At 41.5% G+C, this 109,501-nt stretch overlaps 1 protein-coding gene and 2 long non-coding RNA genes across 12 annotated transcripts in view; all 3 read left to right on the forward strand.

The window, feature by feature from the left end:
* LOC119866689 overlaps positions 1-1,646 on the forward strand; it is a 1,796-nt gene extending 150 nt beyond the window's left edge. Inside the window, exons 1-2 of the long non-coding RNA XR_005380924.1 lie at positions 1-55; positions 175-1,646. The exon at positions 1-55 is cut by the window's left edge and continues 150 nt beyond it. This is a non-coding gene — a long non-coding RNA (uncharacterized LOC119866689). The remainder of the gene's footprint in view (positions 56-174) is intronic.
* Positions 1,647-13,118: 11,472 nt separating this feature from the next.
* TMEM67 (transmembrane protein 67) lies at positions 13,119-73,843 on the forward strand. Of its 10 annotated transcripts, none has more exons than XR_005381233.1 (30): positions 13,119-13,332; positions 15,103-15,191; positions 17,743-17,836; positions 24,624-24,723; positions 26,628-26,697; positions 26,792-26,866; positions 33,081-33,143; positions 34,493-34,647; positions 34,743-34,851; positions 35,598-35,684; positions 36,392-36,457; positions 38,146-38,302; positions 38,868-38,991; positions 40,489-40,594; positions 49,441-49,497; positions 50,554-50,652; positions 51,836-51,934; positions 52,197-52,283; positions 52,962-53,061; positions 53,151-53,290; positions 55,098-55,238; positions 58,904-58,984; positions 59,462-59,578; positions 62,486-62,602; positions 62,709-62,813; positions 63,363-63,465; positions 67,269-67,411; positions 69,661-69,759; positions 71,393-71,629; positions 73,497-73,843. XR_005381233.1 is itself a non-coding variant. In XM_038579760.1 (28 exons), the coding sequence occupies exons 1-28, from the start codon at positions 13,122-13,124 to the stop codon at positions 69,664-69,666; spliced, it is 2,901 nt and encodes a 966-aa protein (XP_038435688.1). In that variant the 5' UTR covers positions 13,119-13,121; the 3' UTR covers positions 69,667-70,830. The 10 variants fall into 10 exon arrangements, 5 of the variants coding, with proteins under 5 accessions (XP_038435688.1, XP_038435685.1, XP_038435687.1 ...); XR_005381232.1 differs by lacking the exon at positions 73,497-73,843 and adding an exon at positions 72,918-72,954; XR_005381231.1 differs by lacking the exon at positions 71,393-71,629.
* A 2,214-nt stretch (positions 73,844-76,057) lies between these two features.
* LOC111093221 lies at positions 76,058-78,745 on the forward strand. Its single transcript, XR_005381236.1, has 2 exons — positions 76,058-77,471; positions 77,719-78,745. It is a non-coding gene; the product is annotated as an uncharacterized LOC111093221 (long non-coding RNA).
* The last annotated feature ends 30,756 nt before the right edge of the window (positions 78,746-109,501 follow it).

Raw genomic sequence — 109,501 nt, forward strand, 5'->3', positions numbered from 1 at the left:
CCTCACGAGACCTTGCAGGGCACGGAAACGTCAGTCGGCCTTCCGTGGGGGGCAGGTACAGGCCCAGCACCCAGGGGGCTGGGGACGCGCGTGCGCTCCAACGCGACTCAGGATTTTATGCACTCGAGTAACTTTATGAGGCGCTCTTTTACGTTTGTTGTTCCCACTTTGCAGTTTTTTGCAACATGAGGACACACCACCCTTGAAGAACTGCTAAGCGGAGAGCACAAGTACAGGCGCGCTCTCTGGTGCTGACGTGAGAGGAGGTGAACTTCGGCTTGATTTGATGCGACTCGATTGTTTTCGCAAATAACAAAGCACCCCGCCGGTTTTGTGACTACGTGGTGTATTTTTGGGTGGAGTCAAAGCTCACTAAGAAAGCAGAAACTAGGTCTTGAAAATACTTTCGGGAGATGGAAAAAAAAATGAGTCTTTAATCCCTCTGATACGAGTGTGAGAAAGAGGGAAAAAGGTTCACAAGTGAGTAAAAGGTAGCTCCTGGAACGAGAGCCAGCATTTACTCACTCGGGCAAATTATTAAGCGCCTCTCCATGCCTCAGTTTCCTCATCTGTAAAATGGGGATGATAGTAGCATCTACCCCATGGAGTTGCCATAAATATTGAATGAGTTGATATATCTAGAACCCGAGACTAGGTATTAGTGGCTTGTTTCAAACGTCAAGGCGATCCATACACAAGCAGAGGATGGCACTTTGGGAACCTGGGCTGATTGAGTAGATAGCACTTACCTTGATTTTTCCCCACAGTTCATGGTTTGGCCCTAGGGGAACCTCACCTCAAAAGCTAAAGTTTATGGAAGGCCTGCTCTGTGGCAACGCCTATGCATTATCTCATTGTCTTCTTACAACTACTTTCAGAAGTAGGTGCTATTATTTTTCCTGTTTTACAGATAAGGGAAACTGAGGCATAAAGGATTGCATAGCTTGCTCAAAGCTATGGAGATAGTGCAAGGTACAGCCAGGAATTGAACCCTGGTCATTTGCTGCGAGAGGCCATGGAGAGAGGATTCTGTCCTTTGAGGCAGGCCTCCTTTAAATAAGTACACAGGGCCAGCACTCCAGAATGTCAATATTGTCAGTATTAATTCACAAGAAGAATGGTAATTCAGTGGTAAAGTTAACCTGAGATCAACTCTGGCTGACGAGCCACTTTCCTGACCTGTGTATGTATGCACTCTCTCTGAAGTCAGATGTTCAGAGTTGTTTGCTAATCATGGAAATAGAACAAGGAGGTACCTAATCTCAAAAAGTGGTTCTCAGCTAAAGGGCACCTGGAAGCATCCTCACCTACGTTAACAAAAATAATAGCTGTCATTTAATGAGCTCTTACTGTAAGGCTAGTCTGAACAAGTGTGCTCAGATCAGACTCCCTCTTTTGGACAAGCTTAGGTATTGCCAGTCCTCTTTTACTGTTTGGGATGACCATCCTCTTCCTTTTTTTTTTATCTGCATGTCTATTTTCCATTAGAAAAATACTATCTATTAAAATTGTGGTACACTTTATTCTCCTTTACCTCTACCATTCAAGTTTCAGGTACTTTAATTTTATTCAAGTAAAAGCAGAATTATATAGCTGAGGTGAGGACTAATTATTTCATATCATTAAATTAATAGGATTTAACTGAATTATGTGTGCGCTTAATTATTTATTAGGAATGGTAATTCCTCTCTCCCATGATTTATTTCCCTCTACTTCCATTTATTTGTGTATGTAATGAGCGTCTCTTTCCCCACATCCAGTACCATGAGTGTGTGTGTGATTTATGGCACCAGTAACTGGAGTTGTCATCTGATCTCCAATTCATGCTTAATTCCCCTTATTATATGGTTATTTCCAAAATGACCTCAAATGTTTTAGCCAATCATACACTTTCCAACATCAACGGAAAAATTAAGATGTAAACTTAAAAACATTGTTACGATTCCAGATAAAATAACACTGGGCCCACTTATAGCGATGCTGTGGTGAGAGGTCCTAGGACAGCCACTGCTTCAATCTCCACACGGCCTCCTTTGGACAAAGCAGCAACCTGGTAAGCAGCTCTTGCAGGAAAACTACTCTTGAAATACTGTTTGTAGACTTCATTGACAGTGTTGAAGTCATTTATGTCACCCAGCAAAACAGTTGTTTTTTACCACATTAGTGAAGACACAGGCAATTACAATTACAAGGCACAATACCATTACAATCAAAAACAGAAAACTCCAGCTAAGATAATTGGGTTTAATTACTTAGTATTCTGGTTATTGAATAGTTTCTTGAACCTTTAGTATGTCAACATGGAAACCTAATCATTTTAGAGAACAGAAAGAAAAGTAAATTTCTGGAACAGAAAAACAGAAGACTATATCCTAAAACATAGTAACCACACTTATCCATGAGCATTCTATGGCTCTCCTGGGCATTTAACCTCTCCAAGCTTTTTACCACATCTATCTCACTCCCTACCCTTCTGAATGATTTTGGTATCAGTTTTTAGCTGCCCTTTCCAGCTCCTCAATACCCACAAGAACAGCCTTTCATCACTTGGACTTAAGAGTTCCTTGATCTTCTCACCTCCCAAGGACCCTTATTCCTTTTGCATCCCTTGAGTTCCATTCAGTTCAACTGGCATATGAGCACAGGCTATGTGTCAAGCACCTTGCCAAGGCTCCTAAAGACAGGTAAAGAATTTACAGTCCCTTTTCCTCAAGAAGCGTGTACTATAGGAGAAGAGAGCGGCCCAAGCCATCATACACAGGAGGACGTGTAGAACATGGAGATTAAGACTGGGCTCTTAAATCAGGCAAATTCAAGTTTAAATCCCAGCTCTGCCTTCATGACTGTGAACAAATTCCTTATCCTAAACTTCTCAGTTGGTAGGGTGACGATAACAGTATCCACCTTTTGGGGCCATTTTTGAAGACTAAATTATACAGTGCTTGTAGAGCACATAGCACAGTCCCTAACACACAATAAACTCCAATATAACTTGGAAATCAAGAAGGCTGGCTCAGAGATCAGAATGCCATAGTTCTGAACCTTGCTAACTGTCTCACATTAGTCACTGAATCATTTTGCCTTAAATTCTTCACCTATCAAATGAAGAGGACAATGACAGAGTAGGGTTGTTGTGTAGGTAAAGCACACACACACACACACACACACACACACGGACCACTATATATTATATATAGCACATGGTAAAACACCAAGGAAATCACATAACATGAACTCTTACCTGTTGCTCTGGTGGCCCATATGCTCCTTTCTGATTTATCCCTTGCAGTGCTCCTTGGAGGCATACCTACAAAACCCCTAGGGATTGTTGGGGCTCTGTACACAACTGATTGAATAAGTTGGGACAAATAAATGGGAGTCTTATCTCTGTGGCAGAAAGATGGAAGAGACTGAGATCATGAATGTTCTAATTGATGTTATACGTTAACAAAGGAGGCATGCAGAAAAAGTACTGGATAAAATCTCTGTATTTTACTGCTGAAGCTTTGACACCCCCCCCCCCCAAATCTCGGTGTAGAACCCATTGTAGAACAGGTAGGACCACATATGAAGCATGTTATCTCATGCTTAGGCTTTGTTTCTCTGGGTTCCATCCAATGCCAGGTACATAAAACGAAAGAAGATAAGAGAAGTTCCAAAGACCGAATGTAAGGAGAAAGCCAAAAAAATAAATTAATTAAAGAATCTAGAAGACTTTGTGTTGGAAGAGGGAGGCAGTCTCCTGCAGGCAGTCTTTCAGCCCCCACTCAGCTGCATAAGAATGAGCCTTGAGTCTGGAACCCTTCCTTACCAAGAATTAAAGAGGCCACACACACTGCCTGGCCTATCACCCAATGTGGGAATATCTCCTTATTGTGGGCTCACTAACTACACTTGTTTCTGTTTAAAGTATGTATATTATATATCACTTGGTCAACCCGCTGTTACATCCATCCTCTGAGGAGAAAGGCCAGGTTGCTTCCACTGCAGAATGAGAGGGGTGTGGCACATAGGCCGATTGCCTTGTGTCAGTGGCCAGGAGAGACCCATTGGCCAGAACTGACACCACTTTTGAAACTGCTCCTGCTCTGTCTCTTCTCTAAGTAAAATCTTGTCTGTCCAGTGAATTCAATGTCTGTCCAGCATTGAATTTCCCTTAGTGACTCTAAAACCAAGATGCAATGGGCAGGAACGTTTGGAGTCCTCCCCTGAAACTGGTTACTAGTGCATGGTACTTTGCTTGTGCAAAGTACACAAAAAATTTTGTGGACACACACAAAAAAATCTGTCTCTTTTGACTGGCTAAAGCCTACTCCAGGCTCAACCCACATTGGTCCTCTCGCCTTTCCCAGGGATGAAATGAGGGGAGATAGCATTGAGATCTCCTTAGAGTTTGGAAGATGATAATAAACTAGAGAATGAAGCAAGTTTTGATTTAATCTTTTCCGTTGCGATGTGTGTTTTAAATGACAATGTATTATGCATAACTCAAGGTACTAAGACAATGGTGAACAAAATTGGACATGGTCCTTGCTCTCATAATCTCATAAATCATAAAATACAGGAGAGGACAGGAAAACTAGCAAAAGAATTCAACTAATGTTAGTTTACAGCAGGGACAAGAGCTATAAAAGGGAAATACATGATAGTGTGAGAGTATTTCATAGGAGACTGGCCTGATTACAAAAGGCAAGAGGAATTTGTTAAAGAAGTGACAGATGAGCTGGAAGTAAAGGGGGAGTTAGTGAAGTAAATGTGAATTTTCAGAGAGGGAGTGGGAACAGGGGTGGTCTGCACAGAGAGGTGCACAGGCTTAGCACAGGAGTGCACAGGACAATGAAAGGGTGCAGGAAGAAGTCAGACCCTGCTGGGAGTTGCGGTTCATGCTCAGGACTTTGAGCTTCCCACTGAAAAAAACCAACGAACTATTTTAAGCAGAGGTGACATGTTAGACTTGCATTTCAAGACATTACTCCAGCTGAGGTATGGAGAATGGATTGCAGGCTGGCAAGAGTGTCTGTATGAGGACAGGTTAACAGGTTTTTTGACTTCCAGTTTAAGATAACAGTTTGAACACAGATATTTACTTCCACCCTTTCCAGAAATCCTAATAAAATAATAGAAAAGGAACTTGGGAAAGAAGCAAGAACGGACACAAATGAAGATAATAGAGGAGGCAACAGCTATAAAAGTTTGCAAGCATGAAACAACAGATGGATAGGTGATAATTTCTTTTGTGAAAACAGGAAGGCTGGATCCCAAATGGACAGTGGGAAAAGCTAAGAAGCAACCTGATATGCACCAAATTAAGTCCTTAAAAACCTTAGAAATCCTCAGTATCCTCTGTGGGGGAAGGAGGTGAAAACAGTTGGTTGAACATCAATTTGTAAAGCACTAAAGACATGCACTTAAGACTCCTTTCCAGTACCAAGAAACCTATCTCTCCCCCACTAGAGCAGAAGGTTGAAAGTTTATTCTCTGGAGAGAGTATGACTAGGGGACAATGGGTACAGATGAGATTAGGGGTTCTATTAAATAAAAAAAAAAAGGCAGTATGTAATGATGAAGCTGAATGATGAAACTCCCATCTTCTTTCCCCACTAAACCTGGCATCCAGGCTTACATTCTCTGAGGAATCCGATCAGTGCAACAAGAGAGAAGAAAGAAAAAATACTAACATGGGAGAATGCCCTAAGAAACAGCCCAGTTAAATCACCCCACACATTGTCACCCAGTCTAGAAGACCCACCTGTTCTTGTCGAACTTTCTAGTAGCTTTTCTGGGTGCCCCTCTAGTATCCATACATTACATAGATATACACAGATACAATACATGTATACAGAAATAACAAAGGGGCACCAGATTTATGAGTAAATGCTCTCACACAAAACAGAACTTTGAAAAAACAAATTGCATTGGCAGAAGAAAACTTTAAAACACAATCAGTAATGTCCTCAGATAAAATATTGCATTCATGAAAGAATACCAGGATATTATAAATGATACAGTCAGAAAATGAAAAAGAGCTCTTAGAAATTGAATTAATGATAGTGGAAATGAAAATCTCAAGGTAGCGTATCCCTGGGTGGCTCAGTGGTTCAGTGCCTGCCTTTGGCCCAGGGCATGATCCTGGAGACCTGGGATCGAGTCCCATGTCAGGCTCCCTGCATGGAGCCTGCTTCTCCCTCTGCCTGTGTGTGTCTCTGCTCTCTTTCTCTCTCTCTATATATATATATGTAAATCATGAATAAATAAAATTTTTTTTAAAAAAAAGAAAGAAAAACTCAAGGTAATGTTTGATAGAGAAAGCTTAGAAAATTTTCCAGAAAGTACAGCAAAACAAAATAAAATGGAAAAAAATATAAGAAAATTATAAAAACAGTCCAGGAAGTCCAATATCTGAAAATAGAGTATCCAGGAAGAGAGAATAGGAAAAAGTAAGAGCTATTCAGAGGAACAATTAAAATCCAACAAGTGTTCAACATAAAAGAAGACAATGAGATACCCCTGGTGGCTAAGTCATGTCTGACTCTTGGTTTCTGCTAAGGTCAGGACCTCAGGGTCATGATCTCAGGGTTGTGAGATGGAGCCACACTGGAGTCTGCAGGGATTCTCCCCTTCTGCCCCCCACCCCCTCTTGCTCATGCACATGCTTTCTCTCTTTCTCTCCCTCTCTCCAATAAATAAAATCTTAAAAAAAAAAAAGATAGTGAAATACCCCAAGACACATCACTGTAAAATTTAGAAAAAATGAACATTCTCAAGATTTCTAGAAAGTAAAAAACAAATTCAAACCCAAAAGATTAAGAATCAAAATGGCAGATTTTTTTCAACAGCAACATTAGAAACCAAAAGAAAAAGCAGTGCCTTCAAAATTCTGAGGGAATATTTCCAAAGTAGAACTTCATACCCAAGTAAACTATTATGTAACTGTGAGGGAAGAATAAAGATATTTGCAGATATGCAGGTCTCAAAAACTTACATCTTATGATATTTTCTCAGGAAGCTAATATTTACCCAAAGGAGGTAAACCAAGAAAGAGAATATGCTATACACGTAATTTGAGATCCAATAATAGATTGCGTAGTCTTTTCATTATTGGCTTATGTACTTTAGAGGCCACATAACAGTGCTTGACAACATAGATGCCTGGGGGGCACCTGGGTGGCTAAGTGTTAAGTGTTAGCCTTTTGCTCAAGTAATGATCTCAGGGTCCTGGGATAGAGCCCCACATCAGGCTTCCCGCTCAGCAGAGGAATTGTTTGCTTCTCCCTCTCTCACCCCCCCCCCAACTCCTGTGTGCCCACTCTCCCTTTCTCGAATGAACACATCTTAAGTAAACAAACATAGATGCCTGAGGCAACTGAAGCAAAAATAAGTGGGGCTACATCAAACTAAAAACCCTCTGCACAGCAAAGCAAACCATCAACAAAATGAAAAGGCAAACTACTGAATGGGAGAAAACACATGCAAATCGTGTATCTGATAAAGGGTTAACATCCAAAATATATAAACAGCTAATACAACTCAATAGCAAAGAAACAATTTGATTAAATAATGGGCAGAAGGTTCCAAAGAAAACATACAAATGGTCAACAGGTACATGGAAAGGTACTCAACATCACTCATCATCAGTGAAATGCAAACCAAAAACCACAGTGAGATATTACCTCACACCTGTTAGACTGGTTATTATCAAAAAGAAAACAAGTTTTGAGAAGAATATGGAGAAATGGAGGAAAGGAAAACCTTTGATGGATGTTGTTGGTGAGAATTTAAATTGGTGCAGCCATTATGGAAACCTCTATGGAGGTCCCCTTAAAAATTCAAAAGAGGACTATGATATGATCCAAGAATTCTACTGGAATTTCTATTTATCTGAAGAAAATGAAAACAGTAACTCAAAAAGATACATGCACCCTACACTCATTGTAACATTATTTACAATAACCAAGATATGGAAACAGCATAAGGGCCCATTGATGGATGAATGGATAAAGAAAATGTGATTATAAACACTTACAGGAATAGTATTCAGTCATAAAGAATGCAATCTTGCCACTTGCAACAACATGGATGGACCTTGAGGCATTACACTTAAGTGAAATAAGTCTGACAGAAAAAGACAAATACCTTATGATCTCACTCGTGGAACCTTTAAATAAAATGTCAAAAAATCCCCAAACAGATACAGAGAACAGATTGGTGGTTTTTTGGGGGGTGGGAGGGGGTGAAATGGGTGAGTGAAATGGGTGAAGAGGGTCAAGAAGTATAAACTTAACAGCTGTAGAATAAATAAGTCATGGTATGTAATATACAGCCTGTGGACTATAGTTAATGACTATTGCATATTTGAAAGTTGCTAAGACTAAATCTTAAAAGTTCTCATTACAAGAAAAAAATTTGTGACTATATGGTGATGGATGTTAACTACACTTATTGTTATGATCATTTCTCAATATATACAAATACTGAATCATGCTGTATACCTGAAACTAATATATCTCAGTTATACCTCAATAAAAAAATAAAATAATTGATAATGCCTAAAAATTTAAGGCTTTTTTTTTTTTAGGATTTTATTTATTTATTCATGAGAGACCCAGAGCATGAGAGAGAGGGGCAGAGACATAGGCAGAGGGAGAAGCAGGCTCCATGCAGGGAGCCTGACGTGGGACTTATCCCAGGTCTCCAGGATCACAACCTGGGCTGAAGGTGATACTAAACCGCTGAGCCACCCGAGCTGCCCAAATTAAGGTTTAAAATAGGTTATTGCAATAATTCACATGGGAGTAGGTAGCATTTTAGGGTGACAGTGATGTAGAAGTTAAGAAAAGTGGGGACGCCTGGGTGGCTCAACAGTTGAGCATTTGCCTTTGGCTCAGGGCATGATCCTGGAGTCCAGGGATCGAGTTCCACATTGGGCTTTCTGCATGGAGCCTGCTTCTCCCTCTGCCTGTGTCTCTGCCTCTCTGTGTGTCTTTCATGAATAAATAAATAATAAAATCTTTATTAAAAAAAGTAAAGTAAAAGTATTCAAGAGATATGTGGGCAATTAAATAAAGAGATATTAGAATATAAAAAAATCAAGAAGTCTAGACTGAAATGGGAAGATGAAGGAAAGGAAAGCATCAAAAGCGACTCTTAGATTTTTGGTCTATATTACAGGTGGGTTAATGTTGCCATTAACTGAGATATAAGACACTGGAAGAAGAAAAGGTGGGAGGTAGAGAAGTGATGGAATTCATGGGTTGTTTTTGGAACCTTGAATTAAAGATGCTTTATTCCATCCAAATGAAGTTTTCAAGCCAGCAGTGGAAATACTCTTCAGAGCTCAGAAAAGATACTTGGCCTGGATAAATATAAATACGTGAGTGATCTGCAAAAGTGGTCACTGATGTCAAGGACACGGTTGATATCATCCACAGAGAAACCAAAGTATGAGAAGAGACATGAGCCTCAGGGATCCTCCATATAATAGGTAAAGGAAGTTCAGCCAACAAAGAGCAAAGAGCAGGAATAAGCAGAAAGTTTGCTCTAGGAATAACCTGGAGAAAACTGGGAAAGTGTTCCATCATGGAAGCCAAGTTCAGTTTAGAACATATGGAATTTGATGCAGCAGTTCTAGTAGGAACTAGAGTAACACCAAGAATCTGAAGATTGGGTTAGAGAACAGGGCTTCCCACACAAAATAGCCCTGCCTGTAAGATCTTGACCTAATTCCCCTTTCTGACCATAATCTCCATTTCTGCATTTTGCATTTGTTCATCACATTCTTTGTAATAGTTTAATTCATTAATCCCCCTGATGGGCTGACTTACCTTTCCCTTTTCTTTATTCATGGCTAGGAAAGCACAGCCAGGGATTCAAGAGCAGCAGTAAAGAATCAGGGTCAAGTCAAATTACCAGAGTTAGAATCGTGCTCTGATTATGACCTTAGGAAGTTAAATATTGCTTTCTAACTCCTGGTTTTCTCATCTGTAAAGTAGAAGTGATAATAGCCCCAATATTGTTAAATGAGATATTGCAGTACCTGACACACTGAAAACAAGCAATTAATATTAAGTATTTACATTGTTATTCATGGTCCAAGCCCCCACAAACATATTAGATAATTCCTATAACTTTAATTTCTACCTTTAATTTTTTTCTGTATTTGGTAACAAGCTTTTTTTTTTTTTAAAGATTTTATTTATTTATTCATGATAGACACAGAGAGAGAGGCAGAGACATAGGCAGAGGGAGAAGCAGGTTCCTGGTGGGGAGCCTGACGGGGACTCGATCCCAATACCCAGGGATCATGCCCTGAGGCAGATGCTCAAACACTGAGCCACCTGGGCCTCCCCAGTAAGAAGCTTTTATCTGTGGATAATTCCTTCACGTTAGCTGGGTGATACTCAGTAGGTCTTTAAGCCTGATAAATGCACTGTCTACTCATAGGGTTTATTAAAAAGATTAAAATAATGCATGTAAGAAGTTTAGCATAATACATGACACAGACAAAGCGTTTGCTTTGATTGTGTTTTTAGGAGATGGGATATATCTCTGGCTCAGCTCATTTTCTTTCTCGTATCTTAAATCAGAATGTTGATATCTGGCATAAGGCAAGCACACTACAACTAAGAGAGAAAGGCTGAGAAGACTACAGAGCAGACTATCTGACATCATTGAATGAAGACCAGCGGCCACCTATCTCCAGACTCCTCGTGTTTGTTTTTGTTTAAGCCACTGTGAACTGGCTTTCACCACCTGATCCATTTACCTGCAGCACAAATATCCCTGATGATACGGTCCCAATTTATGCGTAACAGTTTCCGCTCACATTCTTTCTGCTATCCTTGTAAGCAGTTTATACAAATGAGCCTACAGTATCTATAGTTAGGGCAAACCTGTTTCTATTTTGAATCCTTCCACTACAACTAAGCTCTTTATTTAGCTTTCTTGGAACAGTCTTCCCAGGTGCAGAGCCCAAAGGTCTTATACCACCAAAGTTCCATTGTCTGTGGTATACAGTGGCAGTATCACCTTGTCTGTGTGCAGTATACAGTGGCAGTATCACCTCCTTAACTAAAGGCAATAGGTTTGTCCTACATGTAGAAAGTGCCAAAATTTTTCTCTGTCTATTCAACAAAAAAAGCCACTTCATAAATTGAAATGATAGGTTGTGGAGTTGACCAGATGGAGACAAATTCTCTGTTCCACCTCTTCCTAAAATGTAACTGTCTTGATACTCAGTTCCTTTTTTGTTGTTCTTAAAGGTTACAAAAAGAGACAATATTTCATCAAAGGATTATTATGAGAGTTAAGATTAATGCTGTCAAGAGCCTAGTATAGTGCACAGTGTAGGACACAAGGAAAGCCATCATGAATGGGAGCTCTTTTATTGCTTTACTCACATAGTATGCAATGAGAAAATACTACTGCACCAATCCCTCTCACAGACCATTTAACCCTATGCACTTCATTAAGGAAGACTAGAATTAAAAATCAGCATATGAAGCTTTTGCAGATTAATCGCAACTATTCTGACCATACCTTCTCTGAGTCCCCATTAACATTTGTATAGTCACATGTTTTTAAAATTATTTTAAAGATTGTATTTATTTATTCATGTGAGACACAGAGAGGCAGAGATACAGGCAGAGGAAGGACTCGATCCCAGGACCCCAGGATCACGATGTGAGCCAAAAGCGGATGCTCAACCACTGAGCGCCCCCCAGGTGCCCCTAGTCACATGCTTTTAAAAAAAAAAAATCTTATTCGGATGAGTGATTTTCACTACCAACCAGACACTCCAACAATGCATAATCACTCAAAAACTTTTTTTAGAATTCCTCTTTAAGGAAGTTTTCAGAACGTACTTCTCCTGTGTCCTGTATCATAGATATTAGTGACTGAATGTTGGTCTTTTGGAAAAGGCCACATGAGAAATACTAGGCCTGATGGTAGTTAATGGTTAAAGTCATCTAACTTAACTTAGATGCATTTTCCACATGCATTAAGAATTGTGTGTATGTGTATTTTCTTTAATAGTGTCAGATCCTCATTTTTATTACAAAATAAAAAAGAGTTTTTTGAGAAAGCCCAAAGTTGTTCCAAGCTGCGACTGATGAATAAGATGGCTAAAAATTATGCCGGATGATTGTACTGGGAGAGCGGGGGGATGTGAGAACAAGATAAAACAAACACAGTCCAACAAAAACGGAAGTGAGATTTAGATATAAGAAAAAAAATGCAATTTTCTATGATCTGTAAACTGCCTCTAAAGCTAATTCTAAAATGTTTTGGTGAACATTTTATGGGCCTCCCGGGGTGCTTGCTTTTGAAAGGCAACATTCACGTGTGCGTACGTTTGGTTAAAAATTAGGTTTCTTCTTTATTCACGAACGGGGTAAAGATGATCTCATTTTATATACAGGATTTCCTTTATCCAAAACGAGGAAACTGGAAACACAATGAAACGTCTGCCCGGAAAAGACCTTTTTGAAATGCTCAAGCCAATCTTCCAGCATTGCCCATTTCAAATCAACGGGGGTGTTTTTTGTTTTGTTTTTCTACCCTTTTATTTCTATTTTTTGTTTTTCTACCTTTTAAAAATTATTTATTTTTAAAATTTTTGATTTTTAAAAAAAAATTTAAAAGTTTTTTTAAACTTAATTTTTATTTTTAAAATTTATTTGTTTTTTATTTAACTTTATTTTTATTTTTTTAACGGACACACTTCTCAGGACACATGCACTGCTGCAATGTCTCCTTTAACGCGAAATCGCCCGGTCTGAATAAATTCTGGTGTAAACGTCATTCAACAGCTCCACGAAAAAAATACTTCCTCTCAATCTGCGTGATACCATTAGAGACTGCCGCGGGGTCCCGTTCACCGACCCCCGGAACCGGTGTCGCGTCCCGGGAACAGGTGGCGGCCCAGGGCGGGCAACACGCCTCCCATCGCCCGCCCGGCCTCCGGGTCCAGCCCGCCTCCCGCGGCGGCGCGGTTCCCCTGGCAACGGGGCAGCGGCCGCAGGCACTTCCGGAAGCCCGACGGAGCTGTCCAATCAGCTCTGCAGACTCGCCGCGGGGGCCGATGGGGCGCCGGGGCGTGCGCAGACGCCGGCGTCCGCACCATGGCAACGGGCAGCGGAGGGGTCGGGGCGGCCATGGCGGCTCGCTGGGTCCTGAGCTTGTGCCTCCTGGCGGTCCTCCCTCGGGCCCCGCACGCCCAGACCTTCTCCTTTCCCTTCGTGCAGCCGGAGTCGTGCGGCCACAGCCAGCGCTTCGACATCTCCGCGCTGTCCTGTGTCCCGTGCGGGGCCAACCAGCGGCGGGATGCCCGAGGTGAGCCGGCCCGGCGGGGCCCAGGCGGGGCCCTGACGCCCCGGCCTCGGGGAGAAACGTCTGGGGGAAAGGGAACCGCCAGCGCGGGAGGGAGGGGTGTCCTCGGAGCACCGCAGCTTGTGCGGGGGCGGGGGGGTGGTGAGCCCAGGCCTCGGGCGCGGATCCCCTGCTTCCCGGCGGACGGGTCTGCAGGCGCCCTGCAGGGCGAGAGGGACGGCGGGGGGCGGGGAGGGGGCGGGGCGGGGGAGGGAGGGGCGCGGGAGGTTACGTGTCTGCAAACGGGACTCCAAGTAAAACATATACAATAATAATTAATAATAAAATCTGTTATTGCTTTTATTTTGCTTTTTAAAGATTTTACTCAGTTATTCATGAGAGACACACAGAGAGAGAGGCAGAGACCCAGGCCGAGGGAGAAGCAGGCTCCACGCAGGGGGCCCGATGCGGGACTCGAACCCGGGACCACGGGGTCATGACCTGAGCCCGAGGCAGATGCTCAACACCCAGGCGGCCCTTTGCTAGCGCTTTGATCTTGCATTTCAAAGGCCACAAACCTAGAGCTAGAAGGACCCTAACCAGGATGAGGTCCAGTCTTCTCCTTTTACAGGCGAGGAAATTGAAGCCCAGCCGGTGTTGTAATGACCCTGTCTGTCGCCCACACCGCAGCTCGGGAGGACCGGAGTCTCTCTGCCCTCAGCGTAATTTCCCCTACATCGTGTGTCCTTAACGTAGATTTCCTTAGGAGTCGTCCCTTTTGTTACTGAATATTACTGATTGCTCTTGAAGTCTCTTGAGAGTAAGCTTATTTCTTTTTCTTGAAACATGTGTCATTTGGTCCTAGTTCTCCCCCTAGAGAGGGGGAGAAGCTGCACAGAACAAGACTTTTCCCATATTACTAAGGAACAGAATTGGCATAGAGTAGAATAGACCGTATTCTGAGGTCCAGGATGTCTTCAATCTCGATTTGGTCACCCACGATGTCAACCCTCTGCCATCTCCAAATCTGATATATCCTCCTGTAAGTCATGATGTCAGGCTCCCCAGGTGAGGAAATACGAACGAGAAAGCGTTGCACAGGCTCCTAAAGTGTAGGGTGTTGGCTTCATACTTAGGAACCCAGATAGCGTATGCATCTGCTGCATAGATTTCGGTGGGTGCTGTTTCCACCTGATGTCTCCTTAGGGACTGTGGTCCTCACCCATCCAGCAGGTTGAACAGTGATCATCTTAGTCTACCATCTATCCAGAGGAAAACAATAATTTATTTGAATCAAGATAACTTAGTTCATAAAGTTTTGTTTTGGCAAAGTAACTTGGAAATCATCGAATATATGTATGTGGTCAGATGAAATAGAACCGTACAGTTTCCCATAACGGTTAACGAAAACTCTGATTATTAAAATTAAAGTCCAGTACTCCAGTAGTTCAGTGATGCTTGCACTTAAGTAGCAAGCACAATACCTACTGTGTGCCATACATAGTCTAAGACCTTTCCATATAATAACTCATTTACTACTCATACCAACCCTACGAGGTAAGTACTGTTATCGTCCCCATTTTGGTGAAATGGAAACCTAGGCACAGAGTTCAGTAACTTGCTCAAGGTCACACAGCTAAGTAGCAGAGTTAAGATTAGAGCCCACATAGTACGTTTCCAGATGTGCTCCTAACAGCTGCCCTGGTTTCCAGGATCTTGAGAATATTGAAAATTTCCCCATCTTGGAGTTTTATTTTTATTTACCAAGGTCAAAATTGGCTCTTTTCTTTTTAGGAACTTCATGTGTGTGTCTGCCGGGATTTCAGATGATCTCTAATAATGGAGGACCTGATATTATTTGTAAAAAGTGCCCAGAAAACATGGTATCAAGTATTTATTTTGAAATAATTTTACTGTAAAACGTAGTAGATTGAATGTCTTTATTTTAAAATTTGTATTTGTTTATTTTAGAGAGTGGGGGAATGTGCAGAGGGAGAGAGAATCCTTGAGCAGACTCCCTGCTGAGCACTGGGCCCAGTCCCAGGACCCTGAGGTCTTGACCTGAGCTGAAATCAAGAGCCAGTGGCTTAACTGACTGAGCCACCGAGGCGCCACTTGAATATCTTTATTTTTTAAACTATGTTTTAATGCTGTACTCTAATATGTTCTCAAATTCTAAAATTACTAAATTAACTTTGTTTTAACTAGAATAAATTTTAGGAGATCAGTGAAATTTTATACAAGCTTGGAATAAACAAATGTATTGCCTGAGTTTTTAAAATCTGAAATTTAAAAAGCCACAAAGCTGTGAAAATGTGTCTTTATGTTCTTTATATTTTCTCACAGAGTAGCTCTGTCTTAAAAAAATAGATAAATGATACAAAGAGCAAGTTGGGATATGTGTATTTTTAGACTAGTACAGATTGAGTTATGTGTCTTGGAACTACTGTGTCAATAGTTTTATAACAATATATGTTCATAATGATACATAAGGTGTGATCAGTTCATGAGTTGCCAATTGTATCATTAAATAGGTTAAATAGTATCTGTTGCTGCTCTGTTAGTCATATAACTTTTTGAAAATTAGTAAATTAGTACTATATATAATGATTCTTATATAATTAACAGAAATATATTTTCCAATCATTTTCAATAATTACAAGTCTTTGTGGGCCAGTTCTTTTATAGTAATGTTTCTTCTCATTATCTGGATAAAAAAATTTGAATCTAGGAATTTAATAATTACCATTAAATTAATTACTATCAATAGTATAATTTACCAATTATACTGATTTATGGCAATTTGATTCAACTTGTAAGTTTATCACTTTAATACTTACTTTATATATTTAGAAATAGTGACCATCCCTGAATTATCAATGATAAAAAGCTGCTAGTATGAAATGGCTGCAAAGCAAATTTATTTTTCAGTGAAATTACAAAATAATCCTAATTTTTAAATAGTTCTATATAATGTAGTACCAAATATAGGACCATTTCTTGATATATGCAGTCTTTTCAACTAAAAATAAAAATAACTTGTGGTATTGTTTTGTTACTGCCATTTGGTTTTTATTCATTTTGGTTACTATATAATCCCAATTTTTTTTTTTTAAAGCTTTTATTTGGGGGCAGCCCTGATGGCTCAGCGGTTTAGCACCGCCTTCCGCCCGGGGTGTGATCCTGGAGACCCAGGATGGAGTCCCACATCAGGCTTCCTGCATGAAGCCTGCTTCTCCCTCTGCCTGTGTCTCTGCCTCTCTCTCTCTCCCTCTCTCTCTCCCTCTCTCTGTGTGAGTGTGTGTGTCTGTCATGAATAAATAAATAAAATCTTAAAAAAAAAAAAAAAAGCTTTTATTTGGGCAGCCTGGGTGGCTCAGTGGTTGAGTGTCTACCTTCAGCTTGGGGTGTGATCCTGGAGACCCAGGATCGAGTCCCACGTTGGGCTCCCTACATGGAGCCTGCTTCCCTCTGCCTGTGTCTCTGCCTCTCTCTCTCTCTCTCTGTGTCTCTCATGAATAAATTTTTATTTATTATTATAATAATTTTTATTTATTTTTATATTATTTATAAAATTTATTTATTATTTTATTTATTTATTTATCCTGAGCCACTGAGGAGTCCCGATAATCCCAATTTGAATGTCATATTTTATCAAAAACCTTTGTTAGTACAATTAATAGAAATATCTTTATAATTTAACCACTTTATTTACATAGTCATATACCATAAAATTCACCCATTTGAATTCATAGCTTAATTTTTAAAAGTTAATGGATGTATTTGGGTTATAAAAATTAGAATATGTTATAATAGGTAAAACTAAACTATTTTTTTTTTTTTTTAAAGATTTTATTTATTTATTCATGATAGTCACACAGAGAGAGACAGAGAGGCAGAGACACAGGCAGAGGGAGAAGCAGGCTCCATGCACCGGGAGCCCGACGTGGGATTCGATCCCGGGTCTCCAGGATCACGCCCCGGGCCAAAGGCAGGCGCCAAACCGCTGTGCCACCCAGGGATCCCAAAACTAAACTATTAATTGGCTAATCTGTTGATTAAATCCTGTTGAATTTTGTTTTATCTTTTAAATTGGAAAGCTGAATGAAAGTATTACTTTGAAAGTAAGGACTCATTTGAACTGAAAATCATAAAGAAGCAGCACTGTTGCCCAGAGTTAACAGTAGTTAGTACATAGTGATATTGTATAACTTCATTTTGGAATGTAAGCATAGTTTGGCTATCCAGGAAATTTTTTTTATGTGGCTCCTATGTGCATGATTTATTTGAGTATTGACTATTAATTATATACTATTGTGGTGATGTTGTGTGTGTGATGTAATACTTTTTGAATTTACATCACCAATTAAGGAGAAAATTAAAAAAGGATAGATTTTATTCTATTTCATTTCATTTCATTTCATTTCATTTCAGAGAGGTATTACTGAAGATGGCTGGAATTGCATTTCTTGCCCCGGTGGTTTAACTGCAGAAGGAAAATGTCACTGTCCCACTGGCCATGTTTTAGGTAAGAAGTAGATTCTTTATGAAAAAGTAGTAATGAATCTTCACTTAGGCTGTTTTTGATAAGAAGATTAATTGAAATTGCTTGGTGAAGAGTATTTTGTTGTCCAAAATTTAATGATATTTAAGACAACAGCAGGCATTAGGAAGAGAATAAAAAGCCCTACTTGGTTAAAAAAAAGTCTTTTTTTTTTTAAATTTTTTTTTAAAAAAAGTCTTTATATGATTAGATGGATACTTCCTTAAAATAATGTGATAAAGTATATATGTTTCAACTCAAAAGCCTACATAATGCCAAATAGGGAGAAATGATAAGCATTTCTATTAATGTCAGGATCCAGATAAAGATGTAAACTGTGCACTTAGATAAGTGAAAGAAATAGGAGGTAGAGTAATTAAAAAAGAGGTAAAAATCATTTAAAAATTAATTTTTAATGACTGGATTATATGTTTAGAAACCCAAGGGAATTACTGAAAATTATTATAAACAATTAAGGTTTTTGATACAAAATTATTTTCCAAAAATTAGCAGCCTTCTTCTATCTAAACAACAATTCTTCAGAATATATGAAGAAAAGATCTCATCTAGAGTAGCAACAAAAAAAGTGCCTAACATGTATAAAATAAATCAATTGAAGAAACCTTTAGAATGCTCCTGTAGGATACAAAAGTTGGCTTTAATAAGTGAAATACAGGGCAGCCCGGGTGGCTCAGCGGTTTAACGCCACCTTCAGCCCAGGGCGTCATCCTGGAGTCCTGGGATCGAGTCCCACATCGGGCTCCTTATATGGAGCCTGTTTCTCCCTCTGCCTGTGTCTCTGCCTCTCTCTCTCTCTCAGTCTATCTGTGTCTTTCATGAATACATACCATGTTCTAGGAGGGGAAAATGAAATTACTATAAAGATGTCTGCTCCCCAATGCCACTCTGTCCATTTAACGGAACTCTAATAAATTCTACTAGGATATTGTTTGTCTGTTTTAGAGACTACACAACTAATTCCACAATTTATCTGGAAAAAGTGTGAAAAACCAAGACAATTATGAAAAAGCTTAAAGTAGAGAATCAAATAGATCCAATCTCAATTGGAATGTGATATGTGATAAATGTGGTATTTTATGTCAGTGGAGAAAAAACTGATTAGTAATGATACTGGGGAACCTTGGAAAATGCTAAGTTGGGTTTCTAACTTATTCCTTAAAGACAAATGAATTTCAGGTCAATCAATTATTTAATTATTAAATATGAATCTATAAAGGATCAGTAAAAAATAGGAAAAATTTTTTTAGTCTTAATGTGGAATAGGCCTACGTATGAGGAGAAACCTAGAATTTATACAAGGAAACATTGGTTAATTTTACTAAATACGAATTCTAATATCACATAAAGAAATTATAAACAATACTAGGAAAACACCAAACTAGAGAAAAATTTATAGTGCATACAATCAACAGAGGTCTAAGTTCTGCAATATACATAAAACTTCTTTTTTTAAAAAATATTTTATTTATTCATGAGAGACACAGAGAAAGACAGAGGCAGAAGGGAGCCCAATGTGGCACTCAATCCCAGGACCACGGGATCACGCCCTGAGCTGAAGGCAGATGCTCAACCACTGAGCCACCCAGGCATCCCTATATAAAACTGTTATGAATAAATAAGAGCAAGAGGAAAAGCTGAATTTAAGAAAATGGCCCAAAATTATGAATAAGCTTCAGAAAGAAAAAAAATGCTAAATGTGAGAAACAAGCTGAACCTTAGAGTAAGAATAATATTAATTAAAATGTTATTTTTAACCTACCAGATTTTATTATCAACATTTTTGAACTTTGATAATGTTTGCACCCAACTTAAGGTTGCATGAAAGGGAAATAGTTATTGTATATTGCTGGGGAATTATAAATTGGTGCAATCTCTGTGGAGAGCAGCTTTACAGTTATTTATCAAATGCAGATCATCACCCAAGTAGCCCTCATATAGGAATTTCCGTTCTAGTGTAGGGAAATACATGTCTGAAGAAGTATATGCATGGCTTCTTATTGCAACATTAGTCCCAAGACAAAATATTGTAAAGAATGTCAAAGTCCGATAAGATATTAGTCAAACTGTCATACATCCATGCAATGGTGTAGGATACAGAAAAATATAATTATTATACAGAAAAATAATGCAGTTCTCTAAGTATTACTATAGAAACAAATACATTAAATAAAAAAACAAGCTATAGAAAAGTTCATATTTACTCACCCACAAATATTTGAATACCTCCTATTTGTACTGTTTTCTTTTTCTGGTGAGCTACCATTTATGCTTTCTAAAAATAATAAATTCATAGGTGCTTACGCAGCTTTATTCTGGAAGAATTCACAAGGAGCTAAGAGCAGTATTGCCTCCAGTGTGGAGAACTGGCTATCTGGGGGAAAAGGGTGGGAAAGAGACTGAATTCTCACTTTAAATTTTTCTGTGCCTTTTATTTTCATATTCTACGTATATATTATTTATCAAAAATTGAATTTTTAAAGAAAAATCCCTGCCATCAATTTATTTAAAATCTAGTTAGAAGGCAGGATATGCAAATGGAAAAGTAATTTGCAGAATAAGATAGCAACAAAATATTTTCACAGGAACACATATATTAAATCATGAAATGAACATTCTAGACAATAAATGGAAGGAAGAACTCACTTCAGCCAGGGTTATTTGGGAAAGTTAGCATGGCAGTATAATAGTGGGGCCTTGAATGATTAATGGGATTTCAAAAGGAAGCAAGAAAGAGAACATTCTAGGCAGAAGGAAGAGTGAACAGGAGTATTATTATAAGTATAAACATCTAGGTGGAATATAAAGGGATTATGGGAATAACAGTGTAGTGAGTTTAAAGGTTCGTTGGTCGAGATTATGGGAGTCTTGAATGGTAGCATGTTCTATGGGTATAGGCCTTTTGTTGAGCTCCTACTGTGGCCTGGCCATTGTCCAGGAGCATGGAGGGTAAGACAGTGAAAAAAAGACCGTGAACAGGAATGCAGTCCCTGCCCTCATGAAGTTGATGGTTAAGGAGTGGAGGCCGGAAGTAGGGAGAGTGTGAAGAGGCTGCTGCAGTACTGTAGACAGGCAGCGACAAGGGCCTGAACCAGAGTTAGAACACATTATACCCACAGGAGTAGACGCCAGAAACATCGAAAGGATGATAATAGATGAGATGAGTGAAGGAATATGGGGATGAGGAAAAAGGAAAGTCAAAAATATCTTTGGGATTTCTAAGTGGAGATGAAGATGATGAGGTTCATAGATTCAAATGCTGTGACCGAGTTCTGAAATGACTCGTGACAGTCAGAGGTTGCAGTTTTAATGAATTGCTAAGAACGGAGGCTAGATGCCAGGGGGATCAGGCAAGGGCTCTGACACTGAGTGACCCCTTAAGGTTGGGTGACCGCTGTGAAAACAGTATTTCACTATTTTATTTTTTAAAAAGATTTTATTTATTTACTTGAGAGACAGAGTGAGCAAGGGTGAGATCGACAGAGCACGAGCTGGAGGAGGGGCAGAGGGAGAGGGAGAAGCAGACTCCCTGCTGAGCAGGGGATCCTGCTATGGGGCTCCGTCTTGGAACTCCAGGATCATTGCCTGAACTGAAGGCAGATGCTTAACCCACTGAGCCACCCAGGCGCCCCAGTGTTTCACTATTTTAGAGGCTACTATTACATACTCAAAATTCTCTGTGTGAGCTCCTTAGAGCCATCTTGAACTTTTGCTGTTAATTTGTTCTGTGGATTTGCAAGAAGGCCTACTAGGGGAGAGTGGACAGAAAGAAGGTACATCTTCTGGCATAAGCTCTTTCAACTCTTGCCATTTCTGGCATAGGAAGAAAAGCTCAGATAATCAGGTAAATAGTTTTTTAAAAATAAATGCAGTAAGTATATATCATTAAAAATATCAAATCATGAGGCTACAAAATGAGAAATGAAAGTCTACACTTCTCATCTGTTTCATTTCCCAGAAGCTACCCTAAGGTAGTTAATTATTTATTTTCTATCCTTTCCAAGTTTTTAAAAATATTACAAATATTTTGGAGTGTTTATTTGCAGTGTACTTTGGAGAGAGTACTCTAAGAGCACACATAGGTTTATTGCTTAAAAAGGCATGTATTTTTCAACTTTAAAATTTTACTTTTTAAAATTAATGTGTTTATATGGCTAGAAATATATATAGTATAGAAAAATATAAAAACTAAGCCCTTTCCCTTCTGCCCTTATTTTCATTCCTAGTTCTCTAATGTAAGCACTATTAAGTTTCTTTTGTGTTCTTCAAGAATGCTTTATGTATGTGTGTCTTTATACGTTCTTGAAAATATTTATATGTTGTCATGCTCACTTATTCATAAATATTTGTTGACAAAAAGTTAAAATAATTTTTAAAATAAATTTTTAAAACTTCACTAAACAGAAGGGCAGTTAAGCTAAGAGGCATTAGCTAGTCAATGCCAGCAGATTGTTGTCATCATGTAAGAACGTGGGTCCCATGAAATCAGATTTTCCTATTTTTTTAAATAGGAAAAAATTTTTAAAAGATGCCAAAAATATACAATTTTTATATGAAACCTTTCGATTTAAATTTTTTCCAATTAAAATATGTTTATTGGGTACTGCCTTTGATTGAGCAGTGAATCAAACTTAGGTTCTAGTGGCAAGAGGAAGACAATAATGAATCTCAAAAATGAACAGTATATGCCAGGTGATGCTAAGTGCTATGAAGACAAATGAAGCAGGACAAGGGAGAGAGAACAAGTGTTATTTTACATGGATGATTGTGGAAGACCTCTTTTGAAAGGTAATATCTGAGGGAAGATTTGAAGGAAGTGAGGGACAGAGCTATAGAGATGACTAGGGTACTCATGCTAGGCAGAGGGAAGAGCAAGTACAAAGATCCTGAGGTGGGAGCGTACCGAGCATGTTCAAGGAGCAGCAGATACACCGATATGGCTGAAGCAAAGAAGGAGGAAAACAAGCAGATGGGTCTGGAAAGTTGAGGTGATTGTGTGCAGACCACAGAAGGCCTTGTAGGCTATGATAGTGACCTTAGAAATTACCCCAAGTGAGATGCAAGGCCACCGGAAGGTTTTCAGGGGATTAAAATTATCACACATGGTTTCTGCCTAAAGCATAGAGCCAGGGCTCCAATTAGGAAGCTGTTGTTAAAGTCCAGGTGATAGATGATGATGGCCCTTGGCCTGGGGTAGAGTTGTGGAGGTAGAGAGAATAACTCAGTTTCTGGATATATTTTGAAGAAAGAGCTAACAAGATTTGCAGATTTATTTTTTAATTTTAATTTCATTGTTTTTAATGTGCAATGTAAAAAGAAACGATACTCTTAAGGCTTGGGGCCTGAGTAAATGGTCCAATGGAATTGCCATTTACTAAGACAGGAATGACTGTAGGAGAAACAAGTCATTCACCTTTACTTCAGTTAAAATCATTTTTAACATCTTGTAAAAAAACCATTATGGATAAAACATTATTGATAATATTATGATTGGGACTAATGGTCTTTGACCAATTTTCCCAATGCTGGTTCTCTGTTAATTCCCGTAGCCTCAGAGTAATTGTTATCATTTTGATGTGCGTGCACATACATGTTTGCATGTGTGTTCTAGATATGTTCTAGAACCTTTTTTTCTTGTTTTTAAAATATACACTATACCCACAGGAAATATAGCTGGTATTTTTATATAAATGTTTCATACCAAAAATATTGTTCTACAGCATACTTTCTCCAGTTACCAGTATGATCTGTTGGATTACCTCATTCTTCTTAATCTACTCCATAGTATTTCATAGTATTTCATAGGTTGAATATACCATCATTTTGCTATTGTAAATTTTTTTTTATTTTTTATTTTATTTTTTTTTTGAATTTTTATTTATTTATGATAGTAACAGAGAGAGAGAGAGAGGCAGAGCACAGGCAGAGGGAGAAGCAGGCTCCATGCACCGGGAGCCCAACGTGGGATTCGATCCCGGGTCTCCAGGATCACGCCCTGGGCCAAAGGCAGGCGCCAAACCGCTGCGCTACCCAGGGATCCCTGCTATTGTAAATTTTTAGGTTGTTTTCTAACAAGGAATGCTTCAGTAAATATCCGTATATACATGTACCAATATTTCTGTAAGTTAGGTATCTAAAAATGAAATTGTAGTGTTGAAAAGTATGTGAATTTAAAATTTTAATAGGAGCTACCAAAAACCGTCTAAGTTGTAGAAATATGTCAGCTGTCTATGAAATTACTTGTCTCTATATACTCGCTGTAACAGAAACAGACAGGTAAGAAGTAAAAAAAAAAAAAAAAAAACCAAAAACAAAAACTTGAAGAAAATACTTATGATTTGGAAAATTAGTTGCTTTTTTTTTTTATTCTTCCTTTATTTTTTTATTCTTTATTTTTTTTTTTTAGGATTTTATTTATTTATTCATGAGAGAGAGAGAGAGGGAGACTCCATGCAGGGAACCCAAAGTGGGACTCGATCCCAGGACTCCAGGATCACACCCTGGGCCAAAGGCAGGGTCTAAACTGCTGAGCCACCAAGGGATCCCAGAAAATCAGTTTTTGTATTTTTTTTATGTGGGAATGAGGAAGTCTTCACTTTTCAATACTTTTTTATGGTGATGTCTAACATGCTTCTTCTGCAAATCGGATATTTTGAAAATTATTAGGATAATAATTACAAGTGGGCTTCACAAAGTATATAGAAGATTAATGTTGACTTTGAGTTACATCTTAATTTTGTTTCTGATTGTTTAGTGGAAAGAGATGTTAATGGAACGTTGTTGTCTCAAGCAACTTGTAAGCTCTGTGATGAAAATGAAAACTCTTTCACAGTAGCAAATACTTTAGGAAACAGGTAAGCAGTGTGCCGAGTGCTGACTTTAAATACCATCTTACATTTGTATGGAATTTGTACCCTTTTATTTGAAGATTTTATTTATTAGAGAGAGCAAGAGAGAGAGAACACCAGCAGGGTGAGGGGCAGAGGGAGAACCAGACTCCCCACTGAGCAGGGAGCCTGATACAGGGCTCGATCCAGGGACTCCAAGATTATGACGTGAGCCGAAGGCAGGTGCTTAACTGACTGAGCCACCCAGGTGCCCCTCAAATCTGCGTTTTTAAATACTTCCTGTGATATCACTTCTCCTCACAATAACCTTAAGGATAGAAGTAGACATTAACATATAAAGAAACTGAAGCTCAGAGAATGAGACTGATTAGAGTGCGTTGGCCCATTCTCTTATCAGTTGTTTGACCTTGGCAAGCTTAGTAAGTCAGTCTTGTCTTTAAAATGGAGATTCTCCACCCACTTCATAGGCTTTTATCACAGCTTAGAAATCAATATGTGAATTCTTAGCCTAGTACTTTAGAGTAAAGGCTCCGTAAAAGGTAGCTGTTTTTGTTTGTTGTTGTTATGTAATTTGTATGATCTAGAATATATATAGTATATAAATATTAACATCTATTCACAGCATACTATGTGCTAGGAACTGTGCTTTGTAATAAAGTTCTATAAAAAATTAATAAATGATAATTATAGTAACCCAAAAGAAGCCTGATTTATAGCCCTATTCTCTATCACTACTTGTCTCCCCTTCTTGCATGCTTGCATGCACACCACGTACACACACACACCCCTGCCTCTCTAACTCAAGCATAATATCCCTATTTCAACTTCTTCAAATTTTTTTTAAAGGGCTACATGATGACTTCCCTCTAAGCACAGTTTTCTCTTCAGTTCCCAAGTTTAAAATAGAAAATCCTTGAGTAGGGATCCCTGGGTGGTGCAGCGGTTTAGCGCCTGCCTTTGGCTCAGGGCGCGATCCTGGAAACCCGGGATCGAATCCCACATCGGGCTCCCGGTGCATGGAGCCTGCTTCTCCCTCTGCCTCTCTCTCTCTCTGTGTCTCTGCCTCTTTCTCTCTCTCTCTCTCTGTGTGTGTGACTATCATAAATAAATAAAAATTAAAAAAAAAATCCTTGAGTAGTTTCTGAGGATATTTAGTATTGGGTCACTACTTCTCTTAGGCTGACTACATCCCCAGGCCTTCCCTTCCAGTTCTGCTTCACGCCTAGGACTATGTCCCTAGTCCTCACACTAGGACTATGGGACTAGGACTATGGGACTAAGACTATGCCATGTCCCATCCCCTTTCACCTGCTCTATCTTAAGAGTAATGAATACTACAAACCCATCAGTGTCCCCACTACTCTGGCGGATGCTCTCCCTCCCTGTATATCATGCATTAATGAAAGCTATATTTTCCTAAAATAAATAAGGAAAATGAATAGACTTTAAAAGTGTTTATTATAAGTTTAATGAAGGGATAGATACACATATCTTCTTTTTGCTTTGTGACAGTCAAAGGAGACTGTGTGACAGAGCCAAGGAAAGTAGATTTGATATAACTGCATATGAACAGATTGGATTTCATTTCTATGAGTTTGTTGGGCTCTTAATTGAGTGGCTTACCATATCTGCTATTCAATATTACTTGTTATGTACATTTCATATAGTTTCTAAAGAATACTCTCCTATTATTGGTTAATTTTATTTATTTATACCTTGTAATACAAGGAATGGTAGAAAACCAATCAATGTTAGTATTTTTAGTGTGTTTACTTTATTGCAAGTAATTACTTAGCTAAATGAATCTATTCTAATCTAATCTATTCAGCATTTAGGAAGACAGCTGTTTGATGGAATTAAGTCTAGCATAATTCATTAACATTTAAAATTTTTTTTTGTTATGTTGACAGATGTGTCCGATGTGAACCAACATTCATCAATACCAGCAGGACTTGTGCATGTTCAACACCGAACATTTTAGTAAGGCTCATCAAATTAATGAAGTATATATTTTAAAATTAAGTTGCTTATACCTTTCCATAAACTTTTTTTTTTTTTTTTTTAATTTATGAAGACAGGGGGATTATGTTTCAGCAGCACAGGGAATTTTCCTTCACGTGTAATTTCATCTGCCCGTTATGGAGATCTTGTGAGTATGTTTCAGTTTTTTTTGTTGCATTTTTATTGCGTTACTGCCTTTGGTCATCAATCTGGGACTAAAATGAGAAACAGTTTTGTGTAAGTCATTTTATTTTATTTTTTTTATTTTTATTTTTTTGTGTAAGTCATTTTAAAACAAATTATCAATCTAAGAAATTTTAACCACTTAGCATTATTATTTATAAGTACAGTTATTCTCTACCTTGGCTCATCCTTTTTGAGTGAACCACCAAATGCTTAAGCTGGGAAGTTCTTTTACAGATCCTAGAAAGAAGGCAGCATTATGTGTTAAGAGCACCAGAGAGTCTAGTCTTGAACCCTGGATTTGCCAGTTACTAGTTTTATATCCTTGGACTTACTTAATATATCTAAACTTTAGTTTTATTGTCTGTATATTGAACATAGTAATAATACTTAACCTCACAGTGCCTGCACATGGTAATCACTGGAGAAATGAGGGTTATTCATATCTGGCCAGATTCCTTCTTTTGTAGATGACAGCACGGAGGCCTAGGGTTAGAGCCTCTGCAACACATGCTGGTCTGACAGTGTCTTCTATGTCAAATGGGAAGAAAGAGGTTGAATTGGAACTGAAGAGATCACAAATCCAAGAGAATAGGAGTTAGATGACTAGGAATTAGTTAATGAGCATTGAAAATACTCAGTAGGCCAGTAGAGCTTGGGGTGGACTGGCTGGGATCTGATTGCTCAAATTGTCCTTAGATCAGTGAGAATGATTAGGAGGGGTTGGAGGATAGCCATGATGAACATAGAATCTAGGCTCTCGATGAATAAAGCAAGAATTCTCCAGTATTGTCTTGTGGGTGTGATAGTAGGCAAGTACCAAATATTTGCAAAACAACAAAATAAATACTAAGAGGTATAAATAGGGAGCTCTGAGATCACCCAAAAATTGGTTCCTTTTTTTTTTTTTTTTTTTTTTTTTTAAATTTTTTTTTTATTTATTTATGATAGTCACAGAGAGAGAGAGAGAGAGGCAGAGACATAGGCAGAGGGAGAAGCAGGCTCCATGCACCGGGAGCCTGACGTGGGATTCGATCCCGGGTCTCCAGGATCGCGCCCTGGGCCAAAGGCAGGCGCCAAACCGCTGCGCCACCCAGGGATCCCGCAAAAATTGGTTCCTTAGCAATAAGATGCATATCATTTGGAGTGTTCCTCCCCAGGTGATAGTGACCTTCTGTATACCAGTGTCAAACTTGTAGGCCTTTATTTTCATTTTTTTCGTGTGTTTTCCTTTTTAAAAAAATTTTGCCAAAAGGACCAGCAGATCTCTTCTCCCTCTTTGGTGTCAGATCAGTCATTTAGAGCTCCCATCTCTTTCAGTCTCATCTGGAATAAGTCCTTAGTCTTTTCCTGCCTTTCATGAACTCCACAACTTTGAAGGTTACAGGTCTTACTTACAGTCTATCGGATGACTCTTGACCTGGGTCCATCCAGTTTTTCCTCATAATCAGGACATGCTTGGCAGGAAACCACAAAAACGATGTCCTGCTTTTCTCAGTGCATTGTACCAAAACAGAAGGCATGCAACATCCGTATGTCCTATCACTGGTGATGTTAACGTAGATCACCTGCTGTAAAGTCACCGTGTCTGCTACAAGGGTACCATTTTTCCCTTTGTAATTGGTTAGTATTTAGTGAGGACAATTTGCAAGATTATGCTTCATCTTCACAAAACATTAACAATAAGTTCAATAACAGTAAGCTTTACTCTCCATCAGTTATGCTTGCCTTTATCAACCACTACTATGATGGTTGCCAAATGTTTCCATCATTCGTTCTACATTTATTAATTAACCTTCTACTGTAAGGAAGAATTTTCCCTTCTCCCCATATATATATTTATTTGTTTCTGTCAGTATAGATTAGTGGGTTCCTATTTTATTCAATTGGTTATAATCCAGTATATGCATTATTTGTTTTGGTGCTCAAATTGTCCTAGATTTAGCCATTGAAGCCCCTTCAAGTTAGCTCCTTTTCTTTTTTTTTTTTTTTTTTCCCCAAGTTATCTCCTATATCTTTTTTATATGTCTCCATCATTCTTTGAGGATTTCTTACCTTTCTGACACAGCAAGATTTCCAGGCTTATCTTATACTTTTCCTACCCCAGTCCTGGAATCAGACATTTTTTTTAGTTTTATTTTATTTTATTTATTTTCTTTTTTTAAATTTTACTTATTTAATTTTATTTATTTTATTTTAATTTTATTTGACAGAGTGAGTGAGTGTGAGAGATAGCACAAACAGTAAGGAGGAGTAGAGGGAAGAAGCAGGATTGAGGGAGAAGCAGACTCCCCACTCAGGTTATGATCTGAAGGTAGACACTCAACCAGCTGAGCCACTCTGGCACCCCATCAGCTATTTTTCTAAGATTTTCTGGAGTACAGTATTTAGAAACCAAGGTTACCATACTTAGAATGCCCTCTTAGGAGACAGAGCCAAAAAATATATACACACACAGTTAAATACATAAACACATCTATAACTATTTTTATATTTTGTATATATATTGAAGTAAATGAGTTCATACTGATACTTTCAACTCCAAAGCAATACTTCAGCATTCATTCTAACATTTCCTTTTGACAGATTTTAAGTGCCTTCTCCAGTAGTGAGAAATCTTGGTCTCATCCTCACTTAACTTGTTTACCTGGTATAACAGTCTTTCAACCAAGCTACTCTTTTCCACACCACCTGCACGTCCTCCCTTCTTCACACCCCTGTGCAGTAGATCCATTGTAGACTTCTCTGTTAAGAAAAGGTGGGCAGGGAAAGGCAATTCCATTCTTAAAGTTCATCTGATTCAGTGAACGCATTTCATTTAAACATATGAATCTTGAACACTAACTGATGCTTTCCTAAGGACAAATTTAGAAACCTTGATTTTAAGTCGACTATTTTATAATTAGTGTTGAGACAGGTTCTGTGTAGTTATATGAGACATGTAAACAAATGTAGTCAAAATTCTGTGACTATCCTGGCCCAGTCCTCAGCCGGGCACCCTTGGCAGTTCACCTGTAGGTTGGTCAGGGCCTAAGGGACCAGTTCAAAATAAATCCACAAGATACTAGATGGATTGATAAACCAGAATGCATACTTATTAGTTTATGTTGTTCCTGTAATTGGCAGCTAGACTAAAGTACTTGTATTAACTTGATAATTTACACTCTTCCTAACTGGAAAAGTATACTTAGAACATGACAGATCAGATGTTTTTTGGATAATACAAAATTGAAACATAATTAGTTTTGTATAATTTTATGAGAGGCATTTAATCCCACTGTAGGAATGTACCTGCCAATCAGTAATAAAGAATTTCTATATACTTGAGTCAGTGTCTTCCCATTGTCTTTCGCTGAAGATAGTAATAGTGATTAGTGATCTAGCATCTTGGTTGTATGTTTTTCTCACTTTCATTTTGAAAATTTCAAAATCACAGAAGAGTTCAAAATACAAAACCATGACTATATATATATTTCACCAAGGTTAACCAGTTATTAATGTGATGCTGCATTTGCTTTATCTTTCCATGTGTATATAAAATGCATACATATACACACACACACTTTTTTTTCTGAGCAACTTGAAAATAAGTCATGGATGTATGACACTTCACTCCTAGGTATTTTATTATGTAGCTTCTAAGAACAAGGGGGCTTTTGTTGGCATCACAGCAAAGAAATTTAAAATTAATGTAATAGAATTACCTGATACATCGTTCATATTCAAATTTCTCCCTCTTGTTCCAAGAATGTCCTTTATGCCTGCCCTCTCCCCTTTTTGCAGGCACATAGTGGGGAGGTGAGAATCCAAGAATCCATTTAAGGATCCCACACTGCAATTAATCTTTTAATTTTCTTTAATCTAGACCCTATTCTGTTTTGCTTTTATGGGTTTTTGTCATTGTTTTTGCTGTTGTTTTATGCCATTGCATACAGAGTCAAGGCCAGCTGTCATGTAGAGTATCCCGCATGTAGACATTTCTGATTGTTTTCTCATGATTAAGATTCAATGAAACATCTTTTTTGCAAGAATATGATATAGGTGTTGTATACTGCCATTGCATCATAACAAAGAGCACAACATGTTAAGTGCTCCATTTCCTGGTGAAGCTAAATTCAGTGGCCAGGTCACCATGGTATCTTCCACTTCTCTTCATTGTAAAGGTACTGTGATTAATAAGTTAGTCTGAAATTTTAATTTGGCACTGTGTAAATACCCATTTTAATGGCCATTGATAAGCCAGCCCGTGCCTGAGTCAAGTTTTAAATTGGTCATTTCACAATGATTTCACAGTTCTCTTATTCCCTCTACACTTACTAGTTAGCAATCTTCTGTAAAGAGTGCTTTCCTTTCTCTCTGCTTTTTTTTTTGTTTTTACTTTATTGTGAACTCATGAAATCTTTGTTTATTCAATGTGTTATAATTGTTTACTATTATTTTTTTTTCAAAGCTCAAATTGTCCTAAATTTTGAGAGATTTCCTGTGTTATTTGGACATGTCTCCATCAGTCTTTTTGTACTTTGTTGGTTTCTCTATACCATGTTCCAGGCTCAACCAATATAATTTTTTTTTAATTTTTATTTATTTATGATAGTCACAGAGAAAGAGAGAGAGAGAGAGAGAGAGAGAGGCAGAGAAACAGGCAGAGGGAGAAGCAGGCTCCATGCACCGGGAGCCCGACGTGGGATTCGATCCTGGGTCTCCAGGATCGCGCCCCGGGCCAAAGGCAGGCGCTAAACTGCTGCGCCACCCAGGGATCCCCCAATATAATTTTTAATAGTTACCGAACACTCTCATTAATGTACTGAAATTTATATAATAGTAGTACCTTTGAATATTTAGGTTTTCTGTTATTAATAATATTGCTATCAACCATTTTATGCACATAGATATGTTTTTCCTTTTGGAGAGATTATTTCCTTAAGCTAAGTTTCCTAAGTGTTTCTAAACTCCTGGGTTAAAATGTGTAGATATAACTTTGTGAAAAGATCATACATCTTTAACATTGCCACTAGAATAGTCCATGGGTTTATTTTATACAAATTTCCAAGCACCATTGTAACTGCTTTCCATTTTTACTAATTTTTTAATGTGATCTGCGGTCTTATACATACATGTGAGTTTTTTCATAAAAAGGGAGAATTTTTGCTTCTTGAGAGATGAAAATAATGACTTATAATTTTATTTTTGATAGCTTTGGTACCATGTTCCATATAATTTGGTGTTATCTCCTCTGTACATGCATGTCCAGAAGATATACTCTGAATGGTGTTTCTCAGTGTGTCATTTTTTAGCAAGATGTTCAGATAAGCTTTAAACCAGTGGTTCTTAGCCAGAGATTTGTATCTGCAGCTTTCAGAGCACATGCATGCTTTGGTCTCGTCTTGGAGATTGATTTGGAATACAGCCAGGCATTTTCTGTTCTTAGGAAATTCCACAGGTGATTCTGATGTTCATCATTGTTTGAGAATCACCACTTTGGAGATTTTAAATATTGGTTATTCTGTATATCCCCGATTTCCTGTTGCTTAAAAATCATTCATAAATATTTGTCTTTTATTACTTGCCAATTTAATGCAGTATAATAATCCTAAATCAGCAATGTTAACAATGAAATACTGAATCAGTATCTAGGTTTTCTTCTATATTTTGCCATTTTGTTGTTTCTCGTATTACTAAAATGGGCGTTTATTTTTTTTGGATTATAGACACTCTTTGTTTCCTTATATCTTTTGCTGAAGTGACATGATTTTGCAGTGCAGTCCTTATTTGTGATAACTGAATTTGGTTAGAATTAATTCTTATAGTCCCATTAAAACTATTTTCTGGTAACACTGAGAAAGTAATAGTAGATATTTTCCATTGGAAAATATGCACATTAATGTTTTTCTAGCAATGTAGGTAAGAAATCTTCATTTGCATTTAAAACTAAAACTTATCTTGTGGTGCATGGGTGGCTCAGCCAGTTAAGCTTCTACCTTCAGCTCAGGTCATGATCAGGGTCCTGGGATCAAGCCCTGCATTGGGTTCCCTGCTCAGCGGAGAGTCTGCTTCTCCTTCTCCCTCTGTCCCTCCCCCTGATTGTGCTCTCTCTTTCTCTCAAATAAATGCATTTTTTTAAAAAAAATCTTAAAGTAAAAATAAAATTAAGAAACTGAAACTTCTCTTTTTGTGAACAGGGCATGTCTTTGACTTCAGAATGGTTTGCAAAGTATTTGCAGTCATCAGCAGCTGCTTGTTGGGTGAGTTTGAATTTTTTAAAAATAATTTTATTTCATTTTGAAGAATTGTGCCACCGTTTTTTTCTTCAGATAATAAAAGTCTTCTAAGTAGATATATCTCCATGGTCATATTCTATAAGAAGAATAGGCCATTTCTAGTGGAAAGAAAATATACAAAATTGAATGTCTTCAAGGTTGTTCAGCTGGAATTGAGTGTTAGGGGAAGGTGATTCATACTGTCACTTAGTACATATTTATTAATAATCTGCTGTGTTCCAGGCCCTATTCTCAAATCAGGTAATATATTTCAGAAAAAGACAGGAAAAAAATCCCTCATGGAATTATATTCTAGGTAAATGCAGGCAGTTCTAAGTGCTATGAAGACAAATTAACCAGGATAAAGAGCATAGAGAGTGACAGGGGTACTATTTTATATAGGGTGGTCAGGATAGGTATCTCTGTGTGTGATACCTGAACAAAGTTCTGAGGAAGTGAGAGCCACAGCAAATGCAGAGGTTCCAAAGCAGGAGTTCTCTGGTATGTTCATGCTTAATAAACAGGAAGGGGGCTAGAGCGGCCAAAGCCGAGTGAGTGATGAAAAGTGGAGAGATGAATTTGGGGATGCAGGGGGTGGCCATGGTGAGAATGTGGAGTTTACTGCAAGGGGGATATATGTGCTGCCAAAGCAAGTGCTGCAATGAGGATAGAAGGATTTTGTGCAAAGGAAAATATGATTGAACTTCAGGTTTTGAAAGGATCACGAGCATGGAGAAGAGATTTTGCAGAAGCAGGGAGACCAGGCAGGAGAGTATTACAGTAATCTGAATGAGAGGTGGTGGACCCACGGACAAGAGTGGTAGCGTGGAAATGAGAGAAGTTCAGTTTCTGGATATACTGTGAAGATTGAGCCAACAGGATCTACTGAGGAGTTGGGTTTGGGAAGGGAAAGAAGATCATTGTAATGTTTAACTTGAATAACTTGTAAAAATGGCATTGCCTCTTCCTGATACGGAAAACTGAGAAGTTTAAGGGGTGAACTCAACAATTAGTATTCTTTTAAATAGAGTTATTTTACTTCATAGTTTTTTTAAATGTCACGCTATGTTTTTAGTTCTTTTTTTTTTTTTTAGTTCTTTATTCAGTTGCTTATCTTTATAGTTTCACCTATAACTTACAATTAAAATGCCCACATTATTCATGTAGAGAGTTCTTTTTTACTTAAATTAGAGGAAAGGTATTAAAGAGCAAAAGAATATTGCCAAAAAGAATTTGTAGACTAGGTACAATTAAAACCAAGCATAATTTTTATATGAGTTTTTGCTAGAGTATTAAAGTCCATGTTACATCTCTTTGCCATGGTTCCCTCCTAGGTGTATGCCAACCTAACATCCTGCCAAGCTCTCGGAAACATGTGTGTGATGAACATGAATTCTTACGACTCTACCACTTTTGATGCATGCCGACTGTTTCAGGTTATCTTTGAAAATACTGCTGGACTGCGCACTGTTCACTCTGTTTCATTTTGGTAAAGATACCCTGATTGTTGAATTGTCATTTTAACCAGATTGAGTGCAGTTCCTTTTGGTACCCCATTACTAAAACAACTCTAATTGTTTACAGGAGACAGAATCTTCCATGGCTGTTCTATGGAGACCAGCTGGGATTAGCACCTCAAGTACTTAGTACCACACCTCTTCCTACAAATTTCAGTTTTAAAGGGGAAAACCAGGTATAAGTCACTAGATTTTTAAAGAACAACTGTATTTTGATTTCTCATTTTAAAAGGTCATAAGAATGTTATTAGTCATAATTCTTGATTCTTTAGGTTGTTTTTTAAAAATGTGATTATTAAACCTAAAAATCAGGTGCTTATAGGAATTAAACAGTATAGCATTTTGCAGTCTTACCAGTATATGGATACCTCTGGATTATGTGGTTGTGGCGGCAAGTAGCGCTCGTGGGACTGAGAAGGTAGTTTACGTCACCAAATGCCAGATAAACTCAGGCCTTCTGTATCTCTGCATGTTTAAGAAGTGCTTCTAAAGATTGATTGGGACTCTGTGCCATTTCCTGAGCATTTCACAGGTCCAAATTTTTACTTTCAGCTTTTTGAGCTTCTAGAAAGATGGACTAGATTATTCTCCCCCGCAGTCACTCCCTCACTCTTCTATACAAGTGCATGCACTTGCGCATGCACATACACACATAACAGGTTTCAGAGGAGGTTATCTGTCACTAGCGTTGCCATCAATTCTGGAATAATAGTTTTAATGCAAAAATATAGTTCATTTATTTTTAGGTGTGTTTAATCATAAAGATACTTAGATTAATTTTGCTTAAAAGTAAAGATAGTTGTATTTGATATTTGATCTCTGGGAAAAGAAAGGATTAGTCAACAATGAATATTTCTTTATAAAATACTGTATTGCTTCTTGCATATGTGACATTATTTTATTCTTATTTTCATTTAATTAGAATAGAAAACTGAAGTTCGTTGCTGCTTCCTATGATGTAAGAGGAAATTTTCTTAAGTGGCAAACTTTAGAAGGAGGTGTTTTACAGGTAAGCATACTTCTAGCTAAAGAATTACTAATGTGCCTTACTTTTGCCTCAGGCAAAGATGAGGAAAACTAGGTATGTACTAGATTAGAGCATCACTTGCATGCTCTAGTTGATTCTTTTCTAGTGCTTTAAATAAGAATTTCTTCAAAGTAGAGGATCACTGGGGAAGAGGGGGGAAAAGTAAAACAAGATGAAATCAGAGAGGGAGACAAACCATAAGAGATTCTTATTCCCAAGAAACAAACTGAGGGTTGCTGGTGGGGAGTGGGAGGATGGGGTAACTGGGGGATGGACATTAAGGAGCGCATGTGATGTAATGAGCACTGAGTGTGCTCTCTATCTCTGAAACCAATACATTATGTTAATTAATTGAATTTAAATTAACATTTTTTAATTTTAAAAAATAAATAGGTAAATGAATAGTGGCAATAAATAATCAAAAAAAAAGCAGAACATGAGATGTGAATACTGCCGTGTTTATGTGCATCTTTCTTTCCTAATGACATTCGAGTATAAGATAGGCTGCTCTTAAAAGATGACTTGCTTTCCAAAAAAAAAAAAAAAAAAAAGGAATTTCTTAAAACTACTTTAAATAGTATTATATAAAGCATATGTTATGTCGGGGTTTAAGAACTCTTGACTAAACCCCAATCAAGCAAAAAAAACATTATTCTGAAATATTAATCAGTTGTGGTTTTTTTCTATAGCTTTGTCCAGACACAGAGACAAGACTGAATGCTGCTTATTCTTTCGGAACAACCTATCAACAAAATGTAAGTTTGAACTATACTAGTCTATATTTTAGCTTCATTTTTCACATCAACAGTAATTGGAATCATCTTTGAATTTTCAAAATGTTTCTTAATAATAATGAATAATTTCACTTATAAAATTTTTTAATAATTTGGGTGCAGAAAGTCTTACCTTGTTTTCTGTAGAGTTTAAATACCATCTACTGTAAGATTTTCATATTTTTTGTTCATTTACTTCTAGCCATATAGGTTTTAAAAATATATTCTAAGCATTTTAAAATAAAGTGAAAACATTATTTTTAGTGACTAATAAAAATGTTACTCTCACCTCCCTCTACCCCCGCCCCAGTTAACAAGTACAAAGGCTACTTTTTCTCTCCTTCCATACTTTTTCTTCCTCTATCCTCCCTGACTTTCCTTCCTTTGGAAACCCAGTTTTGAAATTACAGTATGATACAAAGGAATATTATGAGTCCTTAAACTTTTGAAAGACATTGACTTGTCTACAAAAATACTTCTTGAAAAAATGCATATACACACACCATAGAACAGAACTGTGATGAAAATGTCATCATGGAAACTAGATTGGAAGACAATAAACACTTTCTTTTTGACAATAAACATTTTTAACAGTGGTTATCTCTGCATGGTGGGATTACAAGTGACTGGTTTATTTTATATTTTCCAAGTCCTCTATCATGAACATGCGTTTACTTTTATTATCATATATGAGTTATGTATTATTTAAAAAAAAAAAAAAAGAACCGTTATGTGTTTACCGTGAGTCAGGAGAATCAATCCTGGTTAATGCCTGCTGCTGGATGCTCAGCATTTTACCCTTGTTATCTCATTTCATCTGTAAAATAGCTATGAGATACATATCATTCATTATCTGTGCTTTGGAGTTGAGGAAATGGTGCTCAGGGAGATTGGGTAATTGACTTAAGGTCTTGCATCAGGTAAATTGTGGAGCCAGTGTTCTATTATGCTTGAAATCCCTGGGTTTTCCATTCACCCTGGCTGCCTCTGAAGTAGTTTACAGCCTAGTAGAGAAAAGAGTTACCTAGACAAAGAATTGCAAAGAATGGGGAATGTGGTGTGTACAAGGTACCATATTGACACAAAGGAGGAGTCATCAGCAGTTCCTGGGGAAGTACTAAAAGACTTCTCAGAATGAGTGATGTTTGGGCTTATAGAACGAATATGAGTTTACCAGTGAAACACAGTGGGGAAGGGAATGTCAGGCAGGAACGTTTGCAATGTCAGAGAGACGTAGAATAGCATTGTGTATTTAGGAACTGCAAGTAGATTAGTTTGAATGGACCTTAACACTGTAGGGAGCAGTGGGAGATAAGCCTGACTCTTTTAAGGGAATCACAGACAACATTGTACATCAGGAGAAAGAATTAAGACCTCATCCTATAGGACAGTAGTTTTTAAACTTTTTCCCTAATGTACGCTTCAAGTTGAGAATTAAGGCATACCCTCTCCAGCTGTGTTGTAGGACAAGAACTAGGCAGTTCTTTACTCTTACTTTTTTGGCCCTTAAAAGAGTCATTTATGGTATCCGTGTTTTAGAAGGCGCATTGAAATGCATATAAACAAGATAGTTTAAAGATACTTTATTTTACAAAATTAAAAAACACTTTAAAAGATACTAAATATGCTTTCTAATTGTCAGTGCTTTTATTTTTAATTTTATTTTCCAGTGTGAGATTCCTATCTCTAAGATCTTAACGGACTTTCCCTCTCCTGTATTTTATGATGTGTACCTTGAATATACTGATGAAAATCAGGACCAATATATTTGGGCCGTGCCTGTGTTAAACCTAAATCTTCAATACAATAAAATATTTGTGAACCAAGGTAAGACATCTGAGCTAAAAACCAATAAATAAGTCCAACAACGTGATAATTTAATAAATCATGGGTTATAAAAAAGGTTATGGATTTTCTCTTGTTATATGGTCTTATACAGTCTACCAAAAAGTAAAACAATAGGAGGGGCTGGTTTATTTAGACATTTGTACCAAATGTGTCAGGGTATTGTTTAAAAATTAATACTATCACCTAAGTATAAGCTGAGAAAAATTAGTAGAACTGAAAATTGGGGCTGCACTTCTTCAAGCTGTTCTAAAGCTGCTTTCCTGATAATTCATTTATTTTGTTCTCGTATCATTAAAATCTTTATTAGGTAATTTGCAGGGAAAATATCTTCTAAACAATCAGACCGTAGTCAGGTGAGGTAGGAAAAGCTATTACCAGGAATTTCTTACAGCAATAACTGCCTGTGCAGCCATCTTATCTAAAACAGAATGTACTGATTTTGTGTTTTAAATTTATTCAGTAAACTTCTCCTTGAGAGCCATCTTGAACAATTTGAAGGTATTTTTTTAATGCCACCTTTTTTTCTTTCTTTTTATGATAAAAGATAGTAGCTCTGGCAAGTGGCTTCTGACTCGGCGCGTTTTCTTGGTGGATGCACTAAGTGGACGAGAAAATGACTTAGGAAGTCAGCCAAGACTAATTCGAATTGCTACCCAGATATCACTGAGGTGAACAAACATGTTTTTCTTTTTTTTTTTTTTTAAGATTTTATTTATTCATGAAAGACACAGAGAGGCAAAGCAGGCAAAGGGAGAAGCAGGCTCCATACGGGGAGCCCAATGTGGGACTTGATCCCAGGACCCCAGGATCACTGCCCTGAGCCAAAGGCAGATGCTCCAATGCTGAGCCACCCAGGCATCCCAAACATCTGTTTTTCTAAATTAAGCTTGGAGTGTACAGGAAAATGTTATAATGAAAGTATTTACTAGTAATTATCAAGAGGAAAACTATAAGGACAAGTGAATTGGAATAATATGTAAGTTTTTTTTTTTTAATCTGTGTAGATTGGTATGCACCAGTAGAAGTGAGGAGCTCCAAGGGAAGAATTATATCAGAAGAACCTGAGTTTTGTCAGAATTCATTCTCTGGCCCTGCTGAATTAGAATGGGTTGAAAGGTGGAGGGGAATTAAATAGCAGTGGGCTGAAATGGGAATGTTAGAAAGAGCCCACCCAGTGTTTGCAATGAGTAGGCCTCCTGTGTGTTTTCACCTCCTTTCATAGCTACTGGTCTGGGTTGGCCCAGATTAACTATCGACACCTCCCTCTTCTTAGGATGTCTTAATGATGACCCTACTGTAAGAGTAGTGCCATGCAGCTCTTCTTTCTGTTTTCAGTGTGAAATTGCTGCCTCTAGATCGTAACCGACTTTCCCACCCCCATATTTTTTGGTGTACTTTGAACGCTGGTGAGGATCAACACCATCATCTTATGTACTTCAAAGTGCACTTTGAAGCACTTTAATAAACCTTTTTTCATTGTTATTTCATTCTGATTTTCATCTCAGTCTTATGAGGTATAAGTGGTACAGAAGAAGCCTTTATATCTTGATGAAGTCCAAATGTACTGTGTTTTTATTTAGCATTCCCTTAATCTACTAATGTAGTATCACTTGTAAAAATGAAATTGGATCTAGTCAGGTCTGTGATTGTGGTGAAACCATGCCAGCCCCTAGTGTTTGGCACTTTCCTTTTTGAATTTACAAATTATACCATGCATTGAATTCAGCAAAATGCACTCCACTATGTGCCATAAATTGTACTAGATATGACACACATTATTTTGTGAAGAATTCACCTCTCTTTTTTTTATTGAATTTAGATTTGCCAACATATAGTATAACACCCAGTGCTCATCCCATCAAGTGCCCCTCCTCAGTGCCCATCACCCACATCTTTCTCTTTTGAAAATCAAAACCTCAGAGGTGGTTCACAATACTTCAGTGATTTCATTTGTAAAACTTAAGATAGCTTGTGTTGTTATCATTAGTTTATGTTTGACCTTCCCTAGTCCTTATTAACTGGTTAGTTCTGAGATCACAAGATCACCAAGACTATCCATATTAAAAAAAAGACAAAAACAAAAAAAGAAAACCAACCAGTAAGTTAACTGAATGCTTAAAGACTTAGATATCTTTATAACTAGAAATGTATTTTCTCATAAACAGCATCCACCTTGTACCTAATACAAAAAATGGAAATATATACCCTCCTTTAATTACCATTGCGTACAGTGACATTGATGTCAAAGATCCCAACAGCCAGTCTGTGAAGGTAAGTCCCGTGCTGTTCAGTGCCTCTATGTCTGTTAATGGAATATTGATGCAGTTTATATTATGGGCAAAGGCTTTTAGTCCTTTTTCAACTTTTAAATAAATGCTGTATGTAATATAGTCAAGTCTTAATTACTTTACATTTTTAGGTTTTATTTAAATTCAATTAATTAATGTATAATGTATCATTAGTTTCAGAGGTAGAGGTCAGTGATTCATCAGTCTTACATAACACCCAGTGCTCATTACATCACATGCCCTCCTTAATGTACACCACTCAATTACCCCATCCCCCCATCTCCCATTCCCACTAACAGTGTATGAGGGTTCCCCTTTCCCTGCATCCTTGCCAACATCTAATTCTAGCCATTCTAACTGGTATGAGGTGGTATTTCATTGTGGTTTTGATTTGTATTTCCCTGATGCCGAGTGATGTGGAGCATTTTTGTGTGTGTCTGTTTGCAATCTGGATGTCTTCTTTGGAGAAATATCTATTCATCTCTTCTGCCCATTTCTTGATTGGATTGTTCTTTGGTTGTTGAGTTTGATAAGTTCTTTATAGATCTTGGAAACTAGCCCTTTATCTGATACGTCATTTGCAAATATCTTCTCCCATCTGTAGATTGTCTTTTGGTTTTGTCACCTGTTTCCTTTGCTGTGCAAAAGCTTTTTGTCTTGACGAAGTCCCTATAGTTCATTTTTGCCTTTGTTTCCCTTGCCTTTGGAGACCTGTCTAGGAAGGAGTTGCCGTGGCCAAGGTCACCAAGGTTGCTGCCTGTGTTCTCCTCTAGGGTTTTGATGGGTTCTTGCCTCACTTTTAGATCTTTCATCATTTTGAGTTTGTTTTTGTGTGTGTTGTGAGGAAATGGTCCTGTTTCATTCTTCTGCATGTGGCTGTCCAATTTTCCTAACATCATTTGTTAAAGAGACTGGCTTTTTTCCACTGGATATTCTTTCCTGCTTTGTCGAAGATGAGTTGACCGTAGAGTTGGGAGTCCATTTCTGGGTTGTCTATTCTGTTCCATTGGTCTATGTGTGTGTTTTTATGCCAGGGCCATACTGTCTTGATGACTACAGCTTTGTAATAATCATGAAGTCTGCAGTTTTGATGCCACCAGTTTTTGTTTTCCTTTTCAACATTCCTTTGGCTATCCAGGGTCTTTTTGGTTCCATACAAATTTTAGAATTATTTGTTCCAACTCTGTGAAATAACTTGATGGTATTTTGGTAGGGATTGCATTGAATGTATAGATTGCTCTAGGTAGCATAGACATTTTAGCAATATTTGTTCTTCCAATCCATGAGCATGGAATGTTTTTCCATTTCTTTGTTGTCTTCCTCAATTTCTTTCATGAGTGTTCTATAGTTTTCTGAGTATAGATCCTTTGCCTCTTTGGTTAGATTTATTCCTAGGTATCTTACGGTTTTTGGTGCAATTGTAAAGGGAATTGACTCCTTCCTTTCTCTTACTTATGTCTCATTGTTAGTGTATAGAAATGCAACTGGTTTCTGTGCATTTACTTTATATCCGCCACTTTGCTGAATTCCTGTATGAGTCTACCAATTTTGAGGTGGAGTCTTTTGGGTTTTCCACAGAGAGTATCATATCATCTACAGAGTGAGGGTTTGACCTCTTAATGATTTGGATCCCTTTTATTTCTTTTTGTTGTCTGGTTGCTGAGGCTAGGACTTCTAGTACAATGTTGAACAGCAGTGATGATAGTGGACATCCCTGCTGTGTTCCTGACCTTAGGGGAGAAGTTCCCAGTTTTACCCCATTGAGAATGATATTAGCTATGGGCCTTTGTATATGGCTTTTATGATATCAAGGTATGTTCCCTCTGTCCTTACGCTGTGAAGAGTTTTAGTCAAAAAAATATGCTGTAGTTTGTCAAATGCTTTTTCTGCATCTATTGAGAGGATCACATGGTTCTTGTCCTTTCTTTTATTAATGTGATTGTGTCACATTGAGTGATTTGTGGATGTTGGACCACCCTTGCAGCCCAGGAATAAATCCCGCTTGGTGGTGGTGAATAATCCTTTTAATGTACTGTTGGATGCTGTTGGCTAGTATTTTGGTGAGAATTTTGGCATCTATGTTCATCATGGATATTGGTCTGTAATTCTCCTTTTGGGTGGGGTCCTTGGTTTTGGGACCCAGGTAATGCTGGCCTCATAGAACAAGTTTGGAAGTTTTCCTTCCATTTCTACTTTTTAAAACAGCTTCAGAAAAATAGGTATTAATTCTTCCTTTAATGTTTGGTGGAAGTTCCCGGGGAAGCCATCAGCCCTGGATTCTTGTTTGTTGGGAGAATTTTGATTACTGCTTCATTTCCCTGCTAGTTATGGGTCATTCAGATTTTCTGTTTCTTCCTGTTTCAGTTTTGGTAGTTTATACATCTGTAGGAATGCATCCATCTCTTCCAGATTGCCTAATTTGTTGGCATATAGTTGCTCATAACACGTTCTTATAATTGTATTTCTTTGGTGTTGGTTGTGATCTCTTTCATTCATGATTTTATTTATTTGGGTCCTTTCTCTTTTCTTTTTGATAAATCTGGACAGGAGGGGTTTATCAATCTTACTAATTCTTTCGGAGAACTAGCTCCTAGTTTCATTGATCTGTTCTACTGTTCGTTTCTATTTCATTGATTTCTGCTCTAATCATTATTATTCTTTTCTCCTGCTGGGATTAGGCTTTATTTGCTCTTCTTTTTCCAGCTCCTTTAGGTGTAAGGTTAGGCTGTGTATTTGAGATCTTTCTTGTTTCTTGAAGACTTGTATTGCTATATACTTCCCTCTTAGAACTGCCTTTGCTACATCGCAAAGATTTTGAATAGTTGTGTTTTCATTTTCATTTGTTCCCATGATTTTTTAATTCTTCTTTAATTTCCTGGTTGACCCACTCATTCCATAGTAGGCTACTCTTTAACGTCCTTATATTTAAGTTCTTTCCAAATTTCCTCTTGTAATTGAGTTCCAGTTTTAAAGCAGTGTGGTCTGAAAATATGCAGGCAGTGATCCCAGTCTTTTGGTACTGGTTGAGACCTGATTTGTGACCCAGTATGTGATCTGTTCTGGAGAATGTTGCATCTGCATTTGAGGAAAATGTGTATTTTTTGCTTTTAGGATGGAATGTTTAATATATCTGTCGAGTTCATCTGGTCCAGTGTGTCATCCAAAGCCCTGTTTCCTTGTTGATCTTCTGCTTAGATGATCTTTCCATTACTATGAGGGGTGTTAAAGTCCCCTACTATTATTGTGTTATTGATGTGTTTCTTTATTTTTGTTATTGTCTTATATAATTGACTGCTCCCATGTTAGGGGCATAAATATTTACAATTGTTAAGAGTTTCTTGTTGAAGAGACCCTTTAATTATGATATAGTGTCCTTCCTCATCTCTTATTATGGGTCTTTGGCTTAAAATCTAATTAGTCTGTTATAAAGATTCCCACCACAGCTTTTTTTTTTTTTTTTAATGTCCATTAGCATGATAAATGGTTTTTCAACCTCTCACTTTAAATTTGGAGGTGGGCAACCACTGTGGCTCAGTGGTTTAGCGCCGCCTTTGGCCCAGGGTGTGATCAAGTCCCATGTCATGTTCCCTGCATGGAGCCTGCTTCTCCCTCTGCCTAAGTCTCTGCCTCTCTCTCTCTCTCTCTCTCTCTCTCTCGAATAAATAAATAAAATCTTAAAAAAAAAAAAAACAGTTTAAAAAAATACATAAATCTGGAAGGAGGTATGTTTGGGCCTAAAATGAATCTTTTGCAGACAGTATCAATGGGTCTTGCTTTTTTACCCTGTGTCTCCTGATTGGGGCATTTAACCCATTTACATTCAGAGTAACTATTGAAAGATATGGATTTAGTGCTGTTGTATTACCTGTAAAGTCATGGTTTCTGTATACGATCTCTGTTCCTTTCTGGTCTATGTTACTTTTGGGCTCTCTTTTCACTTAAAGGATCCCTTTTATTATTTCTCGTAGGGCTGGTTTGGTGACCACAAGTTCTTTTAGTTTCTGTTTATCCTGGAAGCTTTATATTTCTCCTTCTATTTTGAATGACATCCTACCTAGGTAAAGTGTTCTTGTCTATGTATTTTTCCCATTTAGCACCCTGAATATATCATGCCAGTCTTTTCTGGCATGCCAGGTGTCTGTGGATAGGTCTGTTGCCAGTTTAATGTTTCTAGTCTTGTAAGTTATGGGCCTCTTGTCCTGAGCTGCTTTCAGGACTTTTTCTTTGTCCCTGAGATTTGCTAGTTTCATTATATGTCAGGGTGTTGGCCTATTTTTATTGATTTTGATGTGGGTTCTCTGTGCCTTCTGGACTTGGATACCTGTTTCCTTCCCCAAAGTAGGGAAGTTCTCCCCTATAATTTGTTCCAATACACCTCTGCCTCGCCCTCTTTTTCCTCTTTTTCTATGATCCCATTTATTTTAATATTGTTTCATTTTATGGTATCACTTATCTCTTGAGTTCTCCCCTCGTGTTTCAGTAGTTGTTTATCTTTCTTTTTCTCAGCTTCTTTATTCTCCATCATTTGGTCTTCCATATTACTAATTCTCTTTTTAGCTTCATTTATCCTAGCAGTTAGAGCCTTCATTTTTTTATTGCATATCATTAATAGCCTCTTTTATTTCAACTTGATTAGATTTAGTTCTTTAATTTCTCCAGAAGGGGATGCTCTAATGTCTTCTATGCTTTTTTAAACCCAGCTATTATCTTTATAATCAGTATTTTGAACTCTAGTTCTGACTTCTCACTTGTGTCAATACTGATTAGGTCCCTGGCAGTCAGTACTGCCTCTTGTTCTCTTTTTTGAGGTGAATTTTTCCATTTTGTTATTCTGCCCAGAGAAGAATAGATGAACGAGAGAACAAACTACTAAAATGGTAACAACGACCCTAGAGAAATATACGCTAAACAAATCAGAAGAGACCCAAAACTGAAAAAAAAAAGAGAGAGAATATAATCAGACAGGTGAATAGAATAGAGCAATAGGCTAAATCCTGTGTGTATTTTATTCCATCTGCTAGAATATTAGATCCCAAAATTGTAATGAAAGAACATACATGAAAAAAATTAAATACAATGAAAGGTTAGAATGTAGTTATAAAAATGAATATTAGAAGGAAAAAAAGGAAGGAATGTAAACAGGTGAACAGAACAGAGCAATACACTATATCCTGAGTGTATTTTGATCAGTTTATTAGAAGAAGCTACATCTCAAAATTGTAAAGGAAGAAAAACATATATATACAAAAATAAAATTAAATACATTAAAAGGATAGAATGTAAAGATGAAAATTTAAAAAGACTTTAACAAAACAGAAAAAAAAAGAAGAAAGAAAAAAAACCTGAATATGATCATACAGGTAAAGAAAACAGCCATACACTAGATTCTGGGTGTATTATGTATGATTTGTTAGAAGAAACTCCATCCCAAAATTGTAAAGAAAGAAAAACTTACATATATAAAAAAAATTAAGTACAATGAAAGGATAGAATATAACTGTAAAAATGAAAATTAAAACAGATTTTTAAACAGCATTGATAAAATAAGAAATTGGTTGAAAAGGAAAGAGAAAAAAATTAAAATTAAAAGACTCAAGTATCATGAGAAAAAAGAACTCCATGAATTCTATAGGCTCTATTACCCCGGTCAGCGCTGGCGTTTTGCAGTTCTCAGTGATCTGAAAGTGGTGGCCTCCCAGTCTCCAGTCCTGGAGCCAAGAGCTCGGGCCACCCTCCTCAGTGCACCCGCAGGGAAAAGCAGTCAACCACGCCTGTGTCTGGGGCCTCCGGCTGCACCGTGTGCTTGCCCAGCCTGTGAGCGAGCATTTCTGCCTCAGGGATGCAACCCCCTTTTGAGTCTCAGAGCCCTGCAGACTCCTGCAGCTCGCTCTCCCCTCGCTCTCCCAGGGGAGCCGGGGGCTTGATGGTTCTGCCGTTTGCTGAGCCCCTGCTTAGAGAGCAGTGGTGTGGACTGTGCCTCCGTTCTCTGTTCATGGCAACCCGAGCTGCAAGGCCCCTCCTGGGCTCACTGGTTGCAGCTGGCTTCCCTGCCCCATGCCTGGGGACACTGCCGCACCCAGGCAGGCCGGGCTTCCTGTGACTTCCAGGATCCTGAGATCACACTGCTCTGCTTAGGATTCCGCTCCTACTTCACTGCCTGAGCATCTTGCAGGCAGGGCCGTTCCTCTCTGGAGCTGACTTTTAAAAGATCTGATTTTGCGTCTGGATGCTGTATCACTTTCCAGTAACCGGCTGCCAGCCCGCTGTTTCTCTTCCCATATATCGCCTCGGATTCACCTCTCCGTACCTCCTACCTTTTAGAAAGTGGTTGCTTTTCTATTTGTAGAGTTGCAGCTGTTCTTTTCTTAGATCTTCAGTTGAGTCTGCAGGTGTTCAGAATGATTTAATAGCTATCTAGCTGAATTCCTGGGACCTGTCAGACAAAACTAAGGTCTCCTACTCCTCCATCATCTTGGACTCCCTCCAGGTCTTAATTACTTTTTACTAATAATGAGAAAGGTGAGTTCTTGTGGATCCTTCAGGTGAAAAAGCAAGAATTAAGTTTTTCTCTAGACACCATCACCAGCAGTTTTTGGGCATCCCTGTTTGGGATCTTGGGGTATGCAGAGATGTGCAGCATCTGCCCCTGTCCTCTTTGGCCAACTTGCTTGCACTAAGATTTTGCTTCCTTGGTGAATGAAACCAGAAACTCAAATGTTCAGCAGGCACATGTGTTCTCTTCTCACCAGGCTTGCTCCCTGGATGGAAATACACTTCAGCAGGTAGAAAGAGTTTCATATTGTCTGTAGTTGGTAACTAGTAGTACTGAAGTGAAGTAGAGGATACAGTTTGGTCCTGCAGCCACGTAGTCTTCCGACTACTTCCTCAACTCAAAGTTAATACAGAACTAAAGGCCTCTGTTGCATGGGACGGCCTGTATGAAGGAGAGACCTCGTACACCCTGAAGATGGCCTACGCCAAAGGTAGCGAGCCTGGAACAGGCGGAGCACGCACGCTCAGTTCCTCCTCCCAACCTCTTGGGTCAGTGAAAGCCTCCCTGCTCTCAGGAGGGGTGTGTGACAGAGGGCTAGACATTGACACCAGAGGTAATCCTCCTATACTTTTTCCTCAGATTCCCTCTCTGGAAATGCGAGAGATGTTTAAACATTCCCTACCTACAAACTTCACTAATAGCTTTTAATTTCCACTATTTTGCTTTTCTGAATTTTCATGTTCTAGTTCTTACAGCCAGTACTTTTGGCTTCTCTATTGTGCTTATACTCAGCTGCTACTGGTTTCAGGCTTTCATTAAGCAGAAGGTAGGCACATAGCATTAACTTTCCTCTGAAAGATTTCACATCTTCATTTGTATGACCTAATTGGGTGTTAAAATTCATTTCCATTGCCTGAGCTTGTATGCACCATAATAGGAGGAGAGGAAAATCCGGAAACACGCTGAATAGCAAAAGGCTGCCTGGTTTAAAATTTCTTGGGTAACCAGGAGTACCTTTATTTTAAGATAAAATACTTCCAGTTAAAAACTTTTAACTATTTTTGTTGTTTAAAGTATTCCAAAGATGGTCTTGATAAAGTGGAAAATAATAGAAAAAGAATTGGGAGAATCATGAAACAATACTGATGACATCCACCCCAGGTTCGTTCTAAGTGTAGAATGTACAGTTCTTTCATCATTGCTTAATTTTTCATGAGAGCTTTTGCAAAAAATTTCCATTAGTTAATCATTCAGCTACATCTCTGTGCTCTTATCAATAGCAAATAACTTCCCCTCATCTTTTCTGAGCAGATCAGGACCATCCCTCAGATTTCCCCTCAGTTGAGTTTCCTCAGATTCCCCCTTTAATGCTTCAGAATCTCTGTTTCATTATCCTTCCTGTCTCCTGTTCCGGTTTTTAAGAACAAAGGGCCCTTCCTCCTTTCTTAAATTAATCTTCTACTGTGCTTGTTTGCAGTACTTTCTCCAATATCCTGTTTCAGCCCTAATCCCTTATTCAGCCAGCCCCTCTGCTGGGCCCTTTTCTCTGTTTTTCACAACTGTCACTTCTTCCCATGTTAAAAACAAAGGAAAACAACCAAACAATAAAACTTCCCTTAATTCCGCCAGCATTTCACCTTGCTATCCTGTATCTTTCCTTGATTTCCCAACCATTTATCTTTTCATTATTTGCAGCCTGGCTCCAGCCATTTTGCTTCTTTATAAACCTCTTTCTTAAAGGTCAACAATGAATTCCACATGCGGTGGTTTTATTTCAACTTGACATTCATACAACATTTGACATTGTATTTCAAGACTTTTGAACCTCTGTTCTGTGATCTTGGCAAGACTTCAGTTATCTCGCCTCTCCTTCCTCTCACAGTCCTGTTTCTCTGCCCTTTACTGGTTGTTCTTTCCCTTCTTGTCTCTTAATATAGTGGTATCCCTAAGATTTTTGATCAGCCCGTTGAATAATCTAATCTGCCTTCTTAGAGTGCAGTTGTTGAGCCAGTTGCTAAATACAAGATTAGTCACATTCCTCAGTTATACAAACCTATCAGAAAATGAAATACCATTAGTTTGGCTTGATTGATATTAATGAACCTAACCGAGTTCCTAATGAACCCCTCTTTCTTTAATATGTGTTCAAAAGGGATATTCAAAGCATCATGAATAATTCCTCAAAGTATTTCCATTTATGTATAAATAAGGGTCAACTCTAATAATATTGATAGATTAAAAATAATGGCATTTATATACAAATACATCTTTATAGTAAAAGTAGGTTTGTGTTATATAATTTCAGTATGGTTAATTTACTGTCTTTTAAATGACAGATTTCTTTCTCAGTCAAATATGAAATGAATCAAGGAGAAGCACAAGTCCAGACAGATGTAAGTTTATTTTAACTTGTTAAAATATCTATGGTATATTTCTTAATTTAAAAACGTTTAGATATACAGGGGAGTTGTCAAAATAGTTTTGCCATATATCCTTCAGCCAGTCTCCTCTAATGTTAACATCTTACATAAGCAGAGTGCAATCATCCCAATAAGGAAATTAATACTGATGTAATCCTATTAGCTGGTCTACATACTCTGAATTTCACAAGTTTTTTCACTATCCATTTTAGGACCCAGCCCAGGGTTGCATATTGCTTCCAGTGGTCATGTCTCCTTAATCTCCCTTAAATCTGTGACAGTTCCTCAATCTTTGTCTTTCGTAACCCCATCCACTTTTGAAGAGTACTGGTCAGGTATTTTGGCCTTCAGTTGGGTTTATCTGATATTTTCCCTTGATTAAATCAAGTTCATGTAGTTTTAACATAGATACCACAGATACGATGTTGTGCTCTTCTCAGTACATCATATCAGAGGGTACATGGTGTCAGGATGTCTTATTATTAATGATGTTAACTTGGGTCATATGCCTAAGGTAGTGTCTGTGGAGTTCTCCACTGTGTTTTTCCATTTGTAATTAAGTATCTTGTGGAGAAATACTTGAGAGGATGCAAATACTCTGCTTCTCATTAATCCTTTTGTTCTCTAATTTTAGTATCCAGTGATGATTCTCATCTATAAAAAGTATTACTGTATCATCTGCCTGATAATGATTTTTCTATTTCCTTCATCTATATTTGTTAAATGGAATTCTACTATAAGGAGAAGTTGTCCCTTTGCCCACATGGATTTATTTATTCAATTATTTCTTTAACTCAGTATGGACTCCTGGATATTTATTTTATTCTAGTGATTATAATTCATTACTATATATCTATCTTGCTCCAATTTTCCTAGATTTAACTGTTGAGAGTTCCTTCAATTTGGCCCCTATGCCCTCTCACCCTGCCTGCCACAATTTCTTTTCTTGAGCACTTCTTTATGCTCTATTTGCATATTTGAACATTGATGAGGAAAATTGCATATATCCCAAAATGTTCTTTTTTTTAGATTGCTTTGGGTGTTTTGGGTGGACTGGCTGTTTTATCATCTCTTCTGAAGACAGCAGGGTGGAAGAGGCGCATTGGGAGTCCCATGATTGATTTACAGGTATGGTCTCAGGAGTTTTTAAAGTATATTTTCATCTTTTGACTACTTTGTATCCTTCTTTTAAGATACAGCTTCTCTGGGGTATATAACTAGCAGAGGTATATGCACACCTCATTTCCCTCCCATGTTGCTATATCCCAGTCTGCACACCCACCAGCAGTGGGAAACCATTTTTCTGGTTTCCACACATCCTCATCAGCATTTGCTATTTTTCTAGCCTTTCCATTTCTTGCCAATGTGGCACTATAAATAGCATGTCATTTTTAGTTTCATTTTGATTTATCTGCTTTTCATATACCTCATTAATCATTTGGGCTTCCTATTCTGTGAACTGCCTGTTTATATCCCTTGCAAATTTTTCTGTTAGGTTTCCAGTTTCTTTTGTTACTTAAAGTAGCTTTTTGTGTTTTCTAAATATGAATCCCCTTTTGGTTTTTGATGTTGAAATATCTCCTCCAAATATGACCCATCTGATTTATTTATTTATTTGAGAGGAGAGAGAGCATACAGTGAGAGGAACAGAGAGGGAGAGTCTTCAAGCAGACTCCATGCTCAGCAGGAGGCTTTGACTCGGGGGCAAAGACCGTTCTGGTCTCTACTCTCAGAGTTCAAGAGAATTTGCCACACAGAAGAAGAAAAGAATATTTGATGAAACAATAACCAATGTCCATTTCATTCTACAGAATAATTGCAATGCAAGTTAATCATGGAGTAAGTGGTTGAAACTGGCAGATGAGGCTAAAAAGTCCATTTTGGTTTAGGTTGTGAAGGACCTTTTGGGCTGGAATTTATTCTCTAGTGGAGAGTCTCTGTACATTTTTAGAATGTACAATTTACATTTACAGTCCAATTTACATTTTAGAAAACTAAGTCTGGTGGTAGTATAAAGGATTGATTGGGGTGGGGGCTCCAAACTGTGAAAGAATTAAGAAGCAATATAACTTTCTTAGATGGTGAAAGATGAGAAGGGTTTTGTAAGACAAGTGCTTTTGGGAATGGACTGAAAGGCACAGATCCAAAGGAATCCAGGAGGTGGCCACCGTTGGGCTTTATAACTGAGTGATCCATGGACATGTGAAACAAGGCCTCAAGCTTGAGAAACTGGGTACAGAATATGTTACTGAAAGTGATAGTATAAATAGACCGAGTCGATAACAGCTATAATTCTCTTTTTAAATTGCAGACAGTTATGAAATTCTTGGTGTACTATGCTGGTGATCTGGCCAATGTTTTCTTTATCATCACTGTGGGAACAGGTCTTTATTGGCTTATTTTCTTCAAAGTAAGTGAGTTTCTGAATTTAACCTAAATGTTGATACTTGAATAGATGGTAAGCTGTCATTATGAAGGAACTACTTTTATTTGGGTGTATTTCTGATCCAGAGTACGGCGGTACATGCTACACCACCATTCCTTGAATGTGCTGTTTATTAAGTATCACCACTTTCCTTTTCTATGCTTTTTTTTTTTTTGGTTTGTAAAGTGTGCGTATTAAAAACCTTGAATGGTCATATTTACCATTACCAGGGTAATTTTTATCACAGGCACAGAAATCTATCTCTGTTTTGCTGCCAGTCCCGTCTCAAGAAGAACGTCTTGTTACTTATGTGGGATGTGCTTTTGCTCTGAAGGTAAGTTTTAAAGGACAGGTTCCTGATAAACTTATAAGTCTTTAAAATGCTTTCAAAATCTTCGGTGTAAAATTTAGCTGATTTTAAAAGAAAGCATGAATTATTTTATTTTACCAAGGGTATCTACTTTTATCTATACTAGGTGGTTCATTCTGAAAATCCAGCCTAAATAATTGTTCTAAGAAGCCATGATAAGTAGTTTTAGATTAATATAAGTTATAGCTAATTTAATAAAGTGATATTTCATTATATGACTTTCTTTTCCCCTATTTTAAAGAAGGGAAGACAAATTAATGTGTATGAAAATTTTGTGAATTTGGCGATTCCATGTTATTTAAGGAGCTTTTAGTGATCCCTAATGATATTATAACTTCATTTGTCATTTGTGAAAATTGTATATTCTTGTGATAACAGTATATTTGCTTCTTAAAAAATATATTTTTTTAAGATTTTATTTATTAGAGAGAGCGCACAAACGGTGGTGAAGGGTGGGCATGGGAGGAGAAGCAGACTCCCCACTGAGCAGGGAGCCCTACACAAGGCCAGATCCCGGGACCCTGAGATCATGACCTGAGCTAAAGGCAGACACTGCCATCCAGACGCCCCCAAAAATCAGTATTGTTTTCATAAACAGGCTTAGTGTGGATACTTTTAAAGTGTTTTGTTTGTCATTTTCAGGCTCTGCAATTTTTGCATAAGCTTATGTCCCAGATTACCATAGATATATTCTTTATTGATTGGGAGCGACCTAAAGGAAAGGTTCTTAAAGCTGTTGAAGGTAACTGAATAACCATTGTACCAAAATTCTTTCGCTACTTTTTCAGAACAAAGATGAAACCCTTTTACTTATTTTATCTCTCTGACCAGGTGAGGGTGGTGTTCGGAGTGCCACAGTTCCTGTGAGCATATGGAGAACATACTTTGTAGCAAATGAATGGAATGAAATTCAGACTGTGAGAAAAATTAATCCACTCTTTCAAATACTTACTGTCCTCTTTTTTTTGGAGGTATAAACTTTTGTAATTTTATGTGACTTTTGTATACCTCATAAATACTAATTTTGTATAATTCCAGATACATTTTCACCTTAGTGGAAGAGTTTTCTAAAGAGTTTTCTGAAGTTATCAAGCCATTATGAAGAGTGGCTTTTAAAAATTGTGTTAAAATACACGATATGAAATTTATCATCTTAATCATTTTTAAGTATGAAGTTCAATCCTATTAGGTACATTCACATTGTTGTGCCATCAACCCCTAGACTAGCTCTTTTCTTTTCTTTCTATCTATCTATCATCTATCTATCATCTATCTATCTATCTATCTATCTATCTATCTATCTATCTATTATCATGAGCAGGGGGGAAGGGCAGAAGGAGAAGCAGACTCCTCACTGAGCAGGGAGCCCAGTGTAGGATTTGATCCTAGGACCTTTGGATCATGACCTGAGTTGAAGGCAGACACTAACTGAGCCATCCAAGCACCCAAACTCTTCATCTTACACAACTAAAACTTTGTACCCATTAAACAGTAATTGCCCATTTCTTCTCCTGGCAGTTACCATTCTACTCTGTCTCTTTCAGTTTGACTATACTAGATAAGGAATGGCTTGTAAACTACTGGTTTGTATCCAAATAAATCCCTAGGGAAGCTTTTGTGAAAAGCTTCACCACTAGAGATTGTGTTTGATTGAGTAGCTCTGAGGTGAGCCTAGCTATCTATATTTTGAAAAAAACTTCCTCTCTAATTTACGTTCTTACTAGAATTAGAATCTGCATTAGAACTAGTATTAAAGGTGAAAGTTTTCAGCACATTCTCACTGAACGCCCTATGGATCCTATACTGAGGACCTTACTCAGTGCCAAGAGCTGGGGCTCAGCTGTACTATGCACAGAGAATGGGTACATGTTATGATACCTTTACAGTTATTTCACAGATCTGGCTGGTATTACTGAAAAGAAGTATTCTGTACTGAGTATGAGACTAAGCTATGAAAAATGTTTATATAGGTAATAACTTTTCTCGGGAATTTGCTGCTTATATAAAGTTAGATACGAATCATTAACTCTTCTGTCTGCCTTCGTTTTTCCTTCCTTTCTTCCTTTTTCCCTCCTTTCCCTTTCTTTCCTTTTTTTTAAAGCCAAGAGAAGAATATATATGCCACCAAGGCATTTGAACGATTTTTCAAAAATTCATTTATAGTATTGTCTGTTAAGTGTTTTATAAAGAGCTTTAAAATATGTGAAAAAGATTTTTTTTAGTTAAGCACATTTAGAAAACAGCAGATTCAATAAAATCATGTCGCTTTCTTACTGCAAAACTTCCCAGAGCCTTTAATTCTAAGAGAGTGGAAGGCATGGACATGAGTATATTGTACAGACCACATTTACTTAACCATGGCTTCCTTTTTTCAAAGAAGTTCCCTTCCTCAAAAGACATTTTGGAAAATACTGTTTAAAAGTATAAAGTATTTTACATAGTACCTGGCATATGTTAAAAGTACGTGAAATACTTTTTGTTCATTGGTAGTTTATTGAAGAAAGTTTTATTCTTTTGATGAATTTTTTGCTTTTGTCAGTGTATATAATAATACAATTATATTTGGCCCTTAGTCATATTGAAGAGAATTCCAAATGAACTAAATTTTGCTTTGTAATTAAAAAATACTGAATAATTATTTTTACCTAGGTTTTCTACTGTTTGTATAATCTTTTGTAAATATTTTAGTTTTTAAGGTTAGAAATAGGAACATATCATTTTCAGAGTAAAGCTATTTTCTTCATCCATATCTGTTTAAATTTTTCCTTTTTACTCCAGGTCGTGGGATTCAAGAACTTAGCATTAATGGACTCATCTTCTAGTCTTTCCAGAAGCCCACCTAGCTACATAGCTCCTTACAGTCGTATTTTGAGATATGCGGTATCTACTGCTCTTTGGCTAGTCATTGGAATTATACAGGTAACAACAGATTATACTTTTTGGCAACATTGCCCTTCTGTATTTATAACTATTGCATACTAATTATCTTTAAATATTGACCACACCCTGGTTTCTACAACAGAAGGAAGGTGATGGTGAGAACAATAATAGCTAATAGCTAATTCTTACCTGGTGTTATTATCCAGGCACTGTGTTAATTAATTGCATTGTACAACTTAATTTTTATAGAAGCCCTCGAGGATAGAGTCTATTAGTATCCTCATTTTATAGATGAGGATACTGGTGCACAGAAAGGCTAAATAGTTTGCTAAAGTCATGTAATTAGAGATTGGGAGAACTGGAATATGAACCCAGGCAATCTGATGTCAGAATTCACATTCTTATCAATAGTGGGCTCTGAAGGATCTTTCAGAGCCTGCATTTTTCTAGTCGGAGGATGGCTTAGTTTAAACAAGCTGTAGGGATGGCTGAGCTACCCTTAATATTTTCTCCCCCCCCTTTTCTAAAATACAATTTATTGTCTACATTTATATATCATAACCAGTAGCCCTTGTGAGAGTTTTATTGAAATACTTATTGAGAAAACTGAAAATAAAAATAAACCTCAGCTTCAAGTCCTGTGATTCTAAACAGAGGATCATTTCCTTTTTTTTTTTTTTTTTTAAGATTTATTTGTTTATTTGAGAGAGGAAGAGTGTTTGCGTGTACCAGTTGGGCAGAGGGGAGGGACAGAGAGTGAGGGGGGAGAGAATCCCAAGCAGGTTCCACGCCCTGGAACTCCCCAGCATGGGAGCCTGATGCAGGACCCTGCATGGAGCTCAGTCTCTGAACCCTGAGATCATGACCTGAGCCAAAATCAAGAGTCAGATCCATAACTGACTGAGCCATCCAGCACCCCATCTTTTCTATGATCATTTCCTTTATTGTCTTAGACATTTAAAAAAAGAAGAAAGGAAGAACAGAAGCATCAGCTAAAGCACTTAACTCTTATATCTATACTTCTTTATCTTACTTCCAGACATTCCCATGAATGGAAAGAGTCTTTTTGTTGGATTAAAAATTCCTTTATGTTTTAAGTCAGCAAATGAACATGGGACCTGTAGAAAGATCAGATTGAGGGGCAGCCGGGGTGGCTCAGTGGTTTAGCACTGCCTTCAGCCCAGGGCCTGATCCTGGAGACCTGGGATCGAGTCCCACGTCGGGCTCCCTGAATGGAGCCTGCTTCTCCCTCTGCCTGTGTCTCTGCCTCTCTCTCTCTCTCTCTCTCTCTCTCTCTCTCTCTGTGTCTCTCATGAATAAATAAATAAAATCTTAAAAAAAAAGATCGGATTGAGCTACCTCTAACCAGACAAATACCTGCCTAAAACAGCCTATTTTTAAACATGGTTTGGGATTAAAATCCAGAAATTCCTATAGAATTGGTTCCAGGTGGCATTCTGTAACCTGAGGATAGACTTTTAAAATTTACATTTATTTTAAATTGGTGAGACTTGTTTCAACTTGAAACTACAGAGATAGATCCAGTGAGGGATAGCTTAACAATCAGAAAAGAAAACCAAACAAATTAGAATTTGAAATGAGATAGGATCAAGAGAGTATAGGGTTTGATGTTTATCTTCAATATAATAGTGAGAAAATAATTCATTTTAAAGATATACCAGTACACATTTTTCTGAGTAGATTGGATTCATTTGGATGTAGAGAATTTAGAAGAATACCATCTGTTGCTTTTCATATTTGGTTGAGTACAGCAACAACAACAACAACAACAAAATAGCAGTGGCTGAAGTTAAAATGACTCTTATCTCTCCCATGAGAAAAAAGAGTGGAGATGTGCAGTGCAGGGTGGCTCTGTGGCTGCCACCCAGGACATCCATCTCTCAGGTCACCTGGTGGTCCATAATGGCTGGTGGAGTTGAAGGAGAGAGTTGGGGAGAACAGTGCACACTCTCTTTAAGAGCCTTCTCAGAAGTGCTGTTGAGCATCTCCTTGCCCAGTACTTAGGCACATGGCCACACCTCGCCACGCTGGTACCTTCTAATTGGGCAACAGTGTGCGCCCCCTCCAAGGAGGGGTCTGTCACTAAGGAGAAAGGGGAGAGGATTGTTGGGGCAGAAACTAGTCATCTCAGGCACCACCGTCTCACCTCATTCTCTCACTCTGCTATCATTCTGGTTATATTTCTCTCCACAGTAATATTCTAGGGTTCCCAGGGTTTGTTCCTCAAGTATCTTTAAGAAAAAATGTGTTATAGCTCCATGAATTTGTCCATAAAAAGTCTTGTTGTAGCACCTGGGTGGCTCAGTTGGTTAAGTGTCATAGTGACTCTTAGTTTCAGCTCAGGTGGTGATCTTGGTCCTGGGGTAGAGCCTGGCATTAGGCTCTGTGCTCAGCTTGCAGTCCGCTGTCCCTCCTCCTCCCCCTTTGTCCTGCCCCCTCCCTACACATGCATGCACTTGCTCCCTCTCTCTCTCTAATAAAAAAATAAATAAAATCTTTAAAAAAAGTGGTTGAGCGTCTCAGTTACACATCTGCCTTCAGCTCAGGTTGTGATCCCAGGGTTCTGGGACGGAGTCCTGCATCGGGCTCCCTGCTCAGAAGGGAATCTGCTTCTCCTACCCCTCCCCGCTGCTTGTGCTCTGTCTCACACGCTTTCTCTTAAATGAATTTTTTAAAAATCTTTTTTTTTAAGTCCTGTTGATTCTCATAATGTTAGTCTTTATTGCTTGCTTCTTTTATTTCCCTAAACCCAGCTTCTTCAACTTTTAAGTGGTATTTTTTATTTTTAAAATTTTTAAGTTGCTGTTTTTCAGGTCCTTTACACGGATTTAAAACAAGACATATATAGAATGTTAGGGAAGTGTGTCCAGTAAATCAGCTGATGTAGATTATTTATTCATTCACACATTGGAGTACATTTTGTGTTCTAGGCGCCGTGCTGGGCTCAAGGATATGCTTAACAAGAGCAAGCTACAGATTGTGGCAAGTGCTGTGAAGGGCATCAGTAGGGAGATGAGATACAGAGTAAATGAGGAGAGGCGGGTTGGAGTTACGAATGGGGGACACCTTTCAACTGGATGGTTAGGAAATGTTATCTTTCTCTCAAATATGTCTAAGTAGGTCTAAAATGTTAAAACTTTTCTCTTTTGATTTATAAAATAATTTCCTTTTCTGGTATTATTAAAGCTAAGAAAATACTTGAAACCATTCCATTTCAATATTTAATGTATTATCTGCAGTTGAAGTAGAATATTTGATATATGCTTTTTATGTGCTACTCTGTCAGAATGTTAATTAGAAAAGCAGCAAGTTTTCTAATAGCTTTGAAATTTAGGAGATGGGTAGGACTGCAGAACTATACATAAATCTGGCCATTAATATATTGTTTATGCTAAATTTTTTAAAGCCCCTCTCTCCCTCCAAGTTTGTCCTGTTGTGTTTTAATGATACAGAAAAGTTCTTAAAATTCAAAATAGGCTCCCTCAATAAATTTTAACACAATCCCAAAACCTTATTTCTTTGGCAGAGGAATCAGAAATGATAAATAGGATTTTATCCCACAGGAACCATTTAAAGGCCACTGTGTTCTTGGGTGGACTTTCTTTTTAAGATACTACATTGTGGCTATAAAAGAAAATTAAATTTTAAAAGCTAATAACCATGAAGTTGGCTTACTGTTTCAGATCATGTTCTTTGCTGTCTTTTATGAGAGATTTATAGAAGATAAAATTCGACAGTTTGTGGATTTATGCTGTATGAGCAATGTAAGTACTTTCTGACTTTATCTTGCAACTGTTATTTTTCCCTTTTTAAAGGTCATGAGTACATTAAGAGAGGCTTTAAAAGTGATTTGGTATGATTGAATTTTTTTAGTCCAATTTCCCACTGATTGCTAATTCCAGAGATAGTTGTAATGAGCTACAAGTTAATGTTTACTGCCTTAGTTTCTTCTTCATTTGCAATTTCTTAATTATGAATTCCTTCTCCACCAAATGATTCACTCAGCAGAGTCCCTGAAAAGTTTTCATATATCAATCTTAACACTTCCTTTCTTAGAAAATATCTTTAATCTCTTTTCAACTTTTTAATAATAACATAATTACCCTTTATTACCTTATTGTCCTATTTATATATTTTCCAAGAATTCAACCCTCTTTATTTTGAGAGAAAAGCAATTTTTTAAAAAACTTAATTTTTATTGTTTTCTACATGAGTTGCTGTTTGTTTTTCTCTTTTTATAGATATCAGTGTTTCTGTTATCCCACAAATGCTTTGGATATTACATTCATGGTAGATCCGTACACGGGCATGCAGATACTAATATGGAAGAAATGAATATGAACCTTAAAAGAGAAGCGGTATGAATATATTTAACATCTTTCAGTTTTTAATTGAAAAATGGGTTTGCTTTTCTTAATCTAGGATTTGTAGTAATATTTTTAAAAATTCCCCATTGGTTACTTTTGAAAGTTGCTAGAGTACCCAACCAACTCATTACACTGAATGTTGATAAAGGGAAAGAATCAAATTTCATCCTACGGTTCCTATATGGACTGTATTTTAAAATAACCAGAATATTTTGGTTAAATAATTTTTAAGCACATAAATAAGAAACAGAGACTAATAAACCCCTAAGAAATGTGTAGTCATAAATAAATACAGGTAAAAAATCATATTTTTTACCCTCTTCAAAATACTTTATTTTGAAATATAGTTCATGAGGGGAAGTTCTTTCCATGAGGGGAAATTCTTTCTTATAAAAGAAAATAAAAGGAACTCTTACTTGGTAAGTCACCATTTTGTAGTGACTAATGGATTATTGCAGATAGGCTACAATGCAGTGGATGCTAAAACAATTAAGTGAAGGCTGACAGGAGCTTTATAATGAAGAATCAGATTGACATAGTCTGAACACACTGGCTCCATCTTACTACAAGTAAGAATTAGGAGAACCAACATTAATCACTGCTAGTTATAATGCAGTAGGAAGTACATAACATCACCTATGAAATATTCTTGCCTAAGAAAGTGGAACCTGAATATAATCAAGCCTCTAGATCTAACCACCAATTTATAGGAAATAGAAGAGATAGAGGGATAAATTAAATAGTATCATAGGAAGCAATTAGCCATACTCAGAATGCAGGATGTCTCACAGGACAGATGACCCAGTGTCTCCAGCAAATCTAAGGTGTGTAAAGAAGAAGAGGAGTGGTGGTGGAGGTGGGGGTGGAAGAACTGTTAGATAGGAAGAGAAATTTAGAAACAAAACAGTACAATGTGTAGGCTTTGGATCCTGATTCAAACCAATAATTTAAAAAAAAAAATCCTTGGGAATAATCTGAGAGACTTAATTTAAGGACTAAATATTAAATTATATTAAGGAATGATTAGTTTTATTAGGTGTGAAAATGGCATGGTGGGCTTTTTTGTTGTTGCTAAGACCTTATTAGTTAGAGATATATACGAAAGTATTTACAGATTTGGGGTTGAGTGATGGATGGTTTACTGTTCTTTAGAAATTAGAAATTTAGAAATTTAGAAATTACACCTGGTTTTGAAAAGTTAAATGTAAAAAAAGAATATTTGAGATCGAGAGATGACTTTTTAAGCATAAGAATATAAAGGGACTATTAAAAAAAAAAAAAAAGAATATAAAGGGACTATTAATTGATTTTACTTCATTAATGGAGAACATTTATGTGGCCAACAGTCATATAATAAAAGCAAATTTGGCTAAAATTCTCATAACAAATATGATAAAGATACTGATAACAATATTGAAAATCATAGAAATCATTAAGCAGACAGTTAAAACCTCAATGGAAAAATGATAAAATAATTTTTAAGCACATAAATAAGAAATAGAGACTAGTAACCCCCTAAAAATGTATCGTCATAAATAAATACACGTAAAAAATGATATTTTTTTCCCTCTTCAAATTAGCTTAGTTTTTTTTTTTTTTTTTAAAGCTAATACATATTAGTACCAAGGACATGATGAAATGAGCACCCATAAAACTACTGGTCTCAGGATAAATTTTTACAAATCTTCTGGAAAGCATTTGGAAATGTATATACGAAGAGCTTTTTAAGAGATCATTATCTTTGACTCACTAATTCTGTGAATCTCACTCAAGGAAATAATTAGCAATGTGAATAGCTAATTGGGTTCAGGATCTTCATCACAGTGGTTATTTATAAGGGATTATTTAAAAGAGAATATTAAATCAGTTGGTTTTCTTACTCAGTGAAATTCTTAGGTAGACATAAAAATCATGTTTTATAGAATATTTAATGACATAGAGAGTTGCTAGGATATAATGTTAGGTGAAAAAGAAATCGATGTGATCCCAGTTTTATGCCATCTATATCTGTATGCCTGGACAAAGAACTAGAAATAAAATACCTTAAAATACTTGTATCTCTGGATGTTGAGATCATAGGGGATTTTTTTTTCTTTTCTTTCTTTTCTGTACCTCTCCATATTTTATAAATTCTCTGCAGTAGCATGTAATGTTTTAATCAGGAAAAAAAGCTTTTATTATTTTTTTAATTAGAGAAATTCACTGCATGTAGACTTCCTTTCAGTCTGTAGAAAACCAAGTGTTACATTATGTTTGCAGATTAAATTTAGACAAAGAGATTATTAATATTAAGCTCTGGAATAAGCAAATAAGGCAAGAGAAGGGAGGCAGGAGGACTTGAGCTGACCTTGAAGCATGGATGGGAAGTAGCTAGGGGGTGAGGTAAAGCAAAATTTTGCATGTGGATGGTTGTCGGGATTCAGGTTGTGTCAGGAAGACCTGAAATGGATATCTGGTCCATGACATTAACTGTTTAGTTATATATCATGCTACTTTTTTATTGCATTTAATTAAGGAAGTGTTCTAAAAGTTTTTAGAAAATAAAAAAAGGCTATTTATAAAAGTGTTTAAGATTAGACTTTTTGACAGGCACTAAAGAGCAATAAAATGAATCATAAAGGAAGCTACAAATACCAATACACAATGAATTTAGTGTGGATTTTTAAAAGTAGGATACAGGAGATGATACAGAGACCTGAACGGCGTATGACAACATAGAAATTAGTAAAATCCAGAGGGGAGTAGGAACCTTGGGTAATGTCAGAATCTCTATCTCAAATATAGTTTCAGTAAAATTTCAGGTGGTCTTGTAATGTGATACTAACTAAAAGAAAAGTGTTGTATTTTCTTTTTGAAATAGGCAAAATTTTCATGATCCTTAAATTTTTAACTTTTCAGGAAAATCTGTGTAGCCAGAGGGGTTTGGTACCCAACACAGATGGTCAGACTTTTCAGATTGCGATTTCTAGCCAGATGAGACAGCACTATGACAGAATTCATGAGACACTGACAAGGGTTTGTATAAAGTACAATTCAGGTATATTTTGCCAATATTTCATCTTATTTAAAAACCAAGAATGTAAGACATGTTGCATTTATTCTTACCTCTTTTTCACATTAGAAAAATGGCCCTGCCAGACTATTGAGTTCATCAGCAAGCACTTTTGAGCAGAGTATAAAAGCATATCATACTATGAACAAATTTCTTGGCTCTTTCATCGATCATGTATGTATGTTAGCATTTATATTTCGACTAGAAGCAAAATATAATTTTTAAAAATTTAACCAGTAATGTCAGTTATTTTAGTTAACCAGTCAGTGAACTTAGAACCCTTCTTTTTTCGCCTATCAAAATTAATACTGTGACTTAAGGATAGAGTTTAGGTTATATAAAAATAAGGTGACATTTTATGCATCTATTAGCATAATGATGATTCCCTTAAAGTATGCCTATGCTGGAATTTTGTTAGCTAATTAGTAAAATATTATTATATTTTTTATTATAGAAATATGCTATGCTGTGGTTGTATTCCTGAAAAGCTTGTTAAAAGTTGATTTTAAATATAGCCCTAAATACGACTAAAGACATTTAAAATTTAAAACATTTCTGAAGAAAATCTTGTTATAAAGCCCATTGTAGTAAGACCAGTCTTTTTAAAGAACAGATTTTCTTCATGTACTATTCATTTTTCATTTTCTCTCTTTCTGATTTACATTAGTTGGGAAACATTTATTTCATGCTATTTTTGAAATAATGTTTATCTTTTTATATTAGGTTCATAAGGAAATGGACTACTTTATAAAAGATAAATTGCTTCTTGAAAGAATTCTTGGAATAGAATTCATGGAACCAATGGAAAAAAGCATCTTTTACAATGGTATCCTTCAAATGCCTTTGCGGAACTTGATTACTATTTTCAAAGTTTGAAAAAAAAAGAAAGAGTACTTGTAGTTATTTTTTTAAATTTTATAATTTTATATAAAAACAAAGGAAACGTAATGAACTTAGTTAACTTCATGGTATGATAGTAGTTTTCCGTGTTCCATTTTATTATGTCATGTAGCAGGAAACAAAAATGTAAAAGATAATTATTCTGAAGAAAGTGCAAAAATTTCAAAATCAGTGATAGACCTAGAAGAGAGAGAGTAAAACACAAAAAATTCAGATTTTTTAAAAATTTGAGTATAATTGACAGATGATGTTGCATTAGTTTCAGGTATACAGCCTAGTGATTCAGCAACTCTGTGTTATGCTCTGCTCATCACAAGTATAGCGACCGTATCATCATGAAATGACTATTGCAATACCACTGACTGTAATCCCTGTGCTGTACCTTTTATTCATTCCGTAGCGGGCAGCCTGTGTCCCACTCCCCTTAACCCATTTGTCCTTCCTCCTACCCCCTCTCCTCTGCCAACCATCAGTTTTCTGTATTTATAGGTATGATTTGCTTTTTGTTTGTTTGTTTATTCATTTGTTTTGTGTTTTAGATTCCAATGTTAAGTGAAACCATGTGGTATTTATCTTTTTCTGTCTGACTTATTTTACTTAGAATAACACTTTCTAGATCCATCCATGTTATTGCAGATGGCAAGATCTCACTCTTTTATGGCTGAGTAATATTCCTGTGTGTGTGTGTGTGTGTGTGTGAGAGAGAGAGAGAGAGAGACTATATATATCTGTATATCTCACTCTTCTTTATCCCTTCGTCTGTGAATGAATACTTGGGCTTCCTTTGGTATCTTGGCTACCGTAAATAATGCTACAATAAACATAGGGGAGACTATATCTTTTTGAATTAGTGTTTCGGTTTTCTTTGGGAAAATGCCCAGTAGTGGAATTACTGCATCATATGGTATTTCTACTTTTTAATTTTTTTAAGGAACTTCCATACTGGTTTCCGCAGTAGCTGTACCAATTTACATTCCCACCAGCAATGCACAAAAGTTCCCTTTTCACCACATCCTCATAAGTATTTGTTATTTGTTATCTTTTTTTATTTTAGCCAATCAGGTATAAAGTTTTCATTGTGGTTTTGATTTGCATTCCCTGGTGATGTTGAACATCTTTTCATGTGTCTGTTGGCCCTCTGTATGTCTTTTTTGAGAAAATGTCTCTCAGATCCTCTACCCATTTTTAAATGGGATCGTTTGGTTTTTGGTGTTAAGTTGTGTAAGTTCTTTATGCATTTTGAATATTAACCTCTTTTCAGGTAGGTCATTTGCAAATATCTTCTCCCATTCAATAGGTTGCCTTTTTTGTTTTGTTGATGGTTTCCTTTACTATGGAAAGCTTTTTATTTTGATGTAATCCCAATAGCTTATTTTTATTTTTGTTTCCCTTGCCTTAGAAGACATACCTAGGAAAAATGTTAATGTGGCCAGTATCATAGAAATTATTGCATATGTCTAGGAGTTTTATGATTTCAGGTCTCACATGTAGGTCTTTGATACATTTTGAGTTTATTTTTTGTGTTTGGTGTAAGAAAGTGATCCGTTCCATTCTTTGCATATAGCTGTCCAGTTTTCCCAACACCATTTATTGAAGAGATTGTCTTTTCCCCATTGTATATTCTTGCCTTCTTTGTCATAGGTTAATTGACCATGTAAGTGTAGGCTTATTTCTGGACTCTTTGTTCTGTTCTGTTGATCTATGTGTCTGTTTTTGTATTATATCTTGAAATCTAGAACTGGGATACCTCCAGTTTTTCTTTTGTTTTTTCTTATCAAGATTGCTTTAGCTATTTGTCGTTCTATACAGATTTTAGTATTATTTGTTCCAGTTCTGTAAAAAGTGCTGTTAGTGTTTTTAATAGGGATTACATTGAATCTGTAGATTACTTTGGATGGTATGAACATTTTAATAATATTAATTCTCCCAATCCATGAGCATGAAATATCTCGCTATTTGTGTGTAGCACCTTCAATTTCTTTCATCAGTGTTTTATAGTTTTCAGAGCACAGATCTTACACCTTCTTGGTTATTTATACCGAGGTATTTTATTATTTTGGATATAATTGTAAATAGAATTGTTTTCCTGATTTCTCTTTCTGCTACTTCATTATTAATGTATAGAAACGCTGCTGATTTCTGGGTATTAAGTTTGTGTCTTAAACTGTACTGAATTCATTTATTACTTCTGATAGTTTTTTGGTGGAATCTTTAGGGTTTTCTATGTATGATATCATGTCATCCTCAAATAGTGACCATTTAACTCTTCCTTATCAATTTAGATGCCTTTTATTTCTTGTCTGTTTGCTGTGGCAAGGATGTCTAGTACTATGCTGAATAAAAGTGACGAGGGTGAAGATAAAATTCAGATTTTATGGGAATGTGCAGTCAGTGGAAAACTAATAAAACACTTAAGAATAATATTTGTGATTAATCTTTAACATTTAACTTTTCATTTTATCCAAATTCTTAAAAATTGTAGGTACTCTGTGATAGGAATAGTGCCTACATCTGGTTTCCTATCATTAAAAGGGTAGTATATATGTCACTTTTAATGTGGCTGGATGACCTCCTATATGGGTTGGTAAGAATGACCTATGTCCTGGCTTGGGTATCACTTATTCATGCATTATTGAGTGTCATGTGTCATGCCAGTCCCAGGATACATAGCACAGACAAGTGAGCATCTTGAATATATGAGTGGGGTGATGCTGGGATGGAAGTCTCTGCAGACACAGGTTACACCAGGTACGAATAGTGAGTGGGAAATCTAACCAGACATACAAACGAGAAGAGACCACATGGAAAAGTTTGAATTGCATCCTAAAAAAAGTTGTCAAGTGGGAGGATCAAGGGAAAAGAGGCAAAGATATTTGTACAGAAGGGGGAAAGGGCATTCTATATTTATGAATTTTATGATTGAAGCCTGATATGAAGTGGGACATAGTAAGAGTGCATGAAAGATAAAGAGGCTGGAGAGCAAATCCCAGAATCCTTGTCTGACACTCTGAGGCATACCGGCCGTCCCCTTATTTTAAAACAGGAGTTCCTAACTGGGTATCCATGAACAGCTTCATTGGTTCCTTGGATCTCCCTGAAATTACATGCCAGATTTGTATATATGGACTCCCTCCGCCCCCTGACTATGGTGAAAGGGTCTGTAGCTTTCATCAGAATCTTAAAAGAGGGTTTACATCCCAAGAAGAACAAACCCCTCCTTGTGGAATGAAAAGAAAAGAGGTCTTGGAGCAGAACCTCAGAGGACTAACCGTTAAGACACAAATTATAACTCACTATGCACTACTCCGTCCTTGCTGGTTTTGTTTTTGTGTTTTTAACTTTGTCTATCTTAGAGAATCTAAGATTCTTTGACCTTTAGTTACATAAACAAATAAGGGATATTCATTACCTGGTCTTTGGAAGGTATTGACTATATATACTCACACTACTAGCAATTACCAACCCTTGGTACAAGTGCTAAAAATTATTTATTTATTTATTTATTTTTAATTATTTTTTATGAGCAGAGTTCCGTTACTGACTTTTGAGATTAGCAAATTTTAATACCCTTTAATTGTTTTGAAAGCCATAAAGTATTATAAGTAGTAGCTTCTGTTATGTTTTTTAAGTACCCAAATTTTAACACCAGAAATTTATCAGAAGCTTATTCTATTTTAAAGTTTCTAATTTATATCTTATACATTGCTTTTTTTTTTTTTTTCTTAATAGATGAAGGATATTCTTTCAGCAGTGTTCTATATTATGGAAATGAAGCCACTCTTCTTATTTTTGATCTGCTGTTCTTCTGTGTTGTGGATTTGGCTTGCCAAAATTTTGTTCTAGCGGCCTTCCTTACATACCTGCAACAAGAGGTAAGTTTAAAAATCTTTTCTGGATTTCTTTTCAAACAGATACTTTGGAAGTAGATATTTTATAGCAGAGAATAACAATGTCTGCTTTTATCAGGAATTTGTAAAGATTTAGAATAATTATCCCCACCAAAAAAAGAAGAAACATTTCAATCAACTATACTCTCCTCAGGGTCAGTGAAATACTGGGATCTTGTGGAAGGCATAAGTTGCTTGAACAACTGTGAAAAGAAAGGAAGATACTTAAATTGCTGATCTCCTATATGCCAGAAGTAGCAGTAATTAGAACCTGAAACTAATTTTACCATATATGTTAACTAAAATTTAAATAAAAAGTTGAAATTAAAAAAAAAAAAGTAGCAATAATGAGAGTTCCCTTCACCCTCTGCACCAGCTGTTATTGTAACAAAAAGGCAAGCTCCGGAGGGCAGGGGATAGGAGAGGACAGGGGATGGGAGATCGGGCTCAGGACTCAACCACAGAGAAGCCCCTTTGTTGTGACAGTCACACAGTTTCTACCTGTGTGGTTAAAACAATAGTTGCTGGATGGGTATGGAGCCTGAAGTGGAGATTTTAAAAAATGACAAATTTCTCTGGAAATGTTGTTATTAATATCACTCAAATTTCCCCCATTATGTCAAGGAAGTATGAGTTAGTAACATATAATTAGTCTTTGACAGAGATCTAAAATTACAAGCAAATTTTATCCCTAACAGTGCTTTTGATGTTTCCATAGCTTTTAAAGCTAGAGGTAAGTTGCCTTCAAAATATTTGATAGTATATTCCGTGAACATGAGAGGACTTGTATTAATTCATTAAGATCTATTCTAAATAGGAATATGCACTTGTTTGGTATTATGAAAGATGATAAATACTCTTGAAATAATTTTGTGCATCACCATGGAATACAGATGCCTGATACATGAAAATAAATAGTTAGATATTTTAATTGATGTACATATGTTTCTTTATATATTTTTCCATTCTGAATTGTTTTAATTTTTTTTTCCAGATTTTTAGATTTATACGTAATACAGTAGGACAGAAGAATTTGGCATCCAAAACATTGGTGGATCAAAGATTTTTGATTTAATTTTTTGAATAGATCAAGACAATATAGTTATGGCAAAAACAGTCATAATTATCAGATTAGTTTGCCATAGTTTTTTAAAACCTTGAATTCAAATTTTTCTATTTTTGTTTTCTAAGCTAAAGAAAGATTTATTTTTGTAATCTGTGGATTCATAACTTCTTTATGCATATATACAGTGGTATAATGAAAAATGTTGTTTTCCCGTTTGTGACGGTATTTAATTCAAGAACTCATAAATTAGATACACTGACAGTGGGGCAAAAGAAATCTAAATGTTGCTGTCAGCATAACACTTTTTAATGATAAAACAATCCCATCATTTGTCTCTGTAGATAATTTTATAAACTGGGATTTGCCTACATTTTCTCACTTTGACAAGATTATTCCAAGTTCAAGCAGTTTTCAGTTCAGTGTTTTCTAGTTTTTACATATGTTATGGTAATAAATGTTGGAAAATGCTTTCAAGTACTTAGAAATTTGAAATTGTATATTGCTGACTCAATTTGCCTCATTTTAATTGCTCACACTGGCAGTGGACTGATTCACCACTGGATTAATAGGCATCTCATGAAATGGTACATATTCATTATTTTTTATACCTATATCATTGTGTCAATATGTCCTTCCCACCAAGAGTGTATATTTCTTAATTATCATTTACATTTTTTAAACAAGCCATAATGTGTGACATTTCTCCCAATATAGTTTTTTATACATTTTGAATTACTTAGCATTTTAAGAGCACTCACAAGGTTTTGTTCTTTAGTTATGTTTAAAGATTATAAATAACCATAAATTTATCATGTTATATTGACAAGGTGACTTATTGAAAACACACTTAGGCTTCATAAGTCAGTAGGCTTGTATTTATTTGGATCCAAAACTCCACTCAATGTAAATTCTGAGCCATGTAGTTAATAATTTTCCATGATATGATTTTCATTGCATACCATTTGAAAGGCATCCTTGTATTCCAGGTATAATGATCATTGACCCCCAACCATCATTTCTTACTGCCTTTTCTGTTAATGCTGTGTAAATACTGAAATATAATGCTATGTAAATATTGTTTATGTTTTTGAGTTGAAAATATGGAATAAATCCTTAGATGTTTTCATTTCCTGTTTGATTAATGTGTATTTCATGAAATAACATTTAGGAATGAACAACACTATTGCAGCAGGCGTCCACAGTCTTTGCCAAAGTTGAATCTTTTACATGTCTTTGAATCTTAAGGATGACAGAGGAGAAAAAAGGGGTAAGAAGCTAAGCATTTGAAACTACAGTTTCTGAAGGGTCAAAGTACAGGAATGCCTTTATACAAGCTACAAAGAGAAATAAATAGTATAGATTTTTAAAACCACTTGCTCAGAAGCATATGAGAGAAATCAAATTCTTATTCATACATGAGAAGTTAATATTAATGTGAATGTTTAAAAATGGGAATTTCAAAAAATAGGATCAGTCAGCTCACCTAATTAACACAGAGAAAAAGCATTTTGAAGAATAATTTCACACTGGTTTTATACAATATTACTTTTTATTTTGGTTGGATACATAAAATGTGTTCAGATTTTCACACACTGTTGATTCCCCTGTTCACATTGCTACAATTTAAATTCTGTGATCAGGTTCCTAATGTTCCATTAGATCCATAATCTTTTGTCTATTTCTGTAGCACTGATTTACTGTACTTTCTATCTTATGCCCCCAATTTTATTGACTGCCTAGAAACAGTTGGTAAGTCTCCTCATCATCTGGTAAGGAAGCAAAATCTAGGTTCACCCAGAGGTTCTTCATAAGCTGCTGTGTGTTTAGTGTCCCCCACAGAAATGCCCAGGCCCCTAGCATGGTTCTGTGGATCAGTCTCTGTGTTATGAGATGTTTATATTTTCCTATTTCTCTGGCACTGCTGTCCTAACACTCCCTTTTGAGAAGGCTCCGCTGGTTACCTAGATTGAGAAGGATTCAAAATGATCACTAATCCAGTGGTTGCAGGCACGAAATCAGTCTTCCTTTTGTTGTCTGAAAATATTGATGAAAGCTGAAGGGAAATGAATATAAGTCAAGGAGCCATGTGGCTTAATGGAAAATGCTCCAGATTTAGTAACAGAAGCCCTGGATTCAAATTAGAATTTTTGCCCCCGTCACTTACCAGCTTTGGGACCTTAAAACAAATCATTTGAAATCTTTGAGCTTTAGTCTGCATCTCTGCCATGGAAATAATACCCTTGGTTTACCACTTGTGGTAAGGATTAGCTCATGAAGATAAACTTATGGCAGTGAGTAAACTAAACACTAGAAGTTTTAGAATTTTTAGTTTAAAACGTCTGCCTTGGGGTAGCCCAGGTGGCTCAGCAGCTTAGCGCCGCCTTCAGCCCAGGGTGTGGTCCTGGAGACCCGGGATCGAGTCCCACATGGGGCTCCCTGCATGGAGCCTGCTTCTCCCTCTGCCTGTATCTCTGCCTCTTTCTCTCTCTCTCTCTCTCTCTGTGTCTCTCATGAGTAAATAAATAAAATCTTAAAAAAAAAAAAAAAAGGAAAGTCTGCAACAGTTTAAAAAAATAAAACATCTTCCTCCAAGTATATTTTCTATCTTGCGAGTAAATTAATTCCATAATACTGAAACCCAGATTACTGACCAAAAAAAAAAATTCCGAGCCTTCCTTCCGCTTCAGCCTTCCAGCCTCACCAGGAAGAGGTCCCCCCCTCTCCCCAGTAGATGTCACAGCGGTCGATGACGGGAGCCAAGATGGAGCTGTCCTCACACCATGTTGTAGGCATGGTTCATGGTACAGATTAGGAAAAAGGGAAGAGAGGGAAATATTGTGTTTGGGAGAGAGTTACGTATTTATTCATTCAAACAATATTTCCCCCTGTTCCCACTCCAGAGCCTCTCAGAAGGGTCTTAGAATTGGTAGAGGAAGCCGATGTATTAACCAATAATTTCAGTGATCTGAAAAGTGCTACAGCCACCAGGGTGTGATGGGAAAGCTCCAAACTGTGCACCCGTGGTCATTAGGACTTCTACCTGAGAAAGGCGGCATTTGACCTGAACAGGACAAGGGCAGTCAGAGCCAGAACAGTCCGTATCTGAGAGGAAACGCGCAGCAGACGGGCACTTACAGGTAGTTTGTATTATAGAACACGTGTTCTTTATGTTTTTAAAGTTTGCTGTATGTTATGATGTTTTGACATCTTAATTTCCTCTGGCTATAGGGAGACTTAAACATGTTTTCTAGGATTGGAATCTCAGCAAAGGGTGTAGCCAGGCGCATGCTTTTGACATGCAGACTAACCCTCTGCGCCCGCCCTGTACACCCCAGGAAGCAATATTCCTCTGCTTTAACCATCCCAGACAGGCAGCTTAGGACCAGCCCTTAGAGCCCATTGTAGCTTAGTGCCCCCTGTAATGATGCCAGCTAGCTCATCCTGCTTACCCGGCCTGCCTTGCCTGTCCTGCAGAAATGCAGAAACTAATAAAGGCTGGGACCTAGGTTCCCCCTTGCCCCTGTTCTGCCTCCCAGCCAGCAGTGGTGCTTCCCCGGGGGCCCATGTGACGTGGGTGCCTGCTTGGCATGGCGAGCCTCTTGTTTCTAGCACCTGTGAGTATGATCAGCCTTGTTTTCCCGAGCCCCTCCTGTGTTTCCTTGTGTGGCCCCACCCGACTGACCATCACACGACAGAACCTGGAACAGTACATTTGGAGGTTTGGGAGGGAGATGAGGTTGGAAAGGAAGGTAAGAGCTGCATCATGAAAGAGTTTTGCATCGAGCCACAGGGTATGAAGACTTCAAGCCAAGTTTACCAGCTGAATATTTTAACACTTCCGAAGAGTGAGTGAATGCACAGAGGGGGTGAGAAGGGATCCTCCACAGTCAAATCACCCTGCAAGAATTGGTGGTCCAGGGGCTGGGCGGCTGGCGTGTTGCCTGGCTGCCTTCCTGGTTCGTAAAGATAAATGCGTTGCCTGTAAGGCAGCAAAGGATAGTGGTTGACGACGCAGAGTCTGGAGCCAGACCTACTGTATTCAAGTCTTATCTCTTAGCAGCTGAGTGATTTGGAGCAAGTGACTTCTCTCTGTGACTAAATTCCACCCCCCCACCCCCCCATAAAGGGGGGGTAATCGTACCTGCCTTAGAGTTTTGGGGAGAAGTGAATGAGTTTGCGAGCATGCAGTGCTTAGAAGAATGCCTGGTACAGGGCTGGTACTCTGCAAGTGTCGCCGCGTGCTAGTAGAAGTAGCAGAAAGAAGTCCTATTAATATTTGATTCTGAAAGAAAGACCCAGATTAGCGTCTCTGGGGCTGAGCGTAGGACAATGTATTGTTAGGAGGGCTAGAAGTAGAGTGGACAAACTGCCCAACACAAAGCAATCTGTGGGCCTAAAATAACTTTGCATCTATTTCTTTTTAAGATTTTATTTATCAATTCATGAGAGACACACAGAGGCAGCGACACAGGCAGAGGGAGAAGCAGGCTCCATGCAGGGAGCCCGACGTGGGACTCGATCCCGGGTCTCTAGGATCACGCCCTGGGCTGAAGGTGGCGCTAAACCACTGAGCCACCGGGGCTGCCCCCTTTGCATCTATTATTATTGTTAAAAAAAAAGGACACGGCTGCAGACAGGATAAACAGATGACCTCTGGAGTAAGGTCTAGAAACAGACTCACAGACCCACAGTCACCTGATCTGTGATTCGCAGTGCACTGAGGAGAGGGTGGCTTTTCAATGGTCAGTCGAATGCCACAGCAGAGAAAAATAGAATCCTTATCCCTTTGTCCCACGCAAAAATGAATTTCAGGCTGATGGCAGATGTAAAAGTAAAGGTTAAATGCTGAAGCCTCTGGAAGGTACCACAGGAAAACACATTCATGACTTTGACGTAGGCCAAGATTCCTCAAGACCCAAAAGACTGGCCTTAAAGGAAAACATCGGCAAGTTGGACTTTACAATTTCCATTCAATTTACACTCGTGTGTATTTGCATTACTCAGCAGCACGTGGACAAAGGTCCGAAGCCTGCCTCTCTCGCAAGAGGACTTCGAATGATCAATAAGCTCGCGTGGGGAGTGTTCGCGGGGCGGTCGCGCGGTGCTGCAGATTCCATCCCCGGACGGGCCAAAGGGGGCATCGGCTCTTGTAGATAATAAAAATCATTTCTAAACAGCGCTCCACCGTCACCATGAGACTGCAAAATAAAAATCAATGAGCTCTCCCTCAGCGCGGAACCACCGAAATGGCTAAAATTAAAACGTTCAAAATCCCAGTTGTTGCTAAGGACGTGCAGCAAATGAGCCTCCCTCGTGCGTTCATTATATAAAGCGGAAGGGATGAGTGTCGATCTGTAACTTTCCACTGCGTGTCTTTTGTCCCTTAAACCGGGAAAACATCTCTTTGTTCTGTTTGAAGCCGGGAGTGACGGCAGGTGGCAGCAGAGGGCACAGGAAAGCCACCCAGGGGTGCTCCCGGGTGCCAGGGCTGCAGAGCCCGGGGTGGGGGGGTGCCGGGCTCCCTGGGGGCCCTGCCCTCCCCGCAGGTGTCTGGGCTCCCTCCCGGGGTATCAGGTACTGGTCCCCGCCGGCTCTCAGCTTTAGGGAGCGAATGGTCCAGACGGAAACAGGCCCTGCCCTGGCTCAGAGGGAGGCCCACAAACAGCTCTTGCCTAAAGGGGAAAAGAAAAGCTCACCAGTGATTATGGGCTCCTCCTCTCCTTTTAATAAAATGCACATTTCTATTAAAATCCTTTTTAGGGTCACCTGGGGGGCTCGGCGGGTGAGCATCTGCCTGCGGCCCAGGGCGTGACCCCGGGGTCCTGGGATCAGTCCCTCATCGGGCTCCCCGCAGGGGGCCTGCTTCTCCCTCTGCCTGCCTCTCTGCTTCTCTCTGTGTCTCTCCTGGAAAAATAAAATCTTAAAAAAAAAATACATCCTTTTTACGAGTCAAACCATTATCCCAAGTATGTAATGCTTCCTTTACAAACCTCCCCAAATGGTTACTCTGTGGCACATTTTTTTTTCTTAAAGATTTTATTATTTGACAGAGAAAGAGCATGTGTGGGAGGGAGCACAGGCAGGGGCAGAGGCGGGGAGAGGGAGAAGCAGGCCCCCCCCATCCCCAGCAGGTGCCGGGACCTGAGGCCCCCCCCCCCCCCCCCCCCCCCCCCCCCCGCCGTGGGACATCTTCCTCCCGTACCTGCCTCTCCGTCATTTCAAGGACTACCCTCCGTCACTCTCCCAAGTACCGTTGGAGCAGGTTTGAACGTGCAGGTGCGGTTGGGGGCCCCGAGCCCGCGGCCAAGAAAGAGTTCGTGGGGCGGCTGCGGGGTGGTGGTTCTCTTACGGGGCTGGGGGGGCTGCGGACGGGCAGGTCCCCAAGGATCCTCCTGTGTAAGGCCCTGCTCCTGGCCCACCCAGGCGGCCTTTCTAGCAAGGAGGGGTTTTGTTTTTTTAATGTAGAAGTTTTTATTTTATTTTATTTTATTTATTTTATTTTATTTTATATTTTATTTATTTTATTTTATTTTATTTTATTTTATATTTTATTTTATTTATTTTATTTTATGTTTTATTTTACTTTATATTTTATTTTATTTATTTATTTAGTTTATTTTATTTATTTTTATTTTATTTTATTTTATTTTATTATTATTTTATTTGATTTTATTTTATTATTTTATTTTATTTATATTTATTATTTATTTTATTTTATTTATTATTTTATTTTATGTTTATTTATTTATTTTATGTTTTATTTTATTTTATTTATTTTATTTATTTTATTTTATTTATTTTATTTTTATTTTATTTTATTTTATTTTATTTTATTTATTTATATTTTATTTATTTTATTTTATTTTATTTTATTTTATTTTATTTTATTTTATTTTATTTTATATTTTATTTTTGTATATTTTTTACTGGAGTTGGACCAAGGGATCCACACGATGACGGAGCCTCCCGCGGGAACGCTGGCTCCTGCCCCCAAGCATCTGCCCTGTGCCCGGTCATCCCCGCCCCCTCCCGTCAGCCTGTGAGGAATAGAGAAGGTCGGGGAGCTGGGATGGGGCGCCTTTCGGGGTGTCCCCGGCCGGGAAGGGGCACGCGCGGGCACAGGAGCATAAGGCCTAAAAGGGCCGAGGGTGCTGCAGTGCGGGCAGGCGGGGGCGAGCAGGCGGCGCGGGGCGGCCGGGAGGGGCCCACGCGCAGGCCGCCGCGCGTGCAAAGGCCCTGGGGTGGGAGGCGGCGGGAGTGAAGAGGGCCGTTTCCCGGAAAGCGAAGCAAAAGGCTCGGTGCCGCTCGCGTCAGGGCCCCGCTCCCCGACCCCCCCTCACCCCCCGACCCTCCCCACCCCACCCCAGCCCCCAGGCGACCCCGCGCTGCGCTCTGCTCCGCGCCACGGCCGCCCCCACTTCCCGCAGGGTCTGTCCCCGTCGTCGGCGGGTGGGTCCGGGCAGGGCCCTTCCCGGGTGGGGGGAACGAGCGAGCTGCCGGGGGCCCTCGGGCGCGGAACCCAGCCTGCAGCTCCCCCGCCACACCCCTGCCCGGCCACCTGCCCGGCCACCTGCACGGCCACCTGCACGGCCACCTGCACGGCCGCCCTCCCGCTCGCTCCGGGCAGCCTCTGTCCCTAGGGGGTCGGGGCGGCCGAGGAGGTAATCGGGCCAGACCCTGGGAGACAGGAGTGCCGAGTGCCCTGAATCCCGACTCTGACAACCACAGAACAGGTTGGCGTGGGCAGGACAACCCGGAGGGGCCTGACGCGACCGCAGGGGCCCAGCGCAAGGGGAATAGTTTCAAGCGGCCCCGAAGCTTAATGCGGAGCAACCTCGGGAGGAGGTTTCTAATGCGATTTCCGACTCCGGGAGTCGCGTGTCCAAAGTAAGGGAGGAAATGCTCCTGTGCTGTGCGGCTCCCATCTCGGCCTGGCATCCTGTCTAGTTCCCAACACGCTGGATTTTTTGGAGGGTGGTGATCGGGAGGTCAAGGGCCTAGAGATGCTCCAGAAGCACAGTAGAAGGACCTTGGGAAAAGATAAACCAGAGCCACGACAGCTTTCTTCAAATATTTGTCCCGTAAAAGATGGAGCTAACGTCCATCAGCTCTCAAGTACAAATTAGGACCAATAAACAGAAGCCAAGAAACAGTGGATTTCAGCTTAAGAGAGGGTGGCTTTATTTTCAAGCCACCTAAATAATAGTGGCTCCTCGTCACCCAGGCCCGCAGGGATACAGGGGGGGTCACCTGCCTGGGGGGACGGACCACACGACCCATGGTCCTTTCCCTGTCTGCCTCTTGGGTGCGCGCAAAACCTTCCCAGACGAAATCGTGCCGTCAACGGAAGGTGTTTCTGGACCTCCAGAGGGTGAACCTCAAGAACTCAACGGCCCAACATGCTTACAGCGAACCGCCTCGCACACGGCCCGGACTCAAGCATCAGAGGCAAAGCGGGGCCCACCAGGCTCCTGAGTGATAGAGCTCTCCCCTCTGGGCAAATAGAATTTATCCCAGGACGCATGTGTCTAAGTCCATAAAGTGACAAACCTGTTACTGGGTTCGTCCAGAAGGGGTCCCGGAAATAAGACGTGGCCTAGGAAAGACTCCGAAACAGACGCAGGACGAGTGAGTGAAACCTCTGTGACTCTTCTTCCTCGTGACATAAACGAGTTCCAACTTTAGACAGACATTCACTGGGCAGATTTGAGCAAGGAGTGGAAAGTATACTGGACTGGAAGCCAAAAGGGTTGGGTTTTCGCCCCGTCTCTGTCGGTCAGGAGACCTTGGCCCAAGCAGGTGTGCTTCCCGGGCGCCTGCCCCACCAGCTGCCGGCCCGGTGATCCCTGAGGCCTCTTATCTCTGAGCCCAAGATGCACAGTTGATAACTTTGTACATGTGAAATCCTGGATGAAGACACTTAATGTTCACATTGAGTCCGCATGTCCTTGGACAAGTCATTTCACCTAAAGCGTAGGCGTATGTATTTTTAAATGATAGAAAATAATCTTGAGAGGACGGGTGGGCCGGCTTGGTAAGAAGTACAGTAATTTACACTCAGACAATCTGGGTGAAAACAATGTTGGTGACCCTGACGGGTGAACACGACCTGTAATGTGGAGTTCGCCACCACAGAGCTCCAAATTACTACCCTAAGATAAGTCAACTTGCAAAACAACGTTGCTAGCTCCTTATGGACGATTCATTCTCCCCTTCTGTCCTACAGAACCCCGGTTTCCCTTGGAATGAAACGTGTTCAACTTCCATTGCACACGCGGCCCTGTTCCGTGGTGCTCAGCGGGAGCCAGCAGAGGTCCACTAGTCGGGGCTTCGGAAAAGACTAGAGATTTCCTCGTAAAAACTTACCGGTCACATGCTTTGGGCCCTTCCCCCTCTTCCGGCCTGAAATGTGGTCGTGACCCCTGGACGTGCAAAAGCATCCTCATGAGCTCAGGCAGGCCAGCATGGAAGACTGGGTTTGGGTTTTTTTTTTTTTTTGGTTGTTTTTAAGATTTAATTTGTAAGTAATCTCTGTGCTCACCGCGAGGCTCCAACTTACAACCCAGCCAAGATCAAGAGTCGCACACTCTACCCACTGAGCCCCAAAAGACTGGGTCCTTGGCGACGCTCTTGAGCGGCTCCCTCAGCGCAGGGCTGCTTCTACGTCTCATTCCTGGAAACCATACACCCCTACTTGTAGACACGCGCCCCTTACATGCAGCCTAATGCAGTCCTGACTCGTCAAATACTCGTAAGCAACTGCTTCCCGGTAAATCCCCGTTATTTACACCAAACTGTGAATTTTGCCCCATGGCCTCCAGAGCATCCTACGTCCTGAGAGGTGGTGGCCTATGTAACCACCGCAGCTCACTGGCACCGTAGAGGACCCTCCTCTGGTATCTTCCTCTCTGCTTCTTTCTCGCAAACGCGTGGCTTAGTGTCGGAATCATCATCAACGCCCCCAACAACGGCAAGACCAACAGGCGGGGAGCATCAGCCCCACTCCTTAAGCAACTTGGGATTGACGGACTGACTTCCAGCAGCGCTGCTTGATGTAGACACATTTTCCCGGGCGACGGGCACGAGGGAGGGCACATGACGACATATAACACTGGGTGTTACTCTATGTGTTGGCAAATTGAGTCCAAAATTTTAAAAGTTTATTAATAAAAAAAATTTAAAAATAAAATCTTTCAATATTGTTGAACATGAAAAAAAAAAAGAGAAAACAGAGCATTAATTCAAAGTTTCTTGGATAACCCTTTAAGAGTCACACTTACCCCGTAAGACGACATTTAGTGCTAAGAAGGCAAAGAAGATACTGCAAAGTGTTTAATGAATCGCCTTATAGCTCACATAGTTCATGTTAATTTTATTGCTCTGGTTTGTGCGACTGTTTACGTCATAGCATATCGGCTGGAGCCTCTTGGGAAACCCTGAGTTATTCCATTTGTGCCTGTTTTATGGAACTCGAGAGCAATTTTATCGTCTTGAGTGATCACATGGGGGTACACGCGCTCTGCTCTGATGACACGTGGCCGCTTGTATTTGCGGCCTGTGTGAGGCTGAGTCCTTGGTCTGGGGGCTCTTCAGTTCGTTTTTTTTTTTTTTTTTTTTTTTTAAGATTTTATTTATTTACTTGAGAGAGAGAGAGAGAGAGAGAGGGCAGGAGCCGGGAGGGGCAGAGGGAGCCGCAGACGCCCCGCAAACAGGTGCCGGGCCCGGGGCTCCCGCAGGCCCCGACCAGCCCCCCGACCGGGCGCCCCGCAGGGGCTGCTGCTTGAGGCTCATTTTCCCAGGGGATCACGGGGCCTGTCGGGGGGCCGGCGGCCGGTGGCCCGCTTCCAGGCACGCCTGCGCTCCGTTTAAGAACAGGCGACAGGCTTACTTTACTTTCCCCTACAAGGATCCGGCTGCCTCATCCCTGCTGGAGGCTCCCGCTCAAGCCTGCCTGCAGGACCCAGAGCTCCCTTGGTGGCTCTCCGGCCGCTGCTCCCCCGCCGTCCCCGGTCCCCAGGCCTCAGGCCTGCTGCGGGGCTGTGGCTTCTGCTCCCAGGGCCCTCGCTGTCCCTCCCGGCCTGCGGGCCATGTCCCGGCGGGGAGCCCTCGCTGTCCCCTCGCTGTCCCCTTGCTGTCCCTCCTGGGAGCCCTCGCTGTCCCCTTGCTGTCCCTCCCAGGGCCCTCACTGTCCCCTTGCTGTCCCTCCTGGGAGCCCTCACTGTCCCCTTGCTGTCCCTCCCAGGGCCCTCACTGTCCCCTTGCTGTCCCTCCTGGGAGCCCTCGCTGTCCCTCCGGCCTGTGGGCCACGTCTCTCCCAGGAGCCCTCACTGTCCCTCACCCCCTCGGGCTACGTCTCTTCTGGGAGCCCTCACTGTCCCTCCCGGCCTGCGGGCCACGTCCCTCCTGGGAACCCTCGCTGTCCCCTTGCTGTCCCTCCTGGGAGCCCTCACTGTCCTTCCGGCCTGTGGGCCACGTCCCTCCCGGGAGCCTTTGCTGTTCCCTTGCTCTCCCTCCCAGGAGCTTTCGCTGTCCCTCCTACCCTTGGGCCACGTCCCTCCCAGGAACCTCACTGTCCCCTCTCTGTCCCTCCCAGGAGCCCTCGCTGTCCCTCCCCCCTTGGGCCACATCCCTCCCAGGAACCCTCGCTGTCCCTCCCCCCCTTGGGCCATGTCCCTCCCGGGGCCCTCGCTGTCCCTCCCTCTGTGACCACACAGGGGCTGCTGGCTGCTTGGCTCCTCCAAGCGTCTCCGGGCTTCCACAAGAAGCACAGTCACACCGAACATTCTGTGATTTTATTATTACTCTTTTTTGACTGCGAAGCTTCCGTGGGCGCCCGTCATGCTCAGCACCCGCCTCCGCGGTCACGGGCGCTGTCTCTCTCCCTGTCTCCTCCGTCCTCGTCCGCGGTCCACCGGGAGCTCCTGCCCAGGCACGCGGGGTGTGTCCCCGAAGCCAGGCTCTCCCCGACCACTTCTTAGCCCCGCTGTGAACCGAGTACCTTCCCGCCACCCTGTTGCCCTCACAGTCAGCACACCCCAAGAGCATTTGCTCACATGTTCTCATGAATAGCTGGGACAAGCTCTGGCTCACGGGACCGTTCCATGGCCTCGTACTGTAATCTTCGTTTGTGTAAGTGGCGGTGCGGGAAGGCCACACACGACGGCTCGGGCCTGCCTTCAACTTGCGGTCCTGGAAGTTAACAGTAAATCAGGATAAAAACAGATCCTTGAAACCCAAGCCCCACCTGGAACGTTGACTTCTGTTACAGTCACATGTTAAGTGTTCCTAGTTTTACACCCTCCAAACGGGGGAGCATCCTTGTCAGATACACGCATCTGATCCCAAAACTCAGTAGTTTAAAAAAAAAAAAAAAAAAAACCAACGACAATAGAAGACAGCCCGAGTGGGTGGTTCAGGTGCTTCTTTGGGCCCCTTACGGGCAGGGATCTCAGGAAGGACGCAGGAGGGATGGGGCCTTGGAGGCCGAAGGCTTGGCCAGGCAAAGCAGCCTTCGTGCGTGCAAGATGTGAGTTGAGCTCGGCTGACTAAGCAAGACGTTGAACAGAAACCAGATGCTGAAAATGTTCCAACAATTGGAGAAGTGACTTCTACTACAATGGGGGTTGTTACTGTCTTTTAAAGAAAAGAATTGAGCCAGCTGAGGCTACTTTTTACTAATATTATAAAAATGTGTTCTCCATTAAGAATTACACCTTCAGGGGGCTCAGTCAGTTGTGTCCACATCTTTTTTTTTTTTAAGGTTTTATTTATTTTTTCACGAGAGACACACAGAGGCAGAGACACAGGCCAAGGGAGAAGCAGGCTCCCTGTGCGGAGCCCAATGCGGGACTCGATCCCGGGACCCCGGGGTCATGCCCTGGGCCGAAGGCAGATGCTCAACCACTGAGCCACCCGTGCGTCCCAAGTGTCCACGTCTTGATTTCAGCTCAGGTCGTGATCTCAGCGTCCTGGGATGGAGCCCCACGTGGGGCTTGGCACTCAGCATGGAATCTGCTTGGGATTCTCTCCCCTTTCCTCCTCCTACTCTGTTCCTTCCTGCTGCATGAGTGTGTGCTCTTGCTCGTGCTCTCTCAAATAAACAAAATCTTAAAAAAAAAAAGAATTTCACATTCAAGTGAAAGCCATTCTCGAATGTTCCAGCCTTCTGAGGATACCCTGTTCCTACACTGTTCAGATGGAATGATGAGCTTCCAGCCCTCAACCCCTGTATTAGGAGAAGTCCTGTCTCTTTCCAGTATTTCTGCAGATTCCCGGTGGGGGGTGCCTGCATGTGTGCGTGCACACGAGCATGCGTGTGGGTGTGCTCACGTGTCACCACAGAGGATCAGAGTGTGTGGCAGGTGGGGCGGCTTATGCCTTCACGTCCCCTCGCACTCTGACAGATTCAGCTGAATTCCAGTTTCGCATCTTGCCTGCTAGAGCTCCAGCTCTTGCTCTTGCCTTCGTGCCCCTATAAGGACCCCGTCACTCCCCCAAAGAACTTATTAGCACCTCACAATTATGTGTCAATGGGATGGGGGTCGCACGGACGGTAGAGGAAACGGCTAAAGCCACTTCTACCGATGTAGCCACCCCTCATTTAACCCCGGCAGACCCACCATCCCTCTATCTTATCTACGGGACATTCCAACCTCTGTCAAAGTACCTCCTTCTGGAACATGCCTTGCAGAAATCGCCTTTTAAGAACCCAAACCCCCCTCAGGTAATTCTCCGACAAAAGACCAGCCTGGTCTGTTCCACCTTCCCGAGTGCATAAGCAGCCTCAGACATTTCTCTTTAAAACAGCCGTGGTTCCTTTTCAGCAAAAACATGCAGAATAAAGATTATTAGTATTCAAAGAACGTGCAGTCTTCATTATGTTTTTAAGAAGTTGTCAAGTGTTACCGTGAGGAAAAAGAAATCCCCGAATCCTAGACTTCACTGGGCCCGAGCAAGAGTAGCTCACCTCCCTCGTTGGGAATCACAAAACCGAGGCCGAGAGAAGCTCTCGGTAGGCCTCAAGTCACTGGGGGGCCCTTCAGTGAAGAGCTGGGATTAAAGCCTCCTCAGGACAGTCACGGCTGCTCTGATAATAGTTCAACAGACACAGGATATAATTTGCTCACCTTGCTTGCTGAGTGCAATGAGTGAGGCTCAGGATTCGAATAAACATGACTTATGGGTTGAAATTATATGCAAATGACATGATTAGACATGCAGAATATGCACATATCTATTAGCAATACAGGGGAATCTTATCTGCCAATAGGGAAATTTCTGTTGAATTATCAAAAGATAAACAGAGCTTTCTTTACTGCTATGCAGATTACAATTTAAATTGCTACAGAAAAATAGCAGTAAAATTTCGTGGGCCCTTGAGTCCCATCCAGGCCTCAGATGAATCTGGGTTTTTTTCCCACCGAACAGCTGCTTATATCTCTTTCACATTATAGGATGCGTGGTGACTTCTGACCCTTAGGGCGCTGCTCTTCGTCTCTACTGCACACTTCTTACACACTTAAACCCTTTTTTTCTGATCATAAAAATATTTATTCCTTGTAGAAATTTTTGGACAATACAAAAGAAAACGAAGAAAATAAAATAAATGCTGCCTGTAATTCCATCGCTGGAAATAACCACAGATTCTATCTTGGTGTTCACTTGTTACCCCAGACATTTTTCTTTGTATCTTAGATAATATACCATACTTACACTTTTTTTTCCATATTGGGACATGCATTGCTTTGTTTTGTAGCCTGCTTAAAAAAAAAAAAAAAAACCTACACAGAATAAGCATATTCCCATGTGATTAAATATTCTTCAGAAATTGACTTTAAGCTTGAGTTCTAAGCCATGTCAGGGAGTTACTCATTGTTTCCTGGGTACCTACCATGCATATAGGAGGTATACATGTTAATAAAATTCTGCTTTTCTTTTGTTAATCTGTCTTTTTATCACAGAGGACTCAGCTAAGAACTTAGAAGGGAGAGGGAAAATTATTTTTCTTCCCCTGCAGTAATCTTCTATAGACACTTTTCAACCCATCTCCTATCATTAGACTTTTTGGTGATTATCTGTCATAAACCCTCAGCTATGTTCTCGCCATTTAGAAGGGCAACAAGCAGAGTTTATGAGCAGAAGGAAAGGTCTACCTGGTGCACAAACATGTGGATACCAGAAGGTGGCAAAGGAGAGTGCTGTCCTCATTCATCCTCCATTGTCACCTTGTGTTTCAGACCCCACCCTGCACCCACTCCTGCAGCTCCCTAGGGCCTCCTCTCACCTCCTCCCTTCTAGATTTTCCCTCTCCTCTGCTCCTTGGCCCCATCCAGCTACTTCTTCCTCAGATCTCTGGCTCTGACTTTGTGATCCTCAGTTCACTCTTGTTTGTCCCATAATGAACCCGGTGAGGGGATAAAGGAAGGTGTCTGCACCTGCTCTAATCCTGGAATGATTCAACTGCAAGGCCTGAGCCCCAGAAATAAATGAAAGAAGTGATTAGATGTTTCTTCCCTGTTGCATGCCCTGTCCACAGTTCATACAGAGCCATGGCCTTAAAGCACTGTGCCACCTGTTTGGGAAATGACACTCCTAAAATCCACAAACATTTCATTAGTTTCTTTTCTTTTTGGATCTAAATGCTGAGAACCACTGCTTAGCTAAAACTTTGCATCTATCTTTATTTCTTTAGGAGAAGCTTCTGGAAGAATAATTCCTGGTTCAAATGCATTTTTAAAATATGCATTTTTAAGTCTGGTGATAAATGTCAAATTGCCCTTTTGGTATAAAGGTTATACAAAATTACATTTCTACCAGTGCTGTCCAGTTATGCCCCAGAACTGGGATAATTAAATCTCTTTGGTATGCAATTTGTGGTATCTCACTGTTGCCTTAATTTGCATTTCCCTAAGGTATAGGTTTCAAATTTTTAATAATTTCAAAGTGTGTTTTTCTTTTCGATATAACAATAGATTTTTAGGATTTTTTTGTCTATTAATTCTGAGATCATTTGAGACCAGGAGATACCAGGGTTTTTAATTGTATTTCGGAACTCCGCACTACATATGGTTGGAAGTGAAAAGAACAGCGATCACCTAGACAATCTTGTTGTTTTATAGATAAATCAAAGCTAAGGCCCTGTGGTTAAAGAAAGATGTATTCAATGAAAGCCATGATAGTGGAGTCAAACACAAAATGAGATTATTTTTCAGCAGCAAAACCTGAAAAGCAGCAGTGTATTTAAATGTAAGCAATATTTTGTGGTATGCACTTTGCATAAGGTTGTTCAAGAAGGTACCACCAAAAAAAAAAAACAAACTACACAAAGACTTCTTTCAAGAAATTTATGTATTTATAATCATAAGGGATTAACATCAACAAAGTATGTAGCAAAAAACAGTTAACCTTGAAAATGAATACAATGAAGCTAAATAGATTGTTGATGACATAGTCAAATTTGCTGTCAGCAAGCGATGGCAAAAAAAATGGAAAAAGGCACTTTGTAGGTGAAATACTTTTATATTCTGGTGTGAGAAAAAAACACTATTATCGTCGTTATGTGTACTTTTCATTGATTTGAAACTGGCTGTATAAGAGGCATTTCAGAAGATTGAGTGCACTATCAGGTGCCTCTAAGTGGTCTTAAGAACTTAGACACCAGGAGCCCCCAAGACTCACAGCCACTTGTTTGGGGAACAAAACAGTCAATTTGCTCAACAAGCAATTATTAGTTTTTAAATCCTTTTTAAAAATTTAAATTCAATTAATTAACCTATAATTTTTAATTATTCATGTCCGAGGCAGACGTCAGTGATTCATCAGTCTAATCCCCCGTGCTCACGGCATCACGTGCAATCAACAGGCAATTATTAAGGATCTATTCTCAACCAGATGCTACCGAGGATCTACTGAGATCGCAGACAAGACGCCTCTGTCTTGGAAGAGAGTTCAGTCTGATGGACGAGAAAGACAACACAGAACAGGGTAGTAAGCTCTGTGATCATCCTATCTGAACTGTCGCCGCTCAGCCCCTGGGGCTTGTCAGCTTCAGAAAAGCTAGAAACAGGAGACAGAGTGCAGTCAGATGCCAGAGAGAGACAGACAAGTTGCCAAAGCCTGGCCCTTGAGTGGAGCGCAGCGCTGGCACGGAGCTGAGGTCAGATGCCTTCAGCAGGGCTGCTAAGTTAGAGCAAGGGCAGGCCTGGAGGACAAATGTGACATCAGGAACGGCAGGGCTTATGGGAGTGGCAGAGCAAGGGACCGAGAGATCCAGGGCAGAGGGCCAGGGAGAGCCTGGGGAAGAGCATCCTGTAGTGGGAACGTTCTCCGAGACCTGCTCACCCCTCCCAGGAGACGCACCTTCCACCGCTGGCCTTAAGGGCTGCAAATACCCAACCCAGGATGGAGCTAGAGAGGGGTGAGCACAGTGGGGGTGGAATCGCCCACTGGGACTTCACCGTCTCATAGGGGGGGAACAGAGAGTGCGGGCCGCCTATAGGGTGCAACATGCCGCAGGATGAGGCTGGGGAATCAGTGCCCACATCATGCGCGCCGGGAGTCCTCGGGTCCAAACAGCAGCCCCTACTGTTAGCCTCAGTGGGCACACTGGGAAACTGAGGCTTAGAGAGATTATATGACTTATCCATGGGTTTAGACTAGAATGTGGGTTCTAACTCCAGAGCTGCGCTGTTACCTATTACTCTTAACCACTAAAGTTCCCTGGGGTGCAGTTTCAGTCAGCCTTTCCTTTCCTTTTCTTTTTTAAGATTTTATTTATTTATTTATTCATGAGAGACACAGAGAGAAGCAGAGACACAGGCTGAGGGAGAAGCAGGCTCCCTGCGGGGAGCCCGATCCCAGGACCCCAGGATCACAACCTGGGCCGAAGGCAGATGCTCAGCCACTGAGCCACCCGGGCGCCCCTTTGCTGAGCCTTTTCTGGTCTTTCTCTTGTAGCCAGTGGTGAGGAGCCGGAGGAGTTAAAACTGAGGACTGACACGTGTTTGGCAGTGTGGCCCAACGTTATCAGCATAAACTCCAGAGTCCTCAGGTTCGAACAACAGCCTTTGACTTTTGGCGGATCCTTGGTCAAGACTCCTGGGGCCTCACGTTCCCGTGCTAAAGGAGAATAGGCGTGTCATCTTGCTGGAATGCTGTGATACTTAAATGAAAATGTACAGGAGAGCAGCTTGCTAACTGCCAAGCTAAAAATAAGTATTAACTTTTCACGATTCCTACTGCACTTCAGAAGAAGCAGGCAGCCAGGGACAGGCGTACTGGAGCGCCCCCGGGGACGACTGCAAGGGTCCGGATGAAGGAGGGTGACCGGGGCATAGGCTAGAGCAGCGGCCATGGGGATGGAGGGGGGGGGGCGCATTTAATAGAGAATTAGAACACTTTACAGACTGGCCTCAGTGACTGATTGGAGTTGGGGACGGAAGGGAAAGGGGGTCAGGATGATTCAGAGCTCCCTGTGAATCAGCAGGTGGATGGTGATGTCATCGATGCAGGAGGGAAGGTGGGCAGGAGACTGCGGTCTATTTCGGGAGCACCGTGAAGAGGTGGCTGTGAGGCATCCAGCGAGTGGAGGTGGGGAAGTACGGGTGGGGCTCGGGGCGGGGGCGGCAAAGAGGCGTGCTGTGGACTCAGAAGTGTGGCACCGACACCGGTGGCGTAGGTGCGATGACCGGGGAGGGGGGGGGACTTACAAAGTGATGGCTCGGAACCCTGTAATCGAGGGAAACTTCCCAACTCACACCCCAAGAGAAATGCTTCTGCAGAAGCCCGACGGGAAAAGTGGATGCAAATAAAGCTTCTCCTGTCCAGCTGGAGCGGGGTGCCCGGAGCCCGCTTCCTGAGACAGGTCTGCAGGGGCTCCAGAACCGCCCACCTGTGGCCAGAAGAGGAGGAGGAGGCCGGATGGCCCTGCCGAGCTGGAAGGAGAGCCGCTGACACAAAACCAGATTGGAATGTCCCTTTTGGACTTTCAAAAGAGCCACGTTGAAACTCTAATTCTTTGGGGGGGCCTCAGCCAGTGGGCTGCAGCCCCGCCGTTTCTCCCACCCGCTCCCACCGCGCAAGGCCCAGGCCGGCCTGCCCAGGAAGGCGGCAGGCTGAGCGCCGGGGCCTATCTCTATTATGGGGCCGTGCACCCCGGCTCTCCTCATCCGAGGGTGGCTGTGGTGTCCACGGCGGCTGGGCCTCCGGCCCCGAGGGCATCACACGCGTCACGGTTACCGTGAGGATCCCCTGTGCGCCCCCAACTTGGTACCTGGGATCCTTTACGCAAATAGTGGCTTCATAAAACTTATCCCGGCGTGGAAGCTTCCTGGAGAAGTTGGGTCCGTTGCACTGTTCCCTGTAATTAAATTCACTGGGTCTCATTGTTTCGACACGGTTAAGGCCTTCACCCCAAGTCCAATAAAAGCAGCTTGGTCTGGTGATTAACTCAGAAGGAGCGATTCCCGTGATGGATGGAGACACTAAGAGGAAGGAAAGGAGGTGAAGGAAGGCGCAGGAGGGAGGAAAGGAGGATGAGGGGTGTGTTTAGTGGCTCCCACGACAACCAGCAACAACACACAATGAAAACGCTCTCCGAAGTCCCAGTATTCAGGGCACCGGGGGACTCAGCGGTTGAGCATCTGCCCTCGGCTCACGGCGTGACCCCGGCGTCCCGGGATCGAGTCCCGCATCGGGCTCCCTGCTTCTCCCTCTGCCTGTGTCTCTGCCTCTCTTTCTGTGTCCCCCATGAATAAGTAAATAAATAAAATATTTTTAAAAGTATAAATAGTTTTCAATATGATGAAAGTTTATTTCTTACTTATTCAAAGTTCAACGTGGTGGGTGTTTGCAATGGGCGCGTGGCCTCAGCATCCTGGCCTGGATCCTTTGCCATCCGGGGACCGGAGTCAGTGGAGACCCGGTGGGCCAGGCCTGCAGGTGAGCGCACCGCTGCCGTGCACAGTGTGGACATGTGCCCCGACCAGAGCTGGCCCCGAGCCTTGTGCATCCACGCGAGGGTCCGGGAGATGCAGTGGAGGCGTGTGCCCCGCCAGCCTCTGCTACGGATGACGCGGCAAGGGCCGAGGCTCAGGTGATGTGAAAATTACGAAAAGTGAATTCCTTACGTAAAATAGTCCAGTTTGTTTCTTCTTCTGAGAGTCTTACTTCAAAAGACTGAGACAGGTGACTACTGGAGCCCCTCAACCTGCCAGAAATATCAGCTAATCCCTAAGCAGAGGGACCCCTAGGGTGTCTGCCTTCGGCTCAGGGCGTGACCCTGGGGTCCCGGGATCAAGTCTGCATCGGGGTCCCCGCAGGGAGCCTGCTTCTCCCTCTGCCTGTGTCTCTGCCTCTCTCTCTGGGTCTCTCTAAATAAATGACATCTCTAAAAAAAAAAAAAAAAAAATCCCTAAGCAAAAGTTAATTACCACATTTTCAAAGGCACCAGAGAACATGTTCAGCACTTTTGCAGGGAAGGCTCAAGTCTGCAAACATCATTTGCAAAACACTGTATTTCGAATAATGAGGCAAAACGTATTTGTATTTGAGGCAGCTCCGCGTTATTATATAAACCTTTCCTTTACAAACTTCTCCTAAAAACTTCTTCACATTCTCCCCCGAAAAAAAGAATCTTCAAAAAGCTAGACATATACCCACTGAGTCATAGAATAATTGGAATTCTGACAGGAAGATATCTGTAAAGCAGTTTTAAAAAGGAACGCCATCCTGCTTTATTTAAACTCCAAAGTAGGTAAGTGCTTTATGGGTCGAGATTTTCCTCATGCGGGGTGTTATGCAAGACCCAGCTCAGCTCCTTTGTTCCTCTCGCACACCACGCACATGCCATCTGGTGACATCCTGAGGTCTGCGAGGCTAGTGGATTAGGCGCTCCGAAAAGAAAAAGTTATGCTACATCATGTATAGAAAAAAATTTTAAAAAAAAGCTTTGATGATTCATAAAATTAAAGCCTTTCAGTTCCTGGCAGGGGCGATCTCCTAGTCAATGTGTTGAAAGGGACGTGGCTGCATTGTGACTTGGCCCCCGACGGAAGCAAAGCTCCCAGCTGGCTTTTCTGCAGGAAAGACGCGAGCATTAGGCCAACCCCGGCGAGGCGACTTTGAACGGCAGCGCAGTAGACAAAGAGCATCTCAGCCTCCGAGAAAGACCCGGAGGGAGTGCCCGTGAGGCCGCGGGTTAGGGAGGGTGTCAGGGTGGTTCCAGCAAACATTTTCTCGTTCTGGAACATTCTAGAGCAAACACACATCAGGCCCATGTCCACCCCCCCCCTAGATGTGTCCTGGGCCTCTGGGCTGCGCCCTCTGATACCTTCGGCCTCCGAAGGTACGAATTCGTATTGTGAAAGGTGGTCTCAGCAGACGGGATTGGCCGGCGTCCAGCAGGGTCCCCATCCCCGTCCCATCTTCCCTCCCTGCTGCAGCCGCTGTCAGAGCCTTTGCGGCCTGCAGAGCGCTCTGGCCAGACGGGCATTTGGCAGGCGCAACCCAGGGACCTCAGAATTCGTAAAGAGCCTGAAACCCAGGAAGGGAAGCCCTGGTGAGCTTTCCCTCGGGTCCATCAGAGAAAGTTCTGCGTTCTTCTTTCCCTCCCTGTTCTTCCGATGGCAGATTTGCACCCGACGGGTGCCTTGGTGTCGAGCCCGGGCCAGGCCGCGAGGGGCATGGGCGCAGAGGCTGCCTGCTGGGCTCCAGGCGGACACGGGCGGAGGCAATGAAAGTATTACTTAATTCCTCCAGAATTTATCATTTGACCCAGGTAGGGAAACGGCCCCGCAGCCTTCATCCTTTTTCAGACCCTCTGGCGGAGGACAAAGGCTCGACCTAACGCCGGCTCCCGTGGGCTCCTCTGGGTCACTTCCTGTTCCTTCCCGGCAGAGAACGGGTCCTAAGCTGGGGACCTCCAGCAGGCGATTTTGTCTAAAGCTAAGTCTAATTATCTAATTTTATCTCAGCTAAAGCAAAGTCATGTTTTCCTCTCACTGCGGTTAGTTTTAGTTCTTGTCCTCGGAAGCTGTTTCACAGCTTCCAGTTATCAACTAATGAACAGTTTCCTTTTCTTTTTTTCAAAAATTTTATTTATTTAAATTCGATTTTCCAGCACAGAGCGTAACACCCAGTGTTCACCTGTCATGTACCCTCCTTCATGCCCGTCACCCAGTTACCCCATCCCTCCCCACTTACCACCCGAAAATTTTCTTTTAAAATAAATAATTAAAATTCTATGGGGCGCCTGGCTGGCTGGGAGGTTGAGTGCCTGCCTCGGGCCCAGGGCATGATCCTGGCGTCCTAAGATCGAGTCCCACATCAGGCTCCCTGCATGGAGCCTGCTTCTCCCTCTGCCTGTGTCTCTGCCTCTCTCTCTCTCTGTCTCTTATGAATAAATAAATAACACCTTAAAAAATAAAAAATAAAAGAAATGCTAAAAAGTGGGTCACTTTAAAGGACAATATTGAATGATGTGGCAAATCATTTGTGAATGAGTCAAAATGGAAAAACACAGGGGCACCTGGGGGACTCAGTCAGTTAAGTGTCCACCTTTGGCTCAGGTTATGATCCAGGGTCTTGGGATCCAGTTCTGCCTGGGGATTCCTGCTCAGCGGGGAGCCTGCTTCCAGCTCTGAAATAAATAAATAAATCTTAAAAAAAAAAAAAAGATCGAAAACCACTGGTCTGAGAGCCAGACTCCTGAGTTTCAACGCTCTGCCGCTAACCAGCTGTATGACTAGCTGTAAGGCACGTGAGCCCTCCAGGGGTCAAGTTCCTCCTGTGTAACAGGCCGCGATCCCTCGGTGCTTCTCAGCGTTGGCTACACGACAGCAGCACCTGAGGACACTGTAGGGCTCCTGGCGCGGCCACCGCCCAGACCCAGGGTGTCACGATCCCCGGGAGGGGGCCCAGGCCTCAGTATTTTGCAAAGCTCCCAGATGATTCCAATGCACTCCTTTTTTTTTCTTTTTTCTTTTTTTTATTGGTGTTCAATTTACCAACATACAGAATAACCCCCAGTGCCCGTCACCCAATTACTCCCACCCCTCACCCTCCTCCCCTTCCACCACCCCTAGTTCGTTTCCCAGAGTTAGCAGTCTTTATGTTCTGTCTCCCTTTCTGATATTTCCCACACATTTCTTCTCCCTTCCCCTCTATTCCCTTTCACTATTATTTATATTCCCCACATGAATGAGAACATATAATGTTTGTCCTCCGACTGACTTACTTCACTCAGCATAATACCCTCCAGTCCCCCAATGCACTTCTCGAGTTGAAAACTGCCGCAGTAAAGGGACCTCTGCCAAGTTTCTGACTCTAAGGTAAAAATGATAGGTTACGTAAAAGATGGTGTTAAAATAATCCAGCAACGGATGGGCGTTGCGGGTAATCAGCTGAATGAACCAAGTTGTCCCCGGCGTTCAGGCATTCCGATACTCAGCTATGCTCTGCGTTCGCACCGCGATGTGACACGGGGCCTACACTGGGGATCCACGGGTGAACAAGGCACACGTGCTCTCTCCCTCGTAGAGCTGACAATTTAGGGCCTCTGGGTGGCTCGGGCTCGGGTCATTAACCCCTGGGGGCGGGGATCGAGGCCTTGCTGAGCAGGGAGCCTGCTCCTCTGCCACTTCCGCTGCGTGTGCCCTCTTGCTCTATCTCCCTGTCAGATAAATAAGTAAAATCTTAAAAAAAAAGAAAAGAAAAAAAAAAAAGAACTGACAGTTTCGTGGAAGAGGAGCTAAATAGGCACAGCGTTTCTGTGTTAAACACTGTTGAAGAGAAGCGGGAGCTGGCTGGAGGGCGCCGACGGTGGATCCTAATTATTCCAAGTCTATCAACGAAGAGCGAAACATCCGGGCAGGGCCTGGTGTCCCGCTTTACCTGGTTCACCTGGGCCACCCGCTGCGACAGGTGGCCCGTCCCCAGCGGAGCGGCTGCGGCTGGTTTGCACGTGGCCACTCTGCAGCTGCCACCGGAGGAGCCAGCCACAAAGGCGAGGACGCCGTGTCCTGCCCCGTCCTTCCTACCCCAAGGGTGCTCCGAGTCGTGGGCGGAAACCTTAGAGACTCTCTTAGAATCCGCTGGAACTCAGGGTAGCAACGGGTGGAGCCCAGATCCAGGACTCACCCCGACCCTGTGGGCCCTTTCCTCCCCAAAGCAAAGTGCTGGGCCCCCGGGGGCTCAGTGTGGAGCCCGGTGTGACCCCGGGTCCCGGGATGGAGCCCTCAGTCGGTCCCGCAGGGAGCCTGCCTCTCCCTCTGCCTGGGTCTCTGCCCCCCTCTCTGTGTCTCAGGAATAAATACATAAAATCTTTAAAAAGAAAACGATTAAAAAAGCTAAGAAGGATAAGGCCCTGTGACCACTGCTAGGTCACCTTAATTCCATTCCAGTTTCTAGGGATAATGGGCCACAGGGAGAGCTTTGGGGAGCCACGCTGACCCCCTAAGGAGCACGGGCCAGGCCCCACAGGATGACCCCGCCGGCAGGGCCAGGGACCCCCAACAACCCACGAGTCCGATCTGCACATACCCCATCCCATACAAAAAAAAAAAAACTAAAAAAACAAAGAAAAGAAAGAAAACCATACAAACCCACTACCTCCCTCCACATCCCCTCCCTCCTCCCCATCCCCCTCCCTCTCCACTCCCCCCTCCCTCCTCCCCCTCCTACCCTCTGCTTCCCCTCCTCCTCCTCCTCCCTCTCACTACACAGCTGGCTGTCAGTGTTTCTTGCTGGAGCCTCTGCAGGGTGTGCGGACCCGCCTTCAGGGTGCCTCCCGCTTATTCCTCTCCCTCCGTTTCAGGACCCCCGCCCTGCCCTTCGCCCTGGTGTCACAGGCCAGGAGCCCTGGGGCCCCGGACAGTCAGCGGCCGCCAGCATCGCCCCCGGAGTCCAGGCTGCATGCTGTTGCGGGACAAGTCGTCCCAGGACAGCACCCACGGGAGCAGCACAGCCTCTGAGCGTGGGGCCCTGCTGCCCAGTGCACTGATGGGGACGGCCGTGGTGGCCTCCGCGGTGACCAGGGCGTGCACGGGCCGGGGCAAACCCTGGACAGCTCGTACCACTAATTCCTCACGAGGGGCCGACCTGAGTACACACTACCCTCCCCATTGTGTAAGAAGGGAAACAGGAGGGATCCCTGGGTGGCTCAGTGGTTTGGTGCCTGCCTTCGGCCCAGGGCGTGATCCTGGAGACCCGGGTTCGAGTCCCACATCGGGCTCCCTGCATGGAGCCTGCTTCTCCCTCTGCCTTGTCTCTGCCTCTCTCTGTCTCTCATGAATGAATAAATAAAATCTTTAAAAAAAAAGAAAAAGAAGGGAAACAGGATCAGCGTGTGTTGACGACTTAAATGGCCCAAGTTAGGACCAGGCGGAGGTTGGAGGCCACGCGTGAGCCCGCGCTGCACCTGCTAGGCCACCCGCCTTCGGGAAGCTCCGTGCATTTCTGGGTCTGCTGCGACGTGCAGGCCCCTGCGGATCTAACCTTCCGGGCTGCTGCTCTGCATCGGACCCCTCACTCGGTTGGGAGAGGCTCGCCTCTGTCCCTCGCAGGTTCCGCACCGACTCCCTCCTCCCCACTTTGTCCGACAGCGTCCTCACCCCAGGAACGCCCGGCCTCTAACTTCCGTCTGCCTACCTCTTACCCGTTCTTCAAGGTCCTGGCCATGCTCAGTCTTCAACCTAGACTGCCCTGAAGTCCCTGGAGCCCGAAGGCCTGTTTCCCTTTCCTGAGATTTGACATAGGATCGGGGCTCGTAACTTACTCATCCAAGCTTTGTCTGTGGGGTTAGAGGTGAACCTAGAGGCTACAGAGGTCATGGAAGGGCCTAGCAGACCAGCAGGCCTGTGTTTGGGTTCTGGTGGCCGTGGGACACCAGACCAGACCCGCTAACTGCCTTCCTGAAGTGAGCTTCCTCATCTGAAGAGAAGATGAGAACCTCGTTTGGCAGGGCAGTTGCACAAATGAAGCAGCACCCAAACAACGGGGAGCCCTATGTGAGGCCCAGCACTCTGTGCTCTCTACATACTTGGGCGCTTTCTCTTCTCTTTGAGGGTTGGGCTATGACTCACATTTAAAGAATTCTTGCAAGAGATTAGCAACAGCTCGTGTGTCTTCCGTTGTACAATGGAAGGTTGAGTTGTACATTTTAACTGAGACTTTGAGATAAAAGAGAAAACACTCCAATTCTCCGAAACCAACTCCCGGACACTGGAATCCCCTCATTCCAAAGGGTCAGAGAGGAGAGTAAGAGAGGATGATGTGTGAAGTGGATTTGTGATAAGAATTTCTTGGAAGTGAAGCCAGAGACTTCACAGGTATTTGTACCCACCCCACCCCCGCACCCCGCCGCCCGGGTTTGTGCAGCATTCCCCACAATAGTCTAGAGGTGGAAGCAACCCAAGCGTCTGTTGACCAATGAACAGACGGATGAAACGTGACCTATGCATACAGCGGACTATCATTCCACCTTGTAGAGGAAGTTAAAGTTCTAACAGGTGCAACCACACGGGTGAGACTTTATCGTGCTAAGGGAGCTAAGCCAGTCAATAAATGTTGTATGATTTTTTTATACAAGGTTCCTGGAGTAGTCGGATTCAGAGACAGAAAGTAAAATGATGGTTGCCGGGGGCGGAGGGTACACAGAAGGGGCAGTTGGTGTTTAAAGAGCATGTGCTTTCAGGAGGGGAAAATGTTCAAGTTCCGGAGGTGGATGGTGACGATGGTTGCCTAACTATGTGAATGTACTTAATCCCACAGAGTCCTATACTTAAAAATCGTTATGATGGTGTATTTTGTTGTGCGTATTTTACAATATATATAAAAAAAAAAAATCAGGGGGAAAAGAAGGGCTGGAAAAGTCCTGGGGCCTGTCCAGATATTCCCCAGCTGGCAAAAGGACTGCCCGCAGCTGAGCAGGTTTACAAGGCCATGAGGGCCACAGAGGAAGTCCTTACGCCACCGGAGTCCTACTGTTCAAAGTGCGGGCGACCCCAGTAACAGGAACACTAGGAAGCAGATTTATTGCCTAAGTGACTTCTCTAGGTCGTTGGTTCTCACATTTTAATAACCATCAGAATCACCTGCCGGGCCTGGTAAAGCACAGACTGCTGGCCCCCACCCCGCAGTTTCTGATTCAGGGAGTCTCAGGTGATAACGGAGACATTGCGTTTCTAGCCCATTACCGGGCAGTGCTTCGAGAATGTAGGTGAGACGGCTTCACCCGTGTATGTGGGCTCGTGTGTCATCTGTGTCACCGGGGCTGTGGCTCTGGATCTCCGCAAGCCTCTTTCTCATCTTCAGGCCGACTTTCCCCACAAGAGCTAAGACGTCTACCCCACCTCCAGGTCTGGCGTCTGTGTACCACGTGGCCCAGAGCAGGAGGATGCCTCGTGTCCCAGCATTCTAGACAAAGAGCCAAACTGGATCAATTAGCACTTGTTAAAATGAAAAACCAAAAACCAAAGCAGAAATGTCTCTAGTGGGTGGTTTCCTCCGTACAGATCCTCACCCCTGATAACGACAAACAGAAAAATGACTCTCGCCTGGGTTCTACTTGCCCTTTGTCTCTTGGGCTCATAGTCATGGGCAACCCTGACCGTTAATGACAAGGCCTCGCTCCAGAAACTGCCATGTGAGCGTGTGCCACAGGCGCTGAGCTCTTGGGTTTAGCCGCTGAGATGGACGTGACCAAAGTACAAAACCAAATTGCTTCTCTTTGTGGCCACAGCTACTGCGGAGAGCCAGGCTGAGTCAACCGGGACAAGTGCCGAGCGGCTCCAGCAGGACCCCGTGCTGGGCACAGCCAGGGCCCCGCCAGGGCTGCGGGCTCCTCAGGCTGCTCCGCGGCTCAGAGGGTGAGGGTGGATCTTTAGTCTCCCCCCACCCCCGCCCCTTTGTTTCCTCTACAAGCTTTGTCTCTTCAGGCTCTACCCAGACCCACCATCTGGAAAGGCCAAGTTCCTTGGATCTGGATCTTGGATTTCTTTCAGGAAATTCTCTTTTCTCATAAAATTACAGATTTTTTTTTTTTAATAACTAGAAGAAATGTTTGACATTGGGTCACCCACAATTCACCACATTTATAGGTAAATACACCAAGTCAGGGGCTTTTTCATGGCAGGAGACAAAGGCTATGGTCGATGACTCTATGACAAAGAAGTTTTCGGACTTGTGGCTCCAGTCTCACCCAGAAAGCAAATATTGGATGGATCCCAAAGAGAGGGCCGGCCCCTGACGTGGGATGCCTTCCACAGGTACCAAAGCAGTCGATGCCTGCAGAGTCCCGCTCAAGCCATTCTCCCCCAAGAAGCCTTGGCCAGTCACTTCAGCCTACAGGGAACTTCTTGCCCCTGGAGCCCTAGAACATTCGGTTGGAAACAGTTTATAATGTTGTAATATCTAGGTATGATGTAATCTCATAGATTATCCATCCTGGTAGTTCTTAATCAAATTACCGTATTTCATAAACTATATGTAAGACTAAACATATGTCACTTCGTGATCTTTTTTGAATTTAAATTCAATTTGCCAACGTATCATGTCACACCCAGTGCTTATCCTATCACTTGCCCCCCTTCATGCCGGTCACCCAATTTTACCCCATCCCCCCCAACCGACCTCCCCTCCAGACCCTCAGTTTGTTTCCTATGATGAAGCATCTTTCATGGTTTCTCTCCCTCGCGAGTGGCTTCCCATCCAGTTTTCCCTCCCTTCCCCTATGATCCTCTGCACGGTTTCTTATATTCTGCATATAAGTGAAACTATATGATAATTCTCTTTTTCTCTTTCTCTGATTGACTTATTTCGCTCAGCATAACACCGTCCAGTTCCATCCATGTCGATGTAAATGTTAAGTATTCATCCTTTCCGATGGCTGAGTAATATTCCATTGTGTGTGTGTATATTTATATATATATATACCATCTTTTTTAAAGGACATTGTTTTACTAAGATGTGATGCATTCAATACTGAAAATCATCTGCATTCAATATCAGAAAAGATCTGACTCCTCTGAATAACTTCCACTGCTTTCTTCAGTATTTGATTTATCTTATTCCCCCAACAGTCAGATAATACTTTTTGCTTTACTAAGATAATAACATTTTACCATTTAAACTAACAAGCATTTATTGAATGCCTCCAATGTACAAAATGTGGTTCCAAGTGATTTGGGGACCAAATACACAATAATCTCTGCCCTCGGGGAATTTAATCTACCGGAAGAGATAAAACATATAAATTAATATAGTAAAAAGCAGAATGAGATAAAATCCGTGGAAGCAGTTGAATCAAAATACATCGGAAACAGAAGAATCAATCGACTATAGAATTCAGACTTAGAAGGTTTTTAAAAAAATCATCTAGTTTGGGGCAGCCCAGGTGGCTCAGCGGTTTAGGGCCGTCTTCAGCCTGGGGTGTGACCCTGGGATAGAGTCCCGCATCGGGCTCCCTGCATGGAGCCTGCTTCTCCCTCTGCCTGTGTCTCTGCCTCTCTCTCTCTCTCTCTCTCTCTCTCTCTCATGAATAAATAAATAAAATCTTAAAAAAAAAAACCCATCTAGTTTAATTCTGCAAATGTTCCTTGAATCCCCTCTGGTATAATCAAATAACCAACCAGCTGGCCTACATCTGAAGACTCCAGTGACAGGAACTCATTATCTCATGGACTCCTAGTTTTGAGCCTAGTTATCTGGTTTTTGTTCCCCTCCCATCATGGATACATCTGAGATCGCATGTCTGGTCCCCGGGGTGGTTCCTGGGGTGCAGGCCTCTGTCCTGTCCCGCATAGCACGGGGCACACCTACTGGGATGTTGGATGTTTCCATTCAGGGACACTTCCGCACACGTCTGCTATTAAAACGGGTATAAAAGCAGGAATAAAAATGATGAGATAAGGACGAAATACAGAATGCTTCTGAAGTGCTCTCACGTTTTACCTTCTTAATGTGGTCTATCCCCTTTGTTCTCATCATAATGAAACTAGTATCAATAATATCATAAGTGCTTAGTTTTAAAATGTCCCGATAACCATGCTGGCTTCCTACTCTCCTAGGCTGATATCACAGGGCATGATATTCCCTACTGCTCCATTTATTATGTATCATGATGGATGTAAATCCATATTTCAGAAAGGGTTTTTTTTTTTAAATTTTTTGATGATTTCAGCTGTGTTTGACCAACTTCTAGCCAGAGTTGTTTCTATTTTTACCTTATACTGTGGCTGATCAAAACCTTCTTCTCAGTGTTGGCGAAGTGCCAGCGCTGCCATTTCTTTGAAGTTCTCTCATTCTTATATTTCTTGGTCACAGGAGTCATTTTAAGCCACTTATCTGTTTTGTTGGGATTACCTTATATATATATATATTTTAAAGATTTATTTATTCATGAGGGACACAGAGAGAGAGAGAGAGAGAGAGGCAGAGACACAGGCAGAGGGAGAAGCAGGCTCCATGCGGGGAGTCCGACGTGGGCCTCAATCCTGGGACTCCAGGATCATGACCTGGGCCGAAGGCAGGTGCTAAACCACTGAGCCACCCGGGGATCCCTGGGATTACTTTAGTTATGACACCCCATGTTATGGAACCCCTGCTCTGGCCTCAGGACATTTCAGGTGTGGGACACACAAGATCTACTTGGGATCTGTGCCCCAGTGGATCATCAGGGGCCTCTGGCCCTTTTTGCACATTACTGTTTATAGTGATCTCCATCTGGTTTCCAGCAGGCTCTGAGGGGGAGAAAGTTGTTCCTTCTACTGAGTTAAAAACCTCGCCGTATGTAGAGAGCCGGTCTGCTCGCTCTCCCACCTGAAGTCCAGGGCCATGGATTCTTGCTGCCTTAGCTGATTTCCCCAAACGGCTCCCATGGGCCCAGCCCTGGTGTCAGCCTACTGCTTGCAGCCCTCTTGTCTTCGGGCATCTCCTTCTGCTAGATATGTATTGCCTCTCGGGACTCCTAGCCCTACCTCCTACCAATCACTCCCGATTCCACTCATACTCCAGCCCGCCAAGGGAAAGAGATCTATATAGATAGAAAAGCAGATATTTGATTGTAAACATAAATCTTGTTTCCTTATTAAAAATAAAAAACCTGAAACATGGAGAATAACAAAATTAAACACTGAAATCATCCATAATTTCATATCTCAGCAATAAACACTGTAATATTTTAACGTTTGCCCTTCCAGATTTTTCTAAGCATATAAACTCTCACACATGCATATTTCATTCCATTCTTTTTTCCTTTATTAATCACTAGGCTCTTCAAAGGCATAAACACATCAGTATCTGACTGGATAAATCTAGAAATTAAAAGTGATCTGGACAATGAGGCACCTGGGGAGGTGGGGAGGGCCCAGCCGGTTAAGCATCCAGCTCTTGATTGCACCTCAGGTCTTCCTCTTTTGGGCTTGTGAGTTGGAGCCCACATTGTTGTTCCACGCTGGGTGTGGAGGCTACTTAAAGCAAAGATAAAAGCCAACGTGGCCTGGTCAACCCCAACAAGCTGAAGTTGTAAGGTCATATGATACAGACTTTTCCTAACCTAGACACTCCTCTCTTCTGCAAAATGGTTTTGGAGTCTTGGAGTCCATGTGTGTGAAGGCCTAAGGGAACCAGTATCTTTGTTTTGAGACGAATATTGCAGGTCATGTAATCGAAACTCCACTCATGATTAGAATTCCTGCCCCACTCTCTCCTAACAGCTATTCAGCTTTTGTAGTATCTCCCTCCTGGGAAGCTCAAAACTCGAAGTAGCTTCGGACCATTACAAGGTGTCACTTAGTACCGTGATAGTAGGTGTAGCATTGGCTTGGGGTTTGCTCTGTGAAAAAAATGTTGATATTCAAAGTGTCTAACAGCTCTTGGGGTCAGGTGGAGAGCTGTCGGGTGGAGGGTCATCTAGAAAGCCAACTGCCTCTCAGACAGACTCTCACAGATGAAATCATCACCGCTCGGAAGGCGCCCCTCTCAGGTTTTTATGTCCCGAGACCCAGTCTGTCCCGCGCCGTCCTGGTGGCCTGGGCTTGGGTACGCTGACTGCCCTTAACAAAACTCAGGATTAGCACACGCATCTGAATGCCAAGTATAAGGGCAATACTAATTTTTAAAGAGTCATTTCCCTGGCACCAAAGGGGAGACCTCCTCCCCCTCCCCCTTTCCTTCCAGCATTTGCTTTAGAAAACTTGTAATTCTCAGTTCTTTCTCTGTCCCTGTGAGATGTATGCGAACCATTAAAACAAATCCAAAAACGATTCCATTTACTTCCTTGGCGGGGAGAGTGGGAGAGCCCAAGCAAGGGGGGGGCGGCAGAGGGAGACAGAGAAGCAGCCTGGATCCCAGGACCCCGGGATCGAGACCCGAGCCTGACCCCCAGAGCCACGCAGGTGCCCCTTATGTGAACCATTCTAAAAGCTAAACCAGCCTCCTGCCAGCTTTAAGTCCCAGGAATCCTTTTCTCGAGGACGTGGGAATCGCCTCTGGGGTGCAGGCCTCGGGGAGCCCAGGGAGCACAGGCAGGAGCCTGACTCCGGGACCCCCCGGCTCCAGCCTGCAGACCCAGCTCCTGGCCAGAGGAAATCCCGGTTTTCCTTCGGATGAAGCCAGCTGGCCGGCACAGGTGATCGGCCCACGTGCCAGGTGAGCCCGTGACGGTGGCACTGCCTGGTCTTATCACTGCTGCCTTGAGCGCGCGGCGGTGGCCGCTCCCCTGCAGGGAAGGGCGAGCTGCGGACGAGGGGGCATCGGGGACCATGAAATGCACTTCGCCTCCGGAGCGGCGACCTCACTGCCACAAGGACACCTGCACAGGGAGTTGAGACACCGCAGGCGGCCTGGACACCGCTGTCCCCGAGCAGGATCATCTGGTCTGTTGGTCTGTGAACAAGCGGCAAATCCATGACAGTAGTACATGACACGCCTGAGTGCACTTGGAGAAGGTGCTTTCTTAGGCTTCATTTCAGGGTTTTGTAGGTGAAACGGAGTGCTGACCCGCCGCACCCCGGGACCCAGGCAGCAGGTGCCTGTCTCGGTGAATGGGTGTCTCACCGGGCCGGAGGCGGGGTCTGGGCTCAGGGTGCCCTGGGAGTGGCACCCGGCGACACCTGCCTCCGTGAGTCCCAGACACTGCTGCTTCCTTGTGTCCCGGCGCGAACCTTCTTGGGACACTTTGGGTACAAGGGAGGGGGCCGTTAAGCAAGCTCTGCAGGGGCTTTTTTTTTTTTTTTTTTTTTTTTAAGATTTTTAAAATTTATTTATCCATGAGAGACATAGAGAGAGAGAGAGAGAGGCAGAGACCCAGGCAGAGGGAGAAGCAGGCTCCGTGCAGGGGCCCGATGCGGGACTTGATCCTGGGACCCTGGGGTCATGCCCTGGGCCGAGGGCAGATGCTCCACCGCTGAGCCCCCCGGGCGTCCCATGTGGGGTCTCTTCTTATAGGGCGCTAATCCCATCAGGAGCACCCACCTTCATGTCCTCATCTAAATGTAATTACCTCCCACGGGTGGTGGTTAGGGCTTCGACATATGAATTTGGGGGGTCGGGGACCCCCTTGAGCCCCCAGAATGGCCTTTGAGCAGCGAAGGGGCCTCCTGTCGCCTCAGGGCCGCTGGTGAGCTCAGCTCCCCTTCCAGCTCTGGGATGCGTTGTCCCCCGACACTGCGCCCCCCGTCGGGGCGCCCCCGCTGCAGGGAGCTGGGATCCGAGAGCAAGGCCGCTGGGCCACAGCGCATCTCGCTTTCGGCGGAGGATGGCGGGCCTGGAGCGGCCAAGGCAGGTCAGCGTTTACTTTGAGGTTTCCCTGCACTGCCAGGTGGCTTATAAGCCGGTTCCTCCTCCGTCCTCCGGGGCCGCTGGCTCCCCAAGGAGGTTCCCAGAACCGCCTCCTTCACGAACCTTCGCAGGTTGCTGTTCTCCATCTCCTTGTGCTTTGGTTTGGTTCCGCTTCAAGTCCCAGCTCCAGGTGGCTGACCCCTTCACTTGTCCTCTCTCTGGGACCCCTAAACCTGCCACAGGTTCTTGCCCCCGCCCTGGATTTGGGGCCTGCGGCTTTCTCCAGGATACCAGGGCATGACCCAGGAGCCAGGACTAGAACATTCCAGTCCCAGTCTCAGCTTCCATAATCCGCACCCGTCTCCAGGCGCCCCCGCCAGCAGCCAGCCCAGCGCCTAGCGACTCCCCCTTCTCTTCTCTTCCCTCCGGGGTGGGAGACGCCTGCAGACAGTCTCTGAGAGAGCCCGAGAGGTGCGGGACTCCTAGGACCCTGCCTCGTGGCCTGCAGACGGGAGATGGGGCCGCGCGGTGGGTGGAGGCTGTCCAGGCTGCGGACCAGGCCGCACGCGAGAGGCCCTTCTATTTTTAAGGCCCTCTTTCTGCGAGCTCTAGCACAACTGCTATTGTGTTTAATTTTATCTTTGACATCAAATGGTTTGATATCTGCTCACTGCCTAGGAGTCTTATAACCGGGATGTTCTTAGAAAATTGAAAGCCCTTTCACACTTTTTAAAATTTAATTCCCATAAGATCTTCGGAAGGCAGGTATTAGTCTTCCAATTGATAGGGAAGGAACAGATGCTGGGGGAGGGGTTCCTACCTCCTACCCCACCTGAGCCGCTTGCGGCGATCCTCAGCTGCCCCGCCGTTTTGACCTAAAATGCTGGGCTAACGCCAGCTGGTCTAACAACAACAAGAAAAATCACTGGCGATGTAGCCTGCGGCATTCATGCTAGTGGAAAATATGTTTCATGTCTTACCTCCTGAAAAACAAAAGTGATGTTTATGGAGGACCTCCTTCAGCTTAGAAAATGCAGTGTCCAAAGCAATTTCAGGTGTTCCTTCTTTCTTTTTTTAAAAAAAAAATTTTTTAAGTTTGAGGTATAATTGACATGACATTATGCCTGTTTATTCCAGGTGTACAGTGTAATGATTCAATATTTGTTTAAATTGCAAAATAATCACTGCGGTAAGTCCAGTTAGCATCCTTTACCACACAGTTACAAAATGTTTTTCTTCTTCTTTTTTTTTTTTTAAAGATTTTATTTATTTATTTGACAGAGAGAGACCATAAGCAGGGGAGCGGCAGAGGGAGAGGGAGAAGCAGGCTCCCTGTTGACCAGGGAGCCCAATGTGGGGCTGGATCCCAGGACCTGGGGACCATGACCTGAGCCAAAGGCAGACACTTAACCGACTGAGCCCCCCAGGCACCCCCAACATGGTTTTCTTCTAATGAGACTTTCTAGATCCACTCTGCTCGCTGCTTTAGAGCCGCTACAAATGTGTTTCGAACAGGTTACGGAGATTGATAGGATTTTATTTCCCTCATTTGTGCAATCATAACAAACGCTTTTTTAATTTTTATTTTAGAAGGAGAGAGAGAGAGAGCAGGAGGAAGGGGCAGAGGGGGAGAGAGAGAGAGAGAGAGAGAGAGTCCCACGCAGTCTCTGCACTAAGCATGGAGCCCCATGGGCTGGGTCTCATGACCTTGAGATCATGACCTGAGCTGAAACCAATAGTCAGTCCCTTAACCAACCTGAGTCACCCAAACACCCCCATTCGTAACAAATACTTTTAACATTTTCTAAACATAAGGCTCCAGGAGATACATCCTTTGAGAAATATTACGAGGCAAAAATTGGAGCTGAGAATGCACATGTGCTCCCCAGGAGCTAACTCACATTATTCAAGCTCCTGGTGGATGTCATCGCCTCGTGAGCTCTGGGAGGGTGCGCTTTCTCTTCAATGTCTTCCGTCTTTCCATTTTCTTTCTTTTTTTTAATATTTATTTATTTATTGGAGAGAGAGAAGAACAAGTGAGAGAGCATGAGCGGGGGGCAGGTGCAGAAGGAGAGGGAGAATGAGACTCCTCTCTGAGCAGGGAGCCCGATGGAGGACTCAATCCCAGGACTCTGGGATCATGACGAGCTGAAGGCAAATGCTTAAATTTGAGCCACTCTGGCACCCGGGTTTTCTATTTTCACTGGCTCCTCTTCTTCAGCCTAGAAGTGATTAAGTCCATTCCATCTACACACACACACTCACACACACACACACACACACACTCCTCTCAGTTTTGTGTATCCCTGTCGCTATCACCCTACTGGTTCTTTTTTTTCCACCCTACTGGTTCATTTTCTCTTTCTTCCTACTGAGCCATAGTTCATGAAGGAGTACTCTGCAATCACTGCCCAATTTCATACCTCCTTGCTCCTTGTCTCCACCATGCATTCATTCATTTGCATTCATTCAACAAACTTTTCTTCCCTGGATTGCCAGGCATTGCGCGAGGTCCTACAGAAACAAAGAGAAAGGGCGTTTCTCTCCTTAAAATGCACGTGGTTTAGGGCAAAGAAATTCAAGTTGTAAAGCACAGTGGTTAAGAACACAGATTTAGGAGTTTGACTACCTGGCTTTGAATTGTCTCTCCTACTTATGAGCTGCAGCGCTGGGCAAGTGACTCTACCTCTCTGAGCTTTGGTTTTCTTAGTATCATGAGGTTCATTATAATTCCTACCACCAAAGGTTGGTACAAGGATTATACAAGGTAAAGTATATAAAACATTTAGCTCAGAGCCTGACAAATGGACTATTCAGTAATAGCGAGCGGTTTCTGTTCCCATCGCATTACAGTGGGACAAGAGCCAAATAGGGGTAGGCAAATGGGTGCTTTGCAACAGATGCGTGTTTTTCTGAACCTAGACTGGGGAGGAAGGTGAAGTCAGGGGAGACCTTCTAGAACAGAAGAATGACCTAAAATGATCCTTGAAGATCAAGTAGGAGTTAGCCCAGAGAGGGGAACGGAAGAGGAAAGCAAGGCTAACCGGGCTCAGGTAGAGGGCACTGCCAATGGAAACCAGGAGAGAGCATATAGGCCCTTCTGGAGAAATGGAGGTAGTGTGGCTGGGATGTAGGGTGAAGGGGAAATGGGCCTGTGGACACTGGAAAGGCAGGGTCTTCTCCAGCAAGGGCCTGTCCCGGCCCAAGGGCTTACCTTATACCCTGAAGGCAGTGGGGGCCTGTGGTGCACTTCACACAAGGCAGTGGCAGACCCATATTGGCTCTGGGGGAAGATCATTCTGGAAGGTGACAAAGTTCCAGGTTGTGGAGGGGCCAGGAAACCAGGCCGGGAGTATCAGTGGCTGAATGAAATGGTTAATTGTATGTGTCAACTTATCTGGGCCACGGGGTGCCCAGATATTTATTAAATATTATATCTGAGTATATCTGTGGGCATGTTGCTGCATGTGACTAGCATTTGAGTTGGTGGACGGAGTAAAGGAGATTGCCCTTCCTGATGTGAGGGGGCCTCATCCCATCTGCTGAAGGCCCGAACAGAATAAAGAGCCTGAGTAAGAAAGAATTCTCTGAGTGTCTTTTGAATTGGGACATTGGTCTTCTCCTGCCTTTGGACTGGGACTTGGACTTGGACAGGAACTTACACCATTGGCCCTACCAGTCCTCAAGACTTCAGACCAGAATGGAGCTCTACTATTGACTCTCCTGAGTCTAGACTTTTCAGTCTCCATAATCACACGAACCGATTCCTTATAGTAAGTCTCTTTACACACACACACACGCACACACACCCTACTGGTTCTGTTTCTCTGGAGAACTGTGACTATGCTGGCGGAGCCCTATAGCCCTTCAATCTTCATCCATGTCTGCTTCCGAGCTTCCCTCCTTCCCACCTACCCTTGATATTTCGAGCCAAGTTATCTTTCTAATATATATGCAAGCAGGGCAGCCCTCCCTTGATGTTCTCTCTAATTCTCAGTTATCTATGATGCCCAATTCCTAACCTGCAATAAGAGGTCCTTCAAAATCCAGGCCCGACCTCTTGGTTCAGCCTTCCTCTGTTTCCTCGTGCCAGTAACACCAGTATCACCATTCTAAACTCACTACAGTGTTTCATGCATTTGTGCCTCTCGTACCCACTCTTCCCATTGTCTGGAATGCCCCCCCTTTTTTTTCTCTCTCTAGCTGGCTAACCACTAGTTAGCAACTGAGGTTCAGGCAACTCCATCCCTGACTCCTCAGACGTACACAGCCTGAACTCCACTCCATTGTGTACGTTCCTGCCCTGTAGCAGGTATTACATCTTTTCATAGGAATCCGTGTATAGTCTATTTCTATCAATTGAGAGAGGGCTTCTCAAGGGCATAGAGTGTGACAGCTTAAGTGTTGGATCCTAAGGGCCTGCAGGTAGTAAGGACTCAAGCCCCTAAGCACTGAAATACTGGGTGCAGACAGATTTACAAATATATGCAAAAATGGATAAAAGAGACAAAAAAAGTAAAAGTGATGGCATAGACCCCACTAATCACAGCTCATTCTCCTCTTTAAATATCCTGTTAAATGAGCGTCACAATCCTCTTTCCCATCCACATTTTACTACCAGCCAATAAGCAAATACGGGATTGTTTTCATAAGATTATTTTTCTTTTCTTCTTGTCAAGTTTCATCCTGTTTCTATTTGGGCTTAAAGAGTCTGGACTAGATTTCAGAGATTGTTGCTCTCCCTCTCTTTTTTTTTTTTTTTGCTTTTATTTTATAATGGAGAAATTCCAGGAACTTATTTTGGGGCTTTTAGGACATTTGCTCATAGCACTATTTAATGTACAGTTACCTTTTTAGGAAAGGCAGATTTTTTTGAAAAATATCCTTTAATCTTTTGAGTTATAACTAAATACGTATTCAGAGTTTTAAAAATCCAGCTCCTCAAGTTGTGCCAGAGTGCGGGAAGACTTTATAGAGGAGTTACGCTTTTTAACAAACATTAGGAGCATATGATGCCGAGATGCAGGGGCAGGCAAACCGACTGTGGCAAGTGACGATTGTGGACCTGAGAAGTTTCTCATCACGACTCCCACGAAGCAAGAGGAGAAAAAGCCAGAGTGTAGGATCTTTAGAATGAAACCACAGCAGGGGCCACAGAGGTTGGTTCAATTATTTTAAAAGCAACGTGAAGACTGAAAGATGTTTTTAACATTCTGAGTACATAAAAATAGTTGGCCTCGGTGTTTTGATGTGCTGAACAATTGGGGAAATGAGTATTTCCACCATGGCCAAAAGCCTGCACATTTTTCTTATGACTCATCTTGTATCTGAATTCTGAAAGCTTGGTTTGTGGAAGAAGTGGAGCCTCCACACTCTCATTTCCAGTTAATCTCTGTCGATATAAAGTCGGGCTGCACTTCGGGGTGAGTTTTGTGTGACAGTTCCATTCAGAGTATATTTTTGAGGGTCCTTGATATTTGGGGTCAAAAGTGGTTTTTCATCTCTAAATTTTCTAAGAATGTAGACACAATATGGTGTGTAGGAAACAGCAACAACCACAGCACTATACTCCCTCTTGTTCTCTGTACTGTGAACTGTATACACCAATATCCAGATCTCGGGCAAGTAATTAGTATTTCTGAGTTTCGTGTTCTTCATCTGTAAAGTGGGGAATATACCACCTCACTGGTTTGTTGCAGGAGTTACATGAGTGAATATACGTAAATAGCTTGTCACGATGTCTAACACATACTCGTTGTTCAATAAACAGTAGCTGTAAAAAAATAATAAAAATAAAAATAAATAAATAAACAGTAGCTGTTACCGTGGTGGTTGCTCATATTATTAATAGTTTAATACAAGGAACATTGACCTGGAAATGGGAAAAACTAAGTTTTCAAAAAATAAGCAAAATCACTAAGCCGATTTTGCTTATTTTAGCAATTTTGAGCCATAATTTTTTCATCTTAAAATGAGGAGTTTTGCCCAGATAACTTTCCCACTTGATGACTTATGTCTCCACAAATAAATTGGTCAGTGTAGTGAAGTCCTTCATCCTCACCCCCTGGAGTCCCTGCACCTTTCCTGACATAGTCTTCAACCACAAGCAAGTCTTGTGTCCAGTGTCACATGGAGCTCCTGTGTCCGACTCCACACTGGCCAACTCCATGTAGGTGAAGGATAGCTCTGAAGATTATCAGAGGAAAATACTTTTTCAGGTAATAATTTTTAAATCCAAGGACATAATATCTAGAAACACATTTTAATACTAGTGGGTAGCACAAATAGCGTTCAGACTTGTCTCCAAGGGATACCGTTCTATTGTCAGTGAGAGCAGAAGATTGATGCCTTTGCCCCATAGTCCTTGACAGAATTTAACCACTTTTATGGAAATAAAGGAGTTATCACCCGGGGAAATAAAATTCTCCAGGACTGACTCTAGTTAAGGGCAGGCATCCGTAACAGTACAATAATTACCCCTTGCATCTGTATGGCTTGTTGCCTCTACAAAGCCTTTTGTCACACATTTATGCCATTTCACTCCCCAGAGCAGCCATACAAGGCAGGTGGGGCAGCTGAAATAAGGAAGCTGAGATCCAGAGAGGTTGTGTGACCTGCCTGAGATGACACTGTGTATAAAGACGTGTGTTACGCCAGACGGAGCCATGGCTCTCTGGCTCCATGGGACACCGAGGAGCCCGCTGACACTGCGACTGAGCAGCAGCAACTCTCTCTCCTCACTAGTTTCCTTGGAAACTGGCAAAACACTCAGCATCTCTGTCAGATAAAACTAAGCAAAGAAAAGTTTTCCAAGAAGGATCTATGTATGGGTCAGCTTCCCAAGAGGGCCCGCCAAGATACATGTATGGGGTAAGGGGAGCAGAGACTGTCCTCCGTCTCTGTTGAGACAGACCCTTATCATCCTTCTTAATGGACATTTTTAAAAGAGCTGTTGAGCTGTTCACATTCCAATGTGCACAAAAATCACCCGCAGGGCGTCATACTCCATTCAAAAGCACAGTCACTCATGACATTTTATGGAGCAATCTTTCTGCTTATTATAGAGGAAAACTGGAGCATGTAAGCATTTTATTAATTGAATGAATCAAATACAAAAACAAAATTCAGGTCCATGAATCAGGAGTTAGATCGTCTTGGCCTGTTCCTAACTTGGCTTCGTCAGTTCTGCAGCTAGAAGACAATGACAGACGACTTGCCTCTCTCTGACTGTCCTT

Source organism: Canis lupus, chromosome 29 (genome assembly GCF_011100685.1).
Source record: "Canis lupus familiaris isolate Mischka breed German Shepherd chromosome 29, alternate assembly UU_Cfam_GSD_1.0, whole genome shotgun sequence".
Taxonomy (NCBI): Eukaryota; Metazoa; Chordata; class Mammalia; order Carnivora; family Canidae; genus Canis; species Canis lupus.

Coding starts and splice junctions, on each gene's coding strand:
- TMEM67 (XM_038579757.1), top strand. CDS start 13,122: ATGGCAACGGGCAGCGGAGGGGTCGGGGCGGCCATGGCGGCTCGCTGG. Junction 34,852..35,597: donor GTTTTAAAGGGGAAAACCAG/GTATAAGTCACT, acceptor TCATTTAATTAG/AATAGAAAACTGAAGTTCGT. Junction 36,458..38,145: donor GAACAACCTATCAACAAAAT/GTAAGTTTGAAC, acceptor TTTATTTTCCAG/TGTGAGATTCCTATCTCTAA.